General features: G+C 41.1%; 1 protein-coding gene across 1 annotated transcript; it reads right to left on the bottom strand.

The window, feature by feature from the left end:
* Positions 1-34,549: 34,549 nt before the first annotated feature.
* NR1D2 (nuclear receptor subfamily 1 group D member 2) lies at positions 34,550-82,278 on the bottom strand. The gene is made up of 8 exons (XM_074195703.1): positions 82,207-82,278; positions 63,824-64,072; positions 62,743-62,831; positions 57,597-57,741; positions 55,500-56,131; positions 52,234-52,419; positions 41,459-41,669; positions 34,550-38,408 (listed from the first exon to the last, which is right to left on the bottom strand). The coding sequence occupies exons 1-8, from the start codon at positions 82,220-82,222 to the stop codon at positions 38,212-38,214; spliced, it is 1,725 nt and encodes a 574-aa protein (XP_074051804.1). The 5' UTR covers positions 82,223-82,278; the 3' UTR covers positions 34,550-38,211.
* Between the last annotated feature and the right edge of the window lie 22,785 nt (positions 82,279-105,063).

Here is a 105,063-nt window from a genome sequence, read left to right on the forward strand (position 1 = left end):
TATTTGTATTTTATGCTTACTGTATGACCAATACAATCACAAGTTCCGTCCTTATTCTGATCTTATGTTCAACAAAGTTGGTACAATAATTATTTCTGCAAAAAAAAAAGGCAGTCAGTTCTATAGCCTAGCTGATGAAAACCAGCACATTCTGGACTTTTCTCAATTGAAACCCTGATGGAGGAAAATGGAAGAGTGCTGCTAGGGGCAGGTATACTGACTATAATGACAAAAAGTGATATCTGACAATGAAGGAGAGAAAAAAACTAAAAAAAAACCAGGAAGGTCTTAAAAAATCCTATGATGAAGGTCCATCAATAGACCTCTCTGTCCAGATCAGTAAGCTCTTGGAACATCACTGAAAGGCAACACAATGGGAGACTGTGAAGAGGAGGTAGCCTTGTATCCTAAAAAGAGGACTCCTGGGTTTGAAGGGTAAAACATAGAACAAAGCACCAGTGACCCAGAACACTGCCTTGTCGGGTTGGGATTTCCCCTGGAAGGAGCTAGGAAAAGATTATCACTGCAGAGATATATATAGATGATGGCTCCAATCAGTCTAGCACAGATGTACTCTATGCCACCCACACTTTCTGGGTCTCACCAACTGGATGCCACACCAGTCTGGTCAGCTGCCCTGACCTCTGTCTCCCACTCCAGTGGCTTCTCTCAACCAACTAGACCATTCCACTTATTGGCAGTGGCTCACCTCAAAGCTTTTTTTTTTAGTTGTTTTTTTTTTTTTGCAAGGCAAACGGGGTTAAGTGGCTTGCCCAAGGCCACACAGCTAGGTAATTATTAAGTATCTGAGACCAGATTTGAACCCAGGTACTCCTGACTCCAAGGCCGGTGCTTTATCCACTACGCCACCTAGCCACCCCATCTCAAAGCTTTCTTTACCAAACTGCCAATGATGTGTCCTTTAGGCAGAGGAAATATATTAAAATAATGTTCCAGATTGGAGATTCTTTTTTTCTTTTTTTTTAAATTTTATTCATTTAAGACAATGAGGTTAAGTGACTTGCCCAAAGTCACACAGGTCTGCTTGAATTTGAACTTGGGTCCTCCTGACTCCAGAGCCACTCACTGCACCACCTAGCTGCCCCTGGAGTGGAGATTCTTTCCAAGGCTCATGTATTTCTAGAAGATTCCCTTCAGTCTTCCTCCATATGAGCTGTGGGGTATTCCCTGCCTGCTGAGGAGAAGAGTACTCTTAGCCATCATAATTATAGAATCTTAAAGCTTGAAGACACTTTTGATAATCTGTCCAACCCTCCCCTCCTACAAATGAGGAAATAGGTCAAGAGAAGGTTATTTGACTTGTTCAAGGTTACACAGAGGATTAATGGAAGAACCAAAACTAGATAACATACTTTTTTTTCTCTTCTTTGCCCATCTCTGCCAATGTTTGGCTTTCTTCTCCTGTCTTTTCTTGTCCGACATCTACATTTTAAAGTTCTGGATAAACTTTAGATAAACAACATAATCTAAAATTCTGTTTTTGTGAGAAATTCACCAAAAAAAATGTGAGCTCTAACATGTTGTCCAAAGGAAAACACGTTATATAATTTTTGCATAACTGAAAGTTCCAGTATTGTTTCCTGCTTTCTCAAATCAAACATTAATAAGTGGAAGGAATGAATGAAATGAAAATGAATGGATAATGAAATGCATAAGATGGAAATTAAAGAGCACTTTTGGCTCCAGTGGCTATTTCTGTCTCTCTTAGAAATCTCATGACATCTGGACATCTCTTTCTATGGGTGTGGAGAAAAATAACTGGGAAGTCTTCTTAAGCACAAAACCACCCAGGGTCCATGATTTCCAAATGGTCCCACAGGACTTTAGCAAAGACATCCATCGTTGAATTCCAATGGTCAAACAGAGGCCAACTTGGAGATCACGTCAAGGTCACATTTGAAAGTTTGTCCATTTGTGCTATGAAACTTCTTCCTCTTCAATCCTTTGGAAATCCATTGTACAAAAGGAAGGGATTCTCAATCAGAGCTGGAGGGCTTTTCCCTTCAATTTCTCTATAGTACGTCTAAAGTGTCATCTGAATACCACAAAAATGGCACTGTTTTAAAGTCAAAGGGTCTAGGTTCAAATCCCAGCTCATCTGTGGGTCCCAGTCTCCTGATCTGTCAATTGGAAAGTGGAGTGGATGCTGGTTTAGAATCTCTTCCAAATCTAAATCCTGCTGCTAATTATCTCATACTCCATCAATCAACCAATAAATCAACAACATTTATTAAAGTCAGATGTGTGCTGCAAACTGAGATCCAAAGATAAAAGAAATGATAATCCCTATCTTCAAGGTGCCAATTGGTTCCATTATTAGATGACCAGGCTACTTCCTTGGTAGTGTTTTTTTAATGTTATTTTCAAGAACAAATCATCAAAAAATTCCAGAGGAGACATAGCCAATGTCTAATTTTGCAATTGCTTACTTTACAGTCAGCAAGTTTTAAATCATTGCCTCCTATGTATCATGTATCAGTCCTGAGTGAGAATCTAGAGATGAGATGGATCTATGATTTCATTAGTATACAGAATGAGTACCAGACCTGGAGTCAGGAAGACTTATGTTCCTGAATTCAAATCCATCTGGGTGACCCTAGCCAAGTCACTGAATCCTGTTTGCCTCAGTTTCCTCATCTGTAAAATAAGCTGACAAGGAAATGGCAAGAGAGACTTCTTGTTTCAAGAGATGACACACAAGATTCTAGACTCTTGGTTGGGGGGGGGGATCCAGAGAAATAGAACCCTTTGAAAGGCACACATTCAGAGGCTACTCAAACCCCCAAACATGTCCCTAACAATTAGTCTCCCAAGTCTCTTAGGTGAGACTAGGGACCCTCTCAGTTGAACTGAAGGATTTCCATTCCCTGTGGAGTGCCCCATGGGAGGGCTAGCTCATTCACTATACATACATACATATATACATATACATATATATATATATATATATATATATATATATTCTCTGGTAGAGTCAAATCCTTATAACTTCTCTAATTTCTCTGTGCTGTGAGCTTGGCTCAATGAGTTGATTGGATATTCACTATTTTGTGATGGTCTTTGATAAAATGACACTTGATGAGAAAAAAAAAGCAAGCTTTCAGATATGAACCTGAGCTAGTCATTCTCCTTTATGCAATAGTGACCAGAAAGGCAGCTTCACCCTAAAAACCATTTCCCTAAAGATCATTTAGAGGGGCAAATAGAAATAATTCTTGCCCAGCTTCATGGATCTTTATCCTACTCCCTTGGAAAAGGGATCCATTTGGACATGGGAATCCACACACAGCTTATGCTTACTTCTCATCCCCCTGATAGAACAGGAAACAACATGATCCTGAGAAAAGAACAGTCATTCTGATGTCAAAGGATTCAAGTTCAAATCCTATCCCTGGTGCTTAGTCCATAATTGACATTAGTTGAGTCACCTCATCTCCTAGGTCTCAGTTTCCCAATCTGTAAGAATGACAGCTTTGAACCAGTTGGCCTCAGAGATTCTTCCCCTCTTCTAATCTAAGAGGGGAAATCATTCCCAACTGTTTTAGGTTCCATTAAGGCAGAATTTTTTTCCTTTTTGTCTTTGTATTCCCCGTCTGTCCCTAGGAAATAGTAGGTGCTTAATGAACACTCATTGAGTGTCCATCACAGTGCTAGGTATTAGAGTCTCTTCCTTCAAGGATCTTTTAGTCTTTTTTTTGTATTTTTGTTCTCCCTTTGCACACCAAGGTATCCCTTTATTTACCAAAATACAAGTGCTTAAATGTCCTCTCCAGTCCCTAATCTACTCCCACTCTCATGGCATTTTGTAAAATAAGATTCTGGTGTTCAAGGGCACCAGGTGATGAAGGTTCACAGCACTCCCACACACAACTGTTCCTAACAAGTGGTCACTAAGAGTTGATGACATTCATCCTTCATTCTTTTTTTTTACTTTTTTTTAGGTTTTTGCAAGGCAAATAGGGTTAAGTGACTTGCCCAAGGCCACACAGCTAGGTAATTATTAAGTGTCTGAGACGGGATTTGAACTCAGGTACTCCTGACTCCAAGGCCGGTGCTTTATCCACTGCGCCACCTAGCCGCCCCTATTCTTTTTATAGAGTCAAAAACTTGATGTAGAAAGCAGAGCACAATCCAGGGCATGTATATTTTGACCCTGGAAAATTTTGTCCTAGTACAGAATACCCCAGAATATGGTGTAGACAGCCAGTGCATGAGGATTCAGAAAGATCAGAAATTACTGGGGCTCAGGATGCTTCTTAATCACCCTTAGGACCTTGACTTCAGTGTAGGGCCTGGTAGGTAGTAGAGAAAGAGAACAGAAAAAGTATTAAAGTGACTACTCAAAAAACATTTTTTAAAAATAATAAAGTTGGGGGAAGCTAGGTGGCACAGTGAATAGAGCACCAGCCCTCCTGTCAGGAGGACCTGAGTTGAAATCCAGACTCAGACACTTAATATTTGCCTAGCTGTGTGACCTTGAGCAAGTCATTCAACCACATTGCCTAAAATAAATTTTTAAAAATTCAATTTTTTTAAATAATAATAATAAAGCAACTAGTCTGTGTGTAAACAATTCCTGCTCTCATGGAGCCTAAAACAACCCAGTCACTGGTGAACCATAGGCATGTTTGGCAGAAAAAGAAACAAAATCCTTGGAATTAACTTTTTATGAATTTTTGTTGTTTTCATTAACCCCATCTCCCCCCAACACACATTCAAAAAGATGGAGGGATGAAGGTGAAATGGAAAAACTTTGGATTTTGAAATTTTATGATAATTTTTTTTAATGTGGAATAGTTTCAATCAAGAGTTTTACATACACTTACCTTACATAAAGCACGGGGTGTTTACAAATGTAAATAAATTTTCATTGTACAGGTGGCATGTACTCTTCAAAGGTAAAATTAAGTTGACCATCCATTGGATCCAAAACAGATCACTCGAACTGATAACCAGTAAGACCCAAAATGTTCAAGTATCTTAATAGCATTAGTAGACAAGTCTTTAACTATCTTTTTTAAACCATTTTTTCTTTTTATAAATTCCAAAATCTGACATTTTATGATAATATTTGTGATGGCCTTGGCAAAATAATGATGGTAACATTTATAATGTACCAGGCACACTACACTAGGTGCTCAATAAATGCTTTTTCTTCCTTCCCTCTTAAGTGTTTGTTTAATTGTGCTGACTAACTGGAAAGACAACCAAAACAGTACCATTCATGTGGAAATAGTGAAGGAATGCTCTTAGCTTCAGAATCAGCTGCCCCCAAATCTGCATTTCACCATATTTTTACCCAGCCTCCTTTCTCCCCACACCACCCAGCCAACTCCTATCTCCAAGTGGTTTTACAGGTTGGACATTCCAAGTCATTGAAAGAGGCCCCTGAAATGTTTGAAAAACATAGGCAACCTTGAAATGACTGGCAAAATTAGCACCTCCCAAAGCATTTAAACAACTTTTTTTTTTTGGGGGGGGGGGTTCTGGTTTTGTTTTGGTTTTTTTTTGTAGCTGAGGAAATTGGGCATCTTCCTTCAGTAACCTCAATGATGTATACCATCAGAGACAAAATGATCAGTATGCTTTGATCAGGGCAAGGAACATCTTGGTCCATGGGTCATATAAGGCCCGTGAAATCATTTGGTCTAGGGCTGACAAGGCAACCACAAGTGGGACTTGAAATTCAACATATCTAGGAGCTTTTTAGCAGATTAATTTTTAATTTGATAACTTTGTATGGTCCGCAAATGATGTTATAAATCTCCAAATGACCCTTAGCAGAAAAAAAGGTTGCCCACTCCTGGCTTAGATGAAAGAACCAGAAATACAAGAAGATCTAGGTTTGGTTCCCACTTTTAATATATTTGCTGTGTGGCATTTGATAAATTCACATCTATGAGTCTCATTTTCTTTACCTGTAACATGGGGAGATTAGATATAGACATAGATATATAGATATAGATGCTTGCATGTATGTATTATGTAAACACAGGAATATACATCCATGTATATGTATATACAGATATGCATTATATTTTTACATAAAATGACCCCACAAAGTTGTTTTATCAATGGATGGATGGATGGAATGAATATTTATTCATCCATCCATTTATTTATTGATTTGATAAAAACACCAAATCAAAAGCTGTCCCTGCTCTCAAGTAGCTTACATTCTAATAGGGGTGACAGTATGTATAGGGTAACAGTAGCTGTGAAATGGAAGGGCAAGGAAGATAGACTAGAAAACACTTCTTGTTAGCTATATGATGGAAGAAAGGAATTTCCTAATTTTTCTCCATGTGTTTTTTTATGGTTTTTCTTAACCCTGCCATTCAAATAAAGGATTTGCTTTAGATGCTATCATATTTTCAATTTTTTTTCATTTATTAGAGGGACCTATAGAGGGAACTACCCAGAATCAATCAATCAATAAATAAACGTTAACAACATACAACATACCAGATACTTTCCCAAGAGCTAGAGATATATGGACAAAAACCCAACCCCTGGCCTTGAAAAACTCCCATTCCTTTGTGGGAACACACACACACACACACACACACACACACACACACACACACACACACACAGAGAGAGAGAGAGAGAGAGAGAGAGAGAGAGAGAGAGACCCCTCTAGATAGAGAGATAGAAAGAAATACATATAATATACACATATAAAATATATAAAGACACATATACCAAATATATACAAAGTAATGGCAAATTTATTGGGGGTGGGACACGAAGCTGGGATTTTTTTAAAGGCTTCATGTGAAGGTGGCATTTTTGAGCTGAATTTTGAAGGCAACTAAGGGTTCAGAGAGATAAGAGGCAGGGAAGAAGTTCAGTATTCCAAGCCCAGAGTACATCAATCATTCAATCAATAATTTTCCTTTAGCCTGAATTATTCAGATAATATTAGTAATGGTCCATAGTGACTCGTGTTTGATGTTCCTCGTCTCATTTGATCCCACAGCCACCCTGTGTGGTTTTTACTGTTGAGTCGTTTCAGTCATGTCTGACTCCTCTTGACCCCATTTGGGATTTTAATGGCAAACATACTGGAGTGGTTTGTCATTTCCTTCTTCAGCTCATTTTACAGATAAGGAAACTGAGGCAAGTAGATGGCTTGCCCAGGATCCCACCGTTAAGAAGTGTCTGAGGCTAGATTTGAACTCTGGTCGTTCTAGTCATTCTGAGTCCAGTTTCAGTGCTCCATCCACTCTGGCACCACTTAGCTGCCCCAAGGAGCTCACACTGCACCATAATGATAGCTGTCCTATAACTGGGTCAGACATTGTACTAAGCACTTTACAAATATTATTCATTTGATCTGATCTAAAAGTCCTTTTACTAGAACCCTTTCCCAACCCCTCTTAATTTCAGCATCTTCCTCTGTCAATAATTGCTTTGTATAGATTTGTTTGTCTGTTGTCTCCCACTTTAGAGTGTATATATATACATATCTATATATATATATATATATATATACACACATATATATGTATTTGTTTGTGTGCTGTCTCCCCACTTAGAGTGTAGGCTCTTTGAGGACAGAGACTGCTTTTTTATCACAAAGTGTCTGCCGCATGTAGGCATTTAATGAACGTTTATTTTTTTTTTTGGTTTTTGTGAAGCACTGGAGTTACATGACTTATCCAAGGTCACACAGTTAATAAATATCAACACTCTCAGATAGATAGATCTGATTCCTGAGCCATTGCTCTATCCACTGTGCCACAGCTGTCCCCTTAACAAACATTTAGTGATCAATCTTCACAATAATTCTGGAGATGATTGCTATTATTATTCCCATTTTACAAATGAGGAAACTGAGGCAAACAGAAGTCATCTGATTTACCAAGGGCAAGTGCTCAGGATCACACTGTTAGTAAGTTCCTGAGGTCAAATTCAAACTCAGGTCTTCCTAACTACAAGCTTGGCATTCTATCTACTGTGCTATCTAGCTGCCTAAATGACTAAGGAAATTCAAAGGTAAAACAAAGTTATTTCAAGAGATGGAGAATGCTAATCACTGAAGGAATCAGGAAAGGCATCATATAGGAAATACATTTGAACTCTGAAGGAAATTGGCTCTTCACCCATCTGGAGTTGAGAATGACACTTTGGGGGGAGATGAGAAGGGCCTCCATTCCAGATGAGTTCTGGTGGGTTGGCAATCTGGTCATAGAAGTCTACATTCTGATGATCCCTGTTTTGGGAGCCTTTCTCCAGGGGAGTCATGTTTGTTTTAGAGTGAATTGAGAGGCAAGAGGCCCTTTCTGGGGGTGGCTAGGTGGCGCAGTAGATAGAGCACCAGCCCTGGAGTCAGGAGGACCTGAGTTCAAATCCGGCCTCAGACATTTAATAATTACCTGGCTGTGTGGCCTTGGGCAAGCTACTTAACCCCATTTGCCTTGCAAAAATATAAAAAAAAGAGGCCCTTTCTGAAATTTGTTGGGGGTCCAGATTTTCAGCCTCAACTCACTGTTTCCTATGGTCATGATGCTAGGGTGAGCAATTACTTTGCAGCTATTCTCAGTACAACTGAATACACTTCTGTGGACCAATTTCTTCTGTTCAGCATGGGAAATCAACACCTTCCCTCCCAAACTAGGTCTGATCTCAAATTAATTAATGGCTCTGTTGGCGCAAACTTAGATTCTGGGCCCCTAACTTAAGTTAATTAATGAAACTCTTAGCTGCACTTAAATTTCCTATATCTTATCTTTCCCAATTATTTAGTTTGCCTTCTCTGAACAAAGAGCTACTGTTTGACTCCCAATATCGAAGTACAAATTCCACTTTACTGAAAAAAAAAGAGGTAAGGGAAAAAATTTAAGAAATGAGAAGTCTAAACTTTGATTTGTCCAGAGCCCAGGTGACTAGAACAATCATAGAATGATAAGATCTTAGAACTGGAATGGACTACAGAGGTCATCACCAGAAAGGGTTCTTATTTTTTGTTGTATCATGAACTCCTTTGGCAATCAGTCTGGTAGAGACAGACCCCTTCTCAGAAGAATGTTTTTTTAAACACATAAAATAAATAGGATCACAAAGGAATCCAATAATATTTAAATATAGTGTATTTTTCCCATACAAAGTCACTGGCCTTGGAAAAAAGATCCCAAGGGGTTTGTGGACCCCAGTTTATAACCCTGAACTAGACACAAGCTTCATAAAAAGCATGAGGGCCTTCAACAGTGTTCCTAGTAAGAAGTCATTGAGATTCTGCTTAAAGGGAGCCCACTCCATTTTTAGAGATAGGAAGTTTTTTCCATTTTAATTAGTAATTGATTAAACACTAATAAGCATTACTTTGGGGTTAAGCATTGTGCTAGGCCATAAATATATATTGAACTGAAATCTGGTTTTCTGTGTCAATTGACCAGGCTATTTTTCTTCATTCCATTTTTTTAGGAGAAAAAGGTAAATCCCAAGAAATGAGGGATTTCATTTTAAACAAATATTAAAGGGATTCCAGGGTTTGTCCTGGGAACAAAGCATCCTCTCTCAACATCCTTTTTCTTCTGCAACTACCCCAGCAGGACCAGACTGTTTATGAATATTACTTGACCATTCATTCTGTATAGAGATACATGGCAAGCCTAAATGGAGGAACTGATGATTACTATGTACCTGGACTTCAATGAAGCCTTCCACTGATGCCTCATTATGGGTTGGAAATGACCAATCTCAATTCTCAAGGACTATGCCAGTAGAGTGAAAAATCTGCCAATAAATGTCAAACTCCTTCAGGTACCATCCATCTGTCAAAGTCAGACATCTGCACTGTGTTTGCCTTTGACAAAAATCAAAACATCCATCATCAAATTTCTAATGAGTTGAAAAAACTTTCATATGTATTACTAGTCAATGAACCATCCATTAACTTTTGTAGAAGCCAGGTAGGTCACATGGTGGTGAATTTTGGGGCCACAACAACTCTAGTGGTATGATCTCTGTCAATCAAGGGAGTGGCCATTTGGAAAAAAAATCATAGATGTTATGAAGCATAACATTGAGCATGTTGTGACAAGGAACCAAACCAAAGTATTTCAAAAAAATTGCACAACAATGGAAATTAAGATAGAAAGGATTTTCTGGTTAACCACGAGTTAACTGAGAGATTCACTAAACCACAACAACCCCTTCCAGGACTGTTGATAGAGGTTTTAGCATGTGTTTTTTTTTTAACTACATCAGCTTTGGAAATGTCCAAATGGGAAATAACAAGTCCCATCTGGGGAGTCCCTGGAGTCTTGCCATCCTCTGAGTGAAGAATCAGAGGATCAGAATAAATTCATCTTGCATTTATTTGGTATTTCCTTGTCTTTATAACTGTTGCGCCTTCCTCCTCTCCACCCCAACCTCCCAATAGAATGTAATCTAGAGAACTGTTTCGACTTTGTCATTGCATCCCCAGTATTATAGATGCTCAATATTAATTGTTTAGTGGATACAGAGAGAGATTCTTATGTGTACGCAGGTTGTCTTCTCTAATAGATTGTCATCTCCTTGAGAACAGGAACATTTTTGTCCTGGTCTTTATATCTCTAGCCCTTAGCAAAGGGCAAAACATCTAATAGATACATATTGATTGATGGATATATTGATGGATGAGAAGTGAGCAGAAATGAGTTGAATGACTTGCCCAGGTCATCCAGCCAGTAAGTGTCTAAAGCCAGATTTGAACTCATGAAGATAATCTTCTTGACTTCAGAAGGTCTGGCATCATGTGCACTCTGACATCAGCCTAGCTGCCCCCTTTGCCTAAATTTATAGTGAAATGTTTTTAAACCAGCTAAAGGGGTCTTCAGGAACATCTTCAAGTTCATTTTAAAGACGGATCATAAAATAAGTGACAAATGACAACTGGCTAAGAATATTTGGTGGTCTCTGGGGTAACAAAAAAGGAGAAACAAAAAAATACATTTCAGGAATGAATAATAGTTAACAGTTCATAGGAGCAGCTAGATGGAGCAGTGAATAGAGTTAGCCCTAAAGACAGGAGTTCAAATCCACCCTCAGACACTTACTAGCTGTATGATCTTGGACACTTAACCCCAATTGTCTTGCATCCAGGGTCATCTCCAGTTATCCCAATTTATATCTGACCACTGGGCACAGATGTTTCCGAAGGAGAAAGTTTAGTTGGTGACTTAGCAGCACCCCTCACTTAAATCCAGTTCATATACTTATCATGGCATCACCTCCCTGATGCCATGGTCTTCTTTGAGAAGGAAGGACAAACATCACCAACATCATCGAGATCATTTTGAAGCACTAAGTTGTCCCAAACACTGTGCCAAGTGCTTTACAATTACAATCTCATCTGACCTTCACAACAACCCTTGGAGATAGTAACAATCCGCATTTTATAGAAGACAAAACTGAGACAAACAAAAACTAAATGACGTACCCAGGGTCACACAGCTCGTTAAGTATTTGATGCTGTATTGGAACTCATGTCTTCCTGATTCCAGGTGCAACACCACCTAGTTGCTGCTAATAGGAATTTCTTTGACATCCCCAATAAATGGGTACATAATCTCTAATTGGAAACCTTCACTAACAGAGAACAGTCTCCAGTTGCAGCTCTTTTGGCCAACTCAAAATCGTTAATTAAAAAAAAGTGTTTCCTTCAAATAAAGTGAACTCTGCCTTTTTGAAACATCCACCTACTTAGGCATAGTTCTATCCTCCAAAGAAAAGGAAAACAAGGGGCGGCTAGGTGGCGTAGTGGATAAAGCACCGGCCCTGGAGTCAGGAGTACCTGGGTTCAAATCTGGTCTCAGACACTTAATAATGACCTAGCTGTGTGGCCTTGGGCAAGCCACTTAACCCCATTTGCCTTGCAAAAAAAATAAAAACCTAAAGAAAAAAAGAAAAGGAAAACAAATACCAATAGAATATCATGTCTTCAATCTTCTTTTCTCTAGATTAAATGTCCACCATTCCTTCAGACAGATCTCAAATGGTATGAGACCCATAACCATCAACTGAATATCCCCAGTTTGTCAAAGTCCTTCCCAAAATGCAACATATGAACACCATAGTCCAGATGAGTTCCAACCCAAGCAATGAATAGATGGATGAAGAGGGTATTTTATCTACATCTTCCTATCTTCGGTCCCCCCAGTGATCTTGAACAGATCTTTCTTCCATCAGTGAATACTCAATCAACAAGTTCATTAAAAAACTATGCCCAAAACTGGCATCATGAGAATTTTCATGACCAAAGTATTCAAGCCCTGACAAAAGAGTTCCATGATAAACAGTAAAAGTTAATGAACTTTTCCCCCCGTAAACTTTGAGCCAGGAAGCTATTTCAGTTCCTATGGTCTAAATGAGTATCCAATGAAGTAGGTTACTTTTAATGCAGAAATGTTTTATTCAAAAACATGTACCTTGCACCTTCAGAAGGGAAGAACATCCTGGCAGAAGTGGGGAGAAAACATAACAGGACCCAAGACCTATGAAATTGGGCTTGTCAGTGGAAAGAAAGATAGATATATTGCTTTTCATCTCTTAGAAGTCCCAGAACTAGCTTGGTTCTGTTCTATAATTCTCTGTTAATTTCTACAATAAAGTTGGTTTAAATCTTTCACTTCTCTCCAAAGAAAGAGATGAGAATTCAACAGAGTATTGCTTTGAGGACTTTGAGATCTGTCTAATGAGGATCTGATTCTGGTCTTCTGTAACCCTGGCATGATACTTGAAAGATCATTACAAAATGGTACCACTCAATGAACTTGTTTTAGAAAACCAATGATATCACAGGATGATGTCTTGACTCGATGAGTTGAACTTAAGTGCGGCAGAGTGACACAAATTAACCAACCTCACTCTTGTCCAGAGTCATCAAAGTCCAGTGGCAAGACAAAATTCAGAATATTGATGATGGCCCTGGATACAGAGGATGACCTTGGCATCTTCCATGTTCGATCAAACTCTAAGCATTCCACAACACCTGCTTTGACCGCTTTCATAACCATTGGAACAAATTGTTCTCATCTGCCCATTCCACCGGGAAAATCTTCTCATGCTTTACATGTCAAATTTAACTCTGTTTGCAGCATTCATTAAATAACAGCTAAAGATGAATCATTGACCTAATAGCATCATCTTTTTCTTTAATGTTGTATTGTTTTCTGTATTTTTAATGTGCTTTAATTTTTTCCCCAGGAAATGTGAATCAAATAGAATGATTTTTGCATTTAAACATCTTGACGATAAGTACTTGCATTTTCTTCACCCTTCGTGGTTCCAAAGCATTTTCGAAGGACATACATTATCTCATTTGATCCTCACCCCTATCCCTAGAAAACAGGCTCTCAGGTTTCCAGATCTCCATCTACCCAGATGAGGAAACTAAATCTCAGGGATGTGATGTCTGGGTAAGTCCAAAGGTCACCCAGGAAGTGAGTGACAGCATCATAAGCTCATAGATTTAGGATTTGAAAGGCCCATAGATGACATCTGGTCCAATATCCTCATTTTCAGATGAGGAAGCTGAGGGCCAGATGCCCAAGGTCACCTAGCTAGAAAAATCATGTCCTGTGACTCTCAAGGCAGCAGGCTTTAAACTCTATCATGTTGCTTGGTGTTCAGATCCCGTATTCTAATTTCTGTAGAATAAAAAAAAATAATGGTTTGATATATACACAAGAAAGACAGAAAAACCTTTTAAGTAATAACCAATATTTGCATAGATATTATATATGGGATCTCCTCCCTACTGGTCTATGTAATAAATGATACAGATTTTAATATCCTCCTATGATAGGGAGCAAAAAAGAGGTGCAGAGAGGTTCAATTACTTGCCAAGGGTCACATCCTAAGTTAAGTTTCAGAGATGAGGTTTGGGGGCAGCTAGGTGGCACAGTGAATCGAGCACCGGCCTTGGAGTCAGGAGTACCTGGGTTCAAATCCGACCTCAGACACTTGATAATTACCTAGCTGTGTGGCCTTTGGCGAGCCACCTAACCCTGTTGCCTTGAAAAATCTAAAAAAAAAAAACCAGAGATGAGGTTTGAACACAGGTCTTCCTGATTCCCAGCTAATGTTCAGACTACTTGGGGCAGGAGGGTATAACTCGGTGGATCAAGTTTCATATCCCGCCTTTAACATTTACTACCAGTGTGATCTTGGGTAAGTCACAACTTTCCTAGGTTGTTTTCTCTTGTATAAAAATGCTAAGGGGTGCCAAAGTGCATGGAGTACTGGGTCTGGAGTTCAAATATGGTCTCAGACAGTAGCCATGTGACCTTGGGCAAGTCACTGTTGACCTCAGTTTCCTCATCAGTAAAATGAACCGGAGAAGGAAATGGCAAACTATTCCAGTATCTTTGCCAAAAAAAAAATCTCCAATGGGGTTACCAAGACTAGGGTTCACCACTGAAAACAACAACATTGAGGTTCAATGGCCTTTAAGTTCCCTTCCACCTCTGAATATGGGATCTTACACTGTCCCTCTAGTCAATAGTCAATAAACATTTATTGAGCATTTACTATGCGACAGTCACTGGGAATACCAGTAGGAAAAAGAAAGACAATACCGGCCCTCAGAATTTCCAGTCTAATGAGGGAAGCACTTCACAAAAGAAACTGCAGTGATGGGGGGGGTTAGCACTAGAGAAAGGGAGGAAGGGTAGAAATGAGGGAGAGCAACTGAAGAAATGAAGAGATGGAGAAAATTCTGTCCTCTAGAAAACAAGGATTTGGGAAGAGTCTTTTTACTTTACCCTCCAAACCCCACAAACAGAGAGGAGAGGCAACTGAGAGTCTTGCAGGGGTGTTGAAGATCCAACCAGAAGCAATCTCTATTATGGTGAGATTTCTGGTGATGGGTTTATCCTGAGGGAAGTATGATATGATACTCATAGCTGCAAAGCAACTGATGGAAAATGGAACCATTTTCGTAGCTATGAAGATGACTAAACTGGCGTCATTTCTCTAAGTAAGAGTTCCCACTGATGACAAAGGTCAGGATAAATGACAGCTTGTTCAGTGCAGTCACTCTTTCCTTCTGTTGCTGAACCCCCTTTCCATGGACTCTATCTTCATTCAATGTCCACTGTGAGATTTAGGTGAGCCTGGAAGGCTTTCATCATATAGGACTTTGGGCTCCAAACAGGCAAAAATTATGAAACAATAAATGGACTTCAGTGGAAGAACTGAATTTACTTAGGCAGGAAATTTGACCTTAGCAGCAAATGGCTCTTCTGAATAGTTAGAATGATCCCCAATTACATTGAATTTGTGTTTCTGTTTTCAAATTTGCTGCCCTTCATCTCAATTGTCCTCTCTCTCCTCTGTGGCTGTCCTTGTCCAATCCATGGGTGCCTCTTTAAATGATTCTCTCTATTCATTTGCCTTTTTTTTTCTGCTGTTGCTTTTCCTTTCTCCCTCCTTATAGAACTCTCCCACACATCCACACACAAGTTATTTTTCCTGATGTTTCCATAATTTTAGAGATTTGTTCTTTCTGTCCTTGAAGACATCATTTGCCTTCCCCATCAAATGCCTTTGTCGAAATGTCTGATGAGCTGTTTGTTTTTCCTCACAGCTTTCCTCCTTCCCCTAAAAAACAAACATTAACCAAAAAGTCCTTGTTTCCTTAAACTGACTCCAGGGCTGCTGTCTCTGGTGCTGGAGCACACCCTGCTGAGGAAATGGAGAATAGCAGCTCCTGTCAAAGAAAAGGACCTGGGAAACTAGGGCACAAAGGTTCTATTTTTTTCCCTTTTTTTTAAATTTAATTTTATTTTTTCAATTATTATTTTTAAGATTTTGAGTTTCACATTTTTCCCCTCCTCCCCATGAAATCATGTAATCTGATATAGGTTATGTATGTACAGTCACGTTAAACATATTTCCACATTAGTCATGTTGCAAAAGAAGAATCAAAACCAAAAGAAAAAAACAGTAAGAAAAAAACATAAAACAGTTTTTAAAGTAAAAATAGTATGCTTTGATCTGCATTCAGAATCCATATCCTTTCTCTGGATGCGGATCTCATTTCCCCACAAAGATTCTATCGCCCCCTTCCCTCACTGTCATTTTTCTGAAGGCATTAGTCACTGTCTCTGGTGGGGTAGAACCTCACAGTCAAGCAACAAGCATTTATTAAGCCCCTACTATTTACCAAGTACTATAAGGCACAAATGCATAGACACAATCCCAACTGTCACACAATTCAGTATTATCTGTTGGGGATGTATTCAAGAGTCTCAATCCTGGAGCCAAGAAGATCAGGGTTCAAATCCTGCCTCTGATACAAGTGAAGGGACCTCAGAAGAAATCTAATTGAACCACCCATTTTATGAATGACAAACTGAAGTGCAGCAAAATGAAGTGATGTACCTAAGGTGGGAAGTGTCAAACCTGTCAGTACTTCAAGAAGTTCTCTAAACCTATGGTACAATGAGGGAACAAGAGTTTAGCACAGGGACTAGTACATAGTAAACGTTTAATAAATGTGTGTTGACTTACTGAATGAGATAGAAGCTAAAAAAAGTGTCTCCCTAGCACCATTTCCCCCAGAAATAACCAAACACAGAAAAGTTTTTACTAGCTAACCAGATAGCAGGACTAAAGACTTAATCCTGCAACACTCATGTTTATAGAAGAGAATCTGAGATTACTTGTCTAATCTATTTTATACTTGAGAAAACTTAGCCAAAAGAGGTCTTTGCCCAAATTTGCAGATAGTGGCACAGATCAGATCAGTCCAGATCCTCACTTCAAATCTTGCTCTCTTTCTGCTTTCTGTTTTCTGCTTTATTTCTACTTTAAATACTTTCCATTTTCAATTAATCAATCATTAGGCTACCATGCTAGGGACTGGAAACTTAAAGTCAAAAGCAAAACCAGTTCCTCCCTTCAAGAAGCTTGCATTCCAATACGGGAGTGCCCATGGGCACATACACATGTAGTTGAAACCTGTGTAACAGAACCCAGCCAGTGAAGGGAGCTGGTCCTGGGAAAAGATCTTGTAGGTTCCGCTTGCTCCCACTTTCATGGGTCAGAAGGGAATTTGGAGATGGAAAGGTTTGTAGCAACCACTGAAATGAGCCAACTCTCCCCAAGAATATGACCTACATACACACGCTCTCACACACACACATATACATTTCAGTACTCTTCCCTCATTAGATTGTAAGCTCCATATGCCAAACTCCTTGAGCATATAATAGGAGTTGAATGAATAAATTCTTGTTGGCTCTGAGTGAATAAAGTGGATAAAGGTAGATACAAACATCAGTCTGAATTCTTGGAATATGGAAACACAAATATCAATTCTTCACCACTTGCCAAGTGAGCTAATAGTGTTGACTTCTACAACTGAGGAAAGTGAAGAACAAAAAGGTTAAGTAAAATAATGCCAATGGGAAAATTTCGAGCCAGCTAGACCTTTCAACTTCCCACTCTTCTCTTGCCATTAGGCAAGAATAAGCATTATTTTTAAGGAAGCAGGAGCATAGAGGATACAGTGAACAGTGTGAGATCTAGAGTCAGCAAGAACTGAGTTCAGATCCTTACCAGTGGTAAAGATCTAGATGTTTGAGCAAGTCTTCTCAGTTTTCTCTTCTATAAAAGGGAGGCTGAATTAGCACTTACCTCCCAGAGTTGTTGCGAGGGTAGATGAGAGAATATTTGTATAATGTTTTGCCAATTTTAGATATTATTATTATTATTACTGGTTTCTCAGAATATCAAATAAAAATGCATTCTAGAAAATTATTCCCTTGATGTTCCCCATACTCTAAATAAAAAAAAACAAATAGGACTCAAAAGATGTTCAAGCCCAGGTTAAATAAGTGGAAAATGATACAAGTGTTTGGTGGGACTTCTGAAGGCTTAGATACTCCTCAATTTACTTGAAAGAGTCTATGTCTTAGAAGATCACTCCTGTTCCCAGAATTATTTGGCTAGCAACTGAGTGAATGAGCCATCATGTTAGTCAGCAAATTTTTTCCTTCTCGTCTATTTGAAAATCTGGCACCCAGGAGACATCCTTCTTGATGCCACCTGTCAAACTTAGAAAAGTGGGTGTGGATGATATGAGAAAAACATAATTTTTACCATCGATATTTCTAGTCACTAAATTCAGTTTCCACCTTTGTAAAAAACCAACAAACTAGAGATGACATTTTTCAAAAAATTCTCAGTAGAATATAATCTCCATGAGGACAGGGACTATTTTTGGTTCCATTTCTCACCACCTAGCAGCAGTGATTAGCACAAGAAAAGTGCATAATACATGTTTGTTTAATTGAATTGAAAGTTAATTGAATTGACCTTACTCATCTAGACTTAACTGTCCAAGAGAAAGGAACCTTTGAGTCAGACTCATAATTAACTTTGTTGTTGACTTGAAGTCATCCAGAAGTTTGGGTTTAGCCAGGGCTAGAACCAATTCCCCCCCCCATATACTTTATTTGATTAAATTTCACAAAGGGCAGTCAGGGAGCACACTAGATAGAGCACTAGGTCTGGAATCAGAGAGATTCATCTTCCTGGTAACAAATCTGATCTCAGATACTTGCTTTCTGATTGTGTGATCCTAGGCAAGTCACTTTATCCTGTTGGCCTCAGTGTCCTCATTTATAAAATAAACTAGAGAAGGAAATGGCAAAAACAAAGATACTGTAGTATTTTTCCCAAGAAAATTCCAAATGGGGTCATGAAGAGTTGAATTAAAACTACTAAGCTATGACAAAATTTCCCTAGCACTATTTCCACTAAATTTATCAAAAATGTTCTTTAAAAAGCGATTTTTAAGCCTGAAATGCATTCTGAACTATTTTATGATCCACATAATGCTTTTGCAATTCAATGAATTTGGAGAAATTTGGAAGAAAAGACTTTTTGAAAATCTTGTCACCCCAGAAAATGGATTTCAAGATGTCCCTAAGAAGATTCACTCCAATTCAATTCAAAAACTCTACAGAATGAAGGGCTTACTGTATACTAAGATGGTGGCTATGTGAGACAAGGGACATGGGCATCCCATCTTATATCTAACCAATTAGAACACCAAATTCTAGAGCCAACCTACAGGTTCCATTATTAGGTTAGTTAGTTTTATGACTCAATCACTGTTCTCAAGAAGTTTACACAATAATGGAGAGTCAAAATACACAATTATAATACAAGGTTCCATGTATTAATCAATAAGTTTTTATTAAGTACCAACTACATGCCAAAACACAAAGGAAACAGTTCTTATCTTCCAGAACCTTCCATTCTAATTGAGGAAACAATATCTGTCTATACATGAGAGCAAATGAGAGGATCTAGACAATGAATTATTACATATTTCAATAGGGAACTATCTCTTTCCAATAAAGAGATGGTAGATGGAGAGGGAGGAGAGCTAAAGAAAGACTTCATAAAGTAAGTGGGACAAATGCTGGACTTTGAAAGAAGAGAAGGATGGAAATCCTGGAAAGGATGCACAATCCTCCATAGGATCATCTCCACATGTACTTTCTGCATTGCCTCAAAGCAGCCAAGGAGTCCATGTGATTCACTTAAAGGGCTCCAGAAATGTCATATTGACCATTTTTCTTATTGACATATTGTAGGATTTATTACCTTCTTCAGCTAGACTGTGGGTAATAAATCAGCCTTGCTGATCTTAAGAAAGAATGGGTAAATATGACAGGAGTCTGGATTCAGCTGGTGTCTGGAACCATTTTTTTTCTGATATTTTGCATTTCACTAAACCCAAAACACATTTTTCCCCGAGGATTTTTCCCTTCGTTCCTAAACCCAAGTGTATTACCAAGGGGAATGGAATCTATTTACTGTTGATGTTTTTTAAACTAAATTCACCAAAATTTTCTTTTGTAAAAGTTACTTCAAGGTCAAGATACCTTCTGAGTCATTTCATATGCCCCCCAGTACCTTTGAATTTCAATGGATTCCAAATGAATATGCAATATAAATTTGATTCTTTATCTAGTCTTTAAGATTTATTCTAAATGTAAAACTTGTACAGTGACTCTAAACTTTTCTTCACTGAGCAGCATTGGATATAATCTTGCATCTCAGAGCTGTAACTAGGACAAGACAATCAGGGCTTTGGTCCAGGGCATCAACATTTGGAGGGTAGTAATAGCAATTGTTCCAGAAATTAGAGGGTGCTTCTGCAATATTAAAAAAAATTAGAGATCACCCCAATAATATACAAGAAAAAAATAAAAAATGTTTAGTAGTAGCTATTTAGAAAAAAATAAGTAAAGTAGGAAGCTACCAGGTGACACATGGTAACTGTGACCCAGAAGAGTGCTTCTCCAGGACTTCCAACCTTCCCACTCCCCTGGTTTTAGTCCTTCTGCCAAAGACTAGCTACGTAATAACATTTTCTTTCTCTCTGAACTTCAATTTCCTCATCTGAAAAATGGTAAAATATGACTCAATGAGCCCTAAATTTCCTTCTTGCTTTAATATTTTATGATATTATTACTATTTTATGGATGAGGATAATCAGATACAGATTTTAATGATTACCAGTTTCTTCCAGAAGGCAGAACCAGAGATGGTTCAAACTCGGCACTACCAAATTCTGATTTGAAGCCTTGTGAATAGATTTCACTTCTAAATTAGGATCACATTCTTTTAATGAAATGAAGGGGGCGTTTTAGGCAGAATGGGTCATAGGACTATGGATCAAGAATTGGAAAAAACTTTGGAGAGAATCTGGTCTAATATATAATAGGTGATTAAGTTGAGGGATGAGGAAGAGGCAGCAATTTGGGGTGAAGGAGTGGACTCAGAATGAGTTAGGGGGATGGGAACCAAAATGGAAGAAAAGGGAAAGGATGTTTAAGCAGAAAACTAATAAAGAGCAAGTGCTCACATTTGAACTCAGGGTCTCTTTCTCCATAACTAGGGTTCTTTCCATTACAAAATTCCCTTGAGACAGGATATGATCCCTAGAGTAACTGGGAAATTAGACCCTAGTTGCACCCTACACCACACTGAGATGCACAAAGTTCAAAGGGACAAAGTTCAGATTCTTATGAGTTTTGTGATTGTGAGCAAGTCACTTAATCTCAGTTTTTTCATCTATGAAATGGGAATAATAATTGTGCTAACTAGCTGATAGTGTCCTTGTAAAGAAAATACCCTGCAAACTTTAATTGCTGCAAGAAATGTGGATTTTTACAAAATTAAACTGAGCAAGGGCACTGAGTTTGGTTCTCTGAGCCACATTTTAGGACAAACAAGCATCCAAAGGATCAAGATGAAAAGATGATGTAAATTCATATGAGAAATTGTTGAAGGAACTAGAGATATATAACCTGGAGAGGAAAAGACTTAGGGAGGACATGATCATTATCTTGAAGTATATGAAGGTCGTATGTAATGGGGAAGCCCAAAGGGCAAAATGAAGGCAAATTTACAAGGAGGCATCTCTCCATATATCTATCTATCTTTATGTATGTAAATATGTATATGAATATGCATGTGTGTAATATATCTATTTTATATATACATGCATGTATTGTGTCCCTGGGTGTGCATCTGTATGTGGAGAGAGAGAGAGAGAGAGAGAGAGAGAGAGAGAGAGAGAGAGAGAGAGAGATTTGGGAAGCTAATGGCATAGTGGATAGAATGCTTCATCTTCTTGAATCCAAATATGGTCTCACTTTTGTAACCCTAGGCAAGTCACTTAACCTTACTTACCTCAGTTTCCTCAACTATAAAATGAACTGGAGATGGAAATGGCAAACCACTCCAGTATCTCTGTCAAATGACAAAAGAATTATTATTTTCATATCGATTAGTAAAATAAATTGTTCTATCCCAAATTTTGAAAATCTGTTCTTTGCAATGAAAGTAATTAATTAAGATTAAGATACTACTTAATTCCTGGAACTCTGCCTCTGACCCACTCACTTCTACCCAGGTTAGAGATTGAATCAGTAAAAATTCTGTTAATACAAAAAAAAACCCAAATGAGATCCCAAAAAGTCAAATATGACTGAACAACAATAATAAATATAAAAATATATGCTTATATTTTAAAATACATATTTGTACAAGTAAATAAATATATAAACATAAATTAAATTATATATATATGTATATATGATGTAAGTAAAACCGTCCTAACTCTCTCCTTGACATAAGGAAAAAATTTCCTAACAATGAAGTTAACCAAAAGTGGATGGGGTTATTTAGTAGGGAGTTACTGGGGGTGGTTATCTAACAAAAGCTAAATGATCACGTATTAGGCACATCATAGAGAACATTTTTAGGTTGCTAAGGGTTGAAAAAGACATACTCTCATGGCCCTTTTGACTCTGCAATTCTGTGAAGAAGTGAGACTTCTATTTAAAAAGAAAATGTCAAAAGTTCATTAATCTCAGATATTTGGGATTTTTTGCAATCAATCATGGGTATGTTTTATTGCATTTTGTTCTTTTTATTTAAATCTCTTTACAAAGCTGCCTAAAATTATTTGGTCCTAGTTTTTCTCTCAAATTAGGTTGTTGAAGGAAATACCACTTCCTTTGCAAAAGGTTGGGCTAAGATACTTCCCTATGGATCAATTTATCATCCTTGCAACTCCACAAAACTATTTCTCAATGACCTTGAATGTGTTGTCCTTATTTGGAAATAGTAGCTCCTTGAGGGAACACTTGTGCATTCTTGTTCCTAGAACTTGGCATCTCATGAGCAGTAAATAAATGTTTTTTGATTCAGACAGCACTTACTCATTGAAGTTTAAGCCCAGGAATGAGATTTTGAGCTTTGTAATCAAATACAGCCACCATTTTGTGATTATGGGAAAAATCTAGTATCTATCATAAGCTCTGGAACCAAATCATGGGACCTGGGGTCAAACCTGGACTCTGTCATTCACCCCTTTCTGGGTTTAAGTAAAAAGAGAGAGAGGAAGAGAAGGAAAGGGAGGGAGGGAGAGAGGGAGGGAGAGAGAGGGGGAGAGAGAGAGAGAGAGAGAGAGAGAGAGAGAGAGAGAGAGAGAGAGAGATTAGCTATAAATGATAGATAGATAGATAGATAGATAGATAGATAAGATAGATAGATATAGATATAGATATAGATATGAGAGAGAACACTAGAGTTAGGTCCCAATAAAAAATGAATCTCATGAAGAAGTCATATGTAATTAAATTTGTACTATTTGAAGCTATGATGACATAAAATATGATCATTGATCCAGCCTACTGGAAATATGCAAGGTAAATTAGAATAATGCATACCTTAACAGGATCTATTGTTTAAACTATTTCAGACCAATCGCACACACACACACACACACACACACACACACACACACACACACAGACACACAATCACTATCTCCCAAATCTCATCAGCTCCCAAGGGTTCAATGACTGTCTCTACAAATGGCTCTCAGTTACATATCATCCCTAGAAGCTTGAGCTCCTGAGTATCACCAGCTAGCTATACATGGGACATATCCAAGTAAACATACCATGAGTATCTCAAATTCATCATGTCCAAAAATGAACTTCTTCCCCATAGCTAATCGAATGCTAAATGTTGCCTACTCATCCTCCATAATACCTTCTCTCTACTCACACTGCCATCAGTCTGACTCAGATGCTTGGATCCACCTCCCAGTCCAGGTTATTGCAACATCTTCCTAAGAAGATTCTCAGTTTCTAGGCTCTCCACAAAACAATCATTTTCTGAAGAAGGTGCTAAAATAATCTTCCTAAAGCATCTCTGATCATGCAGGTAGGTGACTCTGACACTACCACCTCTGATGATTCTTTATTGCCACAAGAAGAACATACTAAAGTCTCTAATTGGTCTCAATCTGGTCCCAGCTTCCATATTATTCCTCCTCTTCTTCAAGCTATTCTGTGGTGAGATCCAATGGTCAATCTTGGCACTCAACCAAGGCTCTTGCCTGGTCACCATATTAGCTATTTTTGCTTATTTGTTTTTCTTTGTTACAAAGAATGATTGAATGTGGGGGAAAGAGGGAGAACAGGGAAACCAAGGTTTAGAAATAATTATAATCTAAAAATAAAAGGTATCCATTTTTTTTAAAAATTAGAGAAAAAAAGAAAATGGCAGCAGGACTTTGAGATTGTTAACATTTTCATATTCAAATCCAAAGAACATACATTAAGCACTTTGACATACAGTGATTAATAAATATTGATAGATTGAAGAACATTCTTTGCAGCATTTTACTGTTAAACTCCCTGAGTGTTTGAATTATGAAATGGAGAACCCAACTCCTGCCAGGTCCCTAATCTCTCCTCATTCAAACAAAATCTACAAACCATAAGGGTCTATTTTTTTAATGAGACATTATCATCTTAAAAGCATTAGTTTCTAAGTAAACTGTAATAAGATAATGACTTCTAGGGCTACAGGAGTATGTCAGGTTGTTTTCACCCACACTAAATTTCCATAGACTGTTGTGAATTTTGATAGTTTTCCCTACTCGTTGCCGGAGATGCTGTGAGCTGTCACTTCTTGGTGCTGTTGTACCTAATGATACTGCTAACTCACATTTAAATAGTACATTATGATTAAATCAACCAGGTACTCTTCCCACTTCACAGAAGATAAGGGAGGAAGGGTTTTCTTAGCTAAGAAAAGCATTTTGCCATTTCCATCACCAGATCAGTTTACAGATGAACAAATGAAGTCAACAGGGCTAAGTGACTTGCCCAGGGTCACACTTTAAGCAAGTGTCTGAAGCTGGATTTAAACTCATGAGAATGAATCTTTCTGATTCCAAACGCAGTACCCTGCACTATAGTACCAAGGTTCAAATTGGAGTTTTTAACCATGTGTCAATTGTATGATATTGAGGGAGGGGGGGGAGGGGTAGGAATGAATTCATCTAAGGCTCTGCTTCCTCTTTTTTAAAGCAAGAAAATTGAACTTGATCATCTTTAAAGTCCCTTCTGGCTCTAAATTTAACCCAGGGTAAAACCCAACTTCTTGACTTCCCCCAGATTAGAAATTACAGAACAGATGCCTGTCTATACTGGCAGAGAGAGCTCCTGCCTGGGAGTTTTCTAACCAGTGAAATCAGAGGTCTAGACCAATAGTTCTAACATATAAAGGAATGAGATCATTTGATCAATGCAGTAAATTCTCTTATATTTATATATTTAAATTTAATGCTTAATTTACTACTTAAACTTATATCTAAATACTGAAATTTTCAATTGTCCAAAATTTTTTTTGAAACAATAATAAATTTAAAGGTTGTTAAGTCGAAAAGAACCTTAGAAACCATCTAGAAATAAAGAAACCTCTTTGTTTTGTAGTTGAAGGAAGTGAGGCTTAGAGAGTTTGACTTCGGCAAACTTGGTCTGAGCAAGGAAGACCATAATAAAGGTATTGTCTCCAGATGACAAGTGAGAAGAGACAGGGAGGGGAGAACAGGTAAAGAGGGAAGAAAGAGAGAGTATGTGTGTGGTACTGCGTTCTTTCAGGGCAGGAGAGGAGGGGTTATTCTTTATATGTTCACGAAGTAGTGGGAGGTCCAAAGAACCAAGGCTAGGACAGTGGGTGGTCCTTGGATAGTTGACTACCTACTAGGATTTCCACAGGATGATTGCATAAACCCAGACATGTGATAACCAAAAGAAATGATAAATTTCCTATTTTTTCTTTTTTACTGAAAAAATTTTTAGATATAGTTTTTTAATTTTTTATTATGGGAAAGAAAAATTTTAATTTCAAAAGTTTTTTATTAGTGAATGAAATGTTTCATTATCTGGCCTTTCTGTCTCCAAACTATTTCTTAGATGCAAGAGATTTTTAATGATTTATTAAATCATTAATGCAATTAATGCAACTAAATTTTTGATCCATAAAATATCATAAATTTTCAGGCCCCATCTCTAATAATCTGGCTTTGGTTAGTATGTACTTTCTTTTCCTAGTTCTACTTTTTTCACTTTGTATTATTTTTTAAAAATCTTTCCAAATTTCTTTTTTTCCTTATACTTATTGATATTTTGATTTCATTATTTTCATTGAGTTTGCTAATTCATTATTATTCATTAATTTCATTGCTTAAACAATTCATTTTCATTGATATTATTTAATGTCAGAGTTTTAGTTTGTAATACTTTAGTGCACATGCCCAATTATTTGGGGTCAAAGAGTAGTATTACAATTCTACCTACCCTAGAAAAGCAGGATGGAGTCAGACTCAGAACCACAGACTTGGTGACATGTTATGACTATGTGACCTTCAGCAGGTCACCTAACTCTCTTTGCTTTACCAACCAAAAGTTGCAAAGAAGGTGCTGACCTGCAGTAGTGAAGGAAGTTTCCTCATCAGAGTTAACTAATACTAAGAATCTATATCTGGTAAATTCTACTAGGAACCAGGATAAACTGGTAACTATACTTACTGATAAAATCCTAGGCCCCCCGCCCTTATCATTTCCCACTATAATAGATCATAGATTTAGAGCTATTAAGAACCTTAGAAGTCATCTAGTTCCAGCTTCTCATTTTACAGCTGAAAAAACTGAAGTTCAAAGGAAAGTGATTTTTCCCAAAGTCATAGAACAATAAGTGGTAACAGAAACAAAAATGAATCCTCTGATTCCAAAGACAGGAGGGTCTTTCCACTACATCACCCTACCAGCTCATCCTTATATAGAAAAAAAAGTAATATTGCATAGCCAGTGTAGATCAGCTCATGTCATAGGGCCAGCAACATGTTATAATGAAAAACCAAGTAACAGCACTAGTGGGAGATGGGGCTCATGTTTATGTTTTTACATTATCAAATGTAGATAACTGTCTAAAGTAAGCCAATGGGACCTGGGGCAGGCTTTCTTGCAGGGATGTTTTTAGACAGACATGATCTGGGATGCAGTTAACCCTATCTCCTGGGAGATTCCAATTTCCATCTTTGTGAGAAGCAAAAAGACAACCATGGCTGGGCACTCTTGCAATTTCCTTCTTCCAAGAAGGCTATGCCTTAGACTCATCTAATACAATTCCACTTTACATCTGCTTCCCCGCCTCCGAGGAGCAAGATGCCTCTCCTAGGACAAGCTCATCACTTCTAACCCTTCCACCAAGCTGCTAACAAAAGCTTTGATTAACCCCATTTCCCTCAACTTTCTCTCCCGTTTCTTGAGCTAGAGGAGGGAGTACAAACTCTTCCCAATGCCTTCCTCTATAGAAGGCAGAAATTTGACTCAGCTCACTCTACTTTGCATTGGCTGTCTTGTTTCAACAAAATACTCCCTGATATGTCCCCTTCCCATCTTTCCTGCTTCCTTATATGTGTTGCTATTGTTGGTTTTTCTCTCCATCCACAAAAGCAATTCAAAGTTGAACCAATAGGAGGGTATTGAAACAATAAAATCTAAGAGTTGGGAGGATCCTCAGAAGTCAAGTCCAGCTGGTATCTGGTCAAGCATTCCCTAACATTCCATCAAGCTTTACCTTAAGTGTGGAAGAAGCCAATGTCCCTAGAGACTTGAGTATTCAAGTTTTTCCTAACATTGAGTTTAAATCTATTTTTCTGTAATTTACCTCTATTATGCCTCCTGCCTGCCAACCCCTCCTCTCTTCCACATGATGTCTTCAAATCAGGTATTGTGTTCCTTCTAAATCTTTTCTGGGACATATACTTCTAGTTCTTCTAATTCCTGCATAAAGTGATCAGTTCTCAAAATCCTGGTTCCCTTTTTCTAGAAACCCTTCACCTTATAATTATCTTTCTCAAAATGGGATACCTAGGAAACGCAACATATGCTATGAGTGAACAGAAGATGATAGAATATTGTGGGATTATCACTTCCCATGTTCTGGATATTGTTGGCTCTGATGTCACCCTGTTGATTCAATAGTCTTCACATCTTTTTCACACAATATCCCCCTCTTGTACTTCTGAAATTTATTTTTTTTTAACCCACAAAGGACTTCATATTGTTTTTCTAAATGTTCTAACCAGAATTTGTAGCCTGTCAAGGATACTGATTCAGGAATCTATCAGAGAGCTTCCTGTCTAAAAATAGGATCAATGCATACTCTAAGTCTTAGTCCCAATCATGGGCAAAACAAATTGATCAGAAAGGGGTCCATTGGGGGCAAAGCCAAGATGGCAACAGAAGAGCCTCTCTTAGATGCTCTCTCTATAATATTTCAAAACTCATAAAATAACAACTCTAAATTTTCAAGACAGAACCCACAGAGGGATCCAGTGAGGCAATTCTCCAGCCCAAGGTAGCCTGAAAAATAGCAGAAAGGCTCCGCTCCACAGTGTTAGGGGGCAGCCGCCAGAGTGAAGGAACTTCAGCCTCCCAGAGGCAGCCCCACGGCCCCTGGGACTCACAGCAGCCAGGGCAGTTTCCTGACCTACACCCCTGGGAGCACCAGACACAACTTGGAAGATCAGCCAGGGACCTCTGCCAGAACAAGCGGGTGAAACTCAGCCCTCAGGGCAGTCAGCGAGCAGCCTGGCCATTGAAGCCCAGATCCAAGAAACAGAAGCAGGAGGAGCCAGTAAGCAGGAGCCCCCCAGGCAACTGAACCTTGAGTACTCAGCTTACCAAAGGAAGGGGAGTGGAGAGAGACTTCTGAGATTTGTCCTCTGTACCTGGAACAGGACTCTGGGGCTCTGACCACATTCAGATCCTGATCGCAGTCTAGGCCCCCCCATAGAACAGCAGGGTCCCCCCCACCTCAGCCCCATGGCAGAGGGGTACACTTGTGGTCATTCACAGACCAGGAGGGAAGACAGAGTTTCTTCATACACTGAGATCCTTGGGGGGGGGGGGGGGTTCCAATAATACTCAAAAGCTCAGGAAGCACCCCCAAAACTAGGCCCAGGCTGAGGAAATGAGTAAATAGAGGAAAAAAGAGGTACACCATTGAGAAAGATATTGTCTATGATCCCAAGAAGGATCAAAATACTCAGTCTGAAGATGAGGAAGTAAAAGCTCCTGCATCTAAAGACTGAAAGAAAAACAAAAATTGGGCTCAGGCTATGACAGAGTTCAAAAAAGACTTTGAAAATCAAGTGAGGGAGATAGAATAAAACTGGGGAAAAGAAATGAGAGAGAGATGCAGGGGAAACATGAAAAAGAAGTCAGAAAATTAGTCAAGGAGATCCAAAAAAAATGCTGAAGAAAACAACATGTTAAAAACAGGTCAAATGGATAAAACAGTTCAAAAAGTTATTGAGAAGAATGCTTTAAAAAGCAGAAATGGGGGTGGCTAGGTGGCACAGTGAGGGGCGGCTAGGTGGCGCAGTGAGGGGCGGCTGGGTGGCGCAGTGAATAGAGCACCGGCCTTGGGAGTCAGGAGTACCTCGATCAAATCCAACCTCAGACACTTAATAATTACCTAGCCATGTGGCCTTGGGCAAGCCACTTAACCCCATTGCCTTTAAAAATAAAAAATAATTCTTTAAAAAGCAGAAATGGTCAGATGGAAAAGGAGATAAGAAAGCTCTCTGAGGTAAACAAATCCTTCAGAAGTAGAATGGAATTGGGGCGGCTAGGTGGCATAGTAGATAAAGCACCAGCCCTGGAGTCAGGAGTACCTGGGTTCAAATCCGGTCTCAGACACTTAATAATGACCTAGTTGTGTGGCCTTGGCCAAGCCACTTAACCCCAATTGCCTTGCAAAAACCTTAAAAAAAAAAAAGTAGAGTGGAACTAAAGGAAGCTGATGACTTTATGAGAAGTCAAGACACAATACTTCAACACCAAAAGAATGAAAAATTAGAAGAAAATATGAAGCATCTCACTGAAAAAAACAACTGATCTAGAAAACAGATTCAGTTAAGATAATTTTAAAATTATTGGGATACCTGAAAGTCATGATCAGGAAAAGAGCCTTGACCTCATTTTTAAAGAATTCCTACAGGAAAATTGCCTAGATATCCTAGAAGCAGAGGGCAAAATAGAAATTGAGAGACTCCACCAATCTCCCCCCTGAAAGAGATCAAAAAAAAAAACCCCAGGAATATTATAGACAATTTCCAGAACTCCCAAGTCAAAGAGAAAATATTACAAGGAGCCAGGAGGACACAATTCAGATATTGTGGAGCTGCAGTCAGGATCACACAGGACTTAGTAGCAACTATATCAAAGGTTCATAGGGTTTGGAATATAATATTCCAGAAGGCAAAAGAGCTTAGAATGCAACTGAGAATCAACTACCCAGCAAAACTGAACATCCTCTTCCAGGGAAAAATATGGACTTTCAATGAACCAGGGGAATTTCAAATGTTCCTGTTAAAATGGCCAGAGCTGAACAGAAAGTTTGATCTTCAAATACAAGATTCAGGTAAAGCATAGAGAATGGAGAAGGGGAAACTATGAGGGACTTAATGATGATGAACTGCATGCATTCCTGCATAGAAAAATGATACTGATAATACTCATAAGAAACTTCATTTAATGGAGTAGGTAGAAATTTTTAAGGATGAAGCATAGGAGAAAGCTGAATTTAAAAATATAATATAATGTAAAAATGGAGCCAATGGCTAAAAGGGAAACGTAATGGGAATAAGAGAAAGGAGTGGTAGAATAGGCTAAAATATTTCATATAATAAGATTTTTTTATTAAAATCTATTGCAATGATATGGAAGGGGGAAGGCAAGGGGGAATGAGGGAACCTTTGCTCTCATCAGAAGCTCGGAGAGGAAACAGCATATATAATCAATATATACTCATATAGACATCTAGAATAAGGAGAGAAGGGAGACGGGGAGGAGGAGGAGGCTGTGAGTGATGGAGCCGAGGATGAACCATGGGGGAGAGTGGTCAGATATAACACATTTTCTTTTTTACTTCTTGCAAGGGGCTAGGATTGGATAGCCTGTCCAGGACCACAGGGCCAGGTAGTTGCTGGGCCTTAGGGGTGGTATGTGGGCTCGGGGCCTCTTGGCCCCAGGGCCAGGGATCAGTCTGCTGTGCCACTCAGCTACCCTACAACACATTTAAGAAGAGGGACAGAGTGAAAGGAGAGAAAATATAGTATACGGTAGTAGAGAAGTACGAATGGAGGGAGTTGTGATCAGCAATGTCAACTGTGGAAAAATATGGAAATGGCTTTTGTGATGGACTTATAAAGAATGTGATCCATCTGCGACAGAGCTACTGGCATTGAAACACAGACTGAAGCACATTATTTGGGGGGGGGGGGGTTGCAGGGCAAATGGGGTTGGGTGGCTTGCACAGGGCTGCACAACTGGGTGATTACTAGGTGTCTGAGACCGGATTTGGGCCTAGGTACTCCTGGCTCCAGGACCGGTGCTCTGTCCACTGTGCCACCTAGCCACCCTTATTATTTTTTTTTGTTTTTGCAGGGTAATGGGGTTGCTGTGACTTGCTCAGGGTCACACAGCTGGGTGATTGCTAGGTGTCTGGGGCCAGTATTTGGGCTCAGGTGCTCCTAACTCCAGGGCCAGTGTTCTGTCTGCTGCACCACCTGGCTGCCCCTATTATTATTATCATTTTTATTTTTATTTTTCTCTTTATTGCCCATGAGGGCTATAATTTTTGGGGGAGGGGATATTATGTTTACTCTTAAACAAGAATATTTTAGTAATGTATAAAAAAACATTTGTACAAAAATAAAAATAAATATAATTGCAACAAAAAAAAGGAAAGGGGTGCTAGGCTCTAGATATTTCCCTCCAGGTTGACATTAACCAACTATTGGTTATTCCATTAGTTCTAAATGCACCTAATATCATTGTTGTGCTTAAGGAGAGTAATAACAGTTGTTCTTCGACTTCAAAGAGGACCACAACAGCCACATTAATGGAGACTTGATTGTACATTACGTTCATTATAGTGAGAACCATATCACTCTACGGTCTGATCTGTGAAAACAGGGCTTCTGGAGGTGGTCTGGATGCTGCAGGGGTCTCTTGACCTCTGGATACACTACTAAAGGATGTGGTTTCTGGTGACAGAATGGAGACACCACTTTAAGGAGAATGTGAGACTTTTCCAAACACCTGGCTGAAATCTAGGGAAGTTAGAGTTATAATATTCTTCTAATATATCAGTTTAATCTAGTAAAGGCAATTTGGTGGCACTGTGGCACCAGAAAGACCTGCATTCCTAGCTATGAGACCTTAGAAAAGACATTAAATCTTTTTGCCTCAGTTTCCTCAACTGTAAAAGGGGCATAACAATAGAACCACTTAGGGTATTTTTTACAAATGACACATTTAAAGCACAATGCTTGACTGTACATAGTATGTGTTAAATAAATGTATTTTCTCTTCCCTTTATCAAAAATAAAAAGGAAATGGAAGTCTGGTATGGATGCTACTTGATGAAACCACACTGCTCTTAGTGATTTTTTCCTCCCATTTCTAGATGGTGTCTATCATCCCTTTAATACTTTCCCAAATTTTGCTCCAAGTCAAAGTTAAGCTTATTTTATAGTTTTATAAACTCCCCTGCTGACTTTTTAAAAATCATAACATTTGACTTTGTCCAAATCTATAGCATCATCCACCTCTCAAAGATCATTGAGTGATTCATATTCAAATCTGCCAGCAAGTTATTTCACTACCCTGAAATGTATTCAGGTCTGGTGATTTGAATTCTAACCCCAGCATCTAAATTACAGTAAGCAAATGCTTGTTGATTCACTGATCGTGCACAATTTGTTTCCTTCTTATGACTTCCTTTTCATTTGCAGTTTTAATGCATTTATGCATGGCTGTTCTATCTTTTCCAGTTCAAGAATGATTCTCAGTGACAAAGAAAATGAAAAATAACAGATGAGTGTTTCTATCTTCTTCCACCACCCCATCCCCTACTGCGAAGCTCTCTTATAAACAAAATTCTGACAGTGCTCCTAGAGCAGCCATACATAGAACAATGGAAGCCCCACAGTGTCCCAGCACTTGTGGTGCTCAGAGGCCAGTCCTGCTGAATATTTTAGATAAACATTAGAATATTTATTACTATCAAACTAGTGATCAGGAAAGAATGAGTATGCTTCTCATTGACAAGAATTACTGTTTTTGTATATGGTAGTTGCAAGACATAGAAAACTTGAGGAAATAGGGGGAAAACATGAGAAAAATAGGTAGGACTAATTCAAAATAATTGGTAGAAAAACATGTAGAGTAATGGAAGCAACTAGAATGAAAATACACCAGCTGAGACTATGGAAGCAACTAGAATGAAAATACACCAGCTGAGACTATCTAAAGAAATAGAAGTTAAAAAAAAAAAAGGCAACTGAAGAGGCAGAAAAGGAAAAAGACAGCCCTGGCCCCCAAAGCTTAATTAAGAATCATGGGAATGGACAAGTCCATTGTGTAAGAACATCTGAAAGAAAAACTTGGGCATGGGAGATTTCTTTTGGAATTTGTTGCCAACCTTTCCGAAGAAACTGATCCTGCTCTCTTCCAAGGCCTAAAGCTGGGATGAATAGAATGAGTTTCTAGTCTTCTTTGTCCTGTCTTCACAGGTTAGTGGAAGGACTGGATAAGCCCCTGCCAAAGTTGGTTCCCCTGTAGGATTAGAGATACTTCTATGGATCCCAAGAACTGGGGCGCAAAATTGGCAATCAACACATTTGGTAAACAAAGCTTGGGTCTTGGGGGCAGCTAGGTGGCACAGTGGATAGAGCCCTGGCCCTGGAGTCAGGAGTCCCCAAGTTCAAATCCGGCCTCAGACACTTAATAATTACCTAGTTGTGTGACGTTGGGCAAGCCACTTAACCCCATTGCCTTGCAAAAACCAAAACCAAAACCAAAGGTTGGGCCACAGTAGCCTCCCAAACATTTACTGAAACTCAGAACAAAAGGGGAAAATAGAACAATTTCAACCCACATTAATTCTGGTCTAGGGATCAAAATCAAATCTTAGAAATTCTTGTCCCCCCTTAATACTGGGCTCACAAAAGCCTTTCTGCTGACCCTGCATTTCTTAATGGGTTGGGTCTGCCCAGGCAGGTCAAATAAAGTCAACTGTCCACCAGCCTAAGTCATGCCTCCAGCCGATATCTTAGTCGGTGACTGAAGCCCAACAAAACCATTTTTCCTTAAAGGTACTGAAGTCTGAAATATCAGTTGCTCCAAACTCTCATTTAGCCACAAGTCAATTCTAAGGGTGAAGATTTAGAGTGAGGATGACTTCAGGATTCAAGTATACAAACCTCATGTTTTATGGATGAGGGAACTGAGACCCTCAAATGGCTGGGATTTAAACTGGGATAATGAGGCACGACCTTTACTTAAGGGGAGGCAGCACAGCATAGTTCAGAATAGTGCTTGGAGGCAGATATCTTGGGTTCAAATCTCAGTTGTCACCTTAGCAGAGTGATCCTGAACAAGTCACACATAGCTTCCGCATTACCTCATCTGTAAAATGGTGATAGATGAGGACTAGATCAGAGCTGTCAAACAAGTGCAGCTGGAATCAGATTCCTAAAAAATTATAAATATATAACAAAATGAGTAAAAAGGCAGTCTTTTAAAAGCTAAATCAATATGGAGTCTGCAAGGATCTCTACGTATGGGTGAATGGCCCCCATTTCTGACTAAGTTTGACGCCCCCTGGGTCCCGCCTGGCTTGAATCTATGCTCCTAGGACCCACCCACACCTCCCTCCAGTTTTGGACTTTTCATCACAGGCCCTACCCCATGCCTGACAACTTCCCCAGCCCCTGGATTTTCCCCAGCTAAATTGTTAATTCCTTGAGGCCAGGGACTGATTTTCTTTTTGTATTCCTAGCACTTAGCACTGTCTGGTACATAATACTTTATTGACTTCATCACTTGAATGATTTTTAAATGTTCCTATACCACTGGTCAAGATGTCAATGGGAGACAGCGAGCTTCAATTACAAGTGGTTTTACAAAAAAAGAACTAGAAAGTTCCAAACCAAACACTTGGTTAGAAATCATATTTATTATCCGCCCCATCCCATGTACAAGCTACTATTCAGAAACACAGGATGAGATACTGTCCATGCCCTCATCAGTTATCGGTTCATCAATAAACTGAACCTGTGTCCCGTCTACAATAATGCATTTCTCTCATTAAAAAAAAAACAAACACCCCACAACCATTTGTTTTCTTTTTTAATGCAAGGATAGCTTCAAGTTTTATTCTGGATCATATGAAGACAAGTTCCTTGTTTGTCAGCCATGATTTCAAGATGCTCCTCCCTCCCCCCCCTTTAAAAAAATTCTATAATCTAAGTGATAAACTCTTCTTTTACATTCAGCAAACTTGATATTGGAAAAGAAACATAACAATGGAGATAAGCAGTTACTCTCGTGCACAGTAATAAGTCTAGTTGATGTTTACAGAAAATAAATCATATCTTATCAGGTTACATTAATTTCTTGAAATGTAGATTTGAAAGATAAACACTTACCCCCCATCCATTCCCTGTTCAGAAACTTCTTAAACCTGCAATTCATTTACCACTGGTCTCTCCGCCCCAAAGATGAGGGAGCCCTTTTCCTCCACTGTCTCCACCTACGAGCTGACCATCCCCTCCCCTCCCCAGGGTCTTAGAAGGATACATGAAAAGCGCAGACAAGATTTCGCTGGCTGACAGAATGAATGCCCTTAAGTTTGCTGACATAATGCCCATGTTTCTTAAAATGCAAAAGCAGAATTAAAATGTCATTGAACTCATACAGTACGTCGTTAGTCAATCAGCGATGTTCCAGCGGCTGAGAAAGTCCTCTGTCCACATCGGTTGGCTTCCCAGCATTTCCTAAGTGTAGTGTCTGGCCAGTGACTTGGTAAAGAATGTGCTTGAACAAACACTGCTGGCTTAAGTTTGGAATTCGAGGTTTCACTATATGGATCATTTTCCAACACAGAAGTGCTGTGAGTGGCACCTTGTTTTTTCACATGAACTCTCCGTTCATTTCCCATCATCTACGGGAAGAATTCATTCAAATAAAATGTCACAAGACAAAATACATATCTATATACCTAGGTATGTGTATATATTGAACCTAACTAAAATTTTAATAAGCAATACTTACACAGTTCTAGTTATACATTCCTAAAGGCTTAATCATTTTTTAAGATACAGGTGATAGAGGCATATGCAAAAGGCAAAAATTGGGTATTAATTTGATCTGTTTTTTTTCCCAAACAAAACCCAAAAAAGCTGTGTCTACTCCCACAGAAGAAAGCAAACTATGTCTTTGAATATCTTAAAAAAAAAACTCAAAAAAAAAAGATAATGCTACAGTGGAAAGAATTCACAGAAACCACATTAGATAGTCCATAAAAGTCATACCCAGTCAAAGGTAAATCCTAATTACGGTTTAGAGAGAGATGATATCAGAGATGTCGCCACCACTTGTAGCTTTGAAGCATGGAAGGGCTTGGATTTCTCCCCCAGTTGGTAAAGAAGTAGTGTGGCAGCAGTTCAGATCCTAGTTTGCGATGCTCTATAGCAGTAACGAGACTATAAAGTAAGGCATTTTGCTCACATTATTACAGTTGCAGACATGTCAGTAAACTGGATTCCTTTCATCTTTTCACAATTTCATACAATTCACAAATGACAAAGGGGATGAACACCTCTTTTTCTAGAGAACACCACTAAATGACTGTTTTTGAGGCAGGGAAGGGAGAACAGAAACACCAATCAGCACCTCCCACTGGGCATTTTTCCTGAAGACTGTGAATGGGAGGACACTTTTATAAATCGGAATTATTAAAATCCCAATAGTTTTGCACATATCACCTCCCTCTAAATCAAAAATGTGCCCAACAGAGGGAAGGTTAAGTTAGGCCACTGGACTGATACTTTCTAATTTTGCATTTAATCCCTATGTTATAATAAAACAAAAATTCTTTGTAGTGTTAAAAAAAGGTCTCAGAATATGAAAATATGCTTTTTAACATATTAAATACAATATTCTTTAAACTATAGGTTATTGGTTCTATAGAAAGAACCAACATTCTTAACCACTTGGCTGCTATTTCTTTTTTCTTTTTTTTTTAAAGCAGTGCTACAGTATGTGAATAGTGGTCAGCAGCTCAAATGTTAACAGCTCAAGCATGGAATTCTCAGTTAAATGGACTGTTAAATGAACTAGTACCTTGGTCAATTAATTCTCTTTTCCCAAAGGCAGATTCTAAAATATATTACCTAGATTTGGGCTTAATTGCTGCACATTTACATTATGAGTTCTTTAAATTAACAAAAATAGAGCATAAATTCAGTCTGATAATATCTAAACATTTCTAAGTGATGGTTAATTCATCAGGAGGCAGTAAGGGTGCCTATTTGGTTCTCTTCACACCTCTATTTTGAAACCTCTTGAATGATAAACTTCTTCACAGTTTAAAATATTGTGAAGAAATATGTAAAACTCTATTCACATACATATTTGTACACAAAATTATGTTATTCCATATATTCACAAACATGCAATGTGTGTATGTCTAGACATACACATATGCATGGGCCCTAAATAATAAATGGATGAGTTGATGTTAATTGTGAAGTTGTTCCAAAAAAGTTATTGATGAGACGAAGGAAAATAATGCTTTATTTACACAGTGCCTATCTCCCAGGAGGTAAGTATGCTTTCCGGACATCATCAAGGTAACCCTCACCCTGACGATGTCACCAAGAAGCAGACTGGGGAGCTCTTTGTCTCATCTTCCGCATGAGGATGAGGAAGTTGAAGCCTCCAGGACTGAGTTGCTTGCTTTGGATCCCCAGTGGGCCGGGGCAGCCCTCAGGGCAGCCGAATCCAAGCTCAGGTCTCCATTCCCAGGGTCACCTGCCTGTCTGCTACTGAGCTCGAAGCTGTGATTTGGCATTTCCATGGAGAACTTCAGAGCCCGCCTTCTTCTAATTGTGCGTTCTGTTTCTGTCACAGGGAGATGAAAATGCTTTTTGGTTTGTCAGATGAAAAAAGCCTTAACATTCAGTGTGATGATAATTCAGTGGAGCTTCTCCAGTAAAAGAACAACCCAGCTGATGTGGTGTGTAAGATGGAGGACGCTGTCAGGTGCGTTGCCGGCTGGCTGGAGAGTTCTTAGGATTATTGCGTGATTACAGGGATCTCTAACAATCATATCATGTCTTAAGGGTTCCTCTTTCTCCACATAAGGTAGAAACCTATAAATAAGCATTTGAGCACAAAATGTATAGTCTGCATGAACAGTCCTTGAATAAAGAAGCCAACAGCCCTAAGGATGAACTTTAAAGGCCAAAAGCTCTTCAGAGTGCATGTTGTTTAAAGAACGCAGATCTGGCAACTTTAAAAGGAGTTTTGTAAAAATAGAGGCTTCATTCGGATGATTTTTCATTATTAAGGTCCTTAGCGCACGAATGAGGGTTTCTTGTAAAGCCTCCACAGAGTTGACATTTTCTATTCCTGATCGATCTAGGTTGGGGGAGAGAGAGAGGAGAGAGGAGGCAGGGAAAGAAAAGAGAGAGAAATGAAAAAAACATTATTAAGTATTAGCATTTAATTCTGAATCATCAGCCTTACACAGTAGCACTTTGTGATCTAAAAAAAGTTCTAAGAAGCCTGAACCAATCTGAGATCCACTAATTGTAAATTTTAGATAGAAGTTTATAAGAAGGAAGCATATTAAAAACCATATTGTCATTTGTAAATAAAATAAACTTGCATTCTTTAGAGCTGTAGATACTTAATACAATCAAATGTTCTAATTCTACAAACTGCTCTATCATTATAGAATGACTTTTCAATTGTGTATGCCTGTATGTATGTTAGTATGAGTGTATGTTTTTGTGTGTCTCTTGAACCCAGGTCTCCTGAGCTACTCTCTAGGGCTCTTCTGCCACTGGCCCCATGCAGTTCTTTTTTCCAAATGATGACATTTGCTTCTCCTTTCATCTTCAAAAATCACAGCTGCAAAAATCATCACAGTGCAAAAACAAAAGCTGCTCAACAGCCCAAAGAAGCCCAGCTGCTTTGGGCCATCTTCTGACCCTTCTAGTATCTGACCAATCAACAACCAACCAATGGCAAGCTCATTCATGTTTTATCACTTGTAAAAAGAATTAAAATAGTCATTGTGATCTTGTTAAAAGTAATAATAGGGGCAGCTAGATGGCACATTGGATAGAGAACTGGCCCTGGAGTCAGGAGGGCTTGAGTTCAAATCTGACCTCAGACAGACACAGACAGATAGATAAATATAAATATAATAATAATAATAATAAAATAAAAAGTTCTTGCTTTTGTTATGGAGACTTGGTCTCCTATTTCCTCTCCAGGCTGGAAGCACAGGGGTCACTTCCCAGCCTGGGCCCATCACTGGTTAAAAGGAGCATTGCCTTGCTCTGCCTCCACCCTGGCCCAGCTGGCCCCTCCTCAGAAGCAGGTCCTCACTCTTGGAGACTCCCCATTTTGGTGCTCAACTTAAAAGCAGATCCAGGGATAGCTAGGTGGCGTAGTGAATAAAGCACTGGCCCTGGAGTCAGGAGTATCTGGGTTCAAATCCAGTCTCAGACACTTAATAATTACCTAGCTGTATGGCCTTGGGCAAGCCACTTAACCCTGTTTGCCTTGCAAAAAAAAACAAAAAAAACAAAAAAAAGATCCAAGGAAGGCATCGTCCAGTTGCCCCTCCCAAACTCCAAGCCTAAGGGATCCCCCATATCAAAGAGTCGAGGTTACTAATGTAACCCTTTAAAACAGTCATTTTAGAAAAAATTCACAGCAACAGATAAAAACCTCTGAGGCAACAACCTGTCGAGTGCAGTACTTTTCCTGTTCATCCATCCGGTGCCTTGATTCTGGGTCCTAATACCCAGGATAGCCATGGCTATACGACAGCCCTGACCCTGAAGGTACAGTCCAGGTGGTGAATAACCCGTGTGGCACTGTCACCTGCATAGAGACCTGGATCCTGTGATCCAGTGCTATCTCTCACCTGTGGCTACCCACTAGGCTCCCATACACAGATATTTTCTTTCTAAGTTCATTCCCTTGACCCAACTGGGACAGTCACCTATACATATACATCCCCTAGATTTTCATTTGCAGCCCTGTCTTCTCTTCTGCATCCTCCTTCCTAACCCAGGGTGCTGTTATCTGCCATCTTAATATCCCATCTGGAATAGTATTCAGAAACCTCCTATTTCTGCCAGAGGCACCACCGCTCTCTCAACATCTCAGCTCCATTCCTTCCCTGTAAAAGGAGGGGTCAGGGGGGTAGAAAGATGTCTGAAGTTCCCTTGCAGTCCTCCTCCTCCTCCTCACCTAGTTCTACTCAGACACATCTCCCCGGGACACAGGCTGATATTCCACTGCCATATTTGTACCAGACCAAGACCAACACCTCCTTGGGGGCAGGAACCCCAGCCCCCAACATAGAGGAAGCACTCCTGATCATATTTGGATTTGTGGCACTAAAACCTGTGGTTTCAGATGGTGGGTTTACTATTTTAGTGCTATTACTTAGCAAAAAAAAACAGTCAAGAAAACTTCAAGAGACTTGTAAAGTTTGTCTGGAGAATAAAGCCCCCTTGGGCATAATCCCTTCAAGGGATTATTATCAGGGTGCTTCTGTTCAGGGATCACCTCTGGCAAAGAGTCCTTGGAAAAAGTGATAAATATGGGTGAAAGTGCTCCAGGCTTTAGGGGTGGCCAGCAGCCCTTCACCACCCAAGCGGGGCCCAGAGTTCGAGAAGCTTCTGCCCACCCCCCAGTTCTCAACATGGGCAGCAGGCCCTCATTAAACCTCAGCCCCATTCCTCCATGTCTCCACCAACACATCACAGAAGCTTAAGGGTGGAGCATGCTGATGTCCACCTAGCCCAGAGAGGTCTACTGGGTATCTCAACCACTCAGATGTGACCCAACCTGTGCCTCAGTTTCCTCACACACACAAAAACTGTCCCTTTTACAGGTTCCAGTCCATTTAACAAACATATCTTAAGTATATACTGAGTCACGGGGACACCAGAAACAAAAAATGCTGGTCATATTCTCAAAGAACAAAGGCCAGAGACCTGGGAGGGGGCTGGCAGGGATTTAAATGAGAGCTCAGTATGAGGTTTGCATTTCTAATAGAAAATGAGTGGAGAAGTACAGAGAAGATGAGGGAGGAGGAGCTCCTTTAGGTTTTGAGCGAACTAACACAGAGCCTCCATCAATCCACGTGCCTACAAATACCATTTGTCTAACTTCTATAATTTGTTGAAAGCTACGTCAGTGGAATGAAATAAGGCTGAAAAATGACCCACGTCTGGTAAATATTCAACAGAGTGGTGGCTTCTTGGGGCACAGCACCAGTGGACAAACAGACACAGTGCCCAGGCTGTGCCAGCTTTAACATGGTCACCCTCCTCCTAGGAGCTCTCCCTTGCCAGGTTCTCAGCTCCTTTAGCTCCCTGGGAGAGGATGGTCCACAGGCCCCCAGCGGGCTCTTGAATAATGACCCAGGATCAATGGACTACCTGCAGACACGAGGACGACGGCCGTGAACAAGCTCATCTCCTCATCGCTGAGCTGTAGAGAATTGAGCTTCTCACTAAACTCAAACATGGAGTTGAGCAGCTCCCCAGCTCCCATCAAGCGCAGATCGTCCACACTATACTTCTTTCCACTGAGAAAGGTCACAGTGCGCTCCTTTGCATCAAACAGTGATGCAAACCGTACCATTAACACCTAGCAAGAGAAAAAAAGCATGCTTTTAAAAATCCATTAATAATGGGGGTGATAATCAACCTTAATGGACTTGCTCATTCATCAGTGCAACAATCAGGAACAATTTTGGGATATCTGCAATGGAGAATACAACCCATATCCAGAGAAAGAATTGTGGAGTTTGAACAAAGACCAAAGATTACTACCTTTAATTAAAAAAAAAAAGTTATCTTATTATGTAATCTTGCTATCCTCTTATACTTTATTTTTCTTCCTTTAAGGATATGATTTCTCTCTCATCACATTCAACTTAGATCAATGTATACCATAGAAACAATGTCAAGACTAACAGACTGCCTTCTGGTGGGGGGGGGACAAGAATAGGGGAAAAAATTGTAATGTTCTAAATAAATAAATAACTTATAAAAATAATAATAACGGGGAGCTAGGTGGCAATGGATAGAGCACCAGCCCTGGAGTCAGGAGAACCCGAGTTCAAATCCAACCTGAGACCATTAATACTTACTCAGCTGGGAGACCTTTGGGCAAAAAAATGCATTATTAGTACCAAGCAAGCCAGCTTAATAACATTTAAGTCAATTAATCAGAAAGATCTTCGATATAAACCATGTAAAAAGAGTACTACTTCCAAATATTACTTTAAAATAAAAAGAATCAAAACCAGAAAATTAAAACAAGAAAAAAAGGAAGACAAACACCTGCTTATAATCACTTTTGTCTTTAAATGCTACAGATAATTCCCCTGTCCAAAGAGAATCTTCAAGGATTTGGTCTCGTAAATAACCCCATATTCATTTATACAGTAAAATGGTCAATTAGGAAAAGCTACCTGAGCCCTTTCTCTGATTCAACATCCACGAGTTAGTTTTTGGGAACAGGCGCCATCCTTTCCCTTCCTGCAGATTTTTGGGGCAACAAGCTTTAGGAGGTAGAAAAATACAACTTCTAAGGGAAATGTAAAGGAGCCAAAAGGAGCTCTCCCAAAAAAGCATGCTAACCCCTTCCGTCCTGCTCGCAGGGTGCGCTGAGGAGAGGAAGTGTGTCAGCATGGGCAAGACTCTGAGCTGTTCCCTTTGGGGCAGTACCCCACCCCACAGGGAACCTCTGCTGCCCCTGCAGACCCCAGCCAACCTGGGATCCGAGGACTAAGCCACACAAACTGAAATCAGCTCACTGTAGTAGAAGCCAGAATGTTAGCACAAGTCCTGTCCTGGGGCTCTTGAGAAGGGGGAGAGAGAAGAGAAAGAGTAGGAGAGATACAGAGAGAGGGGAGAGTGAATGAGGAGGGGGAGAGGGAGAGGGAGGGGGAGAGGGAGAGAGAGGGGGACAGAGAGAGCAGCAGTATTTTCTAAAGAATGGGGAGAGACCACTCTTTTCCTTTTGTGGGGATCAATTATACCCTTTCTTGTGGCTCTTCTCCCCCTCCCCATAATTAAAGATAAACTTTAGACCTGGTTACTACTGCACTAATTACAAATCATTCTCATCTGCAAGAGATTCATTTCCAAACCCTTTTCCCAACAGCTCTTGAAGGACAGTAAAGAACAGCTCCAATTCCTGGTAGGACAGACCCCGTCAAGGGACCAGCTTGACCATTGCCAGACCCCTCTTAGTTCACTTTCAAGCACATTCTTTTTAAACCTATCCTCCACTCTTCTCTGTCCACCAAGGCTCCAATATGCCTCTTCCAACTCTACTTCCTCCTCAATAAATTGTAGATCAGCAAAGCCTACAAGTAAAGCTTTTGTTTAATCATCCAGGGATGATTAAAATAGGATGTTTCTGACCTTAACAAAGTAACAAGAAAGATGTGTCTTCCACTCCAGAAGGAGCCCCAGAACAGAGAGCTACAAGGGGGGTGCTACCTCTTCTGTGATGTGTCTGAGGGTGTGCAAGCCTGGAAAATGCCTCCGTGTCTTCATCTCAGACAGAGGGCCAATAAGGACCTTCAACCTTCCCATGGGACCAGCTGATCCCAGATCAAGCCTCTGCAAACAGAGAAAGCCAGGTATTCTAGCGCCTACTGCTGAGACTGTACAGTTAGGTGGCTGGAAACTGTAAAGGTGCCACTGTTTTTAAGGACATCATATTTACACTAAACAAGCCAAGGAAATATGACATAGAAGCCTACTCTTGTGTCCCAAGTAAAATCCCTTCCTCAGAAGAGGTTCCATTTTCCTACCCTAAGAACCTACCAAGGGAACTAAGACACAATTCAGGTCCTTCCAGGGTCACGCTGTGGGGGCATGCGCTCGTGCAGCCCAGTCCCAGGAGACTGCTGGAGGACACTCCTGGTCAGCCTGGGGAACTTCAGTGACTTTAAGGAGCAGAGCTGGAGACGCACATGGCCAGAAGGGTCCCAAGGAATTGCTAAGTCTCATTCAGCAAAAGCTCTGTAGGAAGGAGCTTGACATCAACCGCAATATTTGCCCCACAAAAGGACAATTTTACTTTAAAAGTTCCTCTTTCAATATTTCTACTCTCCCCCCATCATCCACCCACCCCTTCATAGGGACAGAACTTCACATACAAGGTCAGATTTTTTTCCCCCACTGGGTTACAGGTTTTATTGAATTTTTTCCCTATTTTTCTTCTTTTTCTTTTAAGAAAAAAAAAAACTTTGTTCTGAGACTCAGCTCTCTGGGAGGAAGGAGGGGAAGGGATATAGGGGCAGAAATCAAAGCAATGTAAAAACAAAACACAATAAAAAGAATAAAAAGAAAGCCCCAGAGTTTAGCTTGCACAGGCAAAAATTAGCTTGTATTAATAGATAATTAATTATTGTTCTGATTGCATACTATGAATTGAAGGTCTTATCTTTCATTCTGGGTTTCCTGCAATAATTTACAATATAACCAGCATACCCAGATTAAATCACTATCATCTTTGAGTATTTGAAGGGCTACCAGAGGGAATAATTTGGCCCCAGGGCAGGAGGAGTGGTGGGGGGGAGATGTTCAGAAGCCTATTTCCACTGGATCTAAAACACAAAATTCTCAGAATGGAAGGGGTTCCACCTAGAGGTTATGTGAGGGCTTCTAGCCCTGGCAGGGAGGATGAGTGCCAAGTGGCTCCCTGAAGCCCCTGCTTGCCACCTGTGAAATGCTGGCAATCCGGGACATCTCTGACACCCCACTAGCTTCACAGCTCTCACAACCATCAAAATCTCTGGAGTTTGTGGCCTGCATGTACATGAGACAGAAAGGGAAACATGTAGGGCAGAGAATTCATTAGACTTTCAAAAGAACCATTTAGCATTTAACTGAATTATCAAACAAATTAGGAACAAGAACTGCTCCTGCTATCTCAACTTAAAATGTAAACACTATGGGAGGGACTCTGAGATGACATTGGGACTAGACTTGGATTCCAGAGGACCCAGCCTAAATCCTGGCCTGGACAAATTCCTAATTCTTTATTTGGAAAGCTCCAAAGGGGAGGGGAAGGGAATTAAGTATTTGTGAAGCCCCTGCTATGCCCCAAGTCCCCAAGAAGACTTCACAATAATGATGCCACCCAGGAGAGAGGGGCTAGAATGCTCCATTTGAACTCAGGTCTTCCAGACTCTGGGGGCCTCACAGTGGCTAATGGGTGGGGCCTTCCTGAATTCAAACTCAGCCTCAAACCCTTTCCTGCTGTGTGACCCTGGGCCAGTCACTTCACCCCGCTTGCCTCAATTTCCTCATCTGTAATATGAGCTGGAGAAGGGAACGGCAAACCATTCCCAGATCTCTGCCAAGAAAACCCCAAATGGGGTCATGAAGCCCTGAAACACTGGACTGAAAACACAGGCACTTCTGGAGGCCAGGCTTCTACCCACTGCACTACCCAGCTGCCTCATGGCCTTTCAATCTATAATCCTAAGGATAAAGAATGACATCAAATAATAACAAATGCTAAGGCCACAGAATTCAGACCCTTTTTTTATCATTATACTAACATTTTTGAGTCTCAAAATATGTCACTCCACAAATAGTCAGGAAAGACAAGAAGACATGACAGCCCACTAAGGAGGGGAACCTCACAGAAATTAATCAGACTAGTCTACTGCTCCAAGAAGCACCAGGTGGTTCTGGGCATTTTTAAAACCACAATTTGGGCTGCCCCAAAGAGAGCCTGGCACTCCCATGGTCAGCCCTCCCCCTCCTCATTCATGTGATTTCCTGCCTCTGGCTGCTCCAGCCAGTGACCCCCACGGGGTTGGTGGTCCTCACACATCTTTGAAGCTCTTCAGCCAGTTCTAGGCCACCATTACTTGGCCCAGGACCCTGGTTGGGGGTCCTATATTGTGGCAGGGCATTGCTTCTCCTTGCAGTCTCATCTGACCCTCTTTTTTGGGGTCCTCTCCCTTCTCTCACTATCATATCTATATTCATGCTGGGCTCCCAGAGAGCAGGACTATTTTGCTTTTGCCTCTGCATCTTCATAGTGCAGGGCAGAAAAGGGAAGAAACAGAGATGAAAAACAGCCTACTCTCTGAGGAAAAAACTGAAAAAACTATAAATGAACTTCCAAAAAAAAAAAAAGACTCCAGACCTGGATGGATTCACAAGCAAATTCTATCAAACATTCAAAAATAAATTAATTAAGCTATATGGGAAAAAATGAAAGCAAAAGAAGAAACTGCAAAATTCCTTCAAGGTCTTGAGAAACAAAGAGTGGTTCCAACAGAAAAGGAAAACTAGTCAACAATATCCCTGAATAACAACAGATACAAAAATTTTAAATAAATGCTTGGTGAAAAAGGTAAAAGAATATACCACAACAGTCATATACTTTGATGTGGCTAGATTTAATAGCAGGAATACAGGACTTAATATTAATAAAGCTACAAATTGAATTAACCACATTAATAACAAAACCAACAAAAATTATAATTCTATTAATGGATGTATATTAATGTGTTTTTGACAAAATACAAGTCATGTCTCCTAAAAAACAACAGAAAACAGAAGGAGCAATGGACCTTTCCTCAAAGATAAATAGTATATATTTAAAGCCAAGAAACTATGTACAGTGATGAGCCCTTTCCAATAAAATCCAAGGTGAAACAAGAATAAACATTGTCAGCACTTGAATCTGAAAAACAAGTAAGAATAGAAGACAAGAAAAAAAGAAGCAGCAAAAGGAATGCTTTTGCAGTGATGTGACACAATGGTGAACTTAAAAAACTCTAGATCCAAATGAAAAATTACTTGAAACAATCACTCAGCAAATTTACATGACATAAAATACATCCAACAATTCCTCAGCATCAACAAAACTCAGAAGGAAGAGGCAGAAAGAGAAATTCCATTTAAAGTAACAACAGAAGGTTGTAAAATACTTGGGAGTCCATAATCAAGAAACAAATAAGAATTACACAACAAAAATGATTCTCCAGAAATAGATGTATAATAATAATAATAGGGAAATTACCAATAGCTCTTGGATAGGAGTCAATACAATAAAAATTACCTACATTAATTTATTTATTCAATGCCATGCCCATCAAACTACCAAAAAATTACTTTACAGAACTAGAAAAACACTGATAAAATTCAAATGGAGGCAGAAAAGGTCAAGAATTATGAAAAGAATTGGGAATGAAAGGGGCCTAGCAGCGCCAGATCTCACACCATATTACAAAGCAGTAATTCTTCCAACTATTTGGTGCTAAGTTAAAAAAGAGACAAATCTGTAGCCATACAACATAGAGAAGGAAATGTATTTAGTGTCCTATTATTCGTTAAACAAAGACCCAGTCATTGGAATAAGGACTCACTATCTGCACCAAAATGCTAGGAATACTGGACAGCAGTATGGAAGAAATTAGATTCAAAACCTCACATACCATTCTAAAATAAGCTATAAATGGATATATGACAAAGAAAAGTTACATAGTAAACAACTTATAGAAAAATGGAAAACATCATCTATCAGGTCTGTGGGTAGAAGAAAAGTTCATAATGTAACATAGGATTGAGAAGATTACAGAAGATAAAAGAAATCATTTTTATTCCAGAAAACTAAAAAGTTTTGCACAAATAGAATAATCTATAATAAAAAGGATAACAAATAATTTTACAACAAGTTTCCCTAGGTCTTATGTCCTATATAACATTACATACATGTCTATAAACACACACATACACACATGTGTGAGTGTATATGTGGAGCTGGTTGAAATTTAGATGAAGTCTTCCCCAACTGATGACAGTCTAAGGATCTAAATATGCCATTTTCAGGGAGGAGACTCAGACTATCAAACGTCATCCAAACCAATTAGAAAAATGCAAATCAAAGTAATTCTGAGATTCCACTTCCCGCCCCTCAGACTGGCAAAGACAACAAAAACGGAACACGGTAACTGTAGGAGGGGCTGTGGGAGAACGGGCACCCAGACACTGCTGGGCCTGTGCAGGGGCTCATTCATTTCTGGAAAGCAAACAGAAATTCTACACAAGCCCTCTGACCCAGCAACACCAAGGCTGGGCCGGTACACAAAATAGAAAATGTGAAGTTCCTTTGGGACTAGCTGCTCAGGATGTGCTAGATTCCTGCCGGCTAGCCTATCCCTAACCAGGTGAACGCTGGAGGGTGGGAGGCAAGGGGACAAGATCTCCAAGATCTCCTAGATCTCCAGAGCTCCCCAGTCCCCGTCCACTCCCACTCCCGTGGCACTTAGTAAAACAAGGCTCTGGCGCTAGAGGGCACCAGGTGACAAAGGTTCACAGCACTCCCATACACAAATCCCTAACAAGAAAACATGAGAAAATCTCCTTTTTGTGCATGTACAGAAATAAATACACCAGAACACAAGCTGAGGAAGAAGCACAAGGTCCACTGGGGCAGGTACGCAGACCGACTGGGACTAAAGATACAGACGAGCACAAGCTGAGCCAGAGCAGAAGAGGAAGACAGCTGTGGCCAACCGGCAGGCCTCCAAGAAACCCAGGCTTCTCCTCCATAACAACAGCCCCCTCTGCCAGACCAACATCACCCCATGTGTGTGACGTGGGAGACGTGTTCACTGAAGAACCAAAAGCCCTGGAAAGCTGAGAATATCCAGCGTTGTCAAGTCATGGAAGTAGTTGAAGGCTGGAGAGTCTGAGGGACCTGTTCTGGAAGGCAGCCCCAAGAGGACACCATCCCCACGAAGGCCCATGTGCAAAGGAGGCGAGTTCTCAGTGCTCGGAGCGCGCCAGGCGCAAGAGGGAAATAACCCGTTAGTGCTCACAAATACATGACTTGTGTTTACTAAGGGCATTAACAACAAACAACTGGTGAATTGATGAAAACTTGGTGCCTCTCCAGAAGAGGCAGTCAAGGATCCAACACCGGGGATATAGATTCTATACCAAATCTCATCCTCGACAGGCCAGGGAAATCAAAGTTCACCGGTCAAGCTGACCAGCTTAACCCAAACATCAACCTTCGACAGATGAAAGAAGCAGCAGCAGAACCTGACAAAACATTCAGAAGGATGGAGAACATGAGGCACCGAGTATTTGGGGAAATGATAAACAATGTGTATGTGGACTGCTTTCCCTCGGGCAGATTTTCTACTGCAATCAGAGGATGTCAAAGGAGAGTCCTCCATTATCAATTCATCGACGGCAGAATCTGGGTAGCTGGCCACGTTCTGCTGCTTTTTAAAGAAAGTCAGGGGCAGCTAGGTGGCACAGTGGGAAAAAGCACCAGCCCTGGAGTCAGGAGTACCTGGGTTCAAATCCGGTCTCAGACACTTAATAATTACCTAGCTGGTCTTGGGCAAGCCACTTAACCCCATTGCCAGCAACCTAAAAAAAAAAAGTCTCTGAAATCAAACGAAAAAAAGAAGTCCACAGGCTCCCAGGATGCTAGCATTCCAGCATGGGGGCACTAAGGAACTCCAATGAGCCAAACGGAGTATCCATGAGCTTCATCTGTAGAACAGGTCCTGGGCCAATCAAAGGCAACATCAATGCTGGAGAACTGAGGCTTCAACAGTTCAAGAACATCCCAACCAAAACTGTTTATAAAAGCATCTGGTCTTTTTCCCCAAATGGCAGTGTCAAGAAATTATGTGTGGAAGAAAAACACTGCAACAACAGTGTTTTAAAATCAAATACAATGCAAACAGATCCACAAACATTTGACTGCAGGCTTTGATGTCAACATTCTGCTCAAGGATCCCTACCTAAACTTTCTTTGCACCCTGCAGACTAAGTCCAGTGACAAACACCTTCCAGCTGGCTGAGCAGGTGGGCAGCATCAGGGAAAGTCTTGGGCCTGGCCACCAGGGGACAAGGGTAACCCAAGACCCAGCAGAATGTGTTGGCACCAACAGTGGGAGGAGGATGTGGCTGATGCTTCTCATTTTTCTGAACCTCTCCTATTGATGTAGAGAACAGAGACCAGGGTGGGATGAGGAGTGCAGAGGGCAGATGCCAGCAGAGAATGAAAGAACGTCCCAAAAATTCAATAATGAGCTCTGTGTGGCAGAACACTTAAAGCATCTGGGCAAGCTAAGAGCTCAACACTGAGAGACAAGCCAGGTGTCCTGGACCAAAACAGTGCGGGTGGAAGTTCAACACAAAGATGCCAGCCCAGCCCAGAGGGATCTCCAGCAGTGACCCTGAGACTGGTTGTTCTATCGCTGACACCCAGTACCAGCACTGATCCTCTTTTCTACCTGAGTCTCTTTCCTTCAAAATTTCACTCAAGTGCCGACTTCTCCATGAAGCCTCCCTGCAGCAGAAAGTATCTCGGTAGCTACTCTCTATGTACTCTGTGTCTTTACCTATTCATTCACACTGTCTTCTCCTGCACACGCACACGCACAGACACACACACACACACACACAAATACACATGCACACACTCACTCAGGCACACACTCATGTACAACAGGCATTCACAGGCATGCACACACACACACATGCAGACAGGCACACATGCACGCACACACAGGCATGCATGCATGCAAGCACACATACACTCACTCTTTAATGAATGCTTGCTAATAGACATATCAGACGGCATGGGCATGCCTAGGTTTCTTCCTTCACTCAAACAGGAAGGTCCCTATGTGATCATGTTTTTATTGAGACTGGAGTTTATCACCTGCAGAAAACTTACAATTTTCCAAGAATCACTTCCAAAAAAGCAGCTTCCCTCCAACCCCCAGGCATCATAAGCTTCTTGTCTCTGGTCTCAGGACTACAGATAATCCACCAGGAGACAAAGGGGGACTAAAATACAGAGGAGACTAGGCAGCCTGGCAGGTCCTCTAGCTTAGACACAGTACAGGTGTTAGAGCCAGACATATATTCTTAAAACCATCCCTCAGGACAAGCTTTCCAGCTTCATCTTCATCATTTTCCTAAGGCCAGACAGGACCCCCAGCCCTAGCATTCCCAGAGCCCCAGTCTTCCTGCTCTCTGAGCTGGCCCTACACACCTGAATGGAGACCCACTCAGACATCACAAAACAGAGAGCCTGGAGACCCAAGCACAACACGATGCCCATGTCCTCTGGCATCTGATGGTCTTCCCGCGGCCCCAGAGGGTGCCTTTCCTCACCACTACTCCATCCATCCTGCTTCACAAACCAGCCCAGGTGTCTTCATTGCTGTAAGGCATTGGTGGAGGCCCCAGTCATCAACACTCTCTCTCTCTCTCCCTCTCTCTCTCTCTCTCTCTCTCTCTCTCTCACTTCCCACAGCCTGGAGTTCCTCGGCACAGCCTTCACCTGGGCTTCTTTGTAGCCCGCTGCCTTGGCCCTGAGAGAAGAGGAGCTCCTGGAGGGGAGGCACCACTCCTTTCCTGTTCCTGCATGCTCTGCACCTGGCGCTGGGCTGCCCTGCCAATGCAGGCACCAATGAGAATCTGTCCAGCAACTACAATTGAATGACTACTGGGTGAAAGCCAAGACATAGCGACACCTCCGAACGCTGATGTTCACCCTGAGACTGTGCCATTGCCCCCAAAGAGGACCCAGAAGGGACCTGGCGGGACCACAAATACTCAGGCTGTGATCACACCTTGCAACATCTTCTATTTCATGAAGATGAGGAGCTCCCAGGGGAAGAAATCCCTCCTCCAAATCCCTGCTGTCCCTGACAGTCTCATGGCCTAGCTCAGGGTCATAGAGGCAGTCCGCGGAGGGAGGTCTCACAAACTTGATACACTTAAGAACTCTGACCAACCAGGATCCTGAAGGACTGAGGAGGAAGCAGGCAGGCTACCCTCCTGCCTCCTGACAGAGAGGAAAAACCTTGAGGAGCAGAAGAGACATCCATTTGGAAACACTGTCAACACAGGAATTTATTTTGCTTTACTTTGCTTATTTTGATTTTGGTTTTCTATTAAATTAGGAGAAATGGAAAGGAGAGAAAATAAATGCCTGTTCATTAAAAACTAAAATTTTAAATTAAAAACTACATCCATACATACATGCAAGCATACAAATCTCATAGGCAGATCTTGAACCCAGGCTTGGGAACAGCCTTGTAGCAACTAGGACCCATTGCCTTTAAAACAGTTCCTTAACTGATAAAAGACTAAAAATGTTCACCAAAGGATGACATGCATGGGCTCACCTCAAAGGTCCCTGCCTTTAAAAGGTTGACCTGGTCGTGCTGGGAAAGATCTCTGAACCCTGGGATTCGCTTGGCAAACTCAACCACTTCTTTCACTGCTGGGGTAAAACTCATGGAAAATTCTTCCCAGATTTCATGACCTGATTTATGAGGATCCACGTATGGAGACTTACTCATTGGACACACCTGGAAGACACCAAATAGAATGACTCCTTAAAAAGAGAGAACTAAAAAGCAAATCCACAAGTCAAGATTCTTAGCAGTACAGGCATCCCACAATAGCCCTCCCCAACCTTCCCAGGCCCATGAGCACGCATAATAGCGCATTCCCATTTCCTTGCTCTGGAGCTTCAGAAACTAACCCTAAATATCTCCTATTATGGAGCATGTGTGACTTCAATCTGAAGTACTACAAGGATGACAGGGACCCCCAAGTCCATGTGCAAATGACCTTCTGTTACTAGAGGTCCCACAGCCGCCCTCAGCTAGATCAGGCTGTGCAGTTTGGAGGAATGGGAGGGGCCTGTGGTTTCACTGACTTGGAAGGGAGAGATGAAAGAGAAGAAAGGGAAGGAGGAAGAGCACGAGGCAGGGAGAGAGGCAGAGCTGGGCTGGCAAATCTTCCACTGGCTCCCAAGTTTCCAGGGGATCCCACAGAATCTGAACAGTAGAGCAGACTCTTTCTTACCAACTAGGGCCATTATTTATCTGCCCACATCAGGCACCTGCCTTTCTGCCCCTGACATGCTCTGTTATTATGGATAGTAATGGCTTTTAAAAGAGTGCTTTTAGACTTCTTTTTCATAATGAAAAACCAAGGCAAGTAGTGGGCCCTTGGAACTACAAAGGATATCCAAGGTTGATGTTTCAGAAATCATGGAAGGGTCATTGACGTAAATGAGCTTCCCTATGAGAATTAAATTGGACACTTTGGAAAATTCAAGTCATTTCTCAATATGGACCAAAAGGGGAAAAAAATAGCTATCTGCTTTCTTTTGAAAGCAGCCATTCTGCAGTCAGTCTGCCAGGGATAGAAACCCGATAGGAGCGATGCTTCCGGGCAGCAGCAAGCGGACTTAGAAAACCACAAATGAACAGAAGCGATGCTGTGTTGAGCCTTTCTGATTGCTCCCCACTTCCCCTTTGCAACGCAATCTGCCACCACCTTCCAAGGCCTCAGGGCCCCCAGTACCACATGCTGCCTCTAAGGAAGCCTCAGAGTCTCTCCTCCTGTAACTCCAGGGTCTGCTTCCTGGTCAACAGCAGGGTCAGCTGCAGACCACTCTGCTATTCAATCAAGATGTGAGCGAACCAGAGCTGAACTTCCATACATTGGAGAAATCACTAGATGGCGGCTAAAAAGAGACTGACCCACGCCATTGCTGGCTGCCCTCCATCCTTCTCAACTGTCACCTAGGATGCGCACCAGGAGACAGCTCTGCCTGGGGGAAAGGCTACAAAACCAGACCCAGGACATGGGGGCCAAGCTCACTTCAGCCTCAAAGGGGCTGCTCAGGCTGGACAAAGAGGACAAAGAAGACATCTGCTGAGAAAACAGAAGACAATGGACTGGCCAGTCAGCTGGAGGAAAAAACCAAGCCCCAACCCGGGACCACATGGGTTGTTAATCCCACGATAACAGCTATTCCAGGCTGAACTCTGACAAGAGATGAACATTGCATGTCAGGGATCTGTTCCAGAACATTAGCAAATGAGAAATCTGTGAAGAAAGAAATTTTGCTAATGCTCTCTATTCCCAAAAGTTGACCCATATGGATATTTCTGAGAGAATCCTTAAAATGGATTTTGTCAAAATAACTTTAAACTCTCAAGTAACAGAAATCCTAGTACAAATTCTGAAGCAAAAAAAACTGCTTTGCTTACCTGTTTTTTTGTAGGTGGTGAGTCTTGGATTTTGTGTTGGGATAAAAAAAATAGTTTCTTAAAAAAAAATCATTCTAATTTGATAAACATTGCATACCATAAAAGGGGGGGGGGGGGGGCTGCATGTCCTGTAAGGATTTTCCCTTAGAATATCTGAATTCACTAGCGCAGAATGCTAATAAGCTGGTCCATCCAGAAATATTCCAAATTGGAAGTTTGATGGATATCAGTCAATGTTACACATAAGTAGGTACACAGGAAAGTCATTTAAATATCTCACTTTGATGGCAGGAAGATCTGGGTTCAAGTCCTACCACTCATATAAATAGGCTGTGGGGCCTTGAGCTAGGCATTTGACCTTTCAATGCTCTAAGATCCTGCAGAAAGGGTGCTGCTGGCCTGCACTGGCTGAGGGAATGTCCTCAACGTGGAGCTCCCTCTGCCAATAAGTTATTCCAGAATTCCAGAATGAAGTACTAAAGCAGAGTGAGGAAAACAGTGGCTCCCTCCCTCCTTCTTAGAGGCAGCATGGTGCAAGACAGATTTTGAAGGTGGGGATGGCAGAGATGTTGTATATGTAATTGTTATAAGATGTAATTTAGAGGAGGCAGTTAGGTGGCGCAGTGGATAGATCACCAGCCCCAAAGTCAGGAGGACCCAAGTTCAAATTCGGCCTCGGATATTTGATACTTATTAGCTGCTGAGACCTTAGGCAAGTCACTTAACCCCACCACCCCCAAAAAACAAAAAAAAATGCAATTGGGAAACAACTCACAAAATAAAGAAAAATAGAATTCAATACAGATAATGTTAATTTGTGGTTCTCTAAATCAATACACAGCCTGTAAGGAACAGAAGCTCTGATATTAACTGTCTTAAAAAAGGATTTATGTTCTAAAACTTAACTTTAGAAAATTATTTCACCAAGGGGGAAAAAGACACCTCATGATTTGCATAAAATCCTAATCTTACCCAATCAAATCAAATAAGTACACCTAAATCTCATGAAATCAAGTCATTTAGCAAATGGAAGATGTTTATTAAAAACTAAACCATCTGACTTAAAAATTCTGCACAAAATTGATGTCAGAAATCTCTCAGGTTTTTTGAGTCCCAGCACTACTCACTTATTATCACACCAAAATTAAGAAATATTTAGGGGTGGCTAGGTGGCCACGTAGTAAAGCACCGGCCTTGCAGTCAGGAGTACCTGGGTTCAAATCCGACCTCAGACACTTAATAATGAGCTAGCTGTGTGGCCTTGGGCAAACCACTTAACCCCATTTGCCTTGCAAAAACCTTACAAAAAAAAAAAAAGAAAAAAAGAAATATTTGAACAGTCCTTAATTTAAGGAGAGCAAAAATAATCAACATCACTATACCAGATGCATTCTCCCTCCAGTGTTGCACAGGTAACTATTCTTGTTCTCATTCTGAGAAAATCCATCAACTGGGATTTGATCACATACTCTTTGAGTATAGCCATTGGAGAAGTTCATACAGTGTCCATTTGTCATGCAAATGGAACGCCCACTTGGATAATGCAGGACGCTCCTCCCTTTGTACTGTCCACCCAGGTGGTGTGGGCTCTCTCCACTGGGGTAATGGCCACCTCCAAGCCCACTGCTACAATGGTCATGGTTTAAAGTATACTGCTCCAGGCTCTTTGGAATCCTTTCTCCCCTCGGATGTTGCATGACCTCGGCAGAGTTCTCCTGCTGTTCTTGGTTATACATAAAGGTGTCCTGATGGGCTCTGGTCACCATGCCAATGACTTCTTCCTTCGCAAAATCTGAAGGGGGAGGAGAGGGACTTTTCATGTTCTCCTGCTGCATCTGGGGTTTGGGTCTCAGCTGTTCCTGGGAGGGTGAGGTTATCTGTCCATGACGTTCCACTAAGGCTTCACTCTGCAAGTGACCACTGAACTGACTGGTCATCATGGTCTTCATGGCACTCTGCATTTCCATCAGCATCCTTTGTTTTTCACGCTTTGGAATCCGACCAAATCGAACAGCTGGTAAAGAGAAAGATATCTAATTCTTATTTAAAATGTGGCTATTGAGTCAAACAAAATAAAAATTGTTTTATACATATATATGTGTATATATATGTGTGTGTGTATATATACACACACACACACACACACACACACACACACATATCAAGCTTCTAGTCATTTAATCAAGGACTATCTCTATGCCCCTAGGTTTGATGGCTAGTGGTCAATGCTACAACGTTATACAATGTAAAAAAGAATCATTGAGACATCTCACTTTGAAGACAAGAAGATCTGGGTTCAAGTCCCACCCCTAATATAAATAGACTGTGGGGCCTTGAAACAGGCATTTGGCCTTTCAATGCTCTAAGATCCTGCAGAAAGGGTGCTGCTGACCTGCACTGGCTGAGGGAATGTCCTCAACGTGGAGCTCCCTCTGCCAATAAGTTATCAGACAATAAAGGCACTATCTCTACCCTCCTCCTAGGCCTACCTGGAGCATGAGTAGTCATGCTTCCATGCTGATGCCCTTCCCAAAAATCTTCCCCTTGCCAAATCACATTAATGGCCTTACTCTTGACACCTAATAACAATCACATAAGCTGCTTCTCAGAGAAGAAAATTTTTTAAAAGATCAATAAAATTTACACAGAGAGAGAGAGAGAGAGAGAGAGAGAGAGAGAGAGTTTGTGCAACTGATAAACGTATAGTATTCAATTCTCAAACTCTGTTCTCAAGATCCAGCTTGATGCAATGTCCCTTTTTGGATCACCAGAGAACAAAGAAGTTTGAGTAACCTGAGGACTGTCTCTGGAACTGTCCCAAGGATTCTCCCTAAGTAACCTCACTGACCATGGCTTGGTGAAAAGTCCACGCCACCCTCTGCTAGACTATCCTAAGAGCTGAAAAAGAGGTGCCAGCCAGAGAGAAGATGAGGTCTCTGCAGAGAAGACGAGGACAATCCTGAGGATCACCCTGCTTTTTTTGTGTGGAATATCACAAAAACCACCTGGATCACCTCCTGTAGGCTACAAGACTTCATTTACATTTTTTTTTCATTTAATCTACTTTCCAAACACCCAAATTCTAGCCCTTCAAGGATATTCACATCAGACTGGGTTAACAGAGAGACAAGGAGAGGAATGCCAGGTGTCATACCTGAGGGCTCCCTAATGAAAGCAAGTAAGGTGTTTTTGCAACAAAACCCCAAAGTACTGTTAAAGAAAACAAGTTATTTGGGGAGAAACCAATGTAGAGTATGTTTGGACAAAATCCAGCATGGGACAGTAAGGGGGAAGAAGCCCTGGGCATTTCCACTTTCATGAGCTGGGAACCCTCAAAAGACACCCAAAGGTGATTTCTGTCAAGTCCCTGTAAACTAATGAAAAGACCTCAAGGGCAAGGCTGGACAGTCTGCAGGGGGTGCATGTCCCCATCCAGAGCCCCAGGGTTCCACAGGTGGCTCCATGCTTGGGGCACCTACCATCCCGTGACATCCCAACAGACAGACATTTCTTGAAGCGGCATTGCTGACATCTGTTCCTGTTCATCCTCATGATAGAACAGTTCTCATTCTTCAAGCACTTTTTATACTGGATATTCTGCTGAATACTTCTCCTGAAGAACCCCTAAGAACAAGGAGACATACAAAACCAGCTTCAAAAATCAGAATCTGGTTTTCTTTATAAGAACCTCAATGCTGAGATGAGCAGAACCAGAAAACACTGTACATCCTAACAGCAATATAGGGGTGATAATCAACCTTGAAGGACTTGCTCATCCCTTCAGTGCAATAACCAGGGATGATTTGGGGCTGTCTGCAATGGAGAATACCATCTGTATCCAGAGAAAGAGCTGTGGAGTTTGAACAAAGACCAAGGACTATTACCTTTAATTTAGAAAAAAAAAACTACTACCTTATTGTCTGATCTTGTTATCTCTTATACTTTATGTTTCTTCCTTAAGGACATAATTTCTCTCTCATCACATTCAATTTGGATCAATGTATACCATGGAAACAATGTAAAGACTGGCAAATTGCCTTCTGTAGGGGGTGGGGGGAGGGAAGTAAGATTAGGGGAAAAATTGTAAAACTCAAAATAAATAAAATCTTTATAATGCAAAAAAAAAAAAAAAAGAACCTCAACGCTGCTCCAGGCTGGTCTTCATCAACATCCCACTTATTAGGATACCTTCTGTCTACATCTCCTGTCAGCAGTCCCCGATCAGGGTGCCCTCGTGGTCATGGCAGGACATCAGACACCCACCAGCAGCACTTACCCCAAACCTCCCATTCAGTCCCCTACTGCAAGTGGCTGGGCATTCCCCAGCCTCCATGCGCATCCCAGATGCTCCAGATCCCTATCTAACACCCTAAGCAAACAAAGACTCCAGAAAAGAGGTAGCTACAGAAGATCGGGGACTATGTTTTAGTTGACTTTGGGGCTTGCTTTTTTTTTGTTTCATTTGTTTTGGTTTTTTTGGTGGTTTTCTGGATTTGCTCTGGCCACTGATAAACAGCTAATTTTCTTCAGCTCAATGCTCAGTAATGTTCAGATAATTCAGGTTATCGGAGGCTCTGGAGATGAAAACAAGGGGCCAAATGGAATCAGAGGAAGATGGATCCGGGTGTCGTTGGATCCAGTATCCTCCTATGCCCAAAGCTGAATGTTTCCATGTCCAAAGAGCAAGGTCGCCCAGCAACAGAGGTGGCAGCTGAACCTGCTGCTCTGCCCACTGTCCCATCAATCTTCTGGAAGTATGCATTCCACCTGATTTGAAGATGGCAAGCTTGGCCTCCCTTCTTGGAAGCCCCCAGGGCCAAGTCCAGGTCTTGACAAGCACGAGCAACACGTCTGCCGACTGATTTTTAAAGCAGGAACTGGGTTAATGACCAAGAGTGAAAAGTTCACCTCTGAGCTTTTTTAGAATCTTTTGTTCATTTTTGTTGCAAAGCTGTGGCTGCGGCTTCCTTGTGGTAGGGCGCTCCCTCTTCCAGGGCAGACCAGCAGCAGCTCACATCAGAGAGCTTCGAGGGCATCCCCTAAGGCTGGGATATTGGAGGGCAGGGGGTGGCAAGGCAGTGTGACAGGCAGGACTCGCCATTCCAAAAAGCGGCCTCCCTCCTCTTTTGTGGGAAACAGGTTCAAGGGCTTGAGAACTCTGGTGACGACAGTGCACTTCTGGGGTTCTGGGCAGTCCCAGAAGGAATTTAAGCTTGCCAATGACAAGAAACTGCAAGTTCCAGGGGCCCAGACTGCATTTTCCTCCCGGCTAGGCATCAAAGGCAAGTTAGGAGCTGACAAAGAAGCCGGGGTCAAGAATGGTCTTGTGATTTCTGGAACCCAGCTCACTACATGGGATGGACATGGAGGACCCCTGATGCCATCCCATCCCTGGAAGGAACACATCTGTCAATAGGCTGGGGGAGGGAGAAGACTGTCTATTTTTACCCCCCAAGTTAGAGACCATGGAGAGAAGCCACAGAGAGGGTGGAATCGCTGCCAAGAGAACAGACAAAAATCCAAGAAAGGGAAACAGGAGAAAACCTCCAGGGCCAACACATCTCTATCCAGACCTTAATGAACTGACAAGAGGAAGCAGAGGTGCTGGGCAAGGTTCCCAAGGCCCTGAGGGTATGGGGGCACAGGACCAGACTACACTCCGGGGGGGGGGGCCAGAGGGGAATCAAAGGGGAGCAGCAGGACAAAGAGCATGTGGCTGAAGGTAAAAGGAGAGGGAAACAAGTCCCATCAGCCAGACAGCAAGGGCTTTGAGAGAATATCCCAACATCTGCCAAAGTGCACTCTCTCGCTCTCTGTCTCTCTCTCTCTCCCTCCCTCCCTCCCTCCTAAAAACAGAATAGTTAATCGCTTCTTGACATGTCTAGGAAGTAATTTCATCTTTAAAATGGTGGAAGAATCAACTAGGGGACATTCTATTCTGGATTGAGTCTTACCAATGTCATAGTTGGTGTCCATACTTTACTCTGGGGGAAGTAAACACTTTCTCTTGGACTTTGTGATAGAGGAGAAGATAGATAGATAGATAGATAGATAGATAGATAGATAGATAGATAGATAGACAGACAGACAGACAGAGATAGATAGACAGACAGATAGATAGCTATAGAAGATATATAGATCCTTTGTGATAAGAGGAGAAGATGTAGAGAGATAGTTTGACAGGTAGCTGAGATTTCAAGGATTCCATGGACTAATGCCCAAGAGGGAGAGAAGTGTTCAAGAGAGAAATTTAAAGACACAAAGGGAAACAATTCCAACCAGGAGGAACAATGGGATTTATCTGAAGAGACCAAAGTGAATGTCCAGTCATATAAGAAGATGTGAGCAAGACTTGGCAGCAGAGGATGAGTAAAAGGGTGGCCCAGTTCTGAAAATACTGCCAGCAATGAGCTGAGGCTGGCAGAGGACGTGAAGGACAAAAGCAGGGCAGGGGGGGTAGCTCTAGTGATAGGAAAAGCAGAAGGAAAGAAGCAATAGGACCAAAAGGAAATGACCTTTATTCTGAAAATGACAGAACAAAAACTCAGAGTTGAAACCATAAATAAGTAAGAGGAGGGTAAAAGTGTGTCTGGCTGTCCTGGATGAATCTAAGTTGCTGGGCTTAGGTGGGCTCTACTTCATCAGGCCGATGGGATGGCTGAACCACTGTCCCAGATACTGGGGAGATCAAAGGAAAGGAGAGGGGCGCCACAAGGTTTTGTTGTTTTTTCGCTCATTTCAGTCATGCTCAATTCTTCATAATCCCATGTGGAGTTTTCTTGACAAAGATACTGGAATGGTTTGCCATTTTCTTCTCCAGCTCTTTTTACAAATGAGCAAACCGAGGCAAACAGGATGAAATGATATGCCCAGAGTCACACAGCTAGGAAGTATCTATAGCTGAATTCAAACTCAGCTCTTCCTGACTGCAAACCTGCTGCACCACCTACCTGCCCCAAGGTTAGAAAAGAGAAAATGCTACCCTAATTTTCAAATAACAGCAGAGGTGTAAGATTAACTGGATATGATAAGACATACATCAACAGGGTAAGAAGAAAGTCTTACATTTAGGGAACAAAAAATCAGTTTCATGGAGAAGCCCAAAGAATATATGGGGGAAAGGCCCTGGGGGGTGGGGGTGGACATCCAGCTCCGGGGGATGGCAGGCACCTTTTAATTAGTTCATGAAATCTAAAAATATACTCAGGAGCGTAGAACTTCCAGGACCAGAGAGATGAGAGTCCTGTTTCATTCTGTCCTGCTCTGACTGTTGGGACCTTTGTGGTCACTTCTGGTAACACTTAGCTAGAGAGTGTCTAGAGGAGGCAATCAAGATGGAGAAGGGTCTGACATAGGAGGACAGTTTAAGACAATGAACCTAGAGACATGCTGCCTTCAGGTATGTTGGATGGGATTCAACTCCCTTTGCTTGCCCTCAGGGCACAGAAGTAGGCAGAGTGGCAGGTACAAGTGGCCAAGAAAAAGACTCTGGCTGGACATCAGGAGAGGAAAGGTCTGCTTGCCTCCAGAGAAGCTGTCTTCAAACAGAGGCCAGGCGGCCCTCTGCTGGGCCCCGTCAATGCTTCTCCATCTAGACATGCCCTTTCTCGCTTCAGTAAGACTGCCAGTAACTATATACAAACAGAATCTTTATAAAGGAGAGAAGATGCTGGACCAGTTTGCGGGCTCAGCAACCTGGTCAGTCCTCAGGAGCCCTCTTTTGGTCAGTGAAGTCATCGCTGTGCCTGGCCCACTCTGTCAAAGGGCCACTAAACCTGAATAGGGCTGGACTGTCATTCATCTGAGGATCTTCCTCTGTATTTGCTCCCTCAGGGAGGGCCAACACTTCCCAAAGTAGCCCAGGTGTGGCCTGATGGAAGGATCCAGCCCTGAGATGGAAGGCCTTCACTTGGACAGGGGGCGATCCACTCTGCCTTCCTCCAGGGTCAACCAAGCCTGATGGATTTTGTCCAAGAATCTCAAGATCCATTTAATTTAGATTTGTTCTCCTCACAGCCGAGTAATGTACTTCACTGCCACAGTGAAGACACAGAAGATATATCATTCACATAGCTAAGCATGAGGCTTTACATGTTAGAACTAGTAACAAGGTCATCCAGAGGGAAAAAGAAACAAACCACAGAATCTGAATACGGTCCCTTGTTGAAAACTCCTCTTGGGTTTTTCCTTCCTACCTCATGGTCTTCTTTCTTTTCCTTTAGTCCTAATTTCTCTTACACAAAATAACTAAAATGTAAATATGTTAAACACAAATGTACATGTGCAACTTTTACCAGACTATTCCCCACCAAGGGGAGCAGGGGAGGGAATGAAGGTGGTAGAAAAATTTACAAATTTGCAAATGAAAAACTATTATTGTCTGTAACTGGAAAAATAAAATATCAATTTAAAAAAGGAATGATGACAAGAGTAGAGGAATATTTTCACAAAATTAAGAATTTAGATTCTTTCGAACAAGATGTCTTTACGTTCCAAAATAGTTTTAGGCTGCCAATTCATAAACAAAAGGAAGCAGTTACCATTTAACTCTCTCTCCCTTATGCAAGGAGCTAAACATGCCCCCCCATCCTGAGCCCCCCCAAGGAGAACTGCAGCATGCATTACCTTACAGCCTTCACAAGCATGAACTCCATAGTGGAAGCCTGACGCCACATCCCCACAGACTTTACACAGCAGAACCATCCCACTGAATTCTAGGGCACAAACAGACAGGAGGTGAAAAGCTAGGGCAGACAAGCCACGGAGGTCAGAATTTCTTTGCAATCAACTATTTTGATCCCATTCAACTTGAAAACATCATCTCTTAGAGGGGCCAAAATAAATCTACTCTAAAAAAAAAAATTAGGGGACGGCTAGGTGGTGCAGTGAATAGAGCACCGGCCCTGGAATCAGGTGTACCTGGGTTCAAATCCAGTCTCAGACACTTAATAATTATCTAGCTGTGTGGCCTTGGCCAAGACACTTAACCCCATTACCTTGCAAAAATCTAAAAATAAAAATAAATAAAATAGTGTTTCTACAACAATTCTCAAGCCTAAAGCTATTTTTATAAGGCTTTGCTTTCACAGTGACATTTTGCCCAGCGGCCCAAAATATATCCTAGGTCCAACTATGTGATTACTTAAGGGCACTAGGTGCTGCAGTGGATAGACTGGCCTTGGATTCAGGAGGACAGGAATTCAAATCCAGCCTCGGACACTTGACTCTTACTAGTGTGACCTTGGGCAAGTCATTTAACCCTGACTGCCCCTCATCCAGGGCCATCTTCAGTCATCCTGATTCTTATCTGGCCACCAGACCCAGATGGCTCTGGAGGAGAAAGTGAGGTTGGGGACTCAGCACAGTCCCCCTCACTCAAATCCAGTTCACTGCCTGTCATAGCATCACCTCCCTGATATCATGGGCTTCTTTGAAAATGAGGGGCAAACATTATTATTATTACATGGTTACTTGAAAGTCCATGGACAGAAAGGGCTCAGGAAAGGGGAGTCTGGATGAAAAGAAGTTGGATAGGCTAATCCTGGGCAGCTTCAGACCTCAACCAGGACAGACCCTAAGCCAGGCCAAGGAGAAAGACCAAACCCAGTATGGGTCATGCCACCTGCCCCCAAGGAGCCCATGAGAGCCAGTGAGGGCTACACCAGCTGCAGAGAGCCCTCCTGCACAGCAGTTAAGCATCACTTACTTGTCGCCCCCGTGGGACCCTTGGCCATCCCAGTGACCCCAGACTTGCTGGTTTTCACAGGGCCATCGGTTCGGTCGTTCTTCGTGGTGCCTTCAGCATTACTATTGCCGTTGCAATCCGATGAAGCAGAACTGTTTGGAGAGGACGGGACTGAAGGAGAGGATTGGAAGCCACTCTCGGAACCCTCGCTGTGACAAGACGCAGGGCTGGAGGCCGAGCTCGATGAGCTGATGTAAGCGATCACCCCTCCTGGAAGGGGCAGGGGAAGCACAGGTCCATGAGCTAGTCACAAGCACATGCCCCCCCAAGCCCCCCAAGGCGCTATCCTGGGCCGGGTTCTGGAAGGCAGGGATGTGAGGGGGCAGGGGTTCGATCCAGATGCAGGACAGCCCCCCCCCCCAAGCGGCAGGAGGCAGAAGGCCATCAAGAGTTAGTCTACAAAGGTCCAGACAAGGTAGAGAGCACCGAGCTTGGGAATCTGGAAGATCTGAATTGACCCCAGCCCCAAAGACCTCATAGCTGTGAGACTCTGAGGAGTCACCTAGTGTTGCTCAGCCTCTTTGCTCATCTGTAAAATGAAGCTAATGAGAGCACCAAGAGGATCATCCACCCAGCAAACCTTCAAGCTCAATGTAAATGCTGTTCTTAGTATTATCATCACCATGACTAAACTGAGAAAACTGCTTCACCAGCAAATCTTTTTTAAGATCAGGTTCAGCAAAAGTGGCAGCCAGGGACCAGGACAGAACAGTGTTAGTGGGGCTGCAATGTGGCCAGTCAGAGAAACTGCTCTCAGCTCCCCTTCTGCAGTGACCGAGGCTGGGTCCAACCACACAGCCCCGTGTGCTTGGAGAGAATTCCACCTAGAAATAAATAAATACCTGCAGTGGGAGGCAAGAAGGTGGCTGTGGAAGCAAAGCTGCTTCTATGGGACTCGAGGATCAGGAGGGTGGGGAACTGCTCCTGGAGGGTTTCCCAGAGTTCTACCTTGGGTTCTCTCTGGTCTTTCCCTCAAATTCTACTTTTGGTTTTTGACCTGAGACCCCAAAGGTGAGGAACTGGGTGGTACCAGGCCCTCCCTGCCTTCAAAGATCACCTCAACACCTCCTCTCCCACAAGCCTTTCCATTGATTCTGTTTCCTCAAGTAGAATGTAAGCTCCTTAAAGGCAGGGGCGACTGGCCCAGGGCCTGAGGCAGGAAGAATCTTATGAAAAGTTTGGGATGAAACAAAAAAGGGTCCTGTGCAATAACCCTCTGAAGCCCAACCTTCCCTTCCATAAACCATGGTGATGTATTCCGACATCACAATCTAACATTAAAAACAGGCAAGTGATTCCAAGTCTATACTGAAGTTAAGCCTAGAAGACCCTCTCTCCTTTCTGCTTCCAGTCCCACAAACCTACCAGGGAAGTCAACAGGGAGAAACTCGTAGCTGGTTCTATGGAGGCATTCAAGGTAGAGAGATCAACAAAGTCAAGGCCTTTTTCTTTTTACATTTTCAAAAACAAAAAAAAATCCTGAATGGCTCTCTACTGTTCAGAATGAAATGCCCCAAATGAAGCAAGGAAATCTGCTCTGCATCCCAATGGGAATCCCTCCATCAAAACACTGATACTCATTTTAAAAAGTCCAGAACGGAGTGCCAACTCATTTTACACATCTTTGAGCACATGGCTTAAAAATGGGAGTCGAGAACAAACCTAAGGAAGCACTCTGTGCATGGTGGTGGTGGTGGAGAGGATGATGAAGATGACAACACAAATAGTTACACAGGTGTGCAAAGCAAGGGACCTGGCAGATGAGGAAACTAGGAAAGACTGAGCAACTTCTCTAGGGTATAGAACTAAAAACTGAGGGAAGATTGGAACTTGGGTCTCCTGACTTTTAAATGAAACATCCTATCCACTATAAAGCAGCAAAGAACCTGAAAGAAGAGACTGGGGGTGAAAAAGGCCAGGCAAGACCAGACCCGGATACAAAAAACAGTGTCTCCCAGATCATCAGCCCTGTTGGAGGGAAAGTGCCATCCAAGAAAGGGCCTGACCCCCCATCTGACATGCAGCTGAAACCTCCCAGATTATTGAGACCCCCTTAGAACAGGAGCTCCCCAAGGACAAGGTCTGCCTCTGTTCTTTTATTTGTATGTCCAGAGGTTATTAGGGCTTCACATAGGGTAAGCACTAAATAAATGTTCTGCTGTTTCCTTTAGATGCCACTGTTCAAAAGTGAGGAAGTAGCAGGAATTCTAAAAGAGGCAATTACCTTTTTAAAAAGTACTACTTTCAAAAAAAAATTTTTTTTTAATTAAAAAGTTGGGAGCAGCTAGGTGGCACAGTGGATAGAGCACCGGCCCTGGAGTCAGGAGGACCTGGATTCAAATCCAGCCTCAGACGCTTAATAATTGCCTAGCTATGTGACCTTGGGCAAGTCACTTAACCCCACTGTGTTAAATTTTTTTTAGGTTTTTGTAAGGCAAACAGGGTTAAGTGACTTGCCCAAGGTCACACAGCTAGGCAATTATTAAGCATCTGTGACCAGATTTGAACCCAGGTCCTCCTGACTCCAGGGCCAGTGCTTTATCCACTACGCCACCTAGCCACCCCTTAAATAATTTTTTTAAAAAAAACAGTGAAAATTAAAAAGTACTACATTTAAATTCCCGAACTTTTATGCCTTTTACCATTCCCTGAATATTATCATGACCCTCCCTATCCAAGTCTCACTGCATTCTACCTCATTCCACCATCCAAAGAGTCTAGAGTTTGGCTTACATGTGCAGTTCCTACTAACTCCCTCTTAAGAGGGTCAATCTCCCTAATACAACAGTAATAGAGGTCAGAGATCAATTTACCATTATCATACAAAGCCCTTCATGTCTCCAGAATCAAAATACACACACACACACACACACACACACACACACACACACACACATCATCATCATCATCATCATCATCATCAACATCATCCTAACTTTCTCAAATTCGTAAGTCCTAAGAACCCAAGGAAGGGCTGGCCTCAATCAGGAAGTTCATAGGATCATAAACAAAGTTGAAAGGGACCTGGGAGGGTCTCAAGTCCAACCTTTTCAATTTTCAGATGGGAAAACTGAGGACTGTCACTTGCCTAGCCTAGTATCTGAGAAAGGATTTGAAATTGATTCCTCCAGACACCAAGCCTAGAACTTGATCCACTGAACCCCAAGCTGCCTTCTGATTCATAATCATTTATTTTTCCACCTGCTTTATCTAATGAGATAATAAAAGTCTTTGAGGACAACAATGATGCTTTATTTACTCCTGAATTTTCATCCTATTAGACATAGCATTGAATAAATTTATTTGTGGAAAAAGTTGGTGGAGTTTGTTTTCTTTAATTTTAAAAAACCCCAACCTGGTTTTATTAATCATTATCCACAAAGCTATTTACAGAAGCAACAAACAGAAGTAAATTCTTATATGAAATTTATTTTATCTGTCCTTTTTTTTTTTAAAAGATTTTTGCAAACAGCTAGGTAATTATTAAGTGTCTGAGGTCTGATTTGAACTCAGGTACTCCTGACTCCAGGGCCGGTGCTCTAATCACTGTGCCACCTAGCCACCCCTTATCTGTCCTTTCTAACAACCAGAAGTGTTCTAAAATAGAAAGGCCAAGGCTGGAGTAGGAAGAACTTCAGACAGCTGATAGCTTGCCCTCTGGGTTTGCTGGGGACAGACTCAGATGCCTCAGAGTGAAAGCCTGGGACTCTAAAGCTGACACGTCAGATATTGTTCCCCCCATTTTTTTTTTCATCTACACCTAATGTCATGAATAAATGAGCATCAGCTACCTCACAAACTGGAATCCTGGCCCAGTTTGAGATTAATTAAAATGACAGTCATCCTGCTTGATTAGTCTTATGACTCCATGAGCTGACCGGACAGAGGCTGACCTGGGTCTTTCTGTGTCACGTTTAGCAGAAATTGCTCCAGGGGACTGACTGGTCGACTCAGTGAACAGAAATGCTCCCAAGCCCCTGGACTCGACCAGGCAGAGGAAAGCCGCTGGTTTCAAAATGTGGAAGTAATAGCTCAGGAGCTGACAGACTTGACAAACACATAGACTTGGACTTGGAAGAAGATTCTCTTTTTAATTGGGAGAATTTCCTTTGATAACCAATGAAATTGGTTTCAAGCAGATGTGATTCCTACTGGTTTTAAATGCTTCTTAATCTACCCAACACATTTGTAAACTGTCCAGTCAAAACAACCCAGGAGAGATGTGGAGGGACCGCTGTTTTTCAATATTGTTAAAAGATGAATTCATGGGGGGGGGGGGGCGGTGCGCAGTGTTACAGGACAGACCAAACCCAGCTTCAAATCTAACCAATGAGCAGAGTGAGTGGGACTGTGCTGAATCAGGAGAGGTGGACACAGAGCGCTGCAGCAGCGGCATCTCGCGCCCTGGCAAGGCTGGCTAAGTTCCCGGGCCTGCGCTACTTCATCTGTTAACGGGGGATTGGACGAGGTGTTCTCTAAGCTTCTAAAAGGCCAGGCATGTGATCCTTAACACTGTGAGTGTCATCTCCCTATGGGCCAGGCGTTTCCATGGCCAGAGAGAACACACTTCAAATTCTATTATGCCGTCAGCCAAAACTGAGCAAGAAGGAAGTTCAGGAAGAAACAAGTTCATCTTTAAAAACATGCAATTCTTCTCACAGGTACGAGCTTTTATCCTGACGCTCATCAGAATGGCATCCCAACCTCCAGATGACTCCCAGATCTGGACATCCTTCCAGACGCACCTCTGGTTTCACAAGACACTTAACATAAAATGCCAAGTCAGAAGTACTGTCAAGGTGCTGCCAGGCAGCCGAGTGACCAGCTCCAACAGCAGAGGCACCACACGGACCAAGGGTACAAGGATTGTTCGAGGAACGGTGCTGGTGGGCATGAGAGCAACAGCTGATATCTCTATTGTCCTTAAAGTCAGGCAAAGCAATTCAGATCCACCATCTCACTGGACCCTCACCGCCAAGCTCAGAGGTCGGCAATGAAGGTCTTGCTCTTTGGGGACACAGAGCACAGGGCAAAACTGGGGGCAGGGGGGAGGAAAGGCTCTCAAGCTGGTGCTCATCCCCCTGAACCACCTGGGCCAGCTCGCCTGGGGGTCACAGGCAAGCTGACCACCAACCCAGTCTTTAAGAGTCAGAAATGGAGCAGAGAGCAATAGCCCAACACCGCCCTGCAGGATACCCCATTTGCACCGGCTTAGTGAGTGCTGGTATCTTCAGTCTTGCTCACAGTCCAACAGCAGACATTCAGGAGAAATGTGGTGAACAAACATCCTGGTCACTCATCTGAGTTGCTCAGCTGATGGTAGCTACCTCAAAGAGTTCCAAGATCAGAAATGCAAAGAGACAAGTCTTTGACACCAAAGGAATACCTTTCTTAAAATAAATGGATATTTTGTATTTGTTTCTGCTTCCTGTTTTTGTCTAGGCCTCACATACAGAAAATACTCCATAATATTTAATGAATGGATATAAGAATACTTGCCTGGGCAATAGATGAAATTCTTTGATTTAATGCTTTATCAAATGAGATCATTGTAAAAAGCACTTAGCACCTAGTAGATGGCATAGAAATGTTTTTTTCCTCTTGTCCTACTAGAGAAATATAGATGCTCCTAAGTGTGAGACCTCATTATTCTTAAAATAGAAAAGATAATAAAATATAGACAATTTTTAGAGTTCATACATCAGTGAAGAATGTGATGGCAGAAAAATAGCATTTGGCAAATATTACCCAATATAACTCAGTCTGAAAAAAATCCAGGTTCAAGCCTTACCTCTGACATAGCTTGTTTCTAAGTCCATAAATTACAGAACAGCTGCTAATCTTCACTGGTCACCAGTCAAGTACAAAAATAATAACTGAAATGTAAATCTCGTCTAGAACATCTCATCTGAACCCCATAAACACCTGTGCAGTAGAGTATCCCCATTTTTACAGATGGAGAAGCAACTTATCCATAGTCATACATGACAGTCATCTGACATAGAAAATGTCCAAACAGAAGCAAGATTTGAATTCAGGTCTTTCTGATTCCCAATGGAGCGAGCACTCCATCCATTAGGTCTTCCTGCATCTCTGAATAATATTTTGTTTCTTAGGTTACAGGACATCAGAGAAGTGATGCCATGACAAGCACACGAACTGGATTGGGTTGGGGGGGGGGGGGGGCGGTGCACAGTCCCCAGCCTCACTTTCTCCTCCAGCGCCATCTGGGTCCAGTGGCCAGAGAAGAATCAGGATAACTGGTGAGGGGGCCCTGGCTGTGGAGCTATCAGGGTGAAGTGACTAGAGCAGAGCTGCTAAATACCAGTCAGTAGACAGATGCAGCCCAGGATGCTGGGCCAGGCCCAGAATAAAATATAATGGGGACATATTTAACAAATAAAAATACACTAATCTAAGTCAATTTGTGCTGGTTTCTTTTGAGTTTGACCCCAGCGGTCTAGAGGAAGCTTGGAGGAGACCCCAAAGGACAAACCAGCCCTCAAAGACTACCTAGGGAAGGAGGGGCTTCAGCAAGTCATAGGCCATTTTTATTAATGCAGCATTCATAAACTGGATGTTAATCACTCTGGAACTGCATAGAGGGAATAATAAACATACTAAAATATAGAAACAACCTAGTTTAAGTTTTTCATTTTAGAGGGAAAGGTACAGCACAAGTTAGAAATTCAACTATTCATAAGACAAAAGTGGTTTTCTCTTCCTCTACTGAATTTGGTCAAATTCCCATAAATAGCATTACAAGAAGTTTCTACGTCTGAATTCATGATCTATAATAAATAAATACTGAAAATGATAGGTTGGACTTCTGGGGCTGTGCCAAGCTAACCTGCTTCTAGAGACTTTCCCTACCAAAGATAAATAAAGCCTCTACTCTGACATTCACCAAGAAAAAGAGAAGATTCAAAGAAGTTTTCAACAGTAGATATCATGGAGGATCTTCTGTGAAGGTCTGTCTCTTTGGAGGAAAGGGGACATAAAGTTCAGGAGGAAGAGAACAGCGGAAGCCAGCAGGAGGCTTTTAGCCACAGTGTAATCCAGGTCCCAACAGCTTAATAATAAGAATAAGAGGTTCTGGCAACTAGACAGCAAGCCAGCAAGGAGGATCCCACCCCAAACAAAGTCTGAACCCTGAGAGCACCGGGGTAAAAGACAGGACTGGGTTGGGAACAATCCTCTGTTAAGTCAGAACCTGGTTATAAAGGAGGAAACACCTCTGCGAAGGCAAGGCCTGGACTGCACAGGCAACATTTTGGCCAACAACCAGCCAGGGATCAGACCCCAGCCCCAGCAAAAGAAAAGCTTGGATCTCTACTCCATATACCCCAGGAGTAGAACTACAACCACAAAGATGAGCAAAAAAGCTAAGAGTGCTCACTATAGAGCTAAGGACCTGGGATTACAACCCAGAATGTACTACCCTGCAAAATTCAGCATATACTGTCAGGGAAAAAGATGGATGTTCAATGAAATACAGGACTTTCAGAATTTCCTGACACAAAGACTAGAACTGAACAGAGAATTCAATCATCAAATACACAATTGAAGAGTTACATAAAAAAGGTAAATGAAAAAAGGGACTGAAACAAACAAAATTGTTTTAAACAAATGTTGGTCCCTAAAAGGGAAGACATAACGATTCTAATTCTTTAGAACTTTAATTCTCTAAGGAAAATTAGAGGGTAGAATATAATTGAAGAGAATGAACCTCAAGGATGAGGGTATAATCAGATCTTGTCTCTCAATTGAAGAGGTCCAAGACCATATCACTATGATTGAGACAGAAAATGACAGATTACTGTTTGTTTGGGGCAACTAAGTGGTACAATGGATTGGGAGTCAGACCTGAAGTCAGGAAGACCTGAGTTCTAATTCAGCCCCATTTACTAGCTGTGTGATCCTTTCTCTTAATCCTATTTGCCACGGTTTCCTCATTTGTAAAATGAGCTGGAAAAGGCAAACCACTCTAGTATTTCTGCCAAGAAAAACCCCAAATGGAGTCACAAAGAGGTGAACAATTAGAAAACTGAGTATCTCCTTATTTCAAGAAATTCTCCATTCATTTGGAAACATCTATACACTTTCATACCAGAAAAGTATTAGCCAATTTCATATTATCCTTATTTACTTTTTAAAAGGGGAGGAGGTTAAAAAGTAACAATTCTGAGAACAACTTAATTTACTCAATGCGCTGACATGGGAAAATCTCATGTTCTCTAGGTTCTCTAATCATTTTTGCCATAAAACTGTTCTATGCTCTATCTGCCACAAATTACTAGTGGCTCTCTGGTGGACTCTTCATTTTATTAATGAGTGCTTTCTCCACTAATACTAATAGATACACTTTTCCTATGCATCCTATTCAACTATTTTCTTTTTGTAAATCTTTCAAAGATCTCTCTCTCTCTCTCTCTCACTGTGTCTGTATTTTAACATTTCTGAAGTATTAGAGTATCATAGACGATCTACTGTCTCACTCTGACATCATGGCCAGTCAGCCCATGACATCTCATTCCTCCTATGTCTGATCACATATATAAACACATATACCAAAAAAGCTAAAATTTCATCAGTTTGGAAAACTCCCCATGTGGGAGCTCTTAGCTCTAAACCTGATGATGTATGAGTAGGTGCTAAGTAATTAGTGAAATATTCAGAAGCATCTACATATACAATATGGGTGGGTGGGTGTGGGGGTATGTGAGTGAGTGATATAGACCTAGGGCTGTCTGACCATGAACTTTTTCATCTCCATTTCCACTTCAGGTTACACCAAGGTGACACTTGAAATATCTTTCACTGGGGAGGCGTGGCAATGTTTCTGGACTCCCCTACATATGCAAATATGGAAAAAGCTTGAAATCAAAAATTTCATTCATTGGATTTTGTGACATTCCACAAACATGTCATGTGATAGTAACAAACAGCAGACCACCTATACTAAAAGTTCTCTTTACAATCACATTTTTTATTCTTCTTGTATCCCTTTAACATATATGTGGGAGCTATTTTAAGTAGCATTCTTAGTTGCATTTTTGTTTCATATAAATGCTTTAAGAACATTTGATTACCCAAATAAAATGCCAGAGAGAACAAACAGTGTGTGAATTGGAAGCTGCTTACAACTTAGCCATTCCTTTCTTTGGCAAAAGCATTCAACACAATCTTCACCATAAGTTCAATCTTAGAAATATCTTGAGAATCCAGTATCCCTCCCTACATTTGGCCAGGTCCATCTGCTCTTTCAAAACAATAGTGTGTGTCCCTCCACTTCCTCAGAGTACATTTGTGGGACTCCCCCTGTATCTCTTATATCGGGTCATATAAGTAGGTCTGTCCATTCTTCATATTTCACCTAGAAACTCTTTAGGGGTGATGTGGCTCAGTTAAAAGTTCACATCTAGTTCTCTACAAATATATTTCCTCAACTATTTTTCATTTCAGAGAAAACTGGGAAGATCTTTTAAAACTGATAGAGAGCAATGATGAGGATTACAGTAATTTATACTGTAATAACATTATAGAGAAAAATAATTTTGAAAGATTTTAGAATGTTATTCAACACAATAATAAACCCTGAGTCCAAAAGAATGAAGATAAAAGACACCATTCACCTCCTGTCAGAAGGTGATGAATAAAGAGATAGAATTTCAGATGAGGGTCATGTTAGGATTTGTTTTACTAGCCTATGTAACTTTGTACTGAAGGGCTTGTTTTTCAGGGTTTTTGTTTTTCTAAATTCGATCAGTTTGGGGTTAGAAAAGCAGTTGGAGGGGCAGATTAATTTGAAAAAATACTTGTTACTTGAAAGATAAAAATAATAGGCTATTAAGAAAAAAAAGTCAGCTGCCCCCCCCAACCCACCCACTTGGAAGCTGAATTAATTATAATTTCCTTTATTCCTCAATAATCATACTCAGCAGAGTCTCACAGGCATTTGCCTTTTTTTCAGAGTATAATCCATACATCCTGGATGCTAATTCCATTCCTAGGAGAGTCCCCAATATTTGTGGACAATAGAGGAAAGGTTTAATTCCTATTTCCCCCCTTTTTAATGAGACTCCTAATTTCCATATCAAAGTCAATCAACCTCTAAATAAGGAGAAATCATTAGGAATAGAATTTATAAAACACCACAACATCAACAATGTAAATGGAAAGAAGCTGCAACAAAAAAATGAAATGTTGCAAAACTATAAATAACAGGCATGACTCAAGAGAAGACCTATAAGAAGACACTTCCCACTCCTAATCTTTGGTAGAAGTGGGAGAGTCACAAGGGTTTCTTATATGGGATGGCTCTCTAGAAGGAAAAGGTGAGAGGTATTCAGGGAAAGTATGTCAATGCTTAAAAAATAAAATATTAAAAATTTATTTAACTTAGAAAAACTACCTCAAGATTTTATGAAATTCTTCTGCAAAACTGGTTAACAAATGTTGCTGGGTGTGAATAAGAAGTATAGGTAAGTCATTTGTTCAGCAGCTGTACAGTAAAGGATTTCAGGAGGCACAGAGAACCCTACACTCATAAATGAGAATTCTGCCCTAGTAAGAGCCCTGAAATCAAATCTTTATCTCTTGAAAAGCAGAACAGAAAACTATCATGCATTCCAACCACCCTTCTATGCAGAGCTGTTTCCTATGTAGACTTATTTCCTTTCCTATCTGACAAATGATCCAAAGTGCAACTTCCAGGATGACAGGAACAATATCTAGATGAATGATAGCTAGTCGTGTGGTTTGTACCAAGAAAGGTCAGTTCTTGAAGCGATGCAGATGAATATTTCCCCCCTCTATTTCTCAACCTGGTGGATGGGATGTAGAATAAACAGGGCCTGGGTCCCAGTCCTGGGTCTGCTCTTTGGGTCCTGTCCTTGAATGGTGCCTCCATTTGCTCAAGTCTGGTCCTGCTCGGCTCCACCAATCTCCTCCTCCTCTCCTCTGCTCTCCCAAGGGACAGGGCCTTCTTAGCAAAGTTACCGCTGCCCTGGCCTTCATATCCTCCTGGAGGAATTTACTGTTTCAATCCCACCCTCTTCTCAGCTTCAATTTCTCTCAATCAACCAATTTCTTCTCCTACTCCTAGAAATATTCTACCAGACACCCTGATCTTATACCATGACCGCTGTCCTCCTAAGCAGGCTAAGCAACTGGATACAGCTGACTTCTTAGGGGACGTGACACAAGACAAGGGCATATCAAGGGATTTCAAAAAAGAGAAAACATTAACACCTGGGATTTAAAAAAAATTATTTAAGGCAATGAGATTAAATGGCTTGCCCAAGGTCACACAGCTAGGCAATCATTAAGTGCCTGAGGTTGAATTTGAACTCAGGTCCTCCTAACTCCAGAGCCGATGCTCTATCCATTGTGCCACCTAGATGTCCCCTAACACCTGGGATTTAAAGGATCCCAAAAGAAGCCTCCCAGAGAGGGGAGACCCACCAACCAACCACCTGGGCAAAGGGAAAGAGGAAAACAGATGAAATAATGTATATAGGTTTGACAAAAGGAGTGAGTGGAAGAGAAAAATATGAGAAGACTAGAAAAGTAGGTGACAGCTGAATTTCAAGGGGCTTTTACAGAATGAGATAGGAACATTTTGTTTTATTCTAAAGGCAACAGAAAATCTTTTGAATAGAGAAGGAATGTTGGTCAAATCTATGTTTTAAGATGAACTGAAGAGAGGAGAACTGCAACCAAGGACACCTGGTCATTCAACTTCTACCTGTTTACTCCTCTACCTCCTGCACTAATTCCCTTTCTTCCTTCCCCCTAAGCATAGCATCCCATGAGGACAATCAGTCCTCTTTCCTTCTCTCTCCCTATACAAAGGACAGATCTCTTGTGGCAACTTCAAATACACCCATAGCATCAATTATCGCCTGTAAGCAGATGACTCACAATTCTCCAGATTGAAGAAGTTTCTCTAAAACCTTGTTTCAACTGCCTGCTGTCCTACTTTCTCAAATTCAGCTTGTAAAAACTGAACTCATCATTTCCCTCAAAAAAACAAAAATAATCTTCCTTTGCTTACTTCCCATTTTCTGTGTATGGTAGGTACCACTACCTGCCAATAGTCATCCAGTCCTTCTTACAACTCAACTCACACATCCAATCAATTATCTTTTCAAACCCATGCACCTTCTTTCCTGACCCTCCCAATGGCACACAAGGCCAGATAAGCGGTACCAAGGTCAGTCTTCAGATTGAAACCCTAGATCATCGTTCCCCACAAACCAACCAAAAAAGCCAGAGTCCAAGGCCAGGTGGTCATGGACTTCCATGATGTGACTCCAGCCTTAGAGGATCATCCGGTCACAGATTTAGAACTGGAAGAGACCATGATGAGAAATAAGAGGCAGCAAGAGATTAAATGATTTGCCCAGCTAGAGTCTGGGGTGGGATTTGAGCCCAGGTCTAGGTCTGTGAAGTATATGAACCCACCATTTGACCTTTTCTCCTATTACTATCCTTCCTATAGCCATTCACCATTACCCATTTGCATTCCCCATGCCTATTCCCCCCACCCATGCCTTCCTATGTAAGTCTTTCCCTTCTTTCAAAGCCCAGTTCAGGTGGCACCTCTGCCAAGAAGTCTCCTTAGTTCTACCAGCTCAGTGACCTCTCCCTCCTCCCATTTTTCACAACACTTGGGTCTTAACACTTTTCACGTGCTTCATTGAACTACTGGGTATTGATGTAATTGTGTCTTCTCTCCCATTTAAATTAAGCTCTAAAGGAAAAAAGGTATGTGTCCTTTATTTTGATTCCCTGCCTGGATGCCCTCTGTGTTTGATGAACTGGGCTGAAGAGGAAAACTGAGTTGAGGAAACTCAATCAGCACTGGGCCTAGCCTACATGAGCCAATCTTAACTCTACAGAAAATAAGGAATCGGATCAATGAAGTCAATCTTCTACTGCAAGAGACCAGTCACTAATTACCTAGCTGTGTGATCTTGGGCAAATTACTTAACCCCATTGCCTTGCAAAAAAGATTAGAAAAAAATTTTAAAAAGAAAGAGATCAGCCACTGGACCAGCCCCAGGTTCTTGCTTGCCTCCCTCTTTCAGGGAGGTAGTCGCAACATCCTCAATTTAGAAGAAACTGAGATCCAGGGAGGTCATGGCAGAGACTTCCATGGGACAGGAAGATCAAGGTCTATTCCAGCAAACTATGTGAGCTGTGATTCAAACAGAAAGATTCAAACTCCAAATCTAGGGAGTTTTCCTACTACCTTAGGGTCAAAATATAAAAATTCAATTCTTATTTATATGCATTCTCTTCATTCAAATCATTTCCATTGGTTATTATTTACAAAAAATTACTATCATTTACTAAAAAAAAAGTCAAAGAAAATAAACATGTAAGTAAAATTTCAACCATATTTGGTTATTTTTTTTCTTATAATACAAATGGCTTAAGTTGGGGGGGGGACATCTTTTTAATTTAGTGCTAATAATTTAGAAAAAATCCAAAATCCTGAGGTATATGCATAACTGTTTTTGTATCAGACAATTTGAGTTTTTCCACAGATTTGCATCTATTTTCTGGTTATTGTAAAAGGCAGCTAGAATTTCTGGCACCAAAGCTGAACAGTAATGAAGTTGATAATTATAAATAGAATTGCTCTCACTTTCCATTTCTGAAAGATAGGCCTGAGACTACTTCCATGTGTGACAAAGGAAGATGTAAGAACACAAAACTTGGGCTGAAATAATCACTTTTTAGCATAGAAGGTCACAGAAGTCTGCCACTTGCTAGATTTCCATTATTTCATTAATATAAGGAACTCCAAGTTCTAGAGGATGGAACCCAATTGCCTTGCCTACCTTCTACTTCTCACTCCTTCTTCTCCTCAAACCAGCCCTGCTTGTTTGATCAACTAATCACATCTAAACAGAGGATTCCTGGACTCTAAATCCAAATCATTGTTTCTTTCTGTAGCATTTCTTTATTTAATGTTTTAGTCATATTCAGTGTCCCCAGTTTTTTGGAGGGTTTTTTTAAATGCTGCAGCATAATGGCAAATATCGGCAACAAAATTTCTCTTTCAAATTATGTTTCTCCTATGGTGCAATTGTTCCCTTAACAATCCTACTCAAAGCTCATTTGGGATGGTATCCATTTTTCAAAGTCTGGTTGGGTTTGAGACCTCCCTGATACAGGTACTGCACATCACACCCACCCAAGGCCTCTCCTCCCGCTGGGGTCCTGCCATGTATCCCTCATGACGAATACACCAGTATGCGGGGCTCTGCTCCTCTCAGTCTTCTGAAACTGCAGATTCTAGATGAGTGGGTCACTTGCATTCTGTGACTGGGTTGTGTCCTCTCCTAGTAATCATATATATCTCTAATACTATCTTTGATGCTGCTTCTCATGCTACTTCAGTGATGATATATCATAATCTGTTTATCCCCATCAGGAGCATCCTTTGGATGTGATATCCATCCTTTGGATAACATATCATTTTAGTTCCATAGTATTCCATCTGCCATATCAACAGCACTAAAAAAAAAATTAAAGTTAAAAAGATGAGTCTTTGCTTCAGGAAAAAACTTAGAATTATTTATTTAGTGCACAATTTCCATTATTAGCTCAAGCTAAACTATATAAAAAGTAATGACATTGAAACAGTTGAAGAGGGTGGTCAAAGTGTTAAATCCAACTAACAGAGTAAGGACTCCCTATTTGACAAAAAAAACCTGTATTTTGTCAGAAATTAGGTTGAATTCAACACCTTATATCACATACCATAATAAACTTCGAATGGATAAATACTCTAAATATAAAAGGTCACAGCACCAAAATAAGCAAAATGAAAAGAGATAGCTTGATCAGCTCTAGATAACAGGAAAAATCTTAATAAGAGGTAGACCTGATCAGAGATGATAAAATGGAAAATTTCTTTTGTATAAAATTGAAAAGATCGAACAAAATCAATATGACTATAATTAGAACACAATTAGGAAGCAGCTAGGTGGCACAGTGGATAGAGCACCAGCCCTGGAATTAAGAGGACCTGAGTTCAAATCCGAACTCAGACACTTAATAGTGGCCTAGCTTTGTGGCCTTGGCAAGTCACCTAACCCCATTGCCTTAAATAATTTTTTTTTTAAAAGAACACAGTTAACAGGGGAAAAATTTTCAGCAAATATCCGATCACAGTTTGATATACAAAATATCCAGGGAATGACACAAATACAAAAGAACAGGTTTTAGAAAAGCAGGCACTCTATGGTAGAACTGTGAATTGATCCAGTCTGAGGAGCAATTTGGAACTGTTCAAAAAAAATTCTGTACGTGCCTTTTGATCTGGTGACACCACTAGGCATACATCCCAAGGAGATTAAGAACAGAGGAAAAGGTAAGAGTATTTATAGTAGTTCTTTTTGTAATAGCAAAGGATTATAGAGAAAAGAGATATCTGCCAAATGGAGAATGACTAAACAGATATATGAATGTTATTTCATATGTTGGGGATATATGTTATTTCAAAGCTACATTGGGGGTATAATCTACAAGTCAAACAAAGAATATGGAGAATTGAGAGAAGTTTGGGAAGACCCATAAATTGATGAAAGTGGAGGAAGCAGCAGAAGTTTACAGGTTAACCACACCAAGCCTGCAGAATGCAGCACAGGGACCATTGATTTCAGAAAATTGATGGTGAAGCACTCCTCCTGCCAGAGGTGCATTTTCAGATGTGACCAAAATGTTTTGTTCTGGAAGGCTGTACTTATTTATCCAATATCTTGAGTGGGGGGAAAGGGCAGTCAATGGGAAGTAATAATGACATTAAAAAAAGAAAAGGAAAAAAAAAATCACAAAAAGTATGTTCTAAAAATAGAAAGGTACCACACCATTGCCTCAAAGCTATCAAGTATGCTTTCCTCCACCTATTCATCTTGCATCCAGTTCATTCTCCTGCCACAGCATCTGCCAAGACACAACTCCACAAATAATTCATCCCAATATCTAACAGTTCAAACAATAGGCCTTCTTCTATTTTGGTTGGACTTCTTTCTCTCTCCCTCCTCACAAGTCAGCACTGAGAAATAATAAGGATGACTAGAAAAGACCCTCCAAATTAAATCAATCTTCTGTAGAATCAATAGAAGGCCAACAAAAAGCTGGCAAACGTACTCCAGTGGGAGCAAACTGGGGAGGGAGGTCAAAGGCTCAAAAATTTTACAGAAACCTAACACTCATGATCATAAATACGTTCTTGAAGAAGGCTGCCCAGCGGTCTGCCATGGAGAATACCATCTGTATCCAGAGAAAGAACTGTGGAGTTTGAACAAAGACCAAGGACTATTCCCTTTAATTTAGGGGGGAAAAAAACTGTTATCTTGTTGTCTGATCTTGCTCTTATACTTGGTTTTTTCCTTAAGGACATGATTTCTCTCTCATCACATTCAATTTGGATCCATGTATACCATGGAAACAATATAAAGACTGACAAATTGCCTTCTGTGGGGGTTGGAGAGAGGGAAGTAAGATTAGGGTAAAATGGTAAAACTGAAAATAAATAAAAATCATGAAAAAAAGAAGGTTGCCCAGGTGAGTGGACACAGAGATGGCCTCCAAGCCAGGCCTGGTTTCAGATCCCGCCTCTGATGCAGGTGAATTGGTGGACCCTGAATAAGCCATAACCCCTCAAGTGGTCAGAGCAACGCTCTTTGACTGTTCAGGGACTATTCCACGGTCTGACTTTACTTTTACCAGATTTTTATTGACACGAGACAATGTATTTTGATTGGCCATTTATTGAGAGCACACTAAAGCATCTGGTAAAGCCAAAGGCAGCCTGCATAAAATCACTGCATTTGGGACAGCCCTGAGCTACAGAGGAGGCGCCGACCTGCCCTCGGGGGGAGGAATGACCTCAGCAAGGAGCGGCCTGCACCAGTGCCTGAGTCACCGCGGTGGGCTGGCCATGCTGTGGGCTGGCCATGCTGTGGGCTGGCCATGCTGTGGGCTGGCCATGCTGTGGGCTGGCCATGCTGTGGGCTGGCCATGCTGTGGGCTGGCCATGCTGTGGGCTGGCAATGCGGCTTCACAGGACTGGGAGGTGACCAGCTCCAGCAAGGATGCTTGCATTGTATCTCACACGCAGACACACACACACATGCACACAGATACACACGCACAGACACACACACAGGCACACATGTAGACAGACACACACAGACACACACAGGCACAGACACACACATACACATGCACCCAGGCACACATACAGAAACACAGACACACACAGGCACACACGCAGACACGCACAGACACACACAGAAACACATGCACACACACACATGCACACACACGGCCTAACATGTCTGCCCCGCATTCCTGAAGGCCACGGCGGCAGCGGGGAGGCCGGGGCGGGGCGGGGCCGGGGGGCCGCCAGCCTCACTGCCCGCTCCGGAGTGGCCGGGGCCGGGGCCGGGCCGGGGCCGGGCCGGGGCCGGGCCGGGGCCGGGCCGGGGCCGGGCCGGGGCGGGGCCGGGGCCGCAGTGACTTGCCCAGGGTCCCGCAGCCGGTGGGCGTCGGGCCGGCCCTGCCCCCGCCTCTCCTCGCGCTCCGTGCCCGCTCTCCCGGGGCCACGGCGCCCGGGCACCCGCCCCGCTCGGCGCGCAGGCCGCCTGCCCGGCTCAGGCCTTGGCACTTCATGTCCCGCCAAGTCGCTTGTGGGGGCGCCCCCGCCCCCGCCCGCCCGGGGAGGCCCAGGCTCCGCCCCGCCCCCGCCCCCGCCCCCGCCCCCGCCCGGGGAGGCCCAGGCTCCGCCCCGCCCCCGCCCCCGCCCGCCCGGGGAGGCCCAGGCTCCGCCCCGCCCCGCCCCGCCCCCGCCCCCGCCCGGGGAGGCCCAGGCTCCGCCCCGCCCCGCCCCGCCCCCGCCCGGGGAGGCCCAGGCTCCGCCCCGCCCCGCCCCGCCCCCGCGCCCGCCCGGGGAGGCCCAGGCTCCGCCCCGCCCCGCCCCGCCCTCCCCTGCGCACTGCGGAGCCCCGGCCCCGCCCCCCGCGGGCCCCGCCCCCGCCCGCAGGCCCCGCCCCGGGGGCGTGCCCGGCGCCCCGCCCCCGCGCGCCGCTGCGGCCCGGAATGTGGGTCAGGGCGCCGCGGCCTCACGTGTCCCCGCCCGCCGCCGCCGCCGGGGCCCCGTTATGTAACGCCGCGTCACGGGCGCCCGGGCCAACCCGCGGCCGCGCGCCGCCGAACGTAAACACAGCGCGCACGTGGCTCGCGCGGCCGGGCCATGTGAGGGGGGGCCGGCCGGCGGCGGGGGGAGGGGAGGGGGCCCGCGCCCGCGCCCCGGCTCTTACCCGCGTTGGCCTCCATGGCGCCCCGGCGGCGCGCCGCGGGCGCTTCAGTCCTGCGGGCCCCCGGGCCCGGGCGGCGGGGGGCGGCGGCGCCGGCGGCCGCGGGCGCCCGGCATGGGCCGGGCGGGGCGCCCCGGACCCTCCCCGGCGGCCGCCCGCCCGCGCCGGCCCGGCCCCACAGGCGGCGGCGGCGGCGGTAGCGGCGGCGGCGGCGGCCGAGGCCGAGGCGTCCCGCGGAGCAGCCCGAGCGCGCAGCCGGCCCCGAGCAGCCGAGCGGCCGAGCGCGGGGAGCCGAGCGGGAGCCCGGGGGGCGGCGCGGCCACCGCGGGGAGGGGCGGGCGGCCGGCGCCACGTGACCCGCGCGCACGCCCCCGCCGCGCCCCGCCCCCGCCGCGCCCCCTCCGGAGGGCCGCGCAGACGCACCCGAGGGAGGCCCCGGCCCGGCCCCGCTTCAGCGGCTGCGGCGGCCCCGGCCCGGGCCCGCCTTCCCGGCCGGCCCGGCCCCGGCCCCGCGGCCCGGCCCGCGGCCCTCACTTACAAGTTAGAAGAACGCCTTGGGGGTGGGAAAAGCCCGCGCCCGGCCGGCGCCCCTCCGCACGCACCTGCGGGCACGGCCGCGGTTCCCCTGACCAATGACCACTCGGAAAGCCCTCCACCGCGGAGGAAGAGCACCCCCAGACAAGGACGTGCCCCGAAAGTGGGCCGGCGCACAGAGGCAGGAGCAAACGGAATGTGCGGGAAGCATTCTCAGCAAACTGTTTAATCAAATGAAAGGCCTTCGAAGAAAGACTTCGGTCTTTATCCGGAAAGTGGTGGAGACGTTGCGAGTGAACAGCACAGTTGGATTCATGTGTGGGGGCTGCTGAGCTAACCATAACAGACCAGCGCATCTAATACTGCCCCCATTCAGAGATGCTGCCCTGGCTATCACGCGCCTGTGCGGCAAGGGATGTTCACAATAAATCCAACCAACAACTTTTCCTTTGACTCGGGACTGCTGTTGACTTTGGCTAAATTAAATCATTCCACTTCCCGGACTGACCCTTGACATGACTTCTTCACGTAAAAACCCCCCTCCCTTTATATTATACAACTATATAATAGTTGTTTCACAGACACAGATAGGCACATACCACACACCCTTGGGTAAGCTGCCACTTTAACTCCTGGATTATATTAAAATAGTCAGAAAAAACGAGATATTATATCTATGAAATGTGTGTGAGTAGACCATCTAGGAAATTAGGAAGCACCAACCCTATAAAGCTTCAGTCTAATTTGGAGCCCATTAACCATGTTGTTCTAGACTTGATCTACTCATATTCCAAAAAGGCACTATCATTTTTTATTTGACTTTCCCCCTTTTTTGCCAATTAATGCATTATTATCTGCCTTGATGTCAGAATTTAGTGACAGTGTTCATCATTATGCTGTTGTCAAAAATCTTAATGGCACATTCCCAGTGTTCTTCCTTGGTGCAAACATTCTTTCGTTAATTCATTCAATAATTATTGAGCTTTCTTTGAGCAAGATATCCTGCATCCAGGAGCCTCTCCGTCCTCTCCCGCATTGTTGCCACCCTGTGTTTTTGAATCCACCCTGCAGAGTAGTCCACAATTAGTCATATCTCGCTTGGCATGTGTATTAAGGGCAGGCACCCGTCTTATCAGTTCCTGGATGACTCTCCCTAGGACATTGATGACGTTCTCAGGTTATTCATTTAGAATTTCCTAGAGGACTCGATTTTAATTGCAGGCATCAGCATACTTAATTCTGGCTGTCCAGAATAATTCTGAATAATATTTTACTTCTCTTTCCACCCTACTTAATTACACCAATTCAAATACATAAGCACTGCCGAAGGAAATGAGTCACCAAGAGCACCATGATCCTCTCTGACTATGACCGTGATGGACTTGTCTTTGGAGTTTGTTCTTCCCATGGCACCCAAACTGGCCTACAGTATTTGTTTCTCATCATCCACGTGTCAGCATTTCAGTGAGAAGGAAGAAAAAAAGAAAGCAAGAAGAGGGAAGAGTCTTGGAGGGAAACTGGTGCTGGAGAAAGAAGGAAGCCCTCAGGTAAACATCAAGAGCAGGACCATGGGCAACCCTACTTTCCTCTTCTGTCCAGTTATGTCTGGTTGATTCTTCATGACCCCAAGTAGTATCTTCGCAAAGATCCTGGAGTGGCTTGCCATTTCCTTTTCCAACTCATTTAAGAGATGAGGAAACTGAAGCAAACCAGGTGGAGCGACTTGCCCCGGGTCACACAGCTAATGTCTGAGGCTGTATTTGAACTCCAGACTCAAAAAGCCACCATACCACTTCACTGCCATACAATGGAATAGGCGAAAAGTGTTCTTAAGATTTTGGTTTGTTCAGTCTATAACCCTGGTCCAGTCCCAACAGAGGAAAGGAATTTTGTTTTTCCTGTCTCACCAGTCATTCATAGACAAAACTTTGAGGGAAAAATGTTACATCTAATGAGTATAACCTATATAACAATAAAAGAGATTAAAGACAATCATAAGGAATACCATCTAGCCAAGATGGTCCAATAAATAGAGTGAAAAAATATGTGATTCCATCTGGTGGCCCAAGTTGAATTCTTAAAAGTTGCATAGCCTTAACAACCTACTTCAACTGAAAGAAAAAGCATAAAAAAAAGAAGAAAAGTGATGACTCAAACATGTAAAAATAGAAATACTTTTAGAACTATCCAACTGTATCTAACACTGAAATTTTTTCTAACAAGCTTCACAATTTGAGTAATAGCTTCCTAGAAATACTCATTAAAACATCAAATGTAGCTTTAAAAAAGATTACATGCCATCTTACCAAAAAGAACATCAGGGGAGGGGGGACCTTTTTCCAATGAAAATTTCCTGAAATCCTGCAATTTTAAATGCCTTGCAGTGTATGGACTAATCTAATTTTAATTGATCAGCTCTGAGTTTCTGTTTTTTGACTTTAGGTATTAGTGTATCATCTTTGTGGCTGTCTTATAATAAAGGCCAAAGGAAAATTATTTTGAGCAACAACTTAAATTTCTTTAGACAGTACAATATTTAGGTATGTTTGGTAAAGAAATATCAACTGTGCAATTAACAGGGTTTGAGATTTTTTTTTTTAGGTTTTTGCAAGGCAAATGGGGTTAAGTGGCTTGCCCAAGGCCACACAGCTAGGTAATTATTAATTGTCTGAGACCAGATTTGAACCCAGGTACTCCTGACTCCAAGGCTGGTGCTTTTATCCACTTCACCACCTAGCTGCCCCTAAGGGTTTGAGATTTTGTGATTATTCTATGAACTAGTTTCTCTCTGAGAAATTATTAGGTATGATGGAAGATTCTGGTTTTTTCTTTTTCAAAATTAATAAGAAATTAATTTGATGTAAAACAGCCAAATACTTATTGACATAATGCCAGAGTATTCAATATCTAAATTATTGTGCCCACAAAACCAATAAGGGTTAGGGAATGGAAAGAAGCTGTTTTTCAGAATTCTTCAACACTTTCCACTCACCCCACCACTTTTCTTTGTTACAAGGAAAGCTTCAATTCCAAGATGGATTATTATTGTTGTTAATTATAATAACAGCAAACACTTTTATAATACTTTAAGATTTTTAAATGCTTTACAAATATCTCATTTGATCCTTCTACCCAGGAAATAGGCATTTTACAGATGAGGAAACCAAGACAAAGGTTAAGTGACCTGCCCTGAGACACAAAGTCACATTGACTTTGAACTCCAGGCTTTCTGGCTCTAGGCCCAGTTTTTATTGCATACCTAGTTGTGATAAAAAAGCAAAAAGAATAATAAAACTATTTTTAATTTTATGTTGTGATTGTTACTCTCAGAATGTCCAACGCCCTCATTAGAAACAGTGAAACTCATCTTCCTATAGTTTATCTTGGGTTACATGAAATGAGAGGTATAAAGTCATCTTGGAACTATAAAAGAGAATAATTAGAACTAAATATCATATGAACAAAGAATAAAATGTTATTCTCAGAATTCAGCAATTTGTGTTTTTGCAGGGAACATGGAAGTCTTGATCTCCCTCCTAAATTCTATTCCTTTGTCCTGAACACTCTAACCCAATTTAATTTGAATAACCCTGCCCAAGTGTGTTATTCTCTGGGTACTTGGGGAGAGAGAATGCGAAGCTGTGAGATTCACCTGGACCTAACACTGAGGGTGAGTTGAAAATGGCCTTGTAATATGAGAAGAACAACGTATCATTGGGAAGACTTCCAAGAAGGTCAGCAAGACCTTTTTAGAGTTGGGAGGATTAAATCAAAGCTTAACACAGGGAAGACAAAAGTTTCCAGTGGGTGACAGTAACTTGAAGTGTGACCTTTGTCTGGCATTGTCACTCAGGTGAGAGACTCTGAAGAGACAAAAAAGGGCCAAGGTAGGTCAACTTGAGTGGATTTCTCCCTTCTCTGACTCATTGCCCTCTTTTTGACAATCTAGGAACATCACTATCTCATACCATCCAATGAGTTATCACTAATTTGCCTTGGGTCCACACAGTTTACAAAACACAAAGAATGAAAAGATATAACCACCTGGATGCTCCATGGTTTTTGTGGGATCTCATGCTATGTGACATTTCTCCTGTAAATTCTACATCAGGACATGTTATAAGGATTTCATTTTTCTTTCTTTTTCAACAAAGGCAAGTGTGTATGGGGGAGGTTGGATAAGAAAGATGTATTTTCATTCTTTAAAAAAAAAAGCATGGACCAAAAAAAATGATAAAATTTCCTGTAGAAACTGTAAAATTTAACTGTAGAAACAAAATGAATTGTACAAGTGGTCTACCCACTAGGCCAGGGATCTTGGAGTTCCTTTGACATGGAATAGATACTAGTGAAGCATGCTGGCTGGTGGTTGCTTTGGCTCTCTAGGATTTGTTGAGTGACCAACCCACCTTTTCCCAGCCATATGATCTCTGATGAAATCCTTCATGTTACTTCTCTACAGATCTTTTTTAGTACTATATTGCAGCTGAGTCACTCTCACCATATGTCTTTCCATTGTTCTTTGGGTGACCTGTCATGTTAATCCTTGTTGACTGTGGTCCCTGTCTCGAAACTGGAAGAATATCAATATCACAAATATGGGCCCTATTTCAGGGAAAAACGTGGGGATCCTCACTGTGCTCTTTCCCCATGGCAAGCTAACCTGTTTCCTCCTATTTTAGTGTTAAGAAAAGGTTTTTTTCTTTGTTTCCTGGGCATATTGTCCAAATGAAGGGTTTCTCTCTTTTTTTTTCTTATCTGACTTCTTTCAAATGAGGAAGCAAAGACTGTTGTAAGCTTCTGGGAGGAGTGGTTTTCTCTTCCTAGATAACCAATCTAAAGCCATGAGCACATGGCCTAGCAGAAGCCTTCGCCTCCTTTGGATTTCTTCATTTCTGTTTTAGGTGAAAGAGTGTTGGAGATAGAACAGACTAGGCTGTGGTATGAGTTTCAATTATCCATCAGCTTTGCTGCAAGTAAGTCATGAATGCTATGTAGAAAATGCTTTAAGTTTAAGCCCCTCCCTCCCCAGGGACTGTAGAGAAATAGGTAAGAGTGTCCCTGAGTCCTGTAGGAATGGTTTGTGCTTTTGTTCATTCTATATTTCCTAAGAAAATAGTTAAAATCTAGGATGCTAATTGGTTAAGTGATACTGAAGTGCTAACCAATGGATCAATCAATAGTATCATGATATGGCAGAATTATTAACTGGTTTATAATATTGGGGCACCATATCAGAATGGGACTTGAAAGCACAGCAATAAAAAAAATAACTCTAAACCCCTCAGGGGTATTCCTGGAACCCTGAAGGTAAATATAGCTAAGCATTTCTTGGGGGATATCTGATTTTCCAGTGAGAGCAGGAATTGTAATATGTATTACAGCATGGCTGATGGATATTTGCTCTTTCTTGGTTGCCTCTGATGCATTGGACTAAGCAGTTCCCTTGGAGCATCACTCTTTACTAGTCCTGACTGTTCATGAATTCTGCCTTGGTTTTCTACTACCTGACCTCTGGTGACACATTCTTCTAACCTTTCAGCCTCTGCAACAAGCATTGATCATATGCTTCAATTGTGTATATGGCAATCTTTTTGCAAATTTTTATCTCAGGCTCCACAATACAGGATGACCAAATGGTTCATGGTGCCATTTTTCTTTGGACAGATGGGTCTTTTCAAGGAGAACCTATGAGTCATTTTTCCATTTAACTAGAATTTCCACTTGTTATTTGATTTCATTGATAAGAAGACTATCTGGGCATCTGGGTACCTGAGTGGATAGAGCACCAGTCAGGAGGATCTGAGTTCAAACCTACTCAGACACTTGATAGTTACTAGCTATGTGACTTTGGGTAAGTCACTTAACCCTGATTGCTTCACATTCTGATCAATATCTAGCCACTGGACCCAGATGCTCTGGAGGAGAAAGTGAGGCTGAGGACTTAGCACAGCCCCCTCCTTACTCAAATTCCATTTCTGTGCTTGTCATGGCATCACCTCTCTGATGCCAAAGTCTTCAAGAATGAAGGACAAAAAAGGTGAACTCACCACCAATAAGGAAGAAATTAAAGTACTAATTCGGAATTATTTTGTCCAACTCTATGCCAATAAATTTGACAATCTAAGTGAAATGGATGAATATTTACAAAAATATAAGTTGCCCAGATTAAATGAAGAGAAAATTAAAAACCTAAATAACCCTATCTCAGAAAAAGAAATTCAACAAGCCATTATTGAACTCCCTAAAATCTCCAGGTCAGATGAATTCACAAATGAATTCTATCAAACATTTAAGGAATAATTGGTTTCAATTCTATATAAATATTTTGGAAAAATAGGTGAAGAAGGAACTCTGCCTAATTCTTTCTATGACACTAATATGGTGCTGATACCTAAACCAGGAAGAGTTAAAACAGAAAGAAAATTATAGACCTATTTCCCTGATGAATATAGATGCAAAAATCTCAAATAAAATCTTAGCAAAACAATTACAAGTTATCACTGGGATAATACATTATGATCAAGTGGGATTTATTCCAGGAATGCAGGGTTGGTTCAATATTAGGAAAACTGTTAGTATAATTAATGATATCAATAACATACCTATCAAAAATCATATGATCATATCAATAGATGCTGAAAAAGCTTTTGACTAAATACAGTACCCATTCCTAATAAAAACACTAGAGAATGTAGGAATAAATGGTTTGTTCCTTAGAATAATGAGCAGTATCTATCTAAAACCCATCAACAAGCATTGTATACAACAAGGATAGGCTTGAGGCATTCCCAATAAAATCAGGGGGGGAACAAGGGTGCCCATTATCACCACTACTACTATTCAATATCTTATTAGAAATATTAGCTTCCTGGGGCAGCCAGGTGGTACAGTGGATAGAGCACCAGCCTTGGAGTCAGGAGTACCTGAGTTCAAATCCAGCCTCAGACATTTAATAATTACCTAACTGGCCTTGGGCAAGTCACTTAACCCCATTGCCTTGCAAAAATCTAAAAAAAAAAAGTTAGCAATAAGAGAAGAAAAAGAAATAGAAGGAATTAGAATAGAGAAAGAGGAGATGAAACTCTCACTCTTTGCAGATGACATGATAGTATACCTAGAGAATCCCAAAAAATCATCTAAAAAACTACTAGAAAGAATTAGCAACTTTAGCAAAGTAGCAGTATATAAAATAAACCCTCATAAATCCTCAACATTTCTATATATGACTAGCAAGATACAGCAGAAAGAGCTAGAAAGAGAAATCCCATTCAAAGTAACCTCAGCAATTGGGATTATGCCTAAAGGGCAACAAAAATGTGCATACCCTTTGACCCAGAAATAGCACTACTGGATCTATACCCTGAAGAGATGATAAAAAAGGGTAAAAACATCACTTGTACAAAAATATTTATAGCAGCTCTGTTTGTATTGGCAAAAAAAATGGAAATTAAGTGAATGCCCTTCAAATGGGGAATGGCTTAGCAAAATGTGGTATATGTATGTCATGGAACACTATTGTTCTTTTAGAAACCAGGAGGGATGGGAATTCAGGGAAGCCTGGTGGGATTTTCATGAACTGATGCTGAGAGAGATGAGCAGAACCAGGAAAAACATCGTACACCCTAACAGCATCATGGGGGTGATGATTAACCCTGATGGACTTGCTCATCCCTTCAGTGCAACAATCAGGGATAATTTTGAGCTATCTGCAAAAGAAAATACTATCTGTATCCAGAGAAAGAATTATGGACCCTTAAACAAAGACCAAAGACTATTACTGTCAAATTGGGGGGGGGAGCGTTATATTATTATAATGTAACTTTACTATCTCATACTTTATTTTTCTTCCTTAAGGATATAATTTCTCTGTCATCACATTCAACTGAGATCAATGCATAATATGGAACCAATGTAAACACTAACAGAATGCCTTCTGTGGGGAGGTGGGGGGAGGGAAGCAAGAATGGGGGAAAAATTGTAAAACTCAAAATAAATAAAATCTTTCTTTAAAAAAAAAAGTAACCTCAGACAAAAATAAAATACCTGGGAGTCTATCAGCCAAGGCAGACTCAAAAACTTTTTGAAAAACAATTACAAAACTCTTCTCACGCAAATAAAATCAGATTTGAATACCTGGGCAAAAATCAATTGTGCATGGATAGGTCGAGCTAATATAATAAAAATGACTATTCTACAAATCTAAACTACTTGTTTAGCACCCTACCAATCAAAATTCCAAAAAAATTTACTGAATAAGAAAAATTTTAAATAAATTTATATGAAGAAATAAAAAGTCAAGAATTTACAGGGATTCAATGAAAAAAGTGTAAAAGAAGGTGACTTAGCCTTATCAGATCTAAAATTATATTATATAGCATTGGTCCTCAAAACTGTCTAGTATTGGTTAAGAATTAGATGGGGCAGTGGATAAAGTGGATAAAGTACTGGCCCTGGAGTCAGGAGTACCTGGGTTCAAATCTGGTCTCAGACACTAATAATTACCTAGCTGTGTGGCCTTGGGCAAGCCACTTAACCGCATTTGCCTTGCAAAAACCTAAAAAAAAAAAATAGAGTCATGGATCAGTGGAATTAACTAGGTACAATAGCAAGAAATGATTATAGTAATCTGCTGTTTGATAAACCCAAAGAGTCCAGCTATTGGGATAAAAATTCTCTCTGATAAAAACTGTTGGAAAAATTGAAAGTTAGTGTGGAATTATCTCTTAGGAACATATAAGCTATTTGAATACTGTAATAGTATTGAAGCCTGGAATTAATACCTGATTATTTTATAAGGCTAATGAAAGGGAAATATCAAAATCAAGGCCACCATTAAGATTCCAAATATTACTAAATAATGTATGATATAATAATGGAAATACTGTTTAATAAAAGTTAATAATTCATGTGTTAAAAAAAGTTAGTATGGAGGAAACTTAGATTAGACTAATATCTCACATGTTATACCAAGATGAGATCCAAATGGTTACAGGACTTAAACATAAAAAAAACAATATTATAAGCAAACTAGAAGATCAAGGAGTAGTTTGCCTGTCAGATCTATGGAAAGGGAAACAGTTTATGACCATGGAAGAAATAGAGAACTTCATTTAAAACAAACTAGATAATTTTGATTACATTAAATTAAAAAGCTTTTGCACAGACAAAACCACTGTAACCAATATCTAAAGAAATGTAGTAAATTTGGAAACAATTTTTACAACTAGTATTTCTGACAAAGGACTCATTTCTAAGATATACAGAGAACTGAGTCAAATTTTCAGAAAAAAAAAAAAACCATTCCCCAATTGACAAATGGTCAAAGGATATGTAAAGGCAATTTTCAGCTGAGGAAATCAAAGCAATCCATAGTCAAATGAAAAATTGCTCCAAATCATTATTTATTAGAGAAATGCAAATTAAAACATCTCTGAGATATCACCTCACACCTTTCAGATTGGCTAATATGACCAGAAAGGACAATGATCAATGTTGGAAGGGATGGGGGAAATCTGGGACACTAATACATTACTGGTGGAGCTGTGGACTCATTATGCCCAAAGGGCATCAAAAATGTTGGGGCAGCTAGGTGGCGTAGTGGATAAAGCACCGGCCTCGGAGTCAGGAGTACCTGGGTTCAAATCCAGTCTCAGACACTTAATAATTACCTAGCTGTGTGGTCTTGGGCAAGCCACTTAACCCCATTTGCCTTGCAAAAACCTAAAAAAAAAAAAATGTGCATACCCGGCAATACCACTATGGGGTCTATACCCTGAAGAGATTATGAAAGAGGGTAAAAACATCACTTGTACAAAAATATTTATAGTATCCTTGTTTGTGGTGGCAAAAAAAAATGGAAATTAAGTGAATGCCCTTCAATTGGGGAATAACTTAAACCGTGGTATATGTATGTCATGGAACACTATCGTTCTATTAGAAACCAGGAGGGATGAGAATACAGGGAAGCCTGGAATTATTTGCATGAACTGATGCTGAGAGAGATGAGCAGAACTAGAAAAACATTGTACACACTAACAGCAACATGGGGGTGATGATCAACCCTGATAGACTTGCTCATCCCTTCAGTGCAAATACCAGGAACAATTTTCATCTATCTGCAATGGAGAATACCATCTGTATCCAGAGAAAGAATTATGGACTTTGAACAAAATCCAAAGACTATTACCGTTAAATTAGAAAAAAATGTTGTATTATTATGTAATTTTACTATCTCATACTTTATTTTTCTCCCTTAAGGATATGATTTCTCTGTCATTACGTTCAACTGAGATCAATGTATAATATGGAACCAATGTAAAGACTAACAGAATGCCTTCTGTGGGGGGTGGGGGGAGGAAAGCAAGGATGGGGGGATTGTAAAACTCAAAATGAATAAAATCTTTATAAAAAAAAGAAAAAAGAATAAAGGACAAACGGCGGCAGCAGCAGCAAGAATAACTAAAGAGATATGATTCTGTTCTTCCAGTAGTTAATCCCCTCACTGAACAATCTACAAGGAATTCAAATTTAAAATTCCAGAAGCTTAGTTAATGTTTTTTGGTGACTTAAAACTTCAGTGATCTTTAAATCTGCTTCCTCTTTTCCTACCACTGTCATTTTCACTGTAGAAAAAGAAAGGATGTGACAAAGTTATGGTCCATTTTGTATATTTGTTTCATAGGTTGCCATGATTAAAAAGAGAATTAATCACCAAGCCTCCATGCTGCTGGTCATGTACCTCTCTCTACTTCAGAAAATGAATATACTATCATCTGTACTGATAGCCATTGCAGAATTAAAAAAAAAAAGATGAATTCACTAGCAATGGGCAAGAATTAGCAGAGCTGGGATTTGAACCTAGGCCTCCTAAATCCCAAATCAAACATTTCTCAGCTACCATACCAAATAACAGTATTGATCTATCCATTTTCCTTCAGTGGTCTATATAGTTTTATGCTCCCAAAAGGGCTCCCAGCAGAATTGTGGAGCCCTAAAGATACTGCTTAGTACAACTCCAACCAGGGGACTCATGGTCGAGCCTCATCTGGCTTTCCAATTGTCTTTGCTCCGTAACCAACACATCACATCACTTCTCTGTCTTCTACAGCTTGACCAGTCATTACCTAGTCTTGTCCCAAAAAACAGATCTCCCCTCAGAAGTCCATTGCCAAGGTGTGTGTGTGTGGGGGGGGGGTATTCAAGGTTGCTTTGCTCAACCAGAGAAACCTAAACTCCCTACATCAGCTCTTATCACAGGGCCAAGCAAGGGCCCCGCCACCTTGGCTTTATCCTGTCTTCTTAGACCCCAGTCTCACAGGTTACCCAATGCATTCTTCTCATTTTCCAAACTATCCTCCATTCCCAAATCAAGTGGCACAGAGGGAATTACATAATGAACTATGCTCTCTACTGCAGCACTTCCTGTCCATCTCAGTTTCCCCCTTATAAATCTGAAGCCTCAAAAGAGCCCCCAATACTAGGTTTTGAGCTCCATTTAGCTCCTTCGCACTAAGGATGACAAAGGGTGGGAGCCAGAAAGGACAACCCCTGCTACACGTATTAGCCATAGTGAACAAGGATCCCTTGTTCAATCATGTCACTCTTTTGGATCTGAAAACTATTTATAATGCCCCTCTCTTCAACATCCCTTTAGAGACCATAAATAAAATTCTTCAGGGTAATGAGTCTCTTGAGATTCCTGAGATTTGAGCATGAAGAAAGGAAACTAGATGCCTATAGTCCCCTCAATTTTTAAAACCCTGAAGGATTTGTTTTATTTCCAACCCCACTGAAGAACACAGGCAAGCTGTGAATAATCATCACTGTAGTTACCCTTAATTCTTGCACAGTTGGTCCTTGTAGGTCAACCAGCTCTCTCTCATAGTTTATAAATGACACTGAAATAGTTCCTGCTGACCTGCTCAGGCTGGCGGAATTCCCAGAAGTGCCACCCCTGAAGGCATTGTCGAAATGAGCAAATCCAGAAAGTTGATCTCAGCATAAATAGATTTTCAAGCTGAGATTTAAATTTTTAACACATTTGCAGCCCTAAAACAAAATAACTAGAGGAGCTTCAGCAACATGACATCATTCAAATAACTGAATAATCATTTAAAGAGTTTAATATCAGAAAAGACAAGTAATTACAGCATAATGTTACTTGCAATTTTCCTCAAAGTTGCTTTAAGGGTTACTAGGTATATGCCCTGAATAAAACATATGGATCCAATCAGTGGAATGCTTCTTCATGTTTTTTTTTTGTTTTTCCATATGGTGATCATGCAGAAATAGAGGGGATCAAAAATTCCTTAATTTCTTTTTGACTGGTCAAAAGCACACAAAGAATATCTAGCTCATTAATTTAATACCATTTTGTATATTTAAAAATTATATACCACAGTATAAATATCTTTAAAGTTTAAAAAATGGAATACATAAGCAAAGTAGCTTTAAAAATTCCATATAAATATATCAAGGTTGAATGAACTTATAGAGCCCATTTCAGGGGAGCATGTTTTCCTATAAACAACCAGGGAATATAAAAAAAAGATGACTCATTAATCAAGCCTTTGGGATAATGAATTTCCTGGCTCCTTACAGGAGCTTAATGTTTTTGGTGACTTAAAACTTCAGTGATCTTTAAATCTTCTTCCTCTTTTCCTACCACTGCCATTTTCACTGTAGAAAAAGAAAGGATGTGACAAAGTTATGGGGTAGACTAGCAATAGAAGGATTCCTTGGTGCTTTAGAATGATGTGAAAGTCCCTGCATCGTCCAATAGTTACTGACCTTAATCCCCTAAGAGCAGAAGATGAGGGGTTCTATGCTGGATAAAAAGGGACAGGTGGGTTCCTCTTTGGCAGAGAGCTTATTTTTGCTTCCTTCTTTTAGTTTTTTTTTAATGTGTCTGCAATGACAATAAGAGCAAAGGACAGAGAATAACAAATCAATTGTGATTGCAGTAAAGGTGGAAGTAGATTAGGTGGAAGGAAAGAGTTGGCATCAGAAAGACCACCAGACTAGTGGATAAAGTACCGGCCTTGGAGTCAGGAGTACCTGGGTTCAAATCTGGTCTCAGACACTTAATAATTACCTAGCTGGGTGGCCTTGGGCAAGCCACTTAATCCCATTTGCCTTGCAAAAAAAACTAAAAAAAAAAATTTAAAAAAAACACCAGAAAGAAAATTGGTGCTTGATTGGACTATAATCAGTAAAGAATATATATGCGTGTGTATGTATATTATATATAAAATATAAAATATATGTATGTATATGGTATATACATATATATGCTAATTAGGACATATTAGCAGCCTTGCAAAAACTTTTTATGTTTCAATGAGACCTGAATATTAGCCTCCCCATTGATTGTATTGGGAATGACAAATTACTGAACTTTCTTTTAATTATTCTGAATTCATACCAAGATGCTTTGTGGTTCATATTACCTTTTCTAAACAAAAAATAAACATGTTTCATATTTAACTCCTATTTGTACATTGAGAATCTTTTTATATATTCTCAGCCTTTGAGAAAACCCTAGATTAGGGTTCAAGAGTCTTACCATTATCAATAGCTTTCCCCAGAAAACTGAGCTGAAAATGATGAGCCAATAAAAGTGAGAACTGAGGATTCTCCTTTCCTTATCAAGGAGTCAATCATTCCCAGGAAAAGAACCAGATAGAAAGCCACAAATTTCCCATTTCTGGCTATAGAACAATGTAGAGAGCTCCACCCCCACCCCCACCCCAGCCCCAGAGTCCCAATGCAATGAAACCTAGCCACCTGTACCTGTGGCTGATGTCCCACCAGCATCCCTCAAACACAGAAGGAAAGCAGTCATGCTTAGAAACCAGCATGAGTTTACAGAAAATAAGTCACATTGCCAAGTGTGGTCACTGTATTTGTTTTTGCTTAACAGTTTTCAGAAGCTAAACTCAGATTAAATGTAATGAAAACCCTGGTACCAAAAAAAGGCAAGCCGCTCTTTCCTGTTTTTTATTAGGTTTGTTGGGAAGTGGGGTAATTGTGTTAGTTGATTTTGCTTACCTGATGTTGGGGGGGGGTATTGCAAATGGGGGTGGGGAATATCAAGATTTAACTGTGTTATACAAAACTAAAGGTATTGCCAAAACATCTAAATAGTTTACATTTTAACAAGGAAAACCACATATGTGCAAATATTCAAAGTACTGACTTCAGTAATTCCATGGAGCTGTGGAATGGGAACTACCAAAAATGCTCAGAGCAACCCATTCCTGCTGGTGCCAAGGAATGAGGATTGGGTCTAGGGTTGAGGTTCTGCTCCTAAATTACCTGTCTTACCTTAAGAAAGTGACTCAGGGCCTCTCTGGCCTCAGTTTCCTTTTTTATAAAATGGGGGGCTTGGATTAAAGGATTTCTCAATTTCTCTCCAGTTCTAGATCTGCCACCTGCAGCGTGACTCTTCTCCATGCTCTTCTAGAAGTAATCCTCCCCAGTGCTATACCTAACATGCTAACCTGCTACCTCTCCACCTTGCTGTTAGATCTATGGCTTATCCCTTTTTTTCCATTGTACAATGCCTTCTCTTGTTCCAGAGTTGTTAATGGTAACATTTATAGCACATGGGCATCTTTCTCCACTGCCCTCTAATGGGCAACAGATTCTCTAACTCTGAGACACCAGTGAACAGCTGTTCATATAAATAGCCTCCATTTTCAGTTTAATTTTCCTCTACTAAAAAAAATGTAATAGAATCTTTGGACAATATTATTAGCATTAGTAACACAGACCATTTCAGCTTAAATATCTGATCTATTTTATTTTTTAATTTATTTTTATTAAAGATATTATTTGAGTTTTACAATTTTCCCCCCAATCTTATTTCTGTCCTCCCCCCCCCCCACAGAAAGCACTCTGTCAATCTTTACTTTCTTTCCATGTTGTACCTTGATCCAAATTGGGTGTGATGAGAGAAATCATATCCTTAAAGAAGAGAGAAGTCTAAGAGGTGACAAGATCAGACAATAAGATATGTTTTTTTCTTAATTAAAGGGAATAGTCCTTGCACTTTGTTCAAACTCCACAGCTCCTTATCTGGATACAGATGGCACTCTCCTTTGCAGACTACCTGATCTACTTTAAAGTGTATTGATGTGATCCTGACATCTCACACTCAACATCTCCAAACTTGCCCCCCCATCTGTCCCACTTCCCAAATTCTCTATTTCTATTGAGAATGTGACAATTTCTACAATTGCTTTGACTTGAAAGCTTAATATCATCTTGGACTCTTCCTTCTCTAGTTGCTCTATATTAATGAGTCTCCCTCCACACCCCTAGCATTCCATCCCCTTCATTCTCCTAATTCTTTTTTTTTAGGTTTTTTTGCAAGGCAAGTGGGGTTAAGTGGCTTGCCCAAGGCCACACAGCTAGGTAATTATTAAGTGTCTGAGACTGGATTTGAACCCAGGTACTCCTGACTCCAGGGCCGGTGCTCTATCCACTGTGCCACCTAGCCACCCCGCCTATACTCTTTTAATAGTCTAATTGGGTTTTTCTGCCTCCATAACTGGCCTTTTTAAATCCATTTTTCACATCTCTGACTTAAGAATCTTTTTTTCCCTGTTCTTAAAATTCTTTGTATTTCTTTAAATATTTTACAATTATATGTAAAAAAAATTAACAATCTTTTTTTTTAGATTTTGAGTTTCAAATTCTCTCCCTCCTTTTTACCTCTTCCCTTCTTCTTGAGACGCCAAGCAATTTGGTTTCTATTATACATCTGAAGTCACACAAAACATATTTCCATATTAGCCATGTTGCAAAAGAAAACACAAAGTAAAACAAATTTTTAAAAGTTTGCTTCAGAGTTCATCCCTTCTCTCTCTGGAAATGGATGGCATTTTTCGTCATGGGTCTATCATAGGTGATCATCACAATCTGCACAGTGTTCTCCTGATTCTGTTCCCTTCACTTTGTTCATATAAAATTTCCCAGGTTTTTCTGAAACCATCCTGCTCTTCTTTTCTTATAGCACAATAGTATCCCTTCATAATCACATACCACAACTTGTTCAGCCACTCCTCATTTGGTAGACAAACCCTCAATGTCCAATTCTTTGCCCTCACACACACACAAAAAAGAACTGCTGTAGTATTATACATGGGGCCTTTTCCCTTTTCTTTGACCTAATAGTGGTATTGCTGAGTCATAGGGTAGACACACTTTTATAACCCTTTCAGTGTGGTTCCAAATTGTTCTCCAAAATGGCTGAACAAATTCACAACTCCAACAGTATGATAGCGTACCAATAAGCCACATTTCCTCCATCATTTGCCATTTTCCTTTCCTGCTATTTTAGCTAAACTGATATGTGTAAGGTGGTATCTAAGATTTGTTTTAATTTACATTTCTCTAAACATTAGTGATTTACTCTTTTCTTCATGTGACTATTGATAGTTTTGATTTCTTTTTCTAAAAACTGCCTGTTCATATCTTTTAACCATTTTTAAACTGGAAAATGGTTCTTATTTTATATATTTGGTTGTTATCCTTATAATTGAAAAATGAGTCCTTTTACAGAGAAATTTGTCCCAAAATGTTCTCCTTGTTTCCTGTTTTTCTTTTACTTTTGGCAATATTAGTTTTGTTTGTACAAAAATTTCTTAATTTCAATAGATCAAAATTATCTATTTCATTTCCTGAGATCTTCTTTATCTCATTTGGTCATAAACTCTTCCCAAATCCACAAAGCTAATAGGTACGTTTTTCCAGTTCTCCTAATTTATTTATTTACTTCATGATTTCTGTCTCTAGAAGTTATCCATTTTAAGGCAGCTAGGTGGCCCAGTGGATAGAGCACTGGCCCTGGAGTCAGGAAGACCTGAGTTCAAAATGCAACCTCAAACACAATAATTGCCTAGCGGTGTGACCACTGCCTTGCAACATGCCCCCTCAAAAGTTATCCACTTTGACCTTATTTTGGTATATGGCACAAGATGTTGATCTATGCCCAGTTTCTGCCAAATAGCTTTCCAGTTTTTCTCAGCAATTTTTGTCAGATATTGAGCCCTAACCCTTAAAATTTGGTCTTTTGTGGGTTTATCAAACACTGAATTACTATGGTTATCTACTATTGGGTATTACATACCTAATCTATTCCATTGATCCACCATTCTATTTCTTAGCCAGTACCAGATTGTTTTGATGATTATCACTTTGTATTATAGTTAGAAATCTGAAACTGCTAATCTGCCTTTAACATTTTTTCATTGATTCCTTTGACAATCTTGATCTTTTATTCTTTCTGATGAATTTTGTAAGCATTTCTTTGGTAGTTTGATTGCTATGGTACTGAATAAGTAAATTAACTTATAATTGTCATTTTTATTATATTGACTTAGTCTACTGCTGAGCAATTGATATTTGTCCAGTTATTTAGATCTGTCTTTATTCATGTGAAAAGTGTTTTGTACTTGGGGGTTCATATAATCCCTGGGTTTCTCTTGGCAGGTAGACTCTTTTTTTTTTTTTTTTTTTTTTTAGGTTTTTGCAAGGCAAACGGGGTTAAGTGGCTTGCCCAAAGCCACAAGGCTAGGTAATTAAGTGTCTGAAGCTGGATTTGACTCCAGGGCCAGTACTCTATCCCACTGCACCACCTAGCCGCCCCAGCAGGTAGACTCTTAAGGGCTTCATATTGTCTCCAGTTATTGTAAATAGGGATATTTTTCTTAAGTTCTTTAAGTTCTTAACTAGGGGCAGCTAGGTGGTGCAGTGGATAGGAGTACCTGGGTCTCAGACACTTAATAATTACCTAGCTGCATGGCCTTGGGCAAGCCACTTAACCCTGTTTGCCTTACAAAAAACAAACAAAAAAATAAGTTCTTTACTTAGGAAGTTCAATTTTTGGCTAAATTAACATTTTTTAAGTATTCTATTTCCTTTTTTGTTAATCAGAGCAGTTCATATTTTTGTTAGTATTCATTTATTTTGCTCAGATTATCAGTTTTAGTGGCATTTAATTGGACAAAATAGCTCCTAAAATTGCTCTGATTTTCTCATTTGTGATGCATTTGCTTTTTTAAATTTTTGATACTAATAATTTGGTTTTCTTCCTTTTAATCAAATTAACCAATGATTTATCTATTTTATTGCATTTTTTCATAAAACCAGTTCCTAATTTTATTTATCAGTTCCATTTTCTTTGTTTAAATTTTATTAACCTTTAATTTTCAGGATTTTCCTTATAGTGTTTAATTGGGGATTTTAAATTTGTTCTTTTATAAGTTATTTTAGTTGCATGCCCAATTCTTGCTCTGCTCTTCCTCTCTTTTACCCTAAGTACTGCTTTGGCTGAATTTCACACTTTTGGAATGTTGTCTCATTATTGTCATTCTCTTTAATGAAATTATTTATTGTTTCTATCATCTAATCTTTGACCCACTCAGTCCTTTATTAAATGTATTTTTTACTGCATTAAGTTGCTGTAAAGAGTACACTTAATATTTCTGTTTTTCCTCCATTTGTGAGGTTTTTATGCAGTAACAGATGGTCAGTTTTTGTGAAGGTGCCATATATAGCTGAGAAAAGTTACTCTCCTTTCTTATCCCATTCAATTTTCTCCAGAGGTCTATCATATCTAACTTTTCTAAGATTCCATTAATCTCCTTGACTTCGCTTTTATTTATGCTATGGTTAGATTCATTTAACTCTGAGAAGGAGAAGTTGAGGTTTCCCCCATTAGTATAATTTTACTATTTGCACTTTAATTCATTTAACTTTACCTTTAAGAATTTGGATGCTGAACTGATGCTGAGTGAGATGAGCAGAACCAGAAAAACACTGTACACCCTAACAGCAACGTGGGGGTGACCATCAACCTTGATGGACTTGCTCATTCCATCAATGCAACAATCAGGGACAATTTGGGGCTATGTGCGATGGAGAATACCATCTGTATCCAGAGAAAGGACTGTGGAGTTTGAACAAAGACCAAGGACTATTACCTTAAATTTAGGGGAAAAAACCCTGATATTCTTATTGTCTGATCTTGCTATCTCTTATACTTTATGTTTCTTCCTTAAGGATATGATTTCTCTCTCATCACACTCAATCTGGATCAATGTATACCATGGAAACAATGTAAGACTGACAAATTGCCTTCTGTGGGGGGGGGAGGTAAGATTAGGGGAAAAATTGTAAAACTCAAAATAAATAAAATCTTAAATAAAGAGAATTTAGATGCTATACCATTTGATGCATACATATTTGTATTGCTTCATTATTATATTGCTTATATAGTATTTATATTGCTTCATTGTCTATGGTTCCTTTTGGCAGGATGCAATGTCCCTGCTTACCTCTTTTAATTAGGAATATTTTTGCTCCAAGAAACTGTATGTGCACAGCTGCCACATCCCAGCAAACCACTGTGGCAGACAGGCTAAGCCAGGCTGAGAGTAATGGAGGGGCCTCAACTCCATCGGTAAATTAGGGGAGTGACCACCTCAAGCATCTGAAGGTTTTTGGTTTTGCTTTATCTGAGAGCATGATTGCTATCTGCCCTTTTTAACTGCAGTTGAAACCAGATTCTGCTGCAGTTCCTTATTTTAATTGTGTATTTCTGTTTCAAGTGTGTTTCTTGTAAACAACATATTGGTGGATTTTGATTTTGAACACATTCTGGAATCTATTTCTGTGTTATAGGTGAGCTCATCCCATTCATATTCACAGTTATGACTACTAACAGTGCAGTTCTCTTTATACTGTTTCCTTCTGTATCTCTTCCAAAGTCTGTTTTGCTTCTGATCTCTCCTTTTATCAGCCTTGCTTTTAATTACTCCCCCTCCCCCCTTTCTCTTAACCCCTCCTCTCCTACTTTCTGTTGAGTAAGATAGATTTCTATTACCAATTGAATATATGTATGAATATATATACATATATATTTATGTATCTCCCCTGTTTAGATCAACTTAGATGTCACTGAGGTTCAAGCATTGCTTGCCCCCACACCCCATTTTCCCCCTCCATTTTAAAATTCCTTTCTTGCACATCTCTTTTATGTAAGAGAATTTTTCCTCTTCCCACTTCTCCAAAAGCATCCCTTTTTTCTCACTTGTTCATTTTTTAGAGCATCCCAACATAATCCACTCATTCTTGCACCCTTTCTATGTAGAATGCTTCTAAGTGTCATAATAATGATAAAGTTCTTAGAAGTATATCATCTTCCCAGATAGAAAGGTACCCAGTCTAACTTTTTGAGTCCTTTATCATTTTTCTTTCATATTTACCTTTTTTGTATTTCTCTTAAGTCTTGTATTTGGAAGTCAACATTTTTATTTAGCACTGATTATTCATCAAGAATTCATGAAAGGGGGCGGCTAGGTGGCGTAGTGGATAGAGCACCAGCCCTGGAGTCAGGAGGACCTGAGCTCAAATCTGGCCTCAGACACTTAGTAATTGCCTAGCTGTGTAGCCTTGGGCAAGTCACTTAACCCCATTGCCTTGCAAAAAACAATTAAAAAAAGAATTCATGAAAGCTGTATTTCATCAAATATTCAATTTTTCCTATGAAGGATTAGTTTTGCTAACTGGGTTATTCTTGTTGTAAATTTCCATTCTTCTAACGCATCAGAATATCATATTCTAAGCCCTTCACTCCTGTAACACGGTAGCTGCTTAGATCTTGTATGATTTTATGGGGGCAGCTAGGTGGTTCAGTGGATAAAGCACCGGCCCTGGAGTCAGGAGTACCTGAGTTCAAATCTGGTCTCAGACACTTAATAATTACCCAGCTGTGTGGCCTTGGGCAAGCCACTTAACCCAATTGCCTTGCAAAAACCTAAAAAAAAAAACCCAAAACAAAACAGAATGAAGATCTTGTATGATTTTGGCTGTGACTTCCCAGCCAGGTGAAGCATTTTCTCTTTCACCTGGAGGCTCTGAAATGTGGCTATAATTTACTGGGAGTTTTCATTTTGGGAAGTCTTTCAGGTAGTGATGAGTGGTTTCTTTCATTTTCTATTTTACCTTCTATTTCTTGTTTTTACCTTTCTGTTTCTTCTGCTTCTATATATTGTCAGTTTTTCTTTTTTTTTTAGATTTTTTTTTTTTGCAATGCAAATGGGGTTAAGTGGCTTGCCAAAGGCCACACAGCTGGGTAATTATTAAGTGTTTGAACCCAGGTACTACTGACTCCAGGGCCGGTGCTTTATCCACTGCGCCACCTAGCTACCCTGAGTCAGTTTTTCTTGATAATGCTTGAAATATAATGTCTAGGTTCTTTCTTTGATCATGGCTTTTTAGAAATCCAGTAATCCTTAAATATCTCTCCATCTATTTTTCAGTTCAATTGTTTTTCCAATGTTATTTCGCATTTAAAAATTATTTTCTTCACTATTTTTTCCTTGAATCATTAGCTTCCACTTATCCAATTCCAATTTTTAAGGAATTACTTTCTTTAGTGAGCTTTTCCCATTTGTCCAATTGTTTTTTAAGGTATTGATTTTTTTGTGTGTGCCTTTTACCAAACTTTTCTTTTCATACTTTTCATTTTAATTTTTTAACTAATTTTCCTTCTATTGCTCATTTGATTTTGAAAATCATCTTTTAAGCTCTTCTAGGAATTCTCTTTGGGCTTGTGTTTGATTCACTATTTTTCCCCAGAGCTTTACTTGTAGCTGTTTTGACATCATTGTGTTCTTCGGGGTTTGTGTCTTCATCTTCCTTATCGCAATAGCTTTTTTATGGCCAGGTTCCTGTTTTGGTTTGTTTATTCATTTTTCCACCCTATTTCTTGATTTGGAACTTTATGTTAATGGGGAGCTCCTCTTTCCAGAATGAGCAAAGGGACCCTGTCTCGACTTTCAGACTTTTTTTTTCCCCACGCTATTTTCAGAGCTAGTTTTGGGAGTTTGTACGTTTTCAGTGCTTTTGAGGTGGTGTGACCTGGGGAGAGATGTGGTCACTGCTTCCCTGGTCTCAAATCGGGTCCTTACCAAGCAAGGGCCCTTTATCTCTTGGAATTGCAGTCATTATTGCTTGGCAGGGCCCTCCAGCCTTGTGACTAGAAATGACCCTGTTCTGTAGGGTCCCTGATCCCTTGGAGTGAGAAAGGATACTGCCCCTCAGGGCTCCCACTCCCTCTGGACTGAAAGTGCAGTCCTCTGCCCTAGAACTAGAACCCAGAAGTGGGCACAGGCAATGGAGATGCCATACAACATCCAGTCCTGTGTCCATTGCTAATCTGGGGTCACTTGTCACCTTTCTGACTGGTTGCTGGGTCTCCTTACCATTTCTGGCTTAAGAGCTCTTGAAGCTGGGCAGCCAGGTGGCAGAGTG

The sequence above is a fragment of the Macrotis lagotis genome, chromosome 7, assembly GCF_037893015.1.
Source record: "Macrotis lagotis isolate mMagLag1 chromosome 7, bilby.v1.9.chrom.fasta, whole genome shotgun sequence".
Taxonomy (NCBI): Eukaryota; Metazoa; Chordata; class Mammalia; order Peramelemorphia; family Peramelidae; genus Macrotis; species Macrotis lagotis.

Coding starts and splice junctions, on each gene's coding strand:
- NR1D2 (XM_074195703.1), bottom strand. Junction 62,832..63,823: donor GGGTCCCACGGGGGCGACAA/GTAAGTGATGCT, acceptor TTTGTGCCCTAG/AATTCAGTGGGATGGTTCTG. Junction 57,742..62,742: donor ATGCTTGTGAAGGCTGTAAG/GTAATGCATGCT, acceptor CCTTGTTCTTAG/GGGTTCTTCAGGAGAAGTAT.